This window comes from Anabrus simplex, chromosome 1, assembly GCF_040414725.1.
Source record: "Anabrus simplex isolate iqAnaSimp1 chromosome 1, ASM4041472v1, whole genome shotgun sequence".
Lineage (NCBI taxonomy): Eukaryota > Metazoa > Arthropoda > Insecta > Orthoptera > Tettigoniidae > Anabrus > Anabrus simplex.
The window spans coordinates 565,464,044-565,608,222 of NC_090265.1; the positions used below are offsets into that span (position 1 = coordinate 565,464,044).

Consider the following 144,179-nt stretch of genomic DNA (forward strand, 5'->3'; position numbering starts at 1 on the left):
GAACTCCGATCCAGCCCTCGTTCCACTTTTCAAATTTCGTGGCAAAGCCACGGATTATTATTTTTATTATTATTGTTATTATTATTATTAAGTACATCTTCGATTACTTAACTCCATAGGAGGATTGATAGACCGTCGGTAATGTATCTATTTAATAAGAATTTTTTTTTTTCCTTTCAAAATTTCTATAACCGAGCTCGATAGCTGCAGTCGCTTAGGTGCGGTCCAGTATCCAGTATTCGGGAGATAGTAGGTTCGAATCCCACTGTCGGCAGCCCTGAAAATGGTTTTCCGTGGTTTTCCATTTTCACTCCAGGCAAATGCTGGGGCTGTACCTTATTTAAGGCCACGGCAAAAAAAATCCTGTATACCCTATAACTAGAAGGTTGTACTTCTCACCTTGAAAGCCATTTCGAAGTTGGTTGAGGAGGTTACTTTGACTGGTGGTAACTTGCAGCTGGTGCTTAGTGGATACTTGTCTAGTCTGCCTGCGCGCTTATATACTGTGACCGGTGTCTGGAGGGGGGCACTTGTACTTTGCGTACAACCACTTTCAGAATATCCAGCTGATGAAATATATGACAGTCTCTCAATTCGAATTCTTATTTGAAAAAAAAAAAAAAATCAGCAACGGAGATACTTTAGAATCCCCAATTCCTGAAGATTAAAATTTTCACCTTCATTTTTAACAGCAATATATAAAAAGTAGAGAATTATGAAAGTAACTTAAAATAATTTTAAGTCAGATAAAAGTATTGAAGTTCCATATAGTGTAATAGAAATCTTTGTCAATAATAATAATAATAATAATAATAATAATAATAATAATAATAATAATAATAATAATAATAATAATAATAATAATAATAATAATTTTCTTGCTACTTGTTTATGATCTCACTAATATATAGAAAGTTTTCGGTAACGGAACAGAAGGACAAGGGAGGGCTAGAATTGGGAAGTAGCGGCCGTAGCCTTAATTTACTGCCCCAGCATTTGGCTGGTATGAAAATGGTAAACCACGGAAATCCGTCTTCAGGGCTGCCGACGGTGGGATTCGAACCCAATATCTCCTGAATGCAAGCTCACAGTTGCGCGTCCCTAACTACACGGCCAATTCACTCGGTCGTAGTTAATGCAAATTAAAAGTAATCTTTATAGTAGATATACAGTAACGTTCCACAGTTTTACAATTCTCTATACTTTAATAAGTTTGTCAACAGTGTTTCGTACTTAATTTGTTGTAGCTTCCTAATTTTAAAGTAAAAGCTTCGTGTATTTCATAAAATTGCCCCCTTAAAAGTAATTTACGATTTAATTGCAAGATTTATCAATGGGTTTTTAATGTTATTGAGGCTGTGAAACAGTATCTTTAGTTTGACATAATAGTAACAAACTACCCCAAATTATACTGACCAATTATTTTCCAAAGCAAAGCAAAGCTCTTCCGCACAGGCCATAAAGGCCCCTGGAGGAGTGGAAGGAAAAGGTTTTCACTATTCGTAATCTCGGCACTAAGTAGGAAAGGAAGGCTTGCTCTAAGCCCAGCCAATTTGTTCCCTGGAATATAACCTGGTACTCATTTTTAGTTGTAGGCTATGTCAACCCCATGTACAGGTGCCTGACTAGAAGTGAATATTCTTGCAAGGCCTTATATATGTGTTGTTTAACACTAAGATCAATACATTTCTTATAGTGCATTACATAATTTAAATATTTTTCAGTAATACTTGGTGCTTTTCGATAGTGCATTATTCACCAATTGATGTCTATTAAAACAAGGAAGTACTTTACAATCAGATAATATCCCAGGAATGCCCAGACATTGGCTGCCTGTCTCCTTCTCAGTCAATTTATTAACGCATACGTGCACGTGATTATTTGAATATGTATATTTCAGATGAATAAATGTCCTACGCAATGACTACTTCATTAAGGATGTATGAGAGACTTTTTGCGTTATTCATTTAGTTATCGGAGCTAATAATGGAAACATTAGTCCAAAATTCGTACAAAATATGTTATTGATATTTTCTTGGAACGAGTGGGAAATGACCCAAGGAAGACGCTACTGATAACGATCGTCCGAAGTTACTGTTTCCCGGAGCTGAGGCGTTATTTACTTGAACTGTGTTGACTCACACGATACTGGTGTGGACATCAGTGTATATATTTAAGGTCAATAAATCTATAGTGATTGTTGTTTTAAAGAGAAAACATTAGATTATCACCCCTTTGTAAAATTAACTTACGGAGATCTCTAGACGGATGAGAGAGGTGAATAATGGGAGAGAACACCTATGAAACTTGCTAAGAATTCAAAGGCCTCGCAAATTTAATTCTGTCACTGTTAGAAGAGAACAAGAGAGATTTTAAAAATGTAAATTCGTGTCCTCACCCCGAGGTGGTGCAGCCCTTTCCAGGCACAGACCTAATGGCGGTGAGCTGCGAACACGACAGGTGGAATAGAAAAATGAAACCTGAGATGTCTGGGACAACTCGATGGAAACGGTGAGTGTCTCAGCTTGACTGTAGCGACGAACGCCTCCTAAGTTGTGATCTCTTGAGGACTTTCAATCTGAAATGTGTTATTTTAAATATTAGATAGTGCGGATACATTACATATGATAAAATTATAAAATATTCTACACATCACCGTCAACCATAGTTTGCAAAATGTCATTAGATTGTAATCCGGAACCTACAATTCAGTTTCCAAGTTCAGTTAAGATATTTTATATTGGGAAATAACCATGGGTTCAAATATTCGCTCATTATTTTAATACCGATCATCAGGATAATATTACGTTCCGTTTTCATTTCAGCTATGTCGGTGTAACCAATGAAGTGAACAAGGTGAAATAAGATCTAGAGATTTTATAAACATAAGATTTTTCAAATAGAGTGAACAGAAAATTATCTAATCCATTTTGGCTTAATACAGACGGCATTTCATTAGGTTCCTCTCCTGATCAGTGGAAGAGTATCGGCATCTGGATCATGAGGTCGTGTGCTCAAACTCGGAAGAGGTAGTCGGATTTTTGAAGCGTGCAAAATCTCCTTTCGACACTCCATGTCGTACGATGTTGGCATGTCTCTGGTGACGGATTTAGTGTTTACCTGATAAACTAAATTTTTTAAAATCACACGTAGATTTCCCAATAGACATCTGTTTTTCTGACATCTTATTGAGTAAATTAGAACATCGAATTTGACGCGCAGTCAACTTAAATGACGTCAAGTAAAAATGCTTGCACATAGTAGCTGAGATCATACGATTGCTACCTTTTTATTAATTTATTTATTCAACCGTTATTTAAACTCAAATGACATAGTCTAATGCAAAAAACTGGAGCATGGCTGAAGTGTATGAACTGAAATGTAATATTCATAATTGCATATACAAGGTGATTAGAAACTGGATCAAACAAATATATTTGTGGAAACATTTAAGTATAATTTATGTTAATTATGTTGGTGCCATAAAAATGTGACTGGTGGATCAAGTAGTTTCTCAACACTGTCGCACACGGCTCCAACAACTGATGTAATCGTGTCATAGGTTGCACCAGTCTCCTCTGATGCTACTTGCTCCATATCGGCTCGACCAGTTGTGGTCAGGAACTAATTTCAGCCGGACGCAGACCATGTTCTCCTCCCAAGGTAAATTAAATTCTTCCTTTTACAGTAGTTCAGAAATATCTAACTAGAATCCTGTTTTTTGACGAAGAATGACAAGGGGACAAATCTAAGTTGTATTTGCTTTTCTATTACCCTCAGGAAAAAATAGCATGTTGAAAATGATTTCTGACACCTATTAAGTGCCTGGTGTAGGGTTGTTTACTTTATGTGTTAATGCAAGAGAAGAGAAAGTAAAGTGGAATGCAATAGGGAATATAAAATATGACTTAATTATCTGGAGAACTACATTCATCCGTCTTTTCTGTTTGGTAAGTTTTGGTTTACTTTCCTCTAGAATATAAACCTTAGAACTCAAATACCGTAATACTAAACAGCATATTATATTAAAATTCCTAATTCCTAATGGAGAAATATATATATATATAATTCGGAGGTAGAATTGTATTATTATTATTATTATTATTATTATTATTATTATTATTATTATTATTATTATTATTATTATTATTATTATTATTATTATTTCCTTATTGGAAAGAGTAATTTCAGTCACTGTATCTCATTTCCATCGTAAGGTAATGAGTGACTGTAGGTAAATTTATATGAATCCTGACAATGGTAAAAATCACTACAGCAGCAGAAACATTTTTGTTATTAAGTTTTGTGTATGAAGTAACATTAGTATAATCATATACTAAATTATGACTGAGTATATATGGAGGTAAATAGTTTTTAAACCTATATGAACTAGGAAAATAAAGACATACTTCTTACGTTTGCTTTTGCTGGCAAGATGTAGTGTTTACAGTGCACTATGTCTTCTGGTATGGGCTAGAATAAATTTGTTACTTTTATTGACCTGTCTCAGTCTTATCCTTGGCTTTGACAATATGAAAGTGGCTGCGGTATGAGTGATGCTAGTAATACCATTGCTTATGCAGCCAGTCCCTGTTATAAATGGTGTGAAGATGTCGCTCATAGGGTCAGTTGATGCACGCATTTCAGTGGGCTTGGTAGACTGATATGCAGTAGCAACTTCTGGCCCAGTGAGGAAAGCAACGGCAAACTACCTCACTCCTCATTTCCCTAGTACGCCTCTTCAGTGACACCTAGGCAATCTATGACAGCTAATGGTGGACCTGTTGAGGACCCAACCAGCCTTCGGGCTGAATACCAAACATACAACATACATACTTCTTACGTAAGATGTCTGCATTTAAGGACATATGTTAGAGACATTGGAATTCTATTAGATATCCGTGTTTCCGTGTGGTATATATTGAATGAATCGCAAGTTTACGAAATAATCAATGTATGACACATGGTCAAGGCGTTTATTTCTGTTAAATCGAATACTGAATATCTATATGATTACGGATCACTGCATTTATTTTTTATGTGAACATATGGGAGTCAATTAACATATACTCGCAGGTGCACGGTGTAGTTTCTCTTCTTTCTTTTTCAGAAGAAATAAACATAAATTACTTGCTATTATATGGTTCGTTTTATAGCTCTTCTCTCTGAAGTAAGTTATTTATGCATGAGACGGTCATTTCTTTTAGTTATGTGAAACTCTCACTTAGGCCTGGTTTAGAGCTCTGGAAAGGGGTGTACAAAGCCTCGGGTAATATAATTGAGAAGGTATGTAGGTTGAGTAGGTTGATTCGAAGCTGCTTGAACTGTCGTTTTTGTAAACATCGCCGCCCCCTTCCACTTTTGGTTTCCAGCAACAATAGAGGATTTAAGATGAAAAAACTGTTTTATTTTAATAACCTGACAAAAAATTGCCCCTTTAATACTATTAGCCTACATTACTGAAATAAACATTTTCATTAGAACGATTATCCTCACCTCATTGTTAATTGGGTCTTTAGGAGGACTTAACCAAAGCTCCTTACGAAAATTAATAGCTTATTTTTCTATTAATCACATCGGTTGGATAATTGCCGCCATAGTAGTAGGAGAAAATCTGTGAGAATTATATTTCACTGTTTATGCATTCCTCACCTTGTCTATCATTTTAATATTTAATGTACATCACATTTACCATATTAATCAAAACTTCCTAACAATAACAAATAACCAAATTACAAAATCTTGTTTATTCCTCCTTCTACTTTCTCTCGGTGGGTTACCACCCTTTCTGGGGTTCTTACCTAAATGATTGATTATTCAAAGCTTAACTGATTTAAATTATCAATTCATCGTAACCATTATGTCCAGTGTCTATCGTCACGACTGTCACTTCACAGACTGCCAGTTCTGCTTTGTTTAGGAACGTGGAGCATTTTATGGATAATTAAAATGAATTGCCCTTTATTTCGTTCCAGATATTCCCAGCCTTGCCCTGACACAGGGTTTCGTCCTAGACTACACGTTCCTATTCAATAGTTGTTCTATTTCGACCCCTCTATTGACTTCTTCAGGTTCTACACAACCGTTTGAATCACCCTGTATATCCCTAGCTCGTGTTTTCTTGTACGTTGGCCGCTGTTAGTGGTACTTCCCACCTGATGCTCTAGGTTCTATCCCCAACTCTACTATGAATTTAAAAATCATTTGAGGGGTGCCAAATGGGATGAACTAAGACTTACGTACCAGGAGTGGGTAGAAAAGTGGATTAGCACTTAACGTTCAGTCACCTTACAAATAGTTTCAGAAATTAGCTCTAGGCTCTGTATCTATCGTACCGTCCTAACAGAGTTAATTAAAAATACACCCATTAATACCGGCACCACATCGACAAAGCTTTTTAGCCAAATCTCGGCGCACAGTAAGTACATAAGATTACTGGGCGGCCGTGCGGTTAGGGGCGCACAGCTGTGAGAGCTTGCATCCGGGAGATAGTTGGTTCGAACCCCACTATCGCCACCCCTGAAGATATTTTTTCCGCGGTTTCCCATATTCACTACAGGCAAATGCTGGGAATGTACCTTAACTAAGGCCACGGCCGCATCTTTCCAATTCCTAGGTCTTTGCTATCCAATCGTCGCCGTACGACCTATCTGTGTCTTTACGTCGTAAAGCAAATCGCAAAAAGAGTAGTTCATGAGGATGATGATCAAGACGTCCTTAGCTCATTGCAACACAATTCTAGTACCAGTATTTCTGTTAGCTAACGTCGATGAATCACAAATAGATTTCCGACAACTTTATAAGAAGAAATTGCTGGGATTGGGAAGGAAGTGACCGTGTGTTTAATTTAGGCATAGATCCAACATTGGCCTTGAGTATCAACGGGAAACCATAGAAAACCATTCTGAAGTCCCGCGACAGTGAGACTCACCTTATATACTGTATTGACAAATGCAAGCTTACTGGAACACGATCAGTACCACATAGTCATTTGTTCTTTTTTAACGAGGAGTTCTGGTTTCATGGTTTATACGTGGTTAATTACAAGGTAAAATGTGATACTGATATTCAGTTACAAAACGTGTGACTACGCAATATAGCCTACTGTAGATGGAAGAGCAGAAGATAACTTCAAAAACTAATTCGATTAGACTCCTTCATAATAACACACTGATGAAAATGGATAAATAAAGTGCATCTGATATGAATGTTACAGCTCTGGGGATGCATGCCATAGAGGTACTGGTTGGAAAGTAAAGAGTTTCGGAATTCGTAAAGTTCACACGAAGTGGGATTGGAGTTGTTAACTTTAGCCACAGGAATAATTACCTAGTACTCATTTTTTATGTAAGTTGATTATACACGAGAACCATTAGGATTTACAGAGTACATGCTCACTTTGTACTAGAAAACAACGCACTCGTTCCTCCAACTGAACAAAGGACATCTTCGCCACCTCGAATATTCAGTCCTATACAGTAATAACCTTTAATAATATTATTTGTTTTACGACCCACTAACTACTTTTACGGTTTTTCGGAGACGCCGAGGTGTCGGAATTTAGTCTCGCAGGAGTACTTTTACGTGTCAGTAAATCTACCGATACGAGGCTGACGTATTTGAGCACCTTCAAATACCACCGGACTGAGCTAGGATCGAACCTACCAAGTAGGGGTCAGAAGGCCAGCACCTCAACCATCTGAGCCACTTAGTCCGGCGGGTTCACCTTAAGAATAAAACAAGAAAAATGTATACAACCGATCATTTCAACTAAAATATGTAATAAGAATATTGGCCCAAAATACTGCTGTTAAATGTGCGAGTTTTAAGTAAAACTAGCTGTATACTCACACTTGCTACAAGTAGAAGTACAAATTAATGTGTTTGGATTAAATGATTATTACTATGCGCATATAGCAAGAGATGCATATTCAATTTAAGCCTATCGCTATCAGATGTTTTAAACTTAGGAACTGTTCTGGTAACTATAAAATATTATATTACATTTATATTATATATCATATTAATACAAACTTATTTATTTACACAGCCAGGGTGAGTAGCTCAGGTGATAGAGCGCTGGCCTACTGAACTGAAGTTGGCGGGTTCGATCCCAGCTCAGTGATATTTGAAGTTGCTCAAACACGCCATTCTCGTGTGGGTAGATTTATCTGCACGTAAAAGAACTGCGGGACTAAATTCCGACACTTCGGCGTCCCTGAAAACCGTAATAGCCATCACTGGGATGTAAAACTAATAACATTATTTATTTATTTAGTTATTTATTTATTTATTTATTTATTTGTTTGTTTGTTTGTTTATTTGTTTGTTTGTTTGTTTGTTTGTTTGTTTGTTTGTTTGTTTGTTTACACTTTACACTGTCCTCCACCACACAAATACGTAATAACTCAAGACATACTTCCTGATAGGGTTGGTGCCAATAGCATTCTGGCGTAAAACTTGGCCAAGTCCAGATGTGAGACATCACACTCGTGACCCCAAAAGTTGTGGTAAAAACAATGGATGAAGACTGCTATATGATTAAATCAAGACTTACCGGGCGAGTTGGCCGTGCGGTTAGAGGCGCGCGGCTGTGAGCTTGCATTCGGGAGATAGTGGGTTCGAATCCCACTGTCGGTAGCCTTGAAAATGGTTTTCCGTGGTTTCCCATTTTCACACCAGGCAAATGCTGGGGCTGTGCCTTAATTAAAGCCACGGCCGCTTCTTTCCAACTCCTAAGCCCCTCCTTTTCGTCGCCATAAGACCTATCTGTGTTGTTGCGACGTAAAGCCACTAGCAAAAAATTAATAAATAGAAACAAGGCTTACTAAGATAGGAATTTGTAAATGGACCTTCAGAACACATTACCTTTGAGTATCGAAAACTGTGTCTAGCTGAAAATACTCTCTCTCCCCCCCCCCCCCCCCGATCTCGAATTCAGATGACCAATGTATAGATTGACGTGTTATCTACAAACGTTTTTAGTTACATGTTCGTGCAGACCATGAGGTGGAGTGAGCTATTGTATATCCTACATCCTGTGTGATGTATGTTCAATCAACAGCCATGAAAACGAGCAAGTGGTTGTATCGTTTGGGTCACGTTCGGGAGATAGTGTGTTCGAACCCTACTCTCGGCATCCCTGGAGATGGTTTTCCGTGGTTTCCCATTTCACACCCGGCAAATGCTGGGGCTGTACCTTAATTAAGGCCACGGTCGCTTCCTTCCCACCCACTCCTAGCCTTTTACTATCCCATCATTACCATAAGACCTGTCTGTGTCGGCGAGACGTTAAGCAAATTGTAAACAGTCATGAACCGCCTGCGAATGCGTGTTACTGTCGACACAAAGCACGTATGTCTTTAGGGTTGTTAGTTCCAAGAGGCGACACAGACTAACAAGCAAGATAGTATGTGCTGCGGGTCAGCATTTGTACTTTAGCAGGCGGTTCGCCGCATCAAGACGTGTTAGACTTTGTGATATCCGAAAATTAAGGATTGTGTTACGTATGTTACTGAGAGGTACCTGATATTTTAGCCATTCCCGTGCTGTAAAGGTTGCGTACCTTATCCATAGAACTGGGGTTCGATTCCACGCTCTTCGAAGGATTTTTTCGCTGATCGGATTTTACTTAGCCTCCTGATCTGTCTGATATTAGAGGTAGCAGACTCGGTTATGAATGCCAAGCAATACGTTCGTTCGTAATGTTTTCCCTCCAGGGTCGGTTTTTCTCTCGGACTCAGCGAGGGATCCCACCTCTACCGCCTCAAAGGACAGTGTCCTGGAGCTTCAGACTATGGGTCTGGGGATACAACTGGGGAGGATGACCAGTACCTCGCCCAGGCGGCCTCATCTGCTATGTTGAACAGGGGCCTTGTGGGGGGACGGGAAGTTTGGAAAGGATAGGCAAGGAAGAGGGAAGGAAGCGGCCGTGGCCTTAAGTTAGGTACCATCCCGGCATTTGCCTGGAGGAGAAGTGGGAAACCACGGAAAACCACTTCCAGGATAGCTGAGGAGGCAATCGAACTCCCCTCTACTCAGTTGACCACCCGAGGCTGAGTGGACCCCGTTCCAGCCCTCGTACCACTTTTCAAATTTCGTGGCAGAGCCGGGAATCGAACCCGGGCCTCTGGGGGTGGCAGCTAATCACACAAACCACTACACCACAGAGGCGGACCGCCAAGCAATACGGCCGAGAATATCACCATCCCGAGCACGTAGCATTCCAGCATCTGCAGCTCATCTGGCTTGGCAGTGTGCTTAGAAGGCTAAGAGCCTCAATTGACTAGTTTCACAGTGTATTGGACACGTGTGGCAGGGATTACATACTATAGGTGTCGTTGTGAACGGTGACAGTATTTTAGTAAAACTTCAGTTTCAGCTCTGTGACAACATACCAAAATAGCCACCACGTATGCAATATACTTCTCCCATGAGATACAAATTCATACATGCTTGTTCCGTCGAAGGACGATTCTCCAGAGGTATGAAGTCCTGGACGACGTTCATACAGCTGCATTGTTAAACCGTTTTCTCGACAACAACACCAGCAACTAAAAAGATTCAGATGTTTAAATAAGTGGTAGTCGGTTAGTGAAAGGTCTGAGTATGGAAGATGGAAAAGAGTCTCATAGTGTGAGTTCTGTAGTGTTTTGACTATAGTTTTTAAAAGTCCGACCCTGCGGTGTAGGGCACAACGCGTCCGCCTGTCACCCGGCGGCCCCGGGTTCGATTCCCGGCCGGGTCAGGGTTTTTTGATTGTAATGATTAATATGTGCGTTTGTGACGTCCTTAATCTTCCTTTCCTCACACACAACGTTGTACACTACCGCCATTCCAATTACACGCAGGTTCATACAATATGGTTCCAGTAGGGCCAAAAAGATCCACATGGGTCGACGCCCCGAACAAATAGCATTAAAAATTGTTCTTAAAAGATATTTTCTCTGAGCACTGTGTCGCTCGACCTGTGAAGTAGTACTTCACAAAATTAACAGTTTCACCGTATTTTTAATAAAAGAATAGTTAATAATACCCAGTACACACCATCAAATATGGGATTTCTTCCTAATCTACGTGGTATAGACGAACTCCGTTAATTCTGAGCGGCATGTATTCGATTCCTCGATAGGAAGTCGAAAAATTCATAACGGAGTCCTCCATTCCAGAGGGGCATATGGCTCCGTTTTTCACTAAATAAATATAACCAAACTTGATTTGAAAATGTTCCACGAGGAGTTATTATGGCCACATTTGCGGGTATAAATCGCGTACTGCCTTTAGTTGACTCCGGAGCATCACACAAAGCTAATGATCTTTACAACAAAACCCCCAGAAAGTTCAGAGTTCCATGAGAAGATTATTCCTAAAAATGGTACAGGACTGGTGCAACCAGTAGAAATCATTTGAAAACACTTGGGATCCTTCCTTGTCAAATGGAAGAATGCTGACCTGCTTAATCCAAGCTGAAGGTTTCGATCCTGACTCAATCCAGTCGTATCTGAAGGTATTGAAATACATCAGCCTCGTAAGTTTACTGACATGTAAAAGGACTCTTGCAGGAAAAAGTTCCAGGACCTTGGCGTCACAGAAAAAGTAGTCAGTGAGACGTAAATACAATGACATAATAATAATAATAATAATAATAATAATAATAATAATAATAATAATTATTATTATTATTATTATCATCATCATTATTATCGCATGTCCCAAACGGGTTTAGTATTGCTTGTGCCAGACTCTATTTTTCATATTTCTCTTCAAACCCCTATCGGATAACATTTTCTTCTTTCTGACATCCATATTGGACTATTAACTCCTTCACTTTAACCCGCTTTTGTGTATCATTCTTACCCAATACCCTCAATATCTGATCTTTCCCTAGCAGGATAATATACCGATTCTTTCGTGTGTCTTAAAAAATCTCAAGTAACTGAAGAGACGTTAAAGAACTAAGAGTATATTTTAAATCAAGCCTGATGGTCATGATCTTGGAAAGGAATACGTTAGAGTGGATGAAAGATACAGATTCTGGATGAATGAATCACGAAGTCATCTCAGTCAAAGAACCGTCGCCGTCTTGACTGAACTATTACTGTGTTATAGAGGACGCTAACGGGCTTCTTATCTATAAATGTATAGAGAAAACATCAGATTCTATTAAGCCCACGCGCACATTGGGACGCAGGCGAAATAGCTAACGCAGTGAAGCGCAGAGCAGATTTTTTAAATCCACGCAATTCATTACATCATCGCACATGGAGAGGCAGGTCAGGGAGAAGGAGGACAGAGCAGGACAGAACATTTCTGCACCTACTTCCGCCTACCCCTCACATTGTTCGGAACAGAGTTTCCTGCTCACGAGTCATGTAGTTTGTTGAGAAGGAGGAGAAAATAACCACAATCGTTCGGTCTCACTGCGTTTTATTCTATGTGAACCATATGGACTACAAAGCAATTTTTAATTTTAATGTTCCGTAATATAGGTGCAGTATATATGTACGTACGTACGGTATATACGTATGCATATGTATCGCGAGACAATAGCTGAAAATAATTTAATTAAAATCGGTATGTAAAATTCTGGGAATAAGGCACTACAGTCTAGGCCAGGGCTGTCCAACGTTCGTTTCTACGCGAGCACATTCACATGATAACTAAGGGTATGCGGGCGCCAGGTACGATTCCACTAATTCGACTACTGTTATCGGTACTACAACGACTATATAATAATAATAATAATAATAATAATAATAATAATAATAATAATAATAATAATAATAATAATAATAAATCTAGAATTAAAAATTATATGAAAATATATTTACTTGCATAATTAATGTGAAATCTGGCACTGCATGCTCGCTGCAAGTTGAGGAAAGTCTGGTGTGTAACTGGAACAGGCTGCTCTTAACGCGTCATCCAGGTGAGAGTCTGTCAGGCAAGATCGGTATTTGTTTTTTATTATGTTCATAGTCGAAAACGCGACTTCACAAAGATGGGTTGAACCAAAACAAGATTGCATCTTCAGAGCAACACTGCGGGTAATGGGATATTTTTTACCGTCCACCAGAGTCCAGAAATTGCCACATGTTGCGTAGGAGGATTTCAAAGAAAGGTCTGACTGAAGGCTTAAAATTTCCATTTCTAATTCTTCAGGATTATAATTTTCGAATATTTAACACACCCTCCCTCCAAGCTCACAAACGTCAACAGAAGCGAATGGATTATTGACAAACATGATCACTGGTTCAAGCATTGAAAACTGGCTCAATCTGCTACCAAATTCGGACCCAAGAGTTTCAAGATGTTTAGCAAGAGATGAAAAATCACGCTTGCCGCCATTTACTGTATCTGCCATAGATTTCAAATTTGGAAAATGTGGATGGGAATTTCTATTTAAATGGACAATTCATACCTTAAGTTTCTTTTCATATGCATTGACAATACTTATCATACCTGAAATATTATGATCCGTTCCTTGCAATTCGAGATTTAACTCATTTAATTGTGAGGTGATGTCTGCCAAGAATGCTAATTCGATTAGCCAAGATATATCATCAAATTCGTGATAATGTTTCTCAGGAGATGATTTCATAAAGTCTCGCGTCTCATCCAGCAGGCAGCAAAACCGTTCGAGTGTTTTCCCCCTACTAAGCCACCTTACGTCTGCATGAAGGATGACGTCACCATACTCCGAATCTGACATACTTAAAATATTTCTGAACAATCGATGACGAGTAGATGACGATCTTATATAATTCACGACATGAGTTAACATTTTCATGACATGATCGAACTTTAAAACCTTTGCGCATAAAGCTTCTTAGTGAATAATACAATGATAAGAAAGGAATTTTGGAAATGATTCATCCTTAGCGCAAAGAGAAAGAAATCCATTATTTCTACCAGTCATAGACGGTGTCCCATCTGTTGTTATAGCGACAAGCTTTGACAGTGGTAAGTTACTATCTTTGGTGAATTTAACGAAAGCATAAAATATGTCTTCTCCCCTAGTACGTCCATGAAGTGGCAATAGCTTGACAAATTCTTCCTTTACTGTAAAATCATTAAAACCATTCTAGCAAATACACACAACTCAGCAGTGTCAGACAAATCAGCACTTTCATCAAACTGGAGTGAAAAATGTTCACACGATTTCAAATCCTGATGTAATTGAGATTCCATATTATTAGAAATCTGTTCAACCCGCCTAGCAACAGTTTGGTGTGACAAATGAAGTCCTTTGATTAAAGAATTCAGATTTATCTTTGTGAGATTCGAACAGAGATTCAGCGGCATTTAGCATAGCTTCTTTCACTACTTCCCCATCACTGAAAGCTTTTTCTCCTTTTAGCTAGAACGTAACAAACTTTATAAGAAGCTATTGTCACGTTACGCGTTTGCTGAACTGGCTTCTTAAACGCACATTGTTACAATGCTAATTTAGATTTTAGGTCTTTCACTTCCCATTCACTGTTAAAGTTATAATTTCTTTGCCTTTTAGCAATGTTAAGAAGAGTTATGTTTAATGAAATGTAACTGATTATGAACTGAATAATGTAAAGTTTAAATAGTAATGAAGAAAAGCACACGAAACATGTTGAATGTACAACTTATCACAACACAAGGCACTCAAAACGTATTCCATAAGCCCTGTTTAATCTCACAAGTAATACTGAATGTTCGCCTGAAAGCTAGGAACTAGGAACATTCCAATTGCAAGACTTTCATAAATCGTTTGTTCATTGTTTACGGCACAGCTTTGTTGGGATTAAAGTTACTTTGTGAGCAAACTGGGTGTCCCATTGTCGTCCTGGTGAAACTCTGTCATGGTAGGTAGTTTATGGCATTGCATTCAAGTGAATCATAAGGAAGCGGTTCTGCTTGGCAGAATAAATATGCGGCTATATTTGGCTCCGTGAGTAGAGAGGGCCTTATACCTGGCGCTAGCCTCCCACAGTGAGAGTTTTGTGGAGGATTTCCCTTTGTCGCAACTACTTACATGTCGAAAAGCTCTCTTTCTGAACCTTTCTTCTATCTCTTCATTAATTGCGGACACGAGTCAGTTAGGCCTAGATCACATTTATGGCTTACTCAAAGCTCTTTGTGAATTTGGAGGTACGGATATAACAAATTTCCTGATTTTGAGGACCGTATTTTTAAGACAAAAGTAAGAATATTTATTGAAATGCAAAAGTATTGTTTTCACATATTAAGTAAAATTTTATTTGGAAATTAATTGCGAAGGGCGCCATAAAAGGGCACCTCGGGCGCCGCGTTGGACAGGGCTGGTCTAGGCTATAAATAATTGTATTCACGCTGGGTACAATGGTAGTTTAGGGGAAGGCCTAAAATTTACTTCTCAAATATCTTTGTAACAATCGTTGCCCAAGTTCTCACAACATTGAGTGTTTCAAGTCAAGATCTAATGTAGATTATGGAGAACCTCATCGCCGACTCCGTGACCTTCATCCACTCTCACATTTATGTTACAAAATAAATAGGGAAAAAAATACCATATCATATATAAATGAAAATGCGTTCACAGCAGGTGTCAATGTTGGTTGATTTTTAGCATATTGTGTATTGTGGCAACTAGAGGAAAATCTGGTAGTACATTTGTAAATAAATGTTTTCTCTCTATCTGATCCTGTATGTATGTTTATTCCTCAGCCCGAAGGCTAGTTGGATCTGCAACAGCTCCGCCATCAGTTGTCATAAAAGGCCTAGGCATCACTGAAGAGGCGTACTAGGGAAATGAGGAGTGAGGTAGTTTCCCGTTGCTTTCCTCATCGAGCCAGAAGTTGCCGTTACATGTCAGTCTGAAAAGCCCACTGAAATGCATGCACCAACTGAACCTATGAGCAACATTTTCACACCATTCATAACAGGGACTGGCTGCATAAGGATTGGTATTACTTTTTTTTTTTTGCAAGTTGCTTTACGTCGCACCGACACAGATAGGTCTTATGGCGACGATGGGATAGGAAGGGGCTAGGAGTGGGAAGGAAGCAGCCATGGCATTAATTAAGGTACAGCCCCAGCATTTGCCTGGTGTGAAAATGACCACGGAAAACCATCTTCAGGGCTGCCGACATTGGGGTTCGAACCTACTATCTCCCGAATACTGGATACTGACCGCATTTAAGCGACTGCAGCTATCGAGCTCGGTGATTGGTATTACTAGCATCACTCATACCTCAGTCACTTTCATCTTGTCAAAGCCAAGGATAAGACAGAGACAGATCTATGAAAGTAACAATATTGCTCTAGCCTATACCAGAAGACATAGTGCAGCAAAGGCATATCTGATCCTATCAATGAATACTACTACGTAACAAAAGTTAATGAGAATACAGTTCTTGATCATTTACATTATGTTTTCTACTGTTTTACATGACTTGCCATGATAAGAGAGATGTGTATTATTGAATTTAGACTTTTGTTGCTTAGTCCAGGCGAACACCGAGCATCGCTATTGTTCAGTCTTGTAAACTGGATGGTGGTGGGTTTTGTCGAAATTGTCTTCAAATGAGAAACCGCGTAGTCAGCAGCACAAGGGAAATTGTGAAGATGCCTGTCAGAATGATTAAAAATCACGAACCGAGCTCGATAGCTGCAGTCGCTTAAGTGCGGCCAGTATCCAGTATTCGGGAGATAGTAGGTTCGAACCCCACTGTCGCCAGCCCTGAAAATGGTTTTCCGTGGTTTCCCATTTTCACACCAAGCAAATGCTGGGGCTGTACCTTAATTAAGGCCACGGCCGGTTCCTTCCCAGTCCTAGCCCTTTCCTGTCCCATCGTCGCCATAAGACCTATCTGTGTTGGTGCGACGTAAAACAACTAGCAAAAAAAAAATCACGAACGCTTAAAGAATAAAGAAAGAGGGAGCCATCACAGGAGCCCCTTTGCACTGGATGCCCCAATATCACAGAGTCTAAAGAAGACATGGTCTGCTTGACAATGTGCCCTCTGATGCACTTCGCAGTTTCGACAACCGCACGCTGTCCTGCTGGGCTCTTCCCAGCTCTGCGGCCAACTGCTTCTCAATGTGGGCCCGGCCCAACAGTAGTGCTTTAAAGTGCCGGAAGTCCCGATAACTGCCAGTACAATGGCTATCGGTCAGTGTAATAAAAAATGAAGTGGTTCTGTTGGCGCAGAGACACAATATAACTACCCTCACGAAGCAACTATCAGAAAGAGAGATTTTTCGGAAGTACTCTGGCCCAAATCTTCTGTAAACCAGTTACAATACATCCACCCATTCTTCGTGATGTTATTTCTTGATGGAGACAGTATTTTGTGCATCTGTCTCTTGACACAGGCGAGAGCAAAACGTAGCTTTCACCTACGCCAGTCTCATTTATGTCTGTGAAAGTACGGAAGCTGACAGAGCGAGTAGGCCGTGCGGTTAAGATCGCGTAGCTGTGAGCTTGCATTCAGGAGATGGTGAGTTTGAATGCCGCCGTTGTCAGCCCTGAAGATGGTTTTTATTTTTTTCCGTTTTTATGCTAGGCAAATGTTGGGACTTAATTATGGTCACGACCACTACCTTCCCAATCCTAGCCCTTTCCCGTCCTTGCGTCGCCGAAAACCTTCAATGTGTTAGTGGACGTTAAACCACTAGCAAAAAAGTAAAGTATGGAAACTGCATAGGTTATGAGTGGTGGTGAGAAATGTCGTTCAGAGCATGACTAGTGCGTCAATGTTATAGTAAATGCTCATCACAAGGCTGACTGTGCTAAAATAGCACTCTATGGCCCAGGGAGGAAAGCAATGGAAAAGTAGCTCACTCCTCATTACGCATTGTACGCCTCATTATAGCGCATAAATCGGTTGTTGCGGTTTCCCTATAACCGCATAACCTTTGGAGATTCTTTTTGAGGATTCAATCAGCCTCCGGAATTACAGACAGACACACCCCCCCCCCCATACTGACATTGAAGTAACACGATAACTCCTGAATAACGCAGCATGTACCTTGAATTTATTATGTCACTGGCACTTAAATGAACCACTAGACCCTTATCCTAATATAAAAGAATTAATTTAGAGATATTTAGACGTGTTTTCTGTATAACACCTTGTTTTTATGAAGACGTTAAACATTTTAAGTGAAACAATTTTACATTTGATGTATACTTTATTCTTCCCCATGGAATGAAGGAGGCGTCTTCGAGCTCCATCGGTTGGTCGAAGAATCTGACATTTAGTTTGATGTTTGAGTACATTGACAGGAGCGACCACGGATCCGGTGATAAATGTGAAGAAATATGCATGAAGTAGTCGCCTAGCTTAGCACGTGTCACTCTAATGTCTACTAATAATTTAATAGACCACTTAGTACTGTTCGAGCCAGATTATATGTTAAATTAGTCTCATATTTGAAGATTTTACGCTAGTCGCATTTTTCTACTTAACACGGCACACAAATAGCGAGAAAACATGAATCGGGAGGTTCCTCACTAAATATATAATTGAAAGAAGTTGACATGCTTTCCAAGAATGCATTTAAATTATATAATGACAATACAGTTTAAACATGCTTCTACAGTGAGAGAATCTTCTGCGGAAGAGTCCTGCGCAGACCCACATCCTATACTCTCTAAGAGAGATGTGTGGGTCATAAAGTCGATATTTAAAGGCATAATCGTTACACTGGTTACACTGCGCTCAAAGCGGTGTTCATTGTCCACTTTCAACGTGGAATTAAACTTTTTAAAACATGTAACTTGTAGAATTTGCCCACATTTTCGGGACAATATTTCCACTTACATCATTTATACTCAACTTTACACTAGTTTAATTGAAATGTAAGGAAGCCACTTATTCAGGATCGTAAAAGAGTGATATTTCCACTCCGTATGACGTGGAATCGATTCATATTTTGGTAATAAAAACGTGTAAAAACTAATTCTGGGGGGGGGGGGGTGCATAACTTATCACTGTGTGATTCAAATATCCAAGAAGAATATCAGGTGACAGTGCAATGGTGTCCGTGCGTAGAGCTAACTACTCGATCGCAAATAGTGTGCTGAGGTTTGCAATAGTGGAAGCCTTTAACTTGCATTTCTCTCTAGGTCTACGTGCGTTGTTGACATAGATGCTTTCTTTTTTTTCGTTTTAATATGAATCTAAATATTTCAATCCCCATGCATTTGTCCCAACTCACGCTGACTAAAAGAAGGATGATATGGTTTGAAATTCAGAAAATAAGACACTTCGTTAATATATGTTGAAAGATTTATTTTGTGTATATTGTGCAGATATAAATAGAAGCTGGCTTATATATAGTGGCAGACTGGGGGATATGGCCGCGTTCACCAGGCGTAGTGAGATCCAAGACCGGCGTAGGTGACATGAGCTACAGCGGGAGCAGCAGAGTAGGCGACGCCCAGGAGACCAGCGCGAGCAACAGCGGGGGCAGCGAGACCAGGAGCATAGGCACGGGCAGCCAAGGCTGGGGCAGCGTATCCGTAGGCGGGGGCGGCGTAGGCGCGTGCAGCTAGGGCGGGAGCGGCGTATCCGTAGGCAGGGGCAGCAACAGCGCCGTAGGCAAGCGCGTCGTTGCTGACTCGAACATCAGACTTGCTGACGCTGGAGAAGGGAGTGTTGATAGACTTGGAGTAGGTGGAGATCTGTCCCAGGTTACCGGGGGTCCTCAGGATATTGGACTGCTGGGCAGTGATGGCGGGGGTAGCGTAAGAATGGGCATAGGCAGGGGCGGCGTAGCCATAGGCAGGGGCAGCGTATCCTCCCAGGTAGCCGGCGTTGGCCACGGCCAGAACAGCTGCGAGAATGATGAGCTGTGAACAAACCATTAACACATCGTAGTGAAGAAAAAATAATTGATACATTGTGGTAGGATTTGTCATGTATTGGCAATATTCTAGGATTTTTTACACTGAATTTGTAACACGTAGTAGTCATTACATGTCTCTCTCTCTAGGGTTGGCAACAGAAGGGCATCGGTCCGTAAAACTGGGCCAAATCCACATCAAATATCTACCCAAGTACAGTGGGGAAAAGGCCATAAACAGGAAGGAGCAGCAGTACAAAGTAGATGATTCGATAAAGTCTCTCTTTCTGTGAGGCACTGAACTGTTACCTTCCATAGCCTCCCACCTATTAACGATATATAAAAAATTAACTATTAATGATATTGATTAGATTCATCACTGAAGAATTCTTAGCCTTTCTATATTCTTTCAAATAACTCTTGTTGACCTTCAACAATTAAATGATTTGATATTTGGTGAAACCTCATAATGGTGTAAAACATTCCATTCTAACCAAAGTCTTTCGATTTGAGACAATTTACATAGTACTTTTATATAAATCATCATCATCATCATCGTCATCATCATAAAGGTCATCATCAGAATCTACACGGTGTACTGCTTCTGACAGTCCTTCATAATTGAAGTGTAACGTCGCTCCGACACAGATAGGTCTTATGGCGACGACGATATAGGAAAGGCCTAGGAGTGGGAGGGCCGTGGCCTTAATTAAGGTATAGCCCCAGCATTCGCCTGGTGTGAAAATGGGAAACCATCTTCAGGGCTGCCGACTGTGGGGTTCGAACCCACTATTTCCCGGTCGCAACCTCACAGCAGCGCCTCTAACCGCACGCCCAATTCACCCGGTAAAGTATGGCTCTTTATCCAATTCTTGTTCCTTTCCAGACCTTCGCACCTTCTAAGACTACCTTTTCATTATCTAGTACCCTAATTCTTCAAAATGTTGGAATGTTTCCTCCTTCGTCGATCAACTTGTTATAATGTAGGTCCTATTATCTCGTTATTTTCTCCTTACAAACAGCGGTCACCTTCATCATCACCATATCGATGATATACGAAGAAATGATCTCGGACATCTCTGTAACATGCTAGTAAGCCTATTGATACAGATCCCTCGCATTTTACTGCTCTCGCAGCCTGAAAATAGAAGGCAATCTAAATTATCTGTGCAGTGAGGTGGGTCATGAAGTCCCGTACGGATCTGTAGAGTACGTATACAATTTTGCAGAGGACGATGTAGAATTGATAAACCATATATGCGTTACACTATACATATTAAGAAAACACACCACGTTGAAAAATATAAAGGTAACAAATTACTCTTCAAGAACCGATGACCTCCATGTTAGACCCCCCAAAAAACAACAATTAGCATCATCATTATAATCAGATAAAGTATATTTCTTTTTCCACTTGTAAAGTTTCTGTTCAGCTACTGGATGAGGTGTAATAATATCACGGGGTTTCGTTTGCAGTAGGTTTAAAAAGACGCTAACAATGCATCATGAATTCCATATCTTGGATGGATGTAATGCAATTTTTGGAAGAGGGTATTGTACTGGGGAAATTCTATATGAATTCGAGACTTAAATAAATAAATTTAGAAAGAATAAAGATATTTCTCAAATTGAGCGATAGTTTTCGAGAAAAGCATTAATGATAATAATATGGGTCCCATTAAAGAAGGAGATGGCTACAGAATCAGGCACAACAAGGAACTGTACAGTAAAATTGAGAGCATTACAACAGCTATGAAATGAAATGGCGTATGGCTTTTAGTGCCGGGAGTGTCCGAGGACATGTTCGGCTCGCCAGGTGCAGGTCTTTTGAGTTGACGACCTGAGCGTCGTGATGAGGATGAAATTATGATGAAGACAACACATACACCCAGCCCCGTGCCAGGTAAATTAAATAATGATGGTTAAAATTCCCGACCCTGCCGGGAATCGAACCCTGGACCGCTGTGACCAAAGGCCAGCACGATGATCATGGAGACGGACGAGGTAGTGGTAGTATACAATTTCTAATCTCTAGATCGAATGCCAAAAGCCTGGGTTCAATTACGAACATCTCTGTAGTGTTCATATGTAGTGAAGACATACGATGGTGTTGATGGTGATTCGTCCGTCGAATTGAAACGTTAAGCCTTGAGCAGACCAAGGTTTCACCCTCTCCCTATCAAATTATTAATCATCACACTTACAGATGCACAGGTCACGCATAGGCGTAAACTAAAATGACCTGCAGGCACTTCTTGAGGCCAGACGGCATCACATGACATCACTGAGGTTTATGACCTAATCTCCTCCTTGCTTCTACATGATGGTATTATTGAAATTCCCACCCGTCATTCGAACTTGGTACACACACTCTGGGAGTCGACTAACTGGATCACTGCACCTGTAGCTGCCTCTGTGGATCAGTGGTAGAGTGTCGGCCTCGGGATCCCAAGATGGTGGGTTCAAACCCGGCAGAGGTAGTCGGATTTTTGAAGGGCGGAAAAAAAGTCCATTCGACACTCCATTTCGTACGATGTCGGCATGTAAAAGATCTCTGGTGACACATTTGGTGTTTACCCAATAAAATTCATTAAATCTCAGCCATAGACGCCCAAGAGAGTTTCGGTTTACTCGGTCTGCCATCTAGTGGGCCTAGAGTAAAACGGAACGTCGAAATTGACGAGCAGACAGCCAGATGGCGTCAAATCAAAATGTCTGCACACGGTAGCTGAGGCCATACGATTATTATTATTATTATTATTATTATTATTATTATTATTATTATTATTATTATTATTATTACTGCACCTGTTCTAATTGCGTGAATTAGTATGTTGTTTTGGCTAGAGTGAACTTGATAAACGACGACTGGCCGAGAATTCACCTGAAGTAGGCTGACCTTATTGGCGCAGTCGTTTGGTCATAGTTCTTCTGTCTCCAATATAGTGGATTCGACTCCAAATGACGCCAATGGGCGTGGTGGCTGAATAGCATCGTAATTGGCTTCTCACCAAGACGACCACAGTTGGAAATCGAACCAATTTTTGAAATGAAGAAAAAGAGACATCCATTTGGTTCGATCTCCACATAAACCTGGAGGTCCCGTGGCTTATAAACACGTTATCAACAGTCTGTATAAATATTGTATCAGTGGCGGTATAGATGAAGGCTGAGAAGGCTGGCAGGAGAAAGTAGAAGTAATGCAAACCTCATACAGGGAACCCGTGTTTGTTAAAGTTAGATCAGTTTTACGTTGAGAAATGCACTTGATTGCGTTCCCTTTTAGAAGAAAAGTGAAACTTCTTGTGTTAAATTTAGTGTAATGATCTAATATACTAAAAAACTACAAAACTACATAAAACTACAATATTAATTTATGGACTGAAATTTTGGTATCATTTAACGATATTTCAGTGACATAGCTCTACTCCATTTGCTTTCATTATACTTCAGAATACAATTCTGATTCCTGGCGTCTGTTACGGCCCTTAGCATTCAGAACGGGCATAATTATAAAGAAAGAAAACTTAAACATTGTTGCTTGACTATTGATATCCTGATCATAGCCATGGGACTTCCAGTTTTATGTGGAATTCGAACTACAAGATTGTGACTTCGAAATTCCAAAAATCTCACTCTCTTATCACATCCCAGAAACGAAACAAATGGCATTAACTTAATACATAGACTTTCACGACAACTACATGACATAATGATACTTAATTTGTGAGTATTAGGTCACGTAATGTTTATAATGTGCTAACGCGTTTCAATCCTGCGACCAGGATCGTCTTCAGAGCAATAAAAAGTAATGTATTGGCAACTGTCACTCCATACTAACGATACTCAAGATAGAGAGACCCTGATAGAAATATAGTTCATTCCCGGGCCTTCAGAGTCAAGGAGAAAGATGTTGACGAATTAAATATGGAAGGTATCGATGATCTACTCAGTAGGCTATATAGCCGTCATCTTCGTTAAAATTATTCCAGTGTTTAGCAATTTTTATCGCCTGACGATATGAAATCGAAATTATAAACCATAGAAAAGTACTTTACCAAGTGAATTGGCTGCATGTACGTGCCGTTTAACGCTAAGATTGTAGAAGATGGTGAGTTCAACATCACTGAAGATGTTTTTCCTTAGTTTTGTCGAGACTTTAACTAAATTAAGCTCTGAGTGCTATCTTACCGTTTATAAACATTTCCCATTGCAAGTTGCCGCAAACCTATCCTTGCTAATGCGACTTTAATTCACCACCAAAGAAAAATAAGGACTTTATTTAAAGTTGACGATGGGATGCCTTTCGAGAGCAAGGCCACTCCCTATATCGGCTAGTGCTTCAATGTATGTATGTATGTATGTATGTATGTATGTATGTATGTATGTATGCTGATCGTGTACAGAAATGTCGTTATTACCATCTAGCTGTCTCCCATTCTCTTCTTAAGCTTATATGAGATATTTCGTCGTTGCGCCTGGAAAAGCCACTATGTGATAAATGATAATATTACAGCTTAGAACTCTGGCCAGAAAGGTTCTGTCATCTAAGATTCAGCATTGCCGGAGCTAAATCAACGAAGTTTCGTTCTAAGCGATACATGTGCTGCGGACTAGTATTTCTCCCCTTACTATATGTTATCGTGCACGTCACACCATTATCATCAATGGTCAGTCCAATCACGTCACGCCTCTCTCTGACATTTCGCTGCTGCTCCCACCTTAACGCGCCAGTTTCTCAGAATTTCTCAACTTTCTATTGTCCATTCTTACCTTGAAAGCCATTGTAATGTTGTAGATCACGTAGGTTCGTCTGATAATCAACCGGTACATTTCTCGTATATTTATACCAGTCCACAGAGGGTGGGTTACGCCAAGAGGTGGGAGATAATTTCTTCATTGCTATTGGTTGGCTAGCGAACACCGAATAACGAGCATTCAAAAAGGAATTCCCTTCTACTCCACGATGCAGAACTGGTTTCGAACCAGAGATAATGCTCTAACGTAATATTTAAAGACAATTGCTGATGGAATGTATTGGCAGTGTCAATGTCTTTCGTAAAGTTACCCACGAAAGTAGAATAATTACATTATCAGTATTATATTGTCCTGTTTCGTAGCCTTCATGAATATAGAGAGATTACTGTAGCTTTTGCTCTCGGTTTTGCACGCGTGGAAATTGTTGTTATGGTCACTTATCAAAGCGATGAACTCTGGAAAATGTATCAAAATGCGTTCAACATTATCCCCTTTTCTATGAACCAAGGGTACAATGTATATATCGTCGCTTAAGAAACAATGCCGCTTAACTGACCTCTTCCTATCCATAAATTTCCTAAGACTGGTCACGCTTTCCATCCTCATATGGATATGCAGTCCATGAGAACATTTTTTTTGTTGTGTTCATTTTCGTATGCTTGTGACTGGCTCCATGGGTAAATGGTTAGCGTGCTGGCCTTTGGTCATATGGGTCCCGGGTTCGATTCGCGGCAGGGTTGGGAATGTTAACCATCACTGGTTAATTTCACTGGGATGGGGCTGGGTGTATGTGTCATCTTCATCATCATTTTATCCTCATCACAACGCGTAGGTCGCCTACGGGTGTCAAATCAAAAGACCTGCACCTGGCGAGCCGAACATGTCCTCGGACACTCCCGGCACTAAAAGCCATACGCCATTTCTTTTCGTATGCCTGTGTATAAAGGAAAATGAATTATATAAAGAATACTGCAGGAGTGCGTAAATACATTATGCAAACATACATCCCTACAGGACGGAACGGAAAGGTTCATTTTCCTTTACACGCAGCCACAGGAAAATGAACAGAGCGAAAATATCTATATGTGCCTGGGGGGCACAGTATTCATTTCCCCCAAAACTGTTTGACATGCGGAGTTGAAATTTTAGTGTTTCTTCTCAGATTTTAAAGAATATGTGGTATTAAAACAACACATCCCTAAGGGATTTTGACTGGTAGAGGCGCGGGGGTGGCAGTTGGACCTGACGACAAAAATATACGTTTCTCTGAAACTGTTTGACTTACAAAAATTCACGTAATGATTGCTCCTATATGTCTTAGATTTCAAATCATAAGTGGCCTTAAAACAATAATTTCCTAAGAGGGTTTGACTTTAGGTTGAGCCCTGACGACATAATTATTAATTTCTCTCAATGCGCTTGGCATACGAGCTTAAAATTACACATGATGTTTCCTACAATATGTTTTAGATTTTAAATAAATAGCGGGATTTTGGACGTGAAAACTGGTGATAAAATTATTCATCCATCAAAGCCGTTTGACGTAGAAAGTTGTAATTTTACAAGAAGGTTTTTCTTTTATGTCGAATGCTTCAAATATGATATATAATTCAAAATATTTCACGTGTATAAAGATTGTGATCATGCAGAAGTGTTGAAGTTCTGAAACTAACAAAGACTTAACAACAGCCAGGATACTGGACCGAATTTCCGCCTTTTTTCGTCGTTACCAACAAAATCTATTTGTAAAACGAAGGTGTTTATCCGAAATAATCTTAAACTTAATACACGAATGTAGGAACATGTCTTGAGTATACCATTAATGGTGCGTACGTGTTCTTACGCACACTGAGTGTCTCTAAACTTTTTTTGAATGATTTAAACATCTCAAATTACTAATAATATTTCCAAAAGATTAATACATATAGTAAATATCAGTATTAAATGAGGTTTCATCTCGATTATTTGATGTCGACCTCTGTACACACAAAATGATATGTTTTAGATTTTAAATAAGAAGTGGTCTTAAAACAATACACCCCTAAGGGATTTTCACTGGTGTGTGTGTGTGGGGGGGGCGGGGAATGAGGCTTGATGATAAAAGAAATTCATTTCTCTGATATTGTTTGACTTATGTTTAAATTTCAAGTGATATCTAAGCAGTTAAATAAAAGAAAAACCATGGCACTACAGCCCTTGAAGGGCCTTGGCCTACCAAGCGACCGCTGCTCAGCCCAAAGGCCTGCAGATTACGAGGGGTCGTGTGGTCAGCACGACGAATCCTCTCGGCTGTTATTCTTGGCTTTCTAGACAGGGGCCGCTATCTCACCGTCAGATAGCTCCTCAATTCTAATCATGAAGGCTGAGTGGACCTCGAACCAGCCCTCAGGTCCAGGTAAAAATCCCTGACCTGGCCGGGAATCGAACCCGGGTAAGAGGCAGGCACGCTACCCCTACACCACGGGGCCGGCGTTAAATAAAAGAAGCTTTGAAAAATATAAAACCTCAGGGATTTAAATATTAATTCCTCCGAGACCGTTTAAATTCCAAATCGACGTATATAATCTAAATCCTAGGTGTGAAATAGGAAATATTTTAAAACATTCCATCCCTAAGGGGTTTAATGGGATTAGCTTCGGAAGTGATATAAACCATCCCTACAAAAGCTTTCGACGTAAAAGAGAAACATAGGTGTCAGGTATCATATACTACAAAATATTCGCCTAAGGGCTTTAAATGAGAATTGACTCTCAAAATCACAATATTCTTTCCTCCTAAACCTTTTCACGCACGAATTTCAAATTTTATATGAAGGATGGTTTTCTATGTCCTAGATGTTAAATACGAAATATTTCTAAAACATTTTACTCCTAAAATAAAACATGAATTCCTTGATTACTTTGCGATATACGAAGTCAATATTTCACAGGCTGGTCACTTCTATGTTCTAAATGCTAAATAAGGTATGGATTTTAAATATACCAATCGATTATACGGGGTTCAAGTGAGTGTTACATTAGAAAATATAGTGAATAATAATTCCTCTAAATCAGTTTGACGTACGTACTAAAGGTGTATTTTACTGGCTCAGTGGACAAAATTTAAAAATTTGAATGATGACTTTAATATTTAAACAGCAGCAAATCAGTGATACCTTGCTAGTCTAATAGAATATCATAATGGAATTTCAATGGCATTTGCTTCGTTATATTCTCTTCAAAAGAGAGAAACAGCAGTAAAGGCTGTGGCGTCAAATTATCAATCATACATTCCGCCTCCGTAGCGTAACGGTTAGTGTTATTAGCTGCCATCCTCGGGGGCCCGGGTTCGATTCCCGATACTGCCAGGAATTTAAGAATGGCAGGAGGGCTGGTATGTGATTAAAATGGTACATGCAGCTCACCTCCAACGGGGGTGTGCCTGAAAAGAGCTGCACAACCTCAGGATGAGGACACGAGTTTGTCCGGCTCCATGGCTAAATGGTTAGCGTGCTGCCCTTTGGTCACGAGGGTCCCGGGTTCGATTTCCGGCAGGGTCGGGAATTTTAACCTTAATTGGTTAATTTCGCTGGCACTGGGGCTGGGTGTATGTGTCGTCTTCATCATCATTTCATCCTGATCACGACGCGCAGGTCGCCTACGGGAGGCAAATCAAAAGACCTGCATCTGGCGAGCCGAACTTGTCCTCGGACACTCCCGGCACTGAAACCCATACGCCATTTCATTTCATCAAGCATACATTCATGTAACACTTTAAAATGAATGACTACTTAAGAGCGGTTAATTACAGGTTGAAACTGTACATCATGGAACTGTACTAAGGCTAAATTTATATAAATTGATACATTTCCGTTAACATTACACAGTTTTTTCCTGTGACATTACTGTATGCATGCTACGATTAGGTCTCATTTGTAGGTCACTTTACTTAGCCGAAATTTCATTCACATTCTGTCTACAATGCTCTGCAATATCTATAGTGAGCATATAATGAGAACTGATCTTGGTGGATGGAATGGTGGACTTGCTGTCAACAGTAGAAGGATTTCAGTGAAAACAACTGCACTCATCGTCCCAGATGAACAAGATGTGGAAGAACTCTTACACGAGCAAAAGGCATGAGTAATGAGATGGGATTGCAAAATAGCATGCAATAAACCATATAGATGGTTAATGATAGGGCAAATCTGTTAAAGAGAAAGTATGCGTTTCGGAAAATAGAGCCTGTAACAGGAGTATTATATCTTGTTTCAGTCATCTCTAGCAAGTGAAACTGAGATACTGTAAAACATAACAAGAATTTCTATAACTAAGAAGAACATGACATAATTATCCCATTTATGGAAGGATAACTCTATCACTAGAAATAAGAAAACGAGGGTAGTTCGATCTATAACATTCTCAGTATTCATTCATGGAGTGGAAACGTGACTCTTCATGCTGCAAATTTGAAGAGAATGTAGTGTCGGACAAAAAATGAGTCTTATATCTTGAACAGCATTCTTCACAAGTAATTCTACTCTGGAAGAACACAACATCAAAACCAGGCTGTCGATGAAACACAAGAAAAATAATTTTCCACTTCTCTGTCTATGTATTTTGAGGTAATAATAATAATAATAATAATAATAATAATAATAATAATAATAATAATAATAATAATAATAATAATAATAATAATAATAATAATCGTATGGCCTCAGCTACCGTGTGAAGACATTTCAATTTGACGCCATCTGGCTGTCTGCTCGTCAATTTCGACGTTCCGTTTTACTCTAGGCCCACTAGATGGCAGACCGAGTAAACTGAAACTCTCTTGGGCGTCTATGGCTGAGATTTAATGAATTTTGTCGGGTAAACACCAATTGTGTCACCAGAGATCTTTTACATGCCGACATCGTACGACACGGAGTGTCTAATGGACTTTTTTCCGCCCTTCAAAAATCCGACTACCTCTGCCAGGTTTGAACCCGCTATCTTGGGATCCGGAGGCCGACACTCTACCACTGATCCACAGAGGCAGCTGTATTTTGAGGTGAAGAGATCATACTTAAAGTTCATCATCACAGGAAATACCCCTGGCAAGTGAGAGCGTCAACGTGCTCTACACGCTTGTCGAGCGCCACAAAACAAGCAACAGGGTCATCCCTCGGGATGGTTTGTGTCCGGCTCAAACCGGAAACTATGGAGAAGTATACTCAACAATCTCCATAGACATCATAATCCACAGTATGGAGGAAATGATTAGCGAGAGATGTAGATGGTCGTTTTGCTCACAGATAGAAATGCTATGCTGACGACGTGGCCCTCGGCTCAAAAAACAAATACGACCTACATATATCACTTAACCTGCTTATAAACTGGGCGGACTGAAATAAAATCGAAATAAATCAGGAACAAAGAAACAGTTCAAATGGTGTTCAGAAAAGATCGAAAGAAGACATCATCTTGATAAAAGAGAGGACATTGAACATTGTGGCCCACTATCGGCAGCCCTGAAGATGGTTTTCCGTGGTTTCCCATTTTCACACCAGGCAAATGCTGGGGCTGTACCTTAATTAAGGCCACGGCCGCTTCCTTCCAACTCCTAGGCCTTTCCTATCCCATCGTCGCTATAAGACCTATCTGTGTCGGTGCGACGTAAAGCCCCTAGCAAAAAAAAAAAAAAAAAACATTGTGGACTCCTTCAGTTACTTGGGGGTAACGCTTTAACCGACAACAAAGTCGTTTAGAAGGTAATGTTCGATATCAAGGACGTCAAAATAATTCTCCCTTCCGCCTTAAAACTCATCGAAGCTAAAACCATTCCGACCCTATGTTACGGCATAGAAACCATTTGGCAAAATCTCAGTATAAAGGACTTCAAGGATGTGGAGAATACAAAGGCCTATTTCTTAAAGTTGTCTCTAGGACTGGATCCCATCAAGATTAGTATACGAAACTTTCCTGATGGTGGATGTACAAATAAGATTCTTGCTCCCTTTCACGACTAACTGGGAAAAAGTTGTTCAAGAAAGACAAGAAAAGAGGAAAAGAATTTGGCTGGAGTTTTACACCGCAATTGCAATGCTAGATCGATCATAGACAGGATCCAAACAAGACCTTCGTCATTTGACAACGGAATTAGCGGCGCATGGTTACCACCATTAAGTATGTGAAAAGAAAACATTCCTTGAACCTCAACAGGACTGCGTTTGTGATCTCTACAACTTGCGACAGATTACCAACAGTAAAAATCAGAACAAACTCAATCAGCTCCTATTGTAAGGTGTGATATTCTTTCTTTAAGCACACTTGTGGGCAATCATTAAATTAAATTCTTTTGTAGACTTTATTTTGCAGACCAGCTGTCATGAGGTGTGAACACGCATACACCGTGTCATTAGGCAACCATTCTGTTGACCTATCAAGTACGTATTAGAGCTAACCATTCCACCCCCACCAAATGCCGAGGTTACGGATAATGGAAGCCTTTACCTTCCACCCCTCCAAGAATCTTCATGGCCTGAATGGAAACGAATTTGCTTTCTGATCTACTGTGTTTAGTTAGAATAATGATTGGCCTCGTAAGACGTATACATTATCGATTTTCTCATCTGAACTTGTTTACACTTCCAGCGATAATTTCAAATGTTGGTGTAGTATCATGAGATACATTAACAAGACCATGAAAGATGTTAATGTCCACATGACGCATTTGTGTAAAAACAAACCGAATGTTGCATTTTTAGTCAATAAAATTCGCCGAGTGGCGAATGTTGACTTCTACTTCTCGTTAATCCTTAGGTCAACAATGTCCCTATGTGCCACACGAGTTAAGTAAGAGATAATCTCAAGTCTGGTATTAAAATGATGTTTGTGGTTCTGTAGGTGTTTTCTTGTGTCTTGAACGGAACATAAAGACACTTTGTCCAGTTAGGTTGTAAGAAGGAGACTCGGCGATGTGAGTGTATATTTTTTATGAAGTTTTCATAAAATCCTAAAAACTTGGCATCACCGTTGAGAAAACTGTCTCTCTGTATATTGATAGATTAGTAAAAGCAACTGAACTAGGTGGAGGGGATATGATATTTGGTTATACAAGTTATACAATATGGTGACTGTCTTCGTTGTAATGAAAACAAATATTATTTTTCAAATTCTTTTATTTTCTCAATAAATTAGTGGAAGGAAGGAAGGAAGGAAGGAAGGAAGGAAAATATCATTGTGGGAAAGAAATGGTAAAGACTTAGTAAGCGTAGTTGACGAGACCACCGTAGCTAACGTGAGCGACGGCGGGGGCGGCAGAGTAGGCGACGCCGAGGAGACCAGCGCGGGCAACAGCGGGAGCGGCCAGAGCGGGAGCGTAGGCACGGGCAGCCAGTGCGGGGGCGGCGTATCCGTAGGCGGGAGCGGCCAGAGCGGGAGCGTAGGCGCGGGCAGCCAGGGCGGGGGCGGCGTATCCGTAGGCGGGAGCGGCGTATCCGTAGGCGGGAGCGGCGTATCCGTAGGCGGGAGCGGCGACGGCACCGTAGGCGAGAGCGTCGTTGCTCACACGGACATCAGACTTGCTGACGCTGGAGTAAGGAGTGTTGATGGTCTTGGAGTAGGTGGAGACCTGTCCCAGGTTACCAGGAGTCCTCAGGATGTTGGACTGCTGGGAAGTGATGGCGGGGGTGGCCAGAGCGGGGGCGGCGTAGCCGTAGGCGGGAGCAGCGTATCCTCCCAGGTAGCCGGCGTTGGCGACAGCCAGAACGGCAGCGAGGACGAAAAGCTAAAAGAAAGGAATAAAATCAAAAAGATGTATTTCATTAAAACTTTAACGTTTTAAATGTCTTCAAATTGTAACTGATAATAGATCAACATTCCCTGAACTGGGATACATTACTAGTAAAGAATGCATACATTAGATTGCGTGTTATAGTGACATACTGTGAAAGCTAGTGAAAACCCGTTGTCATCAGGAATTTAATAATAACAACAACAACAGCAATAATAATAATAATAATAATAATAATAATAATAATAATAATAATAAAAGCTTAGCTGGCTGAGTTCTCAGCTTGCATTCGTGAGATAGTGGGTTCGAACACCACGACCGGTATTCCTAAAATGATTTTCTGTGATTTCCCATTTTCACACCAGACAAATGCTTGCTTCCCACTCCTATCTCTTGCCTAACCCATGGTCGCCATAAGATCCATCTGTGTCGGTGTAACGTAAAGCAAATTGTAAAAAGAAATTAAAAATTGGCTGGCCGTATCATTTTCGACATTCAATTCATTACTCCTAGATGAAAGTGGACACAGACCTCTATCTTGGTTACCTATTTCTGAGTTATAATTAGCTTTGCCGGGTAAACAACAAACGTGCAACGAGAGAGCATTCATATCATACGACATGGAGAATTGAATGGACTTTATCCTGTCCTTCAAAAATCCAACTAACTCTGTTGGGTTTGAACTCGCAATATTGAGATGATGGAAAGAGGGAGCCATCAGAAATATGACTTTAACGGAAATATCTTATAACTCTGTGGAATGTACGCTAAAATGCAGATCATTTACTTGTACTTTCCGGCATTTATCAAACACGAGAACGAAGAACAGAATGTTAGCAGGGTACTGATGTGCATAACTACGTTCCTTCCTTAAAGGAACTGTTTACAACGTGGAATCGTTCTTATCCTAGTACTTCTCGAACTAGAGATCTAGGAAAATTATCAACGAATTTCCTCTGACTCCCACGGAATATTTTTCGCTGTTATCTCCGCAAAAGTATATTTTGTCTACCAGTGATTATGCGAAACTAAAAAGCAGTAATGTATTTATTATGAGGGGAGATTCTTAGGTATCCATTAATAGTCTTGTAAGAAATTAAACTATCTAGATGGTGTATACAATGTGCAAAAATGGAAGAAGATATAAAGAATCAAGTATAAAAATAGAACTCCATGTTATAGGCCTACGACCTTTAATAATTTATCATAAGCAAACTGATTTAGAACTTTTCGAATCGCCGGAAGAAGGTAGAATGTTGACAGAAAACTGAGTCTTTGACGTACACAATCACGCTCAGAAATAGTTATATATATTTTCGCAATGAGATGAAATAATAATGCTTCTAAATTGTGCAAAGCGTTATAGGTACACTATTAGTAAACATTCCTTGTATGAACTTTAGACTCTCTCCCCTTTGCGTTTCCTTATTTCTAACTTCCGAATAACACCGGTTACGGGACACAGTTAGGCACACCCAAGTTCACAGGGGTGGCGGCCTAAAATGTCCTTACTCCCTTAAACTAATTAAGAATGACATTGTACTGACTACATTTTTTCACCTATAAACAGGCCATGAAGCCTCTTGTAAGAGTAGGAAGCAAAAGCTTCCTCCATTCCTAACGACGGCATTGACTCTTTCCAAGCGATATTCCAAATATCCAGATGAGCCTCGATAGACAAGAAGTGTTTTTTCCATATGTTTCATGCAAAATTTCACCTGCGTATGACGAATGGTTTCGGAGTACTGTGGTATCTTGGAACTCTGTTTCAAAGTATTAAGTTTATGTGCCTGAGGATAGAATTAATTCGTGTTCTCACACATTCGATGGAGGTGCAGTTCTTTTCAGGTACATCTCCAAACAGCGCTGTTACTCCACGCCCAAGATATGATACTGAAGGTGCAAGTTGACTTACCTACTCATCAGGTGTCTAATGCACTCAGCATAGGAAGTATTGTCCGTCTCTATGGCTAAGCGTCCAAGGGGCTCTAGGTTCGATTCCCGGCCGGTTCGGGAATTTTAACCTTGTTAACTCTTCTCGCTTGGGGACAGGGTGCGAGTGCCGTCTTCAACATTAGAGTTTATCTTACGTAGGTTTCATCCTCACAGATACGCAGGTTGTCTATAGGAATCAATTCAGAAGACCTGCTCCAGGCTTCTACGGAGGCCACACGCCATTAAAAAATATAGGAAGTAGTGAATCTGTTCTTTAAGCCTTGCCAGCGGTCTGTGATTTTACGTGTCCGGAGTCCCTTAAACTGACTATACATGTACTCAAACTTGCGGCTATCCCAAAGCAAAACAAATTCAAAGTTTAGGAAGTAGTACATCAGTTTCAGACCGTCAGAAATGCGGGAAGGTCGCTGACAAGCAAGACTCGGTCAAAGTGATATGGTATCACCAGATGAATGTTGACAGTGTTGAGATTCGCTACTGTGCTAAATAATTATTTCTTTACGGCCACGAGACATAGTGTCTTAAATTACTTTTACCCCTACTAACGGGGAACTGTTTACCATGGAAATGAACAGTGGCTAAGCACTATTCAGTTCTGGACAAATATTCCTTTTTATCATCATCATCATCATCATCATCATCATATAATACATTTCACCGATATTCTCTACATTTGTACGTAGTGTCTGGATCTGGATATCACGATGGTCTTAGTCATTTAATCACTCAGTGTCCGCACTTTTTACATTAATAACAAGAGTTGCATGCGAATTCTTCAGCGGGTAAGTGGCTACTACCTTATTTCCATACGTGTTCCTGAGGAACGTGAGCGAAGTTATTTTGTAATACCGGTCATGAATGATCCCAGAAATATTAAACATCGACTTCATTTTGTTCGTCTACTTGTTTAAGAATTGATCACACCAAATCTACTGGAGTGATTGAAAACTGATATTCAAATAGAAGGCATGTTGGAAGGAAAGCTATCCTGCAATTTATTACACTATTTCTAAGTGGAGGGGAGGTTTCTCAGTTGAGAATTCCTTCTCTGTGTAATGAAGAGTTATAAGTTATACAAATATTGAGAATGTAGAAGAGAATACCATATAGAGATAAGTGTCTGATAAGTCTGGTCCAATGACATTCGAGCTTGAACAAGTCGATCAACTGTCGTATGTACAGTAAAATATTCACAGAAAGGAGACGCTATAATTTTTTCATGTGTGGTCACTTCCTATTTATAACTTGCATTCTATACGACCCGGTTCATTTTCATTATAAAGGCAGGTTCTGATGTCATAATAATCCGGTTACCACAGTATTCTACGTTAGGCATATTAGCTTGCCACTTGCTTGATCCAGTTTCCAACCCCTGTTCTTCTATGGAAAATGTGAATACTTGTATGAGAGAACTGGGAGCTCAAATCCTTTCGAGGTCGAGTTAGAAGATAAGTGTGTTCTATATAGAAGTAAATTTTTCTATGATTACTTCCAGTGACGTCGCGTGCTTGTAATCTCTGAGTGTACACACTGAGCAGTTAGTAGACAAGAAAAGACCGTATGTATTAGTTGCTCCTCATTCGGTTAATACGTTAACAGGAGCCCAGTTAGTTTATATCGTGTTGTAAGAAGTATTATAGAATAAACATGCATGAATAAAAATATTAATTTAACACCCAAAATTTACAAACCGGTAATATTGCTGTAAAACAAATCTTCTCCTCCACTTCAAGGAATATATCCTATCGAAGGGCTGCCAACATTATTTTAGGAATTTTAGTTAATTGTTATTTTCAACTACATAAGGTGAAAGTATAAATCTATTTCGTAAGCAAGTAGTCAGCTAAAAGCCTCTTCGGTTCATTATGCAATATTATGCTACACCTGCGACTGACAAGAACAGCGCCATGCTACTCTCCGTAGTAGCAGGCCTGTGCCTTACCCACTGTGACGGACTACACGGTACATGCTGTCATCTTAGGGATTTGAGAAGACATTTGGGAGAAGGCACTGGAAGCGGGCCAGTGGATCGTGATCACACACGAGTTGTGCTCATATTCACCATACCGACAGCGTTAGCCCTCAAGCTCCAGCTATGCATTACGCCCAACTGTATGGTTCACAACGGGGTTGTGATCAGCTGTCGTGTTGCGTGATTCAAATGAAAACGGAAAGTAAATCGGCACTTACAGATTCGTAAATACGTTCTCAACGTACAAAATTCTCATTCTCATCATACATGATCGTATACATTTCAATCATTTGGGATTACCAGGGTGCTCTCGTGCTCGTGTGATCCTTAAGACGAGACGCTCCTGATTAATTCCCTTTAACGTCTTGTAGATGAAAATCGTTCTCTCTCAAACAGGCCACATGACTTAGATGAGATAGATCCGAGACATTACACGCTGTCTTTCCGCTATCATGACCACTGTTGGAATTATGATCAGTGATATTTTTGAATTTATCGTTTACGTCCTTGTAGTGGGTGCTCCATGTTGAAACTGATCGGCTCCGTTCATGTAACTGCAAGTTTTCATACGGGGATTAGTGGGTTGAAACCCCACCATCGAATCTATGAAGATGTGGTTTTCAATTTCCAAGCAAAGCAAATACCAGGATATACTTTAATTACGATCCCGGCTACTACCTTCTCAGATCTAGCCCTTACCTATCCCATCATCGCTGAATTCCATTGCAAGTTAATGCAACGTTCAATCAGTAGTACAAAAATATATAGGCTACCTCTCCTAGCGTATGATCTCTATGTCCTTTGAGTGATGGAAAACTAAAGAAAGCCGCTAATCCGGGACATTTCGAAAAGAAAACTACTCTCATTAAATAGAACATTTTTATTAACTTGTCCATCATACTGATGATCTGAATACTGATCACGAATACTGCGAGAAGTTATTCTTATGCTCTTCTGAAATATGTTGCTATTACGAATAAAAATTACGCTATCTTCTGTACTGTACCTTGAATGCCATTGTGAAGGAGTTGGTTTGATGTTGACTGCTAAGTGAAGTCTGTACGTGGTTTGAACAGTAGCCAAAGCTTATATACCGGAGTATCGGGTGAGTTTCAACTCCTAACCAGGTTTAACTTGAGCCACGCCAACACCCAACTAGTTCAATGTCATGTGCAATTAGTTGTGTGACAATATCAAAACATGTTTTCTCGTATTTTCTTAATAATTTCCTTGTCTCCATCAAAACCTGTCTAGAAACTAATATTCTGCATCACACACATTTTAAAATTGTAAAAGACTTTCTATTGTAGAGGGCCATGTTTCATAATTGTACGACGAAGAGAGAAAGAAACTAGGATATTGGCTGTCAAGTATTCTTCTTCTTCTTCTTCTTCTTCTTCTTCTTGATTTGCTCCAGTTAAACGGAGTCACCTTTCTTAATCATGCGGTACTAACGTTTCCTGTCCAGTGCTGTTTCTTTTTCCAGTCCAAAATTATGATATATTTCTGGATAGTTGTCAGCCCGGTAGCGAGATATCTACCCCGTATTCTTTTGCTAGTGGAAACAAAGAGGACATTCTTGATCATACAATTACTTTCATTATCGAAATGCTCGTTAGTCTGCTATTTCATAGCAGTGAAGCAGGTATGACTCTTTGCTATAGCCAGAGCCTTGTCAGAAGGAATGCGAGCGAAGAGACATATGGTAGAACAATATCTTGCGTTTTGCGAAAATAGACTATTTGACGTTACAAAAATCAAGTGTCACCTAAAGATTCCTTAAAAATTATTATACCGGGTGAGTTGGCCGTGCGGTTAGGGGCGCGCAGCTGTGAGGTTGAATCCAGGATAGAGTAGGTTCGAATCCCACTGCAGCCCTGAAGATGGTTTCCAGTGGTTTCCCATTTTCACACCAGGCAAATGCTGGGGCTGTACCTTAATTAAGGGGTTCGATTCGAACCCACTACCTCCCGAATGCAAGCTGATAGCTACGTGACCCAAGCCGCACAGCCACTTGCTCTGGTTAGAGTAATTTGTTTTACTACATACGGTACTGTGTTGTGGTGGTGGTGTTGATTATTGAGAAGAACTATTCAAGAGGACTATATGGGGCGAGTATCCGTTTATAGGAAGAGGAGTTAGAGATTTGACAAGGGAGCTGTTCGATAAATTTCCAATTCCTTTGAAATTAATTAAGAAAATAATAGGTAAACAAATTATAGAGAATTTGTTACTTAGATGACAGCCCTAAATGCGTACACGATGTAGATAAAAATAAATAGTATTAAATGCACCAGCAGCTCGCAAACTTACCTCGGATCGCCAAGATACCAACAGAATTACCTTTGCCTCTCAACAGTTTACATTTTCCAGTTAAACCTTCCTCAACCACGACAATTAATAAAGCCCAGAGGCAAATGTTCTAACGCCTGGGTTTAGATTTAAGGCAGGACTTTTTATGCATCCTGTCCAACTATATATTGGCTAATCAAGACACAATAGTTTAGATATTCGATATATTTTAATAAATTTAAGTAATGTAAGTAAAATGTAGTGTAGGTCATACAGTTCATTAATAATAATAATAATAATAATAATAATAATAATAATAATAATAATAATAATAATAATAATAATAATAATAATACCCCATGTTGTTGGGGTGACAAAAGAATTCCCCCACGGTATCCCCTGCCTGTCATAAGATGCGACTGAAAGGGGCGACAGGGGCTCTCAACTTGTGATCGTGGGTTGGCAAACACGGGGCCTTTAGCTAAGTCCTGGCTTTGCTTCCACTTAATTGTGCCAGGTTCCTCACTTTCATCTATCCTGTCTGACCTCCCATGCTCAAATCTTGTTCTTTTCCGACCCTGACGGTATTAGAGAACTCAAGGCCTAGGGAGTCTTTCATTTTCACGCCCTTCGTGGCCCTTGCTTTTCTTCGTCCGTTACTTCAGTTTTCGAAGTGACGGATCCCTTCTTTCATTTTTTTTTCTCTCTCTACGCCCTGTGGGTAGGGGACGCAGACGAAGAATACACTCACGGTACCCCCGGCCCGTCGTAAGAGGCGACTGAAAGGGGCGATCAAGGGATGATTGTATTAGAACCATGAGCATGGGTCGCTTTTACTTGCGACTACGTAGTACCATTATGTTACGTACGCAATAGGTTTGTGATTAGTGGCAGCAAAGAGCGGTTCACTGTGGGTTTGCAGTACCGGTGACCAGTACCACTATATGGGGAACACCACGTGTTTACGTTGCCTGTGGTTAGTACCATTATGTGAGAAACACCACGGGTCTGGGCGTTGCCTGTGATTAGTACCACTATACGAATGACACAGTGGTGCATCTGCGTTGCCTGTGATTAGTACCCGCTATGTGAGGAACACCACGGGGTAGTACGAGTCCCTGTGATTAGTACACCTATGTGAGGAACACCATAGTTTGCGATGCCTAATGAGTGGCGCCATTATGTGAGAAACACCATAGGTCTGCGTTACCTGTGTGACGTACAATACTTGTGAGTAGTACCATCATGTCTGGAACACCGTGAGTCTGCGCTACTTTTGATTAGTACCGCAACATGACATATAGCATGGTTCTACTTTACTAGCTATAAGTACCAATATGAGGGGCCGATGAAATGGATTTTGGATCCCTTTAGTCAAGAAGTTTCATCGATTCAGGGTTGTGCTTTAGAAGCAGTCCCTTGGTCAGTAATACTATTGATTTAAGATAGTTTGTGTTAATGTGGGGCATTGCGGGTCGGATCCACTGATAGTTTTAAATTCATAGTCATCCATTTATTCTTTATCATCACGTTTTGAATTCTGGTCAGCGGATGATTTTCGACTTTTAAATTGTCATTACATTTCGTCTCATTTCGTACCATTAGGGGCCGATGGCCTGGATGTTAGGCCCCTTTAAACAACAAGCATCATCATCATCATCATCGATAACATTAATAATAATAATAATAAATAATAATAATAATAATAATAATAATAATAATAATAATAATAATAATAAATATATTCGGGAGATAGTAGGTTCGAACCCCACTGTCGGCAGCCCTGAAAATGGTTTTCCGTGGTTTCCCATTTTCACACCAGGCAAATGCTGGGGCTGTACCTTAATTAAGGCCACGGCCGCTTCCTTCCCATTCCTAGCCCTTTCCTATCCCATCGTCGCCATAAGACCTATCTGTGTCGGTGCAACGTAAAGCAACTGGCAAAATAATAATAATAATAATAATAATAATAATAATAATAATAATAATAATAATAATAATAATAATAATAAAATAAATAAAGCTACTGGATTTACATATCACTAAGTGCACTTTTACGGTTGTCCGACTCGTTTCTGAATGGTCAGCGTACTGGTCTTCGGTTCAGAGGGTCCCGAGTTCGATTCCCGGCCGGGTCGGGGATTTTAACCTTAATTGGTTAATTCCAATGGCCCGGGGGCTGGGTGTTTGTGCTGTCCCCAACATCCCTGCAACTCACACACCACACACAACACTATCCTCCACCACAATAACACGCAGTTACCTACAAATGGCAGATGCCGCCCACCCTCATCGGAGGGTCTGTCTTACAAAGGCTGTACTCGGCTAGAAATAGCCACGCGAAATTTTGCTGCAATTTTGTCACATACGAGTTCCTTCACGTGCCAGTAATTCCACTTACACGACGTTATAACATGCTAAGCTCTTTCAAATCGACCTGACAGAGGTGGGATCGCATTCGTCAACTTCGACTCAGATGGCCAGACATCATTTGAGTTACTCAGCGCGGTGGTATACAGAAGCATTGTGACTTCAATGTAACTACCGAAATTTTCTCTCCATTCTGCATGTTCTACCATTTCTCAAAAACTGCTGTACACATTTTGATAAAATGTCCAGTGTTCACTTTCATTAATTCTACGAAATGGCACGAAAACAAATTCCAAGTGTGCGAAGCCGCTTCTAATAACTAATCTACATAACATACTGTATACTGCATATATAAGGCCGATTTTTTCAATCAACGCCCACGCAAAACCACTCGACATTTAAAAAAAATGGGAATGCATTTCTATTACAGTGTAGGTGCTCACTGTGGAAGGGTTTCGGAAAATTCCTCCCCTAAGGGGATGAAAAGGATAAAACCCTGATAACCAAAATATTCATTCCTCCGAAACTATTCACCGGACAAAGATGAAATTTCTCTCAGTGGTTGCTCCTTTTGTACTAGATATCAAATAAGATAATATTAGAAAACATTTAAGTCCTAAAGTGCTAAATGACCGGGCGAGTTGGCCGTGCTCGTAGAGGCACGCGGCTGCGAGCTTGCATCCGGGAGATAGTAGGTTCGAATCCCACTGTCGGGAGCCCTGAAAATGGTTTTCCGTGGTTTCCCATTTTCACACCAGGCAAATGCTGGGGCTGTACCTTAATTAAGGCCACGGCCACTCCTAGGTCTATCCTATCCCATCGACGCCATAAGACCTATCTGTGTCGGCGCGACGTAAAGCCCCTAGCAAAAAAAGTTCTAAATGGGGGTTATTACCCGAACACAAAAATATAATTTCTCTGAAACCGTCTGACATACGAGGTTAAAATTTCACATGATGCTTCCTCCTATGTGAGATTTTCTTGATTCTTGTAAAGACTGTAGGTAACCCGCCTGTCTCTGCACTTTATTGCAATTACCCTCATGATATAAAATAGCATTTCGTTACACTCAGCGTAAATACTGTGCATAGATCGGAAAAACTATTTTAGAAGAAAGAGTAAACATGACTTCTATGTTTTCTATTTTTATTTCTGGTAACAAAGTGATATCTATCACGATTTGGTGAAAGTGGAGAAATAAATCAACAGCTTGTAACAATGGTTGAATATACACCAGGATAGGCCTTGATCTTTTCGTCTTCACCAATAAATATATATTATTTATGTTAGTGAACAAATATGTATCTTGGGTGTTATTTATTTTGTGTAAAAAATACATTCATAAGTAGTTATGAGTTATTTCCTCGCTTGTTTAGAAACAGGGACATACCATTAATATCGAAAAAGTTATGAAATATTTCCTATTGATGAATGATACTTAGTTGTCCTTTCAGGACGATGAATTGAAAATTAAAATCCACAGCCTGTTTCTAGTCATTCGACCGGATCAGGAATGGAATGAATGAAGCCCCCATCTAGTGGCGAGGATACGAATTGTGCCGGCTGCCGATGCCTGTCGCGCTCTTCTGGGGCAATGATTAATGAATGACAGATGAAATTGTATTGGAGAGTGGCACTGGAATGAAAGATGACGGGGAAAACCGGAGTACCCGGAGAAAAATCTGTTTCCTGTCTATCACTCGGCGGCTCCGGGTTCGATTCACGGCCTGGTCAGGGGTTTTTAATTGTAAATGATTAATATCCCTGGCCTGGGTGTTTGTGTCGTCCTTAACGTTCCTTACCTCGCATTCAACACTTTACGCTTCAGCAATTACACTTACACGCAGGTTCCTCCCATATGTTGAAAGTAGTGGCAAAAGTTCTGCAGATATCGACGCCACGAACAAATTTCATTTTATAAAAAATAAAAAAAGTAGTTTTATATAAATATTTTCTTGTTGGTTTTCTCAAATAGTAAGTAATAGAAACTCGTGGGCAAAATATGAGAGCCATATGATGGTTGCTAATGTAAAGTTCATATGATACTCACGGCTAATATACGAGGGCTGTAAATAAAGTTGTGGCAACGTTGTCCAGACACTCTCAGGAGATCGGGCATGCGCAAATAGAATATGGAAGCGGTCAGGTGGCGCTGTTGTCAATGTGCAGTGTGCATATCAGGGGCATCCGTTCGGGAGTGTTGTTACTGAGTGGCGTTGAAGTGAAGAGTGTTGAACTCACCACTCTAGAGCCTTTTTTCAAAAGATGATCAGCGTTCAGATATAGCTCGCGGGAATAGTGCGAGAGAGAAGAGCGTGGCGTATCAAGGGAAGAGGGAGGGGTGGGGACCTGACCCATCGCAAGGAAGTTAGGCTTAAGCATGTGAAGGAAAAGGAGTGGGAAAGAAGTGCGCTGACAATGGATCAGAGTAGGCGTGACGTACACACCGTAAGAGTGTGGCAGGCCGCGTGTTGGGTCTGGTTTCCGCCACAGGTGGCTTGCCATGCAAGATAGGGAAGGAACACATTGTCAACAAGTGTCGGTGAGATAAGGTATCCGTTTTCACGTGGCGAGGCCGGAGGCAGCATCAGCGGGTTGGTGGGCTTGTGTTCCATACCGGGGCTGACGCAGCGACCAGTCTACTAATTTTTTTAGGTGGTGGGTAGGAGTAGGTGATTACGGTAGTTTGTAGTGCGGTGGCATCCTGCATGTGGGCTGGCTATCCGCGCACGTGTGGGATAATTCTGAATAGATGTGGAGGTAGTAATTTAGTTAAGTAGTTTTAAGAGAGATGTAGTGGCTACTTTCTTGTTTCGTACTGTCTTTATTACCTGTAAGCCGATGGTGTATACTAGTGTGAACAATAAAGATATGTATGTATGTATATATGTATATATGTATGTATGATCAGCGTTCATGAATTAAAATCGAGTTTGCAGTGGTAAAAATGCATCAGAAGCGAAGCCGTATAGGACGGTTGCACGATGGGCTAAGACGTTTCGTGCGTGTCGGAATGAGACTGAAACGGATGTATCGGGAGGTCTTAAAACACCCTCCGTACTCACCAGGCATGGGTCCTTGTGACTTCGACCTGTTTCCGAAGTTGAAGAAACCCCTCCGAGGCCGCCGATTTCCTGATGTGGCATCTGTATTTCGCGCAGTAGGGCGCTCCTTCGCTGTCGCCAACAAAGAACGCCTTGCCAATTGTCTCCAAACTTTGCGGATGACCACACTGAAGAAATGTAATGCAGTTGCACTTGTTGGTTCATTAAATATTGGATTGCGTTCTATCCATTTTGGCACTACTTTATTTCATAACCAGCAAATGTACCCGTGCTTCGCTACGGTATTCTACATTGTATTCGAATATCGAAGTAAATAGTGTACATGCAGTAAATAAGATTGTTTTAAAATTGCATGTCTCTTAGCGTTATCCGAGAAACAGCATGGGGAGGTCCCCATACGCTGTTTCCAATGTAAAGTGTTTGTTACGGATTTGTGATATAACGGCAGGTTCACTTGCCTACTGCCATTCACAATCGAGTTGGGAAGTTTACATTATAATTGCGGGCCCCATTTCCTACTGCGCGGTCCCAATCGATTTGGGGAGTTTTCGTTACAATGGCAACCCCCCTTTCCTACTTCCAGACAGATAAAATTTGAGAAGTTTCTATTATAATGGCAGGCAACTACCCTACTATCAGTCGAAATTGAGTTGTGCAGTTATCATTATAATGTCAGGCCCCTTTTCCTCCTGCCAGCCAGCTTACTGCCAGTCACACCAAGTTGGAGAGTTTCCATTAAAATAGCAGGCCACTATGCCTGATGCCAGTCACATTTTAGATGAGGACATTTGTTTATAATTGCGGGCACCCTTGATTCCTGCCAAACACAATCGGGTAGGGGAGTTTTAAACAAAACTGCATGCTCCCTTGCCTTCTGCAAGTCAAATCGAGAAGTGAACTATTAATTACAATGGTAGGCCTCCCTTACTAATGCCAGTTACACAGGAGTTGGAGAAGGACCCCATTCCCACAGCCAGTCAAAGTCGGTGTGGGGAGTACTGATTACAACAGCAAACGCACCCTTTCTCGATCGCTACAAATCGACATCAGTGATTATATATAGATCGACGTACGAAATTAAATGCGTGTTTACAATATTGCAGACCTTCATTTGCAGATTATCTGCTGCTAAACGTACGTCATATCGACAAAGGATTGTGCCATAAGACGCCGGATTTAGTGGCCTAAATAGCTGGTCCTATGATATCTCATCTATTCTTGGGTCAGATGGAGTTAGAAACGTTGAACAGGGTAAAAGTTTTGTAAGATAATCTCACATTGCATTACTTTTCGGATAATTATGTGACAGCTACATACATAGCATTTGGCTCATATATGGCTACTGGGTGGGGCAATTTTCGTGAAGAGTTTGATGATTCTATATTCCCTATAAGTGATTGAAAGTATGAATTATTCATATGAAAAGTCCAAATTTACTTAACATCGATAAATTGAGAAATATCAAACGTAAAAGGAATTCAGATACGACAAAAAGTCATAAGACCAAGGTTGTAGATCATTCCAAATTGAACGGAGATTGTGCAATCCGTTATGTGATAGGACTTTCCGAAGGTCTGCACCATCGTTAAAATTACCTCCATATTTCGATATTATTCGGGGATAAAACGTGAAAAATTTAAAGATCTTGTAAGTTTTCCGTCCGTTACAGGCTAAAACGTATAATTTTGTCAAATTTCAATATTCTTTTTCGTCTGGCAGATTATGCCGCCATATGGATTTTGGGCGAGGAGGGTAAAAATTAGGACTTTCAGAAAACTAAACCAAAAGTATGCAGATGGTCATTATTACCCCTTAAACGGGTAGCTGTGCGAAAATTTTGCCAAAATAGTCAATGTAGAGGCACACAGTCGTTACGATTTTATTTATATAGATAAAGAATCTGCTCCACGTACAACACCTTTTGGGCTATGTCAGCCGGACTTTACCTGCAAAACTGTCCGTTCATGATATCTCCCTTATTAATCCTCCTGACGAAAAAATGCACATGAAGAAAACGTTTTAGAGATGGAATTCCATCACGTTTTGTCGATTTCCAGTCAGGTTTGTTTTGTACTGTATATATTGTGGAAGAGTAAAATCACCATTTCGGTTCCCTATAAACCACCAGTCCATTCCGGGAACATGAAATGTTATTGACCTTTAAAACCTACCTTTGGACAGGTGGATGCTAAATATAAAGTTTGGTTCGAATATCTTCAGTAATTTTCAAGTTGTAAGAAATACGCTTTACACGCACCCGCTCTTGAGTTAAGTCCGATGGGACATGTACCGAAAAACGGTCCGTTAATGATATCTCCGTTATTAATCCTCGTATCGAAATGATGCACATGAGAAAAAAGGTTTAGAAATTAATTTACAATAAGGCAGGTAGATTTCCATTAAGTTTAGTTGTGTATATTTTGTAGGAGTGCAAATCACGGTCTCGGTTTCGTATTGCACCCGTCCACCTCCCGAGTCCCAGACTAGCATTTATCTCAGGGGTGTCGGTTCATTATTTAAGTCATCAAATATAACTATAGCGGCATAAATGAACACGGGAATGAACGGAGCAATTTAAAATTAAAATGGGGAAGGCTCGATTGTAAACTTGAATTTAAGGACTCCATGATAGGACTAGGAAGTGACTGTTAACTTTCAAAAGGGCATCATCTAACTACAATAAAAAGATTATGAGAATGGTTTACTTTGAAATAATTGCCAGAAAGAGCAGTTTATTACGCCATCCGACGTACGAAACTTTGATACATTTGGCAACGATATTTAAATTTTCCACACATGTTACATAAACAAATCACTTGCTATACCGCAAGTGGTATCAATATCGTGCTGGGTTGCTTCTGAAATAAAATGAAATTTTGAGGTATAATTTACGGATCGATTCCATTTGAATCGAACCGTTGTTCAAGGATATAGCTTCCTTCTATCGGGAGCCCGAGCATAACCCATGTTACGGTCGGCTTCTCGATTTAGCTAAGATGATGTACTCCGGCTATATACATTTTTCCGAGACCGGTACTCGGACTGGGTAATGTTTCTCGTGAATTACGAAAAATGGATTACATGGACAGTTCCTATCTTACGATGTCCAGCTGATGCCATACCACTGAATTAGCATTTATATTTTATTTACACATGATCTGAGATATTACAAAGTAGCCTCAGTAGACTACTGCCACAGATGAGATAACGAGAAGCGGTTGGAAATACCGTGGCAATGACCTCCCCTCGCATCGCGGGCGAAGTAAACAAACACACCAAGTATTACTGTAACTCGTCCCGTGCGGAAATCGTACTATAACGAGGTAACAAATGATTAATATTTATCATTCATATTATTCAAACATAAGAATCGAGGGATGTTGTCACCAATTAATTAATTAACTATCGTCAGAAATATTCATTTCATTATCATCCTTGAAATCATTATTATTATTATTATTATTATTATTATTATTATTATTATTATTATTATTATTATACTCAACGGTTCCTGGCACTACCATGTTTGATTAATATCGTCATTATTATGCGGGATGCAAACACAAATGGTTATTACTGTTATTATTATTATTATATCCCTCTTGTGGTTATTATTATTATTATTAAATAGGTGACTCCAGATTTTATTATTATTATTCACGTCACTCAAGAGGTTATTATTATTAATGAACCGGTCACTTCCGCCAAATATATTAAGATATCGGTCGCAATTACAATTATTTCACTGATCAACCAACGGCATCATTACTGTTATTATTATGACAATTATTATTAAGCTGACCGCGATGATTTAACATCGTCCTTACATTGTTATTATTATTATCGGTTGCATATTATCATTTAGATTCCCGTTTAACATCTTTATCAACGCTCAATTAATTAAAGGCGGTCCAATCCTTTATCTGCAATATTTATTATTATTATTATCACGACAGCATGATTGTCATCGCTCGTCATTACAATGATTACAATATACGATCATTTATGTGGACTCTGAACTTTCATTATCCTTAGATCCGTAGTATCTCAACGAATAGCTGCGCAGTCTATTTATTTCGTACATGCTGTCACGGGTTCGAATTCTACCCGCTACGTAACTCAGTATTTCTCTGTGACACTGCCCGTACATTTTACATTCATTTCAATATCCTAAGTGTCTCTCGTACGGAATTTATTTCCTTTTCTATCTCAATATTCCTTGATTCATTTATTTCTCACAGAATTATCAACTGACTTATTTATTCCACTTCTGACATCGTACGACCTTTTATTATCTGACTGCAGATTCTTTAACATTTTTCTATCTCATTTTGATCTACGCCTTAGTTCGTTCTCCACAAATAATCGTAACATCTTGAAATTATATTTACCAAAATTTGACAATCATGGTTTCGTAATATTAGTCCTACGTGTTCCGGCTAATGAATTGCAAATTTAAGACACGACATTTATACGTAAAAATATATTGGACCGTAATTTAAACCACACGTTCATTAACATGTACGGATTATTAGCACCGATCTACATTTCAATATTATTAATTTATCAAGTTAAATTACCACACACGTTAATTCCGAATTAAAAACGATATCCCGTCATTAAAATGATTTCCGAAAACACAACACCTGATCACTTAAATTTACTATTACGCACGGCTCACTAAAAATTCCGATATCACATGAATTATTATTATATCCAAATTAAATTTTTTTAAAAAATTTCTTCTAAAAAAAGTAGTTTTATTTTTATTTTTATTATTAATTTAAAAAAATAATTTTCGCCTGTTACACGGTAGTCCACTCTTAATATGTTTAACGCATAACCCCTTTTACAGTTTCGATTCATTCTGGCACTAACCAATCCAGATATGATTTACTTGGAATATTTTTATTATAATCGCTTCTCACAAATTTGAACAACTTCACTTTGAAAATATGAACATACTAATCACAACAAAACACAACTGGTATGGCGAAGCTGGATTTTCCTTCAGTGTCATTACATAGCTCGTTAAAATGACAAAACAGAAAAGCACATATCGGGTCTATTTAACTATCATAACCAAAATCAAATATAAAGAAAATTATTGACTACAAAGAAATATGAATGCATGCATGACTTAACGTACTACACTATATATACAAATTTACATCTCCAACAAACTGAATACATAAAAGACCCGATTATTTACATTGCTATTATTTACTACTGTCCGTGCTACAAATTTAGGATGGGGTCGTTAAGCGACTCATCTTGTTACAGAAGGTAACCAAGTATAATCAAATTATTCCCATTTTTCCCAATCACGATAACATTTCCCAAATATATTTTACATTATGTACTCATCTTAGTTTCTCGGTATTCCATTACAGCTTTGCAGATGAGAGGCTCCTTTCGGCCCCTCTCTGCATTTTACTCCTCCATTCTTGATGGCGTAGTTCCACAAAAGATTTCCTGGCACATTACCATTTTACACTAATACCTTAATTATCACCAAAACTTCACCATTGATAACGTTAACACTGAACACTTTAACTTTTATACAACAAATTAATATCCTAGACCCAAAAATTTAATATTTACACTATTTTAATCTTCGTCCAATTACCGCACAATGGACCTGGACACGTACGACGAGGTGTCAAATTTTACGCCCGTCGCGATTTATGACGTCCGACGCGATACGCCCGTTTCATACGGCACTCTTGAAGTGTTCATGATATCGGTTCGATATTGCAAAGTACAGGCTACTATTCCCTTAAAGTACTGTTCGTCACACAGTCTGTTATGTACGTACTTATTGTGGTACAATTTATATTACTCTCTTGCAGTGCAATTAATTTACTTCACTGATATTTATAACTGACAAACACTGTCCTACGTTAACTATTTCCAGTTCATGTTGCTTGAGCGCGATCACATTTTACAAACACTGGCGGATGCTCGCACCATTAAATGTTGAGTTACTGTATGCCCGTAAAATTCGAAGTTAGCTACGACCGACGGTTCACCTCCAGAGATTCATTTCAAGTGTGTTGGCGAGGATCCCTTGTCCCGTATATATGGATGAAGCTTTCTCCCGCGGATTCATTGACGTCATACCCCTGAGGGAGGGGGTAGATTTTTAATATCGGTACTTGCACTCCGAACTGGACGTTAACATTTACATCAAATTAATCCACTCCGCTAGCATATCTGCTGGATTAAATATGAACTCCTGGTGATCACAGATTTAGGAGATACGGGTGGATTTAGCTCCTCACATTTCGCGCCTTCGGAAGCGTCCCTCACAACGTGGTCTTCGTCCAGCCAATGACATTCAAGCTGTCTGGTTTCCAAGAAATCCAGCCTCCAATTTATTTAATTTGCCAATAATTATTGATTATTTTTCCATGCGTGACATCTAATAAATTCATTACATCGATCCGTGTACTCACAATAATTTATTAGTAATTACTTTTGATGTTACGAGAATATCTCATCCATCATTCCTTAAGATGGTATCCCTGAGTCTTACATCAAATTTTTACGATTGGCCGGCAAGCGGTCACGTGATATAAATCTCCACCTGCCCGAACCTAGGCTAGCGAATGTCCTCGCAGCCGCTGTAGCTTTCCATGACGTCACGGAATTTCCGTCCTGACAAAAATATCCCAGTGCATTACTCATGTAGCGAGCTTCCTTTGTATCACCTATCTCCTTTCTCTTTCTGACCAAGACTTATTTGTAGACTTGTATTTCCTTGTTCGCTAACTAATGAGCTCCCCTGCTGTGAAGTAACTAAATGTTGGTGTGTCGAGCTAATCCGTCAGGCTCCAGCCTGTCGTCCTTCCTTCGCTCCTATTTCGACATTACATATATGAAATGTTTTCAACTACACTTCTGTATTTCAATAAATGTACCATATATTATTTTATCAATCAAATCATGATTGACTTTGGGCCTAAGTCACTCGGGTTCAGTATAAACCCCCAGTCAGTTCAGGGGTTTAGAAACAATATTTGCCGTAAAACCTACCCAAGGATAGGTGGATTCTAAATATGAAGTTTGGTGGAAATATATCCAGTAGATTCTAGCACTCGCGTACAATCGGAGTAATTAAGGAAGAAAATAATACAGTTCAGAAAGTTGAAATTAATAGAAAATGGATTATAACTGAGGACGGAGGGATAACGACAAATATGTAAATGCCAAGTGAATGTATTGGAAAATCAAATGCCCCTCAATAAATTATGCTGGTGTGCGTTATGGATATAAGAAAGCGGTAACAGAGGAGAAATTAGACGCGGTGATTTTTAGGTAAACAGATAATAAGATGACTAATGGTGTTATTACTTAATCTATTCGAGGGCGATTATAACCTCCAACGATATTCCGCCAATATCCTGCAGGTAGGCCGATTGACGCCTCTCTTGCTTTCTACCCAAGGAACAATCACGGATTTAAAAGCATGATGATGAAAATGGCAACACGTTACTTCCCTGCTGGCAAGCAGTTAGAGACGTTGCTATGGTGACCTATGGGTTCGTTGTCGGTCTGTCGGTCACTCAATGCAGAGCATGTTACCAGCAGAAAATTGTAAATTTCTTCGTCATGTGAAGAGTAAGGTAAATTATGAACATAACGAAAGTTGTTTATAATGAAGAGACGTTTCACGTACGCTAAACGGAGTTTACAGAAAAACAATAGTATAAGAGAAAATGGAGGAAAACCATTCTGGTTTGCTATAAACCTGCCGTCTATTCAAAGGGATGAGTATACTCTAAATATGAAGATTGGTTGAAATCTATCCAGACGTTTTGACGCGATGGTGGAACAGACAAACAAAGAGACAAACAAACATACAGACACGAAAAGTAAAAACCACCGATTCGGTCTTGAGTTGACCTAAAACGGATAAATATCTGAAAAACTGGTAAAACAAAAGAAATTACAGACAGCGGCCCCCCTTCAACTTTATTTATATAGATAATGTTACTGGCTTTACGTCCCATAAACTACATTTTTACGGTTTTTGGAGACACCAGGGTGCCGGAATTTTGTCCCGCAGGAGTTATTTTACGTACCAGTAAATCTACCGATACGAGGCTGGCGTATTTGAGCACCTTCAAATACCACCGGACTGAGCCATGATCGAACCTGCCAAGTTGGGGTCAGAAGGCCAGCACCTCAACCCTCTGAGCCACTCAGCCTGGCACTATTTTATTTACAGCCTTCGTAGAGTCAAACGTTTTGGTGATATTCAATTACATCGCAAGGGCAGTAAGTCCTTCATGTCACATTGATGCTGATTTACAGGTAATCACTGGAAGTAAGCCTATTTGGTTTATAGTATTTCAATAAATGTGCTGGTTTTCCCGTTATTTTGCCCATTTCATTAACCTCGTAGATCTCATTGATCAGCTGAATGGAAATGCAGACCTCGTGTTCGAATCCAAAGTGATGTTAACATTTTTTGCTGAGTATATTTTAAATAAAATCTTCTTCTTCTTCTTCTTCTTCTTCTTCTTTATCTGTTTACCCTCCAGGGTCGTTTTTTTTATCTCCGATTCAGCGAGGGATCCCACCTCTATCGCCTCGAGGGCAGTGTCCTGGAGATTCCGACTCTGGGCCTGAGGATACAACTGAGGAGGATGACCAGTACGTCACCCAGGCAGCTTCACCTGCTATGCTGAACAGGAGCCTTGCGAGGGATGGGATGATTGGAAATGAAAGACAAGGAAGAGGGAAGGAAGCGGACGTGGCTTTAGGTACCATCCCGGCATTTGCCTGGAGGAGAAGTGGGAAACCACGGAAAAACACTTCCAGGATGGCTGAGGTGGGAATCGAAACCACCTTTACTCAGTTGACCTCCTGAGGCTGAGTGGACCCCGTTCCAGCCCCCGTACCACTTTTCACATTTCGTGACAGAGCCGGGAATCGAACCCGGGCCTCCGGGGGTGGCAGCTAATCACACTAACCACTACAATACAGAGGCGGACATAAAATCTTACTAGCCATTTCATTTCTTCGACAGATGGGAGTGGTTGCGTTGATGAAATTCACTAATTTACGCTTGGATACTGTTATTATACCAAGGACAGTTTCTCACTGCAACAGCAGAATAAATTGTTCCTTGAGTATTTTAATCAGATAAAACAAGTCATCTGGGACAAGATATGAATACATTGGGCATATAGCAGGTAATTTTAACCCATGGTGCTTGAATTATCAATGTGGCAGATGTGCATCACCGTATAGTTTGTTTCATTTGAATCCTACGAATGTTGTTCTCAGGAACTTATTTACCAATAGCAGTATTGTATATATAAAAAAAAGCCCACCTGGTGGCCATGATCATTAAGGCGTTGTAGTCTAAACGACCTGACACCGTGGTTACCAGGTTCGAGTCCCGTTGTTCGAAAACATTTTCCCCATCAAAATATTGGCCGACAGGGTGGGGGAGGTGGTGGTATATAATTTCCAATCACTAGATTGTGTGCCAAAAGCCTGGATTAAATTCCAAATCTCTCCGCAGGGCTCATATGGAGTGAAGGCATGTGATGCTGTTGGTGGTGATTCGTCCGTCGGATGGGGACGTTAAACCTTAGTAAGATCCCTTCGTGCTATTCGACAGGAGGCTGTGTGCCGGCACCGGGTTCCACCCTCTCCCTTCCTACTATCATGTACCACGTCATTCATTTCATCTCATTAACTCCTCTGATGAGGTTGACGTCAGGAAGGACATTCGGTCATAAAAACCCGCCACAATAGATTCATCTCACCTCATACCCGACCCCGTAGAGAAACGGGACAAGGTTTGACAAACAAACAAACAAACAAACAAACAAACAAACAAACAAACAAACAAACAAACAAACAAACAAACAAACAAACAAACAAACAAACAAACAAACAAAGTATAATAATAATAATAATAATAATAATAATAATAATAATAATAATAATAATAATAATAATAATAATAATAATAATACCACGTTCATGATCTCGCGGGTAATGTTGAGACTCTATGTCTATATTCCTCAGTGGCCTGAATTCAATTCTTGTATCTGGTATGCAGACGTAAGGACAATTAAATGTAGGTGGGTGGAAATCCTCGGCCGTCCTTGAAGTAGTGTCCATGATTGAACTCCAGGATGATAACTAACGCAAGGCTGCGACTACCTAAATCCTATAATCCTTTTCCCATCTGTGAAAGATTTCCAGGCCGCCCCTGCCTCAACGAAGGAAAAATCCACCGTTCCTAGTGTAGTGTGTCCAGGTAAGGTCAGGGTTCCAGATCGCATTTCAGCATCCATAAATGCTGATTAAATGTGCCGTTGACTTCATTGATAGTACGTGAGAATATAATCAGCTTCGTCATACAGCTGGTCAAGAGAAACGCATACCAAGAACATTCCTACAGGCTGAATCACGCACGGAGCAAACAAAGAGAGAGCCGTGATCTCCCGTGCAGAGGGTCAATCTCATTAGAAAAATTGAGTTACGAGGCTGTAATATTCATTTCACTCCGCTGAAAGTGAAGGTCGTCAGACTGTCTGCCAGCTTGCCCAACCATCTCACAAGTTCGAGGCATGTGTACAGAAGAAGGATCACGGTTCACCCACCAAGAACTAAAAAAGAGAAGTGCGAGTTGTTGACATACTTTTGAGAGTCTCTAATCAGCCTGAGCGCCGAGGGAATCTTTTTCTTTTCTTTTTTTTGCTAGTTGCTTTACGTCGCACCGACACAGATAGGTCTTACGGCGACGATGGGACAGGGAAGGGCTAGGAGTGGGAAGGAAGCGGCCATGGCCTTAATTAAGGTACAGCCCCAGCATTTGCCTGGTGTGAAAATGGGAAACCACGGAAAACCATCTTCAGGGCTGCCGACAGTGGCGTTCGAACCTACTATCTCCTGAATACTGGATACTGGCCGCACTTAAGCGACTGCAGCTATCGAGCTCGGTGCGAGGGAATCAGCATTGGAATGAATGCCGATAACTTTTCAATATACAGAGTGTTCTGACAAGTGGTTCCTATATTTATGAAGAAGGTAGTATGCACCGAACCAAGAAATACAAGTCCTACACACACGGACCCTAAAATTAATAGCATGCCCCGATTCAACACATACGAAAACAATTTACCAAAATGGTACAATGATATTGCAGGATGGAATAAGTTTACGTATGACCTCTACGTGTTGTCATCTGGTGAAGCACCTTCTTGATACGTTGCCCGATATGTTGCTTAAGGGAAGTATGAATGGCTTATTTAGCTAATGTTCAATTTGCTAACTTCTTGACCCATTTTCTCAAGAACTACAGGGTGACCGACGGGAATCTAACGTTTTTGGCATGACTAGTACTCTCTCGGTAGGTGGAGTGGGGAGCGGAATTGTCAAGCAGGACGCTCGCCATGCGTTGCCGTTTCAGTAGCTATGGAGCAGTGGTCGGTTGAACATGGTATGTTTGCGTACGACGCATTTGTGCAGAATGGCGTCACCGCGGCTCTCACACGCTCGATGTTTTCTGGTGTTCTTGCTGTCTTAGTCGGACCTGGTGGCGTCTTTTTAACAATAGATCCTGTTGTCTGTACATTATTAACCCAACTGAGAATCGTGTTGCGGCTGGGAACGGCACCGCGACGCCCACGGTTGAAACGCACACGAAAAAGTCGCTGCAGTGTTATAACAGACCCGCCATTCTGCAAACATACGATGTTCAACCGACCACTGCTCCATAGCTACTGAAACGGCAACGCATGGCGAGTGTTCTGCTTGACAATTCCGCTCCCCACTCCTCCTACCGAGAGAGTACTAGCCATGCCAAAAACGTCAGATTCCCGTCGACCACCCTGTACGGAATGCAACTTAATTCAACTTTTGCAAGTTACTTATACATGATTCATGTAATTACTCCTCTATTTTGATTGAAGTACATATTAGAGGAGTTAGATTTTTTTTTTTACATTTTTCTTAATTATGTGTGGTTTTTACTGCAAATATACAAGCTATATCTCCAGTAGAGATACAGTATCAGAAGAGTATTATAAATGTAACTTAGAAGTTCTTCGGTCTGTCGAACACACAAGTTAAATATATTCTTTTTCTCCTTCTTCTACCGCTTTTCACACACTTTCTGGGGTCACGGGTGCGACCTGACCCGCACATGTGGATCTGGCGCTTTCCTGGCGTCAACTCTATCTGGAGGGATGTAATCACTATTAGGTGTTTCTGTGGTGTTTGGTATTGTGGTGTGTTTTATGAATATGAAGAAGAGAGTGTTGGAATAAACACAAACAACCAGTCCCCGAGCCAGAAGTGTTAATCAGACGTGATTAAAATCCCAGACCCGACCGGGAATCGAATTCTGGTCCCTCTGAACCGAAGGCTTCAACGCTGACCATTCATCCAAGGAGTCGGACACAGGTTAAATATAATATTATAATACTATAAAATACTTGTAAAACACATTATTAAACATAGAATAAAATAGTGTGTGTCGTTTAACGCTCTACAAATCATTCATTTCTATCTATATTCGAGAACGTGATAAAATTTTCCCTCCCCCTCCCGGAAAAATGGACAATAACAGTTATAAATTTCCACTTTTTGATGTTTTTAAATTCTACCGAATTTGTAACCTGATTGTATTTCGGACACGAATGATCACCCTCATTCCAGGACGGACGATTTATTTTCTTTAATAACTCTCTCCCGTCCGCCTCTGTGGTGTAGCGGATAGTGTGGGGCCCGGGTTCGATTCCCGGCTCTGCCAAGGAATTTGAAAAGTGGTACAAGGACTGGAAATGGGTCCAATCAGCCTCGGGGTGTCAACTGAGTAGAGGTGGGTTCGATTCCCACCTCAGCCATCCTGGAAGTGGTTTTCCGTGGTTTCCCACTTCTCCTCCAGGCAAATGCCGGGATGGTACCTAACTTAAGGCCACGGCCGCTTCCCTCCCTCTTTCTTGTTTATCCCTTTCAAACTTCCCATCCCCCCGCAAGGCCCTTGTTCAGAATAGCAGGTGAGGCCACCTGGGCGAGGTACTGGTCATCCTCCCCAGTTTCATCCCTACGTCTAGAGTGTGAAGCTCCAGGACACTGCCCTTGCGGCGATAGAGGTGGGACCCTCGCTGAGTCCGAGGGAAAAACCGACCCTGGAGGGTAAATAGATAAAAAAAGAAGAAATCTGCCTCTGCTACCTACTTTGTACTTGCGTTTTAGGCGAATACGTGTATTAAAATGTAAACGTATGTTCAACAAATGCATGTGTGTGTGTGTGTGTGCGTGAGAGAGAGAGAGAGAGAGACAGAGAGAGAGACAGAGAGAGAGAGAGAGAGAGAGAGAGAGAGAGAGAGAGAGAATAAGACTGAAAATGCAAACGCAGTGAAACGAAGTTAAATGCCACTTCAAAAGAAGGCTTCAACTTTATTAAATAACAGAACCTTCAGGAACTGGAATTTTATTGGTTTGAATTTAATATTCAATGAACGCATGCCAACACATTAAGCGTCCGATTCGCTGGCTGAATGGTCAGCGTACTGGCCTTCGGTTCAGAGGGTCCCGGGTTCGATTCCCGGCCGGGTCGGGGATTTTAACATTCATTGGTTAATTCCAATGGCTCGGGGGCTGGGTGTTTGTGCTGTCCCCAACATCCCTGGAACTCACACACCACACTTAACACTATCCTCTACCGCAATAACACGCAGTTACCTACATATGGCAGATGCCGCCCACCCTCGTCGGAGGGTCTGCCTTACAAAGGCTGCACCCGGCTAGAAATAGCCACACGAAATTATTATAACACATTAAGCAGAGTCTACCTGTATGGCGAAGAAACCCAGTATACATGTCCTTTAACTTTCGACACACTTTACGACAAAGAATTCTCAACCAGATCTCGGACAGTGATATGAGAACAACTCCTTGTAGGTACTAGGCGTATACAGCTGAATATCAAGATATCGCTAGCACGTAAATTAAAGCAAATACTTACAGCCATTTGATAATTTCCGTGGACTTGAGTGGTTCTATCGGGACATTTGCAGAAGTGTAATCTTTGTACATTTCCTACAGTATTGTAAACATGTAAAATAAATAGTTTGATTTTCATTTTGTGACACTCATACGCGAAAGGTTCAGAACCGTGCTCCAAGCCCTAGACCATTATTAACACCCTTTCCTGAGACGAATGGGGAATCGAATACGGAGACTATAGCAGAGATGTTCCCTCTATACCATGGATCTTCTAGCAGTCAATAAAAACAGATGATAATTTAATTCTTGCGCGATATGCCATGATCTATTCCTTTCCTTTCTTACCCTTCCAGTTTCGATGCGATATCTGGTCCCATGTCTCAATTATGACAGTGATTGTGAATTTTAGGCAGGTTGCCTTCAGGCTACCATGCTTTACATGGTATTCTGAAAAAAGAAACACTCCCAGTATTTAGAGATGATGCAGTATACATCAAAACAAGAAATAAATGTTGTAAACCAAGGTTTCAAAAATTAATATCTTCAAGCTTGAATATTATTAATTTTAATTAAATGAGAAAATATGTTCCATCACTGGAAGAACAGCATATCTTCTACCGTGAGCTCTTTGCAAGCAACAAACAGAATGCAGTATTTTTTCACTGCGTATTAAGGGGAGTATTAAAGGACATTTTGTTGAAAATTCTTTTGTTTTTATGCAGAAATATCACTTGGCATTTACTGATTAATTTGGTGAAATATTTATTAAATTTGGTCGAGTGAAAGTATATTTAATTTTAATTAGCTGCATAGGGCATTTTTATGATTTCATAAACTATTGGTTAATTAAAATTTAATATATCAAGAACTATAAGGTCTACAAGGCTGTGGTTTGATTTAAATTCTAGGGAAAACCTTGCTGCATAAGTTGGTAGGACTGGAACAACATGTGTGATTCTCATTTACGTTGTGCGTGCGATATTCTTGGCATGACGTGTATATTTTTTCATTCCTTTGCTGTTGTGCTAGTGTATTATTGATCCTATGTCTTAACTTACAGTTTTCAAACATATCACCCTTTTTCTCAGGAACTATAAATTATAGACTCTATTTTTTTACAGTCCATTTATAATATTTTGCTAAGAAGGAATCCATACTTCCCATTGTCGACTCGGTTAAATGTAACTTTAAAGCTTTTCAGTCTGACGAACACACAAGTTAAACTATTCTATTCTATTTCGCAGAATGTAACTTCCAAATTTTGTAATAAGGTCGTCTGACTAGGGAGGGTGCCTCTTGCTCCGAATAACAGGGCTCTGACAATCCACCGATCGATAAATTCATGTGACTCTTATTGACTCCCATTGGTTGTACAGGATTATAACAAGTCAAATTCTGAGAAATATGTCTTTTCTTTCCAAAAGTATCATTTATATTGCCCGATGTTAGAGCCACCTAGAGTCCGGTTCCTGGGATAAATGGTCAGTATACACTACAAAGGGACGCAGATTAGATTTCTGGCCATGTATGGGTTTTAACGTCCGACTCGTTGGCTGAATGGTCAGCGTACTGGCCTTCGGTTCAGAGGGTCCCGGGTTCGATTCCCGGCCGGGTCGGGTATTTTAACCTTCATTGGTCCAGTGGCCCGGAGGCTGGGTGTTTGTGCTGCCCCCAACATCCCTGCAACTAGCACACCATACATAACAGTATCCTCCACCATAATAACACGCAGTTACCTACACATGGCAGATGCCGCCCACCCTCATCGGAGGGTCTGCATTACAAGGGCTGCACTCGGCTAGAAATAGCTACACGAAATTAATTAATTGATGGGTTTTAACTACTACGTATGATTTAGTCCTCTAGCTGGGGGATTCAGGGTTATGTTTTCTTTTACTATAGGTTTTAGGCCACACCGAATCAGACAAGTCTTATTTTAACGATAGGATTGGACGGAGCTAACACTAGAAAGGAAGCGAACGTGGCATTAATTGAGGTAAAGCAACAACCTTTGCCTGATGTAAAATTAGGAAACATGTTCATGGCTGTCGACAGTGGGGTTCGAATTCACCCTCTCTGGAATGCAAGCTCACAGCTAGTGGCCAGAGTTGCGTGTTTCTTTCCATCTCGATACACATCTGTTCACATACACACTCATAGGACTGGTATCAGGAGGAACATCCGGCCGTAGAACTGGGTCAAATTTGCATGAAGTGACCACCCCAATAAATTGCAGCTTAATTTACGTCGCACCGACACAGATAGGTCCTATGACGACGAAAGGAGAGGAAAGAGCTAGGACTGGGAAACAAGCGACCGTGGTCTTAGTTAAGGTACAGCCCCAGCATTTGCCTGATGTGAAAATGGGAAATCACAGAAAAACATCCTCAGGACTGCCGAAAGTGGGGTTTGAACCCACTATCTCCCGAATGCAAGCTAATAGCTATGTAACACAAACCGCGTAACTACTTGATCGGTAGAAAAGGACTAGGAAGAAGAAGGACAAGAAGTAGGCAGCCTCTGGTTCCTTCGTGGTAGTTTAGCTGTGATGTTACAGACCTATCACGTCCCTAGGCTAGTGTTCATTTCATTAAGTATTTGGCACTAGGACTGTAATAGATGTCGTGGAATGAAATAAGGTACCATGCTAGAATTTTCTGAAAGAGCGGGGAGGGGGCATTTTCTAGGGAGAACAAATCTGCAAGTAGCAGATGGGGATCAACTCTCAATTTTGTCTGTCGGTTCTCTTATGATACAAATATTAACTTACTGGGATCGAAACGTATGTTAGATCATTCATGTACAGACGAGCTGGCTATGTGGTAAGCTTGCATTCGGAATATAGTGGGTTCGAATCCTACAATCGCCACCTGCCGTTGTGGAGACATGCGTTACTGTGACATTAAACTTCTAAACAACAAAGAAATCAACACTTATTTGTATTACATCCTTTTTTATTTCAGACAATAAATACGGATTTATGTACAGAAATTTGAGATGGGGTGAAAATCAGGGGGGGGGGAGGAAGGGGAGGTTTTAATTTAGTAGGCGTAGCTGACAAGACCTCCGTAGCTGACGTGAGCGACGGCGGGGGCAGCAGAGTAGGCGACGCCGAGGAGACCGTGTCCAGCGACGGCGGGGGCAGCGTAGGCACGGGCAGCCAGAGCAGGGGCGGCGTATCCGTAAGCGGGGGCGGCAGCAATAGCGGGAGCAGCATATCCGTGGTAGGCGGCATAGGCGGGAGCGGCGACGGCACCGTAGGCGAGAGCGTCGTTGCTCACACGGACATCAGACTTGCTGACGCTGGAGTAAGGAGTGTTGATGGTCTTGGAGTAGGTGGAGACCTGTCCCAAGTTACCGGGAGTCCTCAGGATGTTGGACTGCTGGGAAGTGATGGCGGGGGTGGCCAGAGCGTGGGAGGCGTAGCCGTAGGCGGGGGCAGCAGCGTAGCCATAGGCGGGGGCAGCAGCGTATCCCACAGCAGCAGGGGCTCCCAAGAAGCCAGCGTTGGCAACAGCCACGAGGGCAGCCAGAACGAAAAACTATAAACAGAAATTGAAGGAGGAATTAAGTTACGTGTATCATTGCCCCAGTATTATTATTGTTTCTTCATATCTGAGTGCGATAGTCATTCACACAGCAAATAGAACTCTTTATTCTAAAGTATTTTGTAAACACATACAATCTCAGAATGTACTTCGAAATGGTTTCCCGCGGTTTCCCATTTTCATACCAGGCAAATGCTGGAGCTGTACCTTAATTATGAGCACGGTCACTTCCTTCCCACTCTTAGCCCTTTCACATCCATTGTCGTCATAAGGCCTATCTATGTCGACGCGATGTCAAATAAAATCGTAAAAAAATAAGAATTATAAATTACAACCGTAGTTACACAACAACTCTCAGAGATGCCGACTGACAACTGTCTTTCCTGCAGGTATCAATTTTCATATTAAAAAAGCATTCGTCATGAAATGGTTTCATTTAAACACACTAATTTCCGGACCCTCTCACAGAATTAAAAATTCAAAATGTTAAGGTTATGCTCGGTATATTGGGAATATTAACGTTTTCCTGCCGTGGTGTATCACGTGATCATTCTGTGATAAGACCAGGGCTGGGCTTGCTGAATGTAGGTCTTAGCAGCGGAGCTGCTCGATGTTGCAATGACAATTAAAACCACCGCTGCCATAGCCCAGGGCGTGGACGCATTACAACTCTCTCAAGCCGGACAGTAATTATTGCCATCTCTTACATTTCGTTAACAAATCGTAAACTTATACTAAACTTCACTCTTCCTAAATACCAACGTTCCTCCATAGTTGGAGATTGCCTTAGAATGCACAGTTCGCAAGAAACTTTCACACTTCACATCCATGTGAATGCTGCGATGTTACATGACATCTAGGCGATCCTTTCCCTTGTAGTCTCAATTAATTACAAAGTAGTACAAATACAACACTTCTTCAGGTATGTACTGTACATCCTTTTATTTTCATTATTTTCATTTTACTCGGCTTTTACAGTTTTCCCTGGATTGTAGAAAAGAAGGTATTTATTTTGGAATGTGATCGATGTTCACTTAGGACCTCCTAAATAAGATGGTAAATGAACTAAAAAATTAGTTTCCCGCCCTACAGGTGTGGTTTCGATTACTGAATATTATTAATTTGAGACTAGGTTGATGGCCGGAACAGGGAACGTGGTTTCCCATTTTCACACCAGGCAAAGTCTGGGACTGTACCTTAATTAAAACCACGACTGCTTCCTTCCTACTTCTATCCCTTTCCTATCCCATCGTCGCCATAAGACCTATCTATGTGGGTGCGACGTAAACCAACTTGAAAAAAATGAAATGTTGAAAATACACTGTCAGACGTAAGGTGTACGTGCACATCTTGAAAGTAAAATTTTGTTGGACGTTTACAATTTAAATGTGATGTTTGTCTATGACTTCAATGGTGAAAGCGCTAATTTTTTAGGTACTCTGTATGAAACACTGCTAATTAGGAGCAGCGTAAGCAACTGTCTAACGTCCTCCAGCATAACTGGGCCAGACAACCTGCTGGACACGCACCTTACGAGATCTTACCTTGTACATGTTGAGTGTGTGGGTGCTGTTTCTTTCGCTGCAAGTAGAGAAGGAGTGTGCTGCTTGGACCTCATTCCCCCCAGTATTTATACTAACTTGTAACTCCATACTTCACGAGACCTTGATTCAAGTTTTGGCAACCAATGTTGTTAGGTCAGTCGTTAGGTATTACGCATGCGATTAGGACATGACAGATTGAGTAAACACGAAAGCCGAGGGTGATAATGTTTCCCAAAGCTTATCTTACAGAGATGAGGATTTGAATAAAATTGTGATGAGCATCAGAGCACAACTTCAACATTGTTATACAACAAAAATTATGAAAATATGGTATATCTAACTAGAAATATTCAATTAAATATCTGTTGGTCCAGATCTGCTGAAAAGAGTAATTTATTTATTTATTTGTTTGTTTATTTATTTATTTATTTATATAATTGTCGGGTTACAACAGGTAGAAAACCCCAATTACAGTAAACCTAAAAATCTTCAAAGTACTTATTAAATTACATTGACCGAGCTCGATAGCTGCAGTCGCTTAAGTGCGGCCAGTATCCAGTAATCGGGAGATAGTGGGTTCGAACCCCACTGTCGGCAGCCCTGAAGATGGTTTTCCATGGTTTCCCATTTTTACACCAGGCAAATGCCGGGGCTGTACCTTAATTAAGGCCACGGCCGCTTCCTTCCAATTCCTAGGCCTTTCCTATCCCATCGTCGCCATAAGACCTATCTGTGTCGGCGCGACGTAAAGCAAATAGCAAAAAATAAAAAATAAAAAAATAAAAAAATACATTGACACAAGTTTTAGATCTCAATAACTAAAAATAAACTTCTTTGTAACTAAATTATGAATTAAATTACATGGATAAAAGTCCTACCGGGCGAGTTGGCCGTGCGCGTAGAGGCGCGCGGCTGTGAGCTTGCATCCGGGAGATAGTAGGTTCGAATCCCACTATCGGCAGCCCTGAAGATGGTTTTCCGTGGTTTCCCATTTTCACACCAGGCGAATGCTGGGGCTGTACCTTAATTAAGGCCACGGCCGCTTCCTTCCAACTCCTAGGCCTTTCCTATCCCATCGTCGCCATAAGACCTATCTGTGTCGGTGCGACGTAAAGCCCTTAGCAGATAAAAGTCCTTTGACAGCTTTTAGTGTGATGTTAACTCTTGCCAGTACCTTGCTATGTTCAAGATGCAATGATCGAATCCTGGAAAAGTCAGTTGGCAATTCAGGGTGATTTAATACGTCAGACCACGTGCTCACAGGTTCAGATGGAAGAGCGCTAGCCTTCTGAGCTCAAGTTGGCGGGTTCGATCCGGGTAAGCCCGGTAACATTTGAAGCCTCTCAAATACCTTAGCCTCGTGCTGGCAGATTCACTGCCATTTAAGGAAACTCTTGCGAGACAGAATTTTGGCACCTCGTTATCTCCAAAAAACGCAGTAGTAATTATTGGGACTTAAAATTAAGAACATTATTATTAGACAGAGAGTTGGGTCACGCAGCTGCCCGTTTACATTCAGGACATAATGGGTTCAAATCATACGAGCCCTGAAGGTGGTTTTCCGTGGTTTCCGATTTTCACACGCAGCTGTACCTTACTTAAGGCCACAGTCGCTTCCTTCCCAGTTACAGCCCTATCCTTTCACAAGGTCGCGACATAAAACAAATAGTAAAAGGTAATAAATACGACAGACCTGTAGATTTACTGGAAGGTGGTCAGGCTCCATGGCTAAATGGTTAGCATACTGGCCTTTGACCCAAGGAGTCCTGGGTCCGATTCCTGGCCTGGTTGGGGATTTTAACCTTCACTGATTAATTCTTCTGGTTCGGGGGCTGGGTGTTTGTATCGTCTTCAGTAATAGAATTCTTCTTAGGTAGGAACCCGTCCTCAAAGACGCGCAAGTCGCCTATAGGGCATCATCTCCAAAGACCTACATCAGGACTCTCCGGAGGCCAGACGCCTGGAACATCAAGAACATTCCTCAGGAAACATTTCTACAGACGTACTTGCATTTAAAGCAAGCAAGAAAACTTTTCTGTTTGCTATTTGCTTTACGTCGCACCGGCGACGATAGGACAGGAAAGGCCTAGGAGTGGAAAGGAAGCGGCCGTGGCCTTAATTAAGGTACAGACCCAGCATTTTCCCGGTGTTAAAATGGGAAACAACGGAAAACATGTTCAGAGCTGCCGACAGTGGGGTTCGAACTCATTATCTCACGGATGCAAGCTCACAGCTGCGCGGCCCTAACCGCATGGCTAACTCGCCCGGTAGCAAGAAAACTAGTAGTTTTATGACTACAGGAACCTCCCGTTTTACATGGAATTGAGATCTCAGGAGAGTATTGTTTTTATTTCAAAAATCGCAAAAATCGATCAGGATACAATCCACGATTGCCTTGATGAGAATCCAGTGACTATGTCACTCGGGCATTATGCCCTTCAGTTATTATTATTATTATTATTATTATTATTATTATTATTATTATTATTATTATTATTATTATTCAGAAAAGAAGAAACAAGCACGTTAGTAATTTTTCGTGATAATTGATCATAGGAAAGGAACATCTAATTTTCCATGGTATCCAAACCACACGAATATAACCTTTCATTTAGTAAAATCTCACATACAACGACCGAAATTCGAACGCCGGTCACCTTGGTCAGAAGCCACCAACGACATCACTTGGTAATCACTCTCCCGTTTATTAATTCTTGATACCACATCCATGTATGTGACCAAGGGTCTCTCACCAACATTAACAGAAAGCTGGCGATGTGTTTACTGAAGTCAAGATAAGAATTAAGACTCCACTTGCAAGGGAACTATTTGGAATGGACTAGACCGATTGCACTGATCGACTAAGACGTCTAAAGTCAATATTAAAATTTTCGAAAGTGTTATAATTAATCGAGGAGCTGGGCGGAATAATAATTTATCGTACGTTAGGTAACCTTTTTGATTATTGCACGAATAATATCGTGCGTTCTGTGTTTGTCGAGTTATAAAGTATTAATTCAATACCTCTTCCATAGAAAGCGTGGTCTACATTAAGCAGTTATTTCAATAAAAATGACATGATTTACAGACTATAACGCATGGAATATGCATTTTTGTTTGAACTTTTGCCACATATGTAACATAAATATCATCCACATTGATATTGCCAGTAGTTGGTTGAACAATATGCAAAGGAATGAACCTGAATATCTCAGAACCATGCTGTTGTAGTTAAGTAGTTATTTCATCCAGCTCCCTAATTGCTGAAAAAGCCGTTCTATAGAGTTGTAAGCATTTGAGTGTGGTAGGAAACTAGTCTGTTCGTTGTTTCTGTATTCACAGTCTCGTGTATGAATGCTTCTGTCCTAGCATTAGTACATATTCGTAGGTATATCTTTCGGTTTTTCAGAACAGAATGGCCGTAATGAAATGTCGTATGGCTTTTAGTTCCGGGATATCCCAGGACGGATTCGGCTCGCCAGGTGCAGGTCTTTCTATTTGACTCCCGTACGCGACCTGCGCGTCGTGATGAGGATGAAATGATGATGAAGACGAGACATACACCCAGCCCCCGTGCCATTGGAATTAACCAATTAAGGTTAAAATCCCCAACCTGGCCGGGAATCGAACCCGGGACCCTCTGAACCGAAGGCCAGTACGCTGACCGTTCAGCCAACGAGTCGGACAGAATGGCCGTAATACATGTTCGTGAGAAGCTGAACATTTACGCGCCCACCATACCGTTCTACCAAAACAAGTGCAAGCTGTATGAAGTCGAGATTATCGGCCTAATGGTTGCAGCTCGTCTCACAATATCTGCTTTGTTCATGAAATTCTGGAAAAAGTTCAAACTGCCTATGAACAGCATTGAAAACACAGTTACCACCATCATACGTAGATCTGTACACATTATGAGATCTCATTTGTTCGGATTTCCATAATTTAAAAACCATATTACCACCATATATCTATAAGATAAGAATTTCTGTATTCTGATACGCTATAGTTTGTCCATTATGCCAATTCGTAATTGTGGGAAGTCGTTGATTCGTTCAATAAATATATTCAATATAGAGTTCATTGAGGTATAACGTGTTGATAACAACTACTTGGGCATACTCTTCTGGTGTGTAGACTGTGTATATATTTCTGGGCAAACGTTTGATTGTTCCAAAAGTCCACCACAGGGAAGAAAACTATGTCCTCCCACTGGAAAATACTGAATTTGTTTTGAGAATCTGACTGTGATACTTAACGCAGGACGAAATCTGGCAGAAATCTAGCCTTAGCTAAAACACATGTCAGAGCATAAAAGTTAATTTCTGCTTATTATTAAAATTGCACAAAACCGCCATAATATATTATTATTTTGCAGTTACGTTTTAGTGATGTTATTGTTAGTTTTTTCATGTAAATGTAACTTTACACCTCTGCCGTTAAATATCATATTTCTGATTACTGTACAAAGTACCTTTTAAAAAATAATCAATCTTTTATTTCTCCTGTAAAACTGACAAAAATGGACATGTACCTTTTCAAAACTAATCGATCCAAGTGTAATTTAGGCTCAACCATATAAAATCGGTTGTTACTTTTCTGTGCACTACAATGAGTCCTTCCAAGGGGCATTCTAACGACACGAACAAATATAGGTCAGGGTCCCAGTAACCCCAGCTTGTTATACTCCTCATGCGTCAGTAAATTCCCCCTACAGCATTTTCCCATTATGAATGTGCTGACATCAAATACAGGTGTGTCTAGCTCCGAATTCAGACGGTCAGAGAAATTAAAGGATGATATTGAAGGATGTTGGCTGTGAAAGGGATGCAGTTGGTGATTGGGAATTAAGACTCCGACAGTGTAACAATGGAACAAGCAGTGAGATGATGTGTTCGCAGTGTGGCAAACCATTTTATCTCAGTAACAGAACTGTATTGTGTATAGAGTGTGAACACAGTGACCATCTTATGAAGCAGGTTGGAACTCCCCACTAAGCAAACCTGTCAGAGATACTCCAAGATATGGTTCTATTATAACAAGACCTTTTGTTGTAAGTAGAGTTTAATAACTCGTAAATATCGATCTACTGAGTGAGCGGAACTTTATCTTTCTTGTGCATCATCAGCTTTCATTTTACTAGTAGTTCAACGTCGCACAAACACATCGAAGATTTTCGGTGATGCAAAGATGTGAAACTGATAGGATTGGGATGATAGCAGCCGTGGCTGTATTTAAGGAACAACCCCAGCATTTTCCTGGTGAGAAAATGGGAAACCACGGTAAACCATCTTCAGGACTGCTGACGGTGGAATTCAAACACACCATCTCCCGAATGCAAGATCGCAGCTATGCGACCAAAACCGCACGTCCAACTCGCTCGCTCAACTATTTTCAATGTGCCATTGCTAACGTGACGGATAATTTAAGTAATAAAAATACACAAATTTACTGCTGTACTATTACTATGCGTGTTAGTTCTGTTTAATAAAACTGTCTCCTTTGTTATGAAGTGTGCGTTTGCATATAATTTGACGTGAGAATGGGATAAAACGGGCTGTCCCCAGCCGGTTGGCTGCTCGATTCGGGTCGAGTAGCTTTAAACCTTCCGGGAGATGACGGGTTTAAAACCCATTATCGAAGAACGTGAAGATGGTTTCCTATGGTTTCTCATTTTCGCACACCGGGCGAGTTGGCCGTGCGGTTAGGAGCGCGCAGCTGTGAGCTCGCATTCGGGTGATAGTGGGTTCAAATCCCACTGTCGGTAGCTCTGAAGATGGTTTTCCGTGCTTTCCATTTTCACACCGGGCAAATGCTGGGGCTGTACTTTAATTAAGGCCACGGCCGCTTCCTTCCCATTCCTAGGCCTTTCCTCTCCCATCGTAGCCATAAGACCTATCTGTGTCGGTGCGACGTAAAGCAACTAGCAAAAAAAGAAAAAATATTTTCGCACCTGACGAATGATGTGGCTGTACCTCGATTAAGGCCACAGTGGTTTCGTACCCAATCCCGGAGATTTCCTGTTCCGTTGTCGCCAAGAACAACAATCTGTCTGAGTTGGTGCGACGTAAAACGACTAGCAAAAACAAAAAACAAAAAAAATAGGAGCTGTGATTTTTAGAGATGGCCCGTTTCTTGGAGTTGAAAAGAACAATTACAAAACACCATTTCAGTGAGAACTCACGTCGAAAGTATAGTCCATTCGTCTCCCTAGTTTGTCATAACACTGGAGATAACGAATCTTGACTCTTCAAACAATGACACGTGTCGTGATTAAGGGAGAAATTCAAATTGAGAGAGGTGAAACGAAAAAGGCATGAGCATGGAGAACTTTAATATAGGATGCTCAAAAATGGAATAAAAGTAAAAAGGATAACGGGCACGGGAATTAGAAAATAAAAACCAACTGAAAATGCAGTAGCCTATATTCGAGTCAGATCAAGAACCTGTTGTGTTTTATCAGATCGCTCCAATTGTGAGTTCTTGCGAATGCGTGACTGGAAGAGTGTCGGCTTCTAGTTCCGGAGATTGTGGGTTCAAACCTCACACAGGTAATCGAACTCTTGAAGAGCAAGAAAGAATCTACATCCAGCTCGTAACTTTACATGACTGTTAATATCGAGATGATAGCCAGGGGACCTCAAGTTCTATGTGGAATGCACACACAGGGACTTGACTTTCCATTTAAAACATCCCACATGTTACGGCCAGATTTCGAGCCACGGCTGCCATGTTGAGAAGCCAGTCGCTCGGCTGTCACGCCCCAGGAAAGAGTCTGTTTGTCACTCCATGCTATATAATATCGCCATGTAAAAGATCTCTGATGTCAAACCAGGTGTTTACTAGATAATCAATTGAAACTCAGCCTTTGTTCACTCAACAGTGTTCCCGTTTCTCTACAATATGTCAAAATTATCACGAAGGCAACCTAACTGCCATATGTCTGTCTGTCTGTTAGGTCATCAGCCCATAGGCTGGTTGGATCCTCAAATAGCACCACCAAAGTTTATGCGGTTATAAGGAAACCCCATAAACCAATGGCAGCATCAAAATGAGGCGTACAAGGCAAGATGAGGAGTAGGGTAGTTTGCCATTGCTTTCCTCACTGGGTCAGAAAGTACTATTGCAGCACGACTGACCCTATGAGCAGCACCTTTTATAACACTCAGATGTACTAGTCATGCTCTGAATGTCATTACTCAGCACTACCCATACCCCAGCAACTTCCATATTGTCACAGCCATGGATGTTGACTGGGACTTCGGTGGAAGCTACACTTTACTCTAGCCTGTGCCAAGAGATGGATGCAAAAGTACTGCATCCATCAAGAAATGACAGAAGGCAGAATTGCCACATATGAAGAGAAAAGTGTATCAATCCGTGGTAAGACCAGTTGCAATCTATGAATTAGAATCCTTGCCAGCCTCATTAAGACGTGAGCAAGCCCTCCATGCAATGAAAATGCTCCACTGGTCGTTAGAACTCGACCACATCAGACAACGGATGGCAGTTGTACTAATTTCGGACAAGATACGAGAAACTCACTTCAGATGATATGGACATGTCCTGAGAAGAGAAGATCGAGCGGTGACTAAGACTGCTCTTCAGTACAACCCAGGAGAAAATCGACGACGCGGACGTCGCTAGAAACGGTGACTTGGTCGTCTGAAGATCGTGGGTGTCAGAACTGATGATGCCCGTAAGACGACCAAATAGAGAATGGTGTGCAAAGTAGCAGACCCTGCAGTATCGCAGGAAAAACGCTGCGAGTAGTAATAATTATATTATATTATATTATATTATATTATATTATATTATATTATATTATATTATATTATATTATATTATATTATATTATATTATATTATATTATATTATATTATATTATATTATATTATATTATATTATATTATATTATATTATGTATGCCTGTGGTAGTCATATTGTATTTCCTGCCCATTTCAATAATTTTATGAACATTTAATACCGATAATATAGTTTGTGGATTTTCCAAAAATTAAAAAAAGTGTTTATTTTTAAAGAAGATTCCAGATACCAATCTTAACGTCTGTAACATCTTCAGTTGTACGATCCCCCCCGAATGTGTGTCTTACCCTACAGTTTTCTTTCCCAAACAGTAAGTCATAATATGTTTACCATACCGATTGGGAACGAACTTTGACTTAAATGGCATTCCGAGTGTCATAGTTCATCTCAGCTACCCCAAAGACTATGAATTCGTCACTAATATCGTCATTTTCGGATTTTTTAAGTTTCACCCCCTTCCTTTAGGGGTGCTAGGGGTTTCTTGCCCCTACAGTAATTTTTCCAGATAAAAGCAAAAATAAGTTTTAAGGAACACATCATAATCTTCACATACTATTGGGCAGGCAACCCGCTGATCGGACTTGTCTTGCGGTTTGCTTATCTTCCCCTAAATTTTTCACTCCTTAGTGCCGAACTACCAATCAGATTTCGTTCAAACCATTTCATAATCCCTCACAGATGTAATAAGAACAAACTGTGAAAATTTCAGCGAAATGGGTCCAGTAGTTTTTGAGTCTATTAGCTTCAAACATACCAACATCCAATTTTATATATAGAGAGATTATATTATCCGCCTTTGCTGGCAGGACCTAGTTTTTACAGTGCACTCTGTTTTCTAGTATAGGCTAGAGCAATTTTGTTACTTTCATAGATTTGTATCTGTCTTATCCTTGGCTTTGACAATATGAAGGTGACTAAGGTATGCTAGTAATGCCAATCCTTATGCAGCCAGTCCCTGCTATGAATGGTGTGAAAACGTTGCTCACAGGGTCGGTTGGTGTATAAATTTCAGTGGGCTTGGCAGACTGATATGTAATAGCAACTCTGGCTCGGTGAGGAAAGCAACGGGAAACTACCTCACTCCTCATTTCCCTAGTACGCTTCTTTAGTGATGCCTAGGCTATCTATGACAGCTGATGGCAGAGCTGTTGAGGATCCCACCAGCGGCATCGCTGACGGACTGGACATACATACATATTATATCTTATTATTATTATTATTATTATTATTATTATTATTATTATTATTATTATTATTATTATTATTGGTTTGACCACTAAGGACCACGGAAAGTAACAATGAACATTTCACTTTGCCGTTTCATCCTCTCTTGTTTTCAGATATTATTAACTTTCCTCTTCTCCTTTCCCTGGATACCATTGAAATTTTGTACCAATCTTCTGAAAGTTGTATCTTGTATTATATCGTCTGTTATTTCAATCACTGTGAATTTTTTATACACTGGTTGCCATTTTTGCTCTTGTAAATATGGTTAAACACTCGCTTGCCAATCTGCTGTTTTTCATCGTCATTATGTGACCAACAAACTTAGTTCTCTTCTTACTGATCGTGTCTAACATTCTTTCATTTTCTTCGTCCTGGTATAGATTTTTATTCCACCCATGCCTACTCTCCTTCCTCCGTTTTCAATGGTCCCCAGATTTCCCTCAATATTTTTCTTTCCTTTTTCTCTCTCTATCCTATTTCACAAGATTTCATAGAGAACATGCATTTTGTTGCATACGAACACTCTAGTTTGATTATTGTGTTGTAGTGTTTTATTTTAATTTTCCTTGAGTGATTCTCCTTATTTTAGGTATCTTTAGTTTGTTGGTGTGCTAATTCCAGTTTTCTTGCACTTGATCTGTTTGCTACCTTGCCGAGTCCATTGATCTGAATTATTTCACCTAGGTATTTAAATGTATTAACTTTGTTTATTTTCTCGTACTCTGTTTTAGCACTATGGGTGAATCTCTACTATTGGACATGAACGTTGTCTTCTCAGATGGTATCTGATGTTCAACTTTTCCTGCTATTTCTTCAGAAGGTTGATTTATTTTAAGACAGTCTCTATACTTCCAGGTAGGATTACTATGTCATCATCGAAGACCAAACAGTTTACAAGAACGAGCTGTGAGAAGTACGGTAGTTTCTCATTTATTCCTTTACTGTGCTAGAAAATTTAATTACAGCACGACCAGCCCTATGCACAGCGATGTTCATAAAATCCCGACGCATTAGTCTTGCTCTCAATGTCATTACTCAGCACCACCAATACCACTGTAGCTTCCACACTATCACAGTCATACATGAGACTGAGACTTTGGTGGAAGTTACATTTTGCTCTGGCCTGTGCCAAGAGACAGATACAAAAATACTACATCCATCAAGAAATAGCAACAGATGGAACTCACTGTCGCATCATACGTGAAATCATGTTGATGTTTCATTCAACGTCCCATCAGCTGTTATCTGTTAATGCGATTTTGTCCTGAAGAGGCGTTCTTGGGTAAATCCATCGAGATTACTTTATCATTTAAACCTTGATCACAGGAGGCGAGCGTCTAACCAACTGAGCTACGCATTCAATATGAACGTATTGCTAAGACACACACATACATCTCCATTATAGACTTATTATGCCTTTCAGCGTTCAGCTGTAAGCTCCTGTAAACCCTTCCATAATCCTGTGTCTGTAATCAACTCTGTGCACTCGTTTAGTTTCATAACTCTTATCTTTACATCATTGGAAACTGAGCCTAACCATCGTCGTCTTGGTCTCCCTCTACTTCTCTTACCTTCCATGACCGAGTCCGTTATTCTCCTAGGTAACCTATCCTCCTCCATTCGTCTCACAATACTCAACCACCGAAGCCGGTTTATTCCTACAGTTTCATCAGTTGAGTTCATTCCTGAATTAGCCTTTATCTTCTAATTTCGCGTACCCTCTTGCCATTGTTCCCACTCTTTTGTGCCAGTGATCATTCTCGCTACTTTCATATTTGCTACTTCTAACTTGTGATAAGTATTCTTTGTCCACCAAGCTTTCACTCCCGTAAAGCAACGTTGGTCTGAAAACAGACCGGTGTAAGGATGGTTTATTCCGGGAAATGGCTTCTTTCTTAAAGAATACTGTTGTTCGCAACTGCGAGGTCACTACACTAGCTTTGCTGCACCTTAATTCAATCTCACTTATTTTAATACCAACCAGTCCTGAATACTTGAAATGATTTACGTGTTCCAGTTTTGTATTCCCAACCTGATGTTCAGTTCTCGTAGGTTTCTTCCCTACTGACATCACCTTAGCGAAAATGAAATGGCGTATAGGTTTTAGTGTCGGGAGTGTCCCAGGACAAGTTCGGCTCGCCAGGTGCAGGTCTTTTGATTTGACTCTCGTAGGCGAACTGCGCGTCGTGATGAGGATGAAATGATGATGAAGACGACACATACTCCGAGCCCCCGTGCCAGAGAAATTAACCAATTAAGGTTAAAATTCCCGACCCTGCCGGGAATCGAACCCGGGACCCCTGTGGCCAAAGGCCAGCACGCTAACCATTTAGCCATGGAGCCGGACATCACTTTAGTAGTCTTGAAAAGGCTAATTTTTATATTATACTCATTGCACCTATTGTTAAGTTCCAAGGCATTATATTGCAGGCTTTCAGCACAGCCTGCCACTAACACCAAGTCGTCGGCATAGGCGGTAAATTGCAGGAGCCGAACAAAGGAGATCATTTACGAAAAATGATAGTTAAGATCCTAACAGGGTCAGATATATACATTATCCCCGTAGTCACCATCACACGCTCCCAAGCAGAGAGCCCCAGTGTATCCTCTTTTTAGTCACCTCTTACAAAAGGCAGAGGATACCGCGAATGTATTCTTCGCCCCCATCTACAGGAGATTTCTTTCAATTTTTCTTTACGTCGCACCGACGCAGATAGGACTTACAGCGACGATGGGATAGAAGACGCTAGGAGTGGGAAGGAAGCGACCACGGCCTTAATTAAGATGACCTGGTGTGAAAATGGTAAACCACGGAAAACCTGTTCAGGGCTGCCAACAGTAGGGTTCGAACCCACTATTTCCCGAATGAAAGGTGATAACTACGTGAACCAAACTGTGCGGCCACTTGCTCGTTACGCAGGAGCGTAATGGCAACTAGGGAATAGTTCTGAATAAAGACTGGAGGATTAGTTCGTACTTGTTAACAATTTGTTCAACTAATACTAATATTATTTCTTATTAAGCAACCTTGATTGCTAGTCAGTAGCGTGCGTTAGCTTGTCGGCAAGTTGTGTAACGCATGTGTTTTGTAATAGGCTGCAGCTGGACACGGGGCGTGTTCAGGTGTAATGGCGCCCTCGAAGTGTTCTAAATTCTGGCTGACCTTGTACCTCAGGCTGTTAGGAGGTCGTATCAGCCTTGCTGTCTCTCATGCGAACATATTATCTTTTCGGAAGATGCCCTGAAGCAATTTATGAACTTGGGTACTTTCAATGTTACACATAAACATTTTTTTTACCGGCACCACTAATACACTCAAAGAAGATTACCGTAAACAGTAATTGAAGCGCAAGTGTATGGTATGTATCGTACTGGTGACCAGTGAAGCCCGGTCGTGTAGAGATTTTGGATTGAAAAGCTAACAGGTATAATGATTGAGGTGTGACCCTCATGACAATAAGAGGTCAGGATCAATTCCTAGCGCTGGCCTTGTGTTCCGTCCTTCACTCATTTCCCGGTCAACTGATACAAGTTATTTGTAAATTTGCTTGCAATTATGCTACAACACTCGTAATGGAATTTTGTAAGTTATAGCTTGTAAATGTTTATTTCTGAATGATAGCGTTGAAATTATGCTATGCTGTTTGCAGACCTAAGGAAATATTTTTTTCTATTTTTTCTTTCCCCAATTACCTGGGGTCAGCTTTTCGGATAGATTTGGCCTAGTTTTACTATCGGATGACTTTCCTCACGCCAACCCATTATGAAGGAGTATATTCACTACTGACCGAGCTCGATAGCTGCAGTCGCTTAAGTGCGGCCAGTATCCAGTATTCGGGAGATAGTAGGTTCGACCCCACTGTCGGCAGCCCTGAAAATGGTTTTCCGTGATTTCCCATTTTCACACCAGGCAAATGCTGGGGATGTACCTTAATTAAGGCCACGGCCGCTTCCTTCCCACTCCTAGCCCTTTCCTGTCCCATCGTCGCCGTAAGACCTATCTGTGTCGGTGCGACGTAAAATAACTAGCAAAAAATCCCTATTGTGTGTTTATGTTATGGTTTGTAACCCCCTGTGGTTGGGGGTTGTGTAATACATTCACGGTATCCCCTGTCTGTCATAAGAGGTGACTAAAAGGGGCCAGTGGCTCTTAACTTCGAAGAATGGGTTATCGACCACGGGACTGAGTCCTGGCATTGCTTCCACTTGCACTTGCATTTTTCCTGTCCATCTTTCCCTGATCAACTCTTGTTCTTTGCCGACCCTGATGGTATTATACACGGAGGCCAAGGGAGTCTTTCATTTTCACGCCCTTCATGGCCTTTGTCTTTCTTTGGCCAATACTATCATTTTTCGAAATGTCGGACTCCTTCCATTTTTTCTCTCTAATTAGTGTTATATAGATGATGGTTGCGTAACTGTACTTCGTCTTAAAACAATAACCACCACCACCACCACCACCACCTTATGGTTTGTAAGCGGTGAGTTGTGTGTATGTGAAGACGTGTATTAATATGAAAGAAGTCACTCAGCTTCCGAGTTAGAGTAATTAGCCAGATAATTTTGAAATTCGGGAGATAGTAGGCTCCAACCCACTGTCGGCAGCCCTGCAGATGGTTTTCCTGGTTTTCCACTTTCATACTAGGCAAATGCTGGGGATGTGCCTTAATTAAGGCCTCGGCCACTTCCTTTCCTATCTCATAAGTACATGATTTTCTAAAATGTTATTAAAAATATGCAATTGTCATTTGGCTCGTTTTCTGTTCAGTGCTGTTTTATATTTTGACCTTGGTTAAATGTCAGACATACAGGATTCTCCAAGGTTTAGTTAAGTATTTCTACCGTTCCCTGAAACAAAAATGGTAGGGAAGCACTGCCCTAAGAGACTAAAATATATCAAACGTCCCCTTATTTATTTATTTATTTATTTATTTATTTATTTATTTATTTATTTATTTATTTATTTATTTATTTATTTAATTTATTTATTTATTTATTTATTTATTTATTTATTTATTTATTTGACAACTGTCTCCCATTGGGATAGTCCCATCGGACATTGTACAAATTTTTATTTATGTAGGTGATGAACTAAAATTCCGCACGATTTCTTCAGCACCATGTGACAATTTCGTCTCGTAATGATTGAGGTAACCCGAATTTCTTCCGAAACGATTCAAAGAACTTCGGAATAACACCACGAGATCCTATAAAAATTCTTATTACTTCCAGATGTTTCAGACCATAGTTTTTATTGAGATATCCAATTGCTGGCTCGTATATGTTATTCTTTTCAACAATTACTTCTTCCGTCTGATTCCTTCCCGTTTCAAATCTAATTTTTGGGTCTAAAATGAATCCATTTCTGGTGTCTTTCAATAAACCAAGCTGTCTATTCGTCTAGTGGAGCCGTTCATTGCAATACAGGATAAGTCCTCCTCAACTTCCCGTGATTTGTCTTTTAGTGCTGCTGATATTAGTTTCCTTACTTGATGGTGTCGAGCGTTTCTCAGTAATAAACCACGGTCACATTGCCCTTGAACGTGAGCAAGGGTTTCATTACATTCTGAACCGGGAACCATCCAAGGACCGACCGGAAACTACTTTTACTGCCGAAACATTGTCATTGACTTTCCGAAAGCTAACCCATTCGAAGGTAGAGAGTCCTGACTTGTTCGCGATCCAATTATTGGCTTCGAAGACTTCACTGCATAATTTGATCCATTTGCCCTTTATAGGCAATGTTTTCCAAATGTGATACTCCATCTAACGAAGTTTTCCCCTTAGGTTTCTAGTAGCTTATTTAGGATAATCCGTTGGACAGATCATTACATGATCCTTTAAGTTCCTCTTCTAGAGGCCTTAAAGTATCCACATGGGGATTACTACAGATCAAAAAACTAATAATAGTATTATATATTATAATATTACAGTTTTTAAGGTAAGGCTACCGAGACGCTCGTACCAGACCCAAACCTCAAAATTTCTTACAGGTATATAACATGATATTAGGTATATCTGATGGTAAAAGCAGCATTTCCTTGCCGTAGCTACGAATTATTTTATCTATGTCTTCTAGATATTTTACTGTAAGTTGCTGAACTGATGCCATTTGCAATGGATATATACATTTTGGCCATATGCACTGATTAAGTATGTTTAGCTTCTGGTCTGGACGTAACAACGTTTACAAACCCAGATTATGCCTATTTCGTATTCCCTCAAAGCTCCTACTAGTACTCCTCTTGTAAGTGGCCTGTGACTACCATCTCAGGCAGAGATCTAGTTATGAGTTTAAAATGAAAGACCAGTTCTGTTGTGGATGTAAAGCAAAAATGCAGCATGGGAACCCAGAAAGATGACGATTGTCCATGGTAGGAGACTAACATTTTTAATTTCTGAGGACAGGTAAATCGCTTAGTGAAAATTAAAAGACGGAATGAAATATTCAACAAAACTATCTTGTCGTACCTAATTTTCTTGCACTAATTTCAACGAATGAAATGGATATAATTACAGTTTTGCTTCATGAATAATATTCAAAAGCTCCTGCAGATATTAAAAAACTTATTTGACATAAAACGGTGGGTGATAGAATTTTAGAATAATTTTTCTGAATCTGGCATTCCAAAATCTGTAAAAATCCAACCGATAATTTTCCCATTTCTGGCCGTTGTAATCAATGACTAGAACATAAGGACTTACGTAATTCATTCACATATGCTATACCCATAGTTTCGCTTGTGAGTATACTATGGGGACTGACAGTCTATAACTGTTCAAAGTCCACTATTCACCCTCAGACCCTTCAAGGTTTTTGTAATTACAGTACTCTTCTTTCATCTTTTCTTTCACCATTATTTATTCCGTTCATCCAGGGTGTTTTTTTCTCGGTTTCAGCGAGGGTTTCCACCTCCAACTCCTCAAGGGCAATGTACTAAAGCGTGAGACATTTGGTCGATGATACAACTGTGAAGAGGACCAGTACCTCGCCATCCCTGCCTCACCTGCCATGCTGAAGAGGGGCCTTGTGGAGGATGGAAATATTGGAAGGGATATGCAAGTAAAGCTGTCGTGGAGTTAAGTTAGGTACCATCTCGGAATTTGGCTGGAGAAGAAGTGGGAAACCACGGAAAACCACTTCGAGGATGGCTGTGGTGGGAATCGAACTCCCTCTACTTAGTTGACCTCCGAAGGCTGAGTGGACTCCGTTCCAGTTCTTGTACCACTTTTCAAATTTCGTGGCAGAGCCAGGAATCGGACCAGTCGTCCGGAGGTGGCAGCTAATCACACTAACCACTACACTACAGATGTGGACCAGTATAATCCATAATAACATAAAAGTCTAGCAATGAAGTATCCATTTATTCTGATCGTCGAAGACAATACACAAATCTAGGACGATGACAAATATCACTATGGCGTGTTGTCGAAATTGAGATCCCGGTGAAAATATACCTCTACTCCGCTTTGTCCAGCGTTATCACAGTTGTTGAAGTATCTTGGATTAGACTTCAACTAGGACTGTCCTTCTCATATTCATTTCACAGGAAATCACCGAGATGTGAACTCGAGGCACAGTGGAAGAAGGCCAACATGTAGTCATCTGAGCCACAGAAGGGCCTCTCTAAGATCATTTATAGATGACAATTCGGTTGAAGTCACTGGATGCTTTGGGAAACCAGAAATACGTAATGGTACAGACAATAAAATAACGCACACTATCACACTAATAATTAGTAATCATATGGAACCGACAGTCGCATTAAGTCTAGAGCGCAACTCAAAGATATTAACTGACATAGCAATTTGGAAAATTTATGATGATAATTGCTTGTTCAAGGCTCGTAACTAATTAATATAATTAGAACAGTTTCGAGTTCACAGGCCGAATCTAGACTGTCCCCTTTACTTTTAACACGGCAAATTTTCAAGGCCAAACCTTGTTTCCAATTGACTTCTTTGCTATGAGCTCTTTTGGAAGAAGCATATAACCATCATGCCAACTATGACTTGGCTTTGGATTCTGTGTGGCTCAGATATCGGATTTTCATTGTTGCATGGCGGATTCTCTTTAGTTGGACTTAACATGATATTTATATTGTCCCCCGGTTTGCCCATAGAGTTCCCCTACTTTCAGACCTTTGATAGTTGTACAGTTTGTAATTAATGTGGAAGGAGAATCAAACACAAAGAGCAGATATTATTAAATGCACCACAAACAAAATTATGACCTCTTTCAACTCATTAGGTACATTCTGCGGCTTGAGGTTCAGCTAAAACTGTGTGTATACTTCAGGCATGAAATCTAGTAGTCTTATTACATCTTTATGTTTCAAGGTCGATATATGCCTTCCATCTATGTATTTGGACGTTAGATGTTGCAAGGCAATTACAACCTGTGGAGAAAAAAAATGAAATGTCGTATGGCTTTTAGTGCCGGGAGTGTCCGAGGACATGTTCGCCTCGCCAAGTGCAGGTCTTTTGATTTGACCCCTATAGGCGACCTGCGCGTCGTGATGAGGATGAAATGATGATGAAGACGAAACATACACCCAGCCCCCGTGTCAGCGAAATTAACCAATGATGTTTAAAATTCCCGACCCTGCCTGGAATCGAACCCGGGACCCCTGTGACCAAAGGCCAGCACGCTAACCAATTAGCCACGGAGCCGGACGCTGTGAAGAATCGTGGATAATATATTTTACTGGCAACCTGTTGAAAATATGACAGTGAAATTCCTGACCGAGAAAGTGGCTGTGCAGCTTGAGTCACGTAATTATGAGCTTGAGTTCGAAAAATACTGGAGAAGTTCCTTAATGAAGTTCACGGTCGCTTCCTTTCCACTCCTAGCCCTCTCCTACCCTATCGCCGCCATAAAAACTATCTGTGTCGGTGCGACGTAAAGCAGATTGGAAATAATAATAATAATAATAATAATAATAATAATAATAATAATAATAATAATAATAATAATAATAATAATAATAATAATAATAATAATAATAATATGTAGGGTACCATTTTACCACGTACATTAACTTTTTGTTTAGTAGTGAGCTCGGAAATACTATTATAGGTTTGAAATCTGCAGCCTCCATTTCACGGACTATGGAAGATTTAGCCAGCCTTGCTTTCTGAAACCACCTATCTGGTGAAGAACTCCAACACTTTTCTTGAATAATTTTTCGATTTGGCCAAAATATATCGGTTACCGTCGAATCTAAGACGCTTTCTTCATAATCTTCACCACCATCATCTCTACCAGGACCTAAAACAATGGTGCTTTGTACTTTGAGCCCTTATGGAACTGAATATCAGTGAAACCGGTGAGACACCTGTCCGTGAATTTTCGTATATATCAACGCGGGCCGTAAGCAACAGCAACAGATGACAGGAGCATGCAAACATACTAACATCTCTACATCGACGATGGTGTGCTTTAGGTCCTCATGGTTCTCAGCACCTTATTTGTAAATGTGTTACCGGGCGAGTTGGCCGTGCGCGCAGCTGTGAGCTTGTCTTCTGGGGATAGTGGGTTCGAACCCCACTGTTGGCAGCCCTGAAGATAGTTTTCCGTGGTTTCCCATTTTTACACCAGGTAAATGCTGGGGCTGTACCTTAATTACGACCAAGGCTGCTTCCTTCCCACTCCTAGACCTTTCCCATCCCATCGTCGCCATAAAGACTATCTGTGTCAGTGCGACGTACTGTAAACCAAATTGTAAAAAAAAAAAAAAAATATGTTTAACGCCGCCAGAATACATTCAGGTATTTGATGACTAGGGAATAGGAAAGGGCTAAGTGTGGGAAGTTAGCGGCCGTGGCGTTAGTACAGGTAGCCTTCAGTAACGGCGTTTAAATTCTGCGAAAATAGGAAACCACACAAAACCAGTTTTAGTGCTGCCGATAATAGGATTCGGGACCATCATCTCTTGAATACGAGTTTACCTACCGTTACAGCGGAGTCAAGTCGTTCACTGCGCTTATCACTTATCATCATTGTTTTGATTTGCGGGCTGGCCATGAAAGAATCTGTTGAGTTCTTCACCAAGAAATTACAATGAAATTACGATACATTTGTACTTTAGGCGGTGTTCTGTTATTTTAATACATGATTCTTTCCCTGGTAAGCGTAACTCTTTTGCACTTAGATTAGGATTCAAATAGTTTATCGGTCATTCATAACGCTGAGTGACGGACACTCACAGTGGTCTGAAAGGTCTTTACTCAGATCAGTAATACGAACCGTATACCGTCGGTGCAGGTGGAGAACCACAGTTAATTCGCGCATGTCGATTAGAATCAATGAAAGGAACCGTGAAAAAGTAAGTGGAAGCAATGCCAGACACAGCTAGAGACCCTGGAGCCATACACCCCTTCTCGGAAGTTGCGAGTCCCTAGCGTGTGACTGAATTATCCTAGTCCCCAAGGTGAATTCTTCAATGAAGAAGTACAGACACCATCAGATGAATGAATGACTGACTGACAATGAATGAATGAATGAGTTGATGTTTAAATAAATAAATAAATAAATAAATAAATAAATAAATAAATAAATAAATAAATAAATAAATAAATAAATACATTCTTAGATGCCTGTGTTATTGACGAAGTTAAGGTTCACAGTTCTCTTATATACTTGATGATTGTGGATTGTGGACTGAGAGCTTACCATAAATATTGCTTTAAGAAAAAACAATCGTTCTTAGCTTAAGTCATTTATTCACCTCAAACATTTTGGATTAAATTGTTTAACCGGAATTTTCTTTATTGTAAAATCTTGAACACGATCGATATGCTGTGTTCTTTGTCAACATAGTCCGATTTTCCTTACACTCATATTATTTTGTTTAAAGAAGAAATTGCTGGATTGCATAGGTTGGCAGAGATGTATCAAAGAACTCGTCCAACATTATGGAGATCGTTCCTAGAAATTTTTAAAAAAATTATGACTTTTGGCAGAACAGAAATAATCTCTGTACACCTTCCAATATATTTTAAAAATATGATAGGGTCTAAACGAGAACTAAACCACAGTTTGGTGGTTAACGTACTCCCGAGAGATCTTCCTATATTTGATAAGTTAATGTTAATAATAATAATAATAATAATAATAATAATAATAATAATAATAATCCACCTCTGTGGTGTAGTGGTTAGTGTGATTAGCTGCCACCCGCAGAGGCCCGGGTTCGATTCCTGGCTCTGCTACGAAATTTGAAAAGTGGTACGAGGCCTAGAAATGGGTGCACTCAACCTTGGGAGATCAATAGAGTAGAAGGGGGGGAGGCTTCAGTTCCCTCCTCAGGCATCCTGAAAGTCGTTTTCGATGTTTTTCCACTTTTCCTCCAGGCAAATGCCGGGAAGGTACCTAACTTGAGGCCACGGCCGCTTCGTTCTCCGTTCCTTGCCCATCCTTCAAATTTTCCCATCCCTCACAAGGTCCCTATTCAGCTTTGCAGGTTAGGCTGCCTGTGCAAGGTATTGGTCTTCCTCTCCAGTTTTATCCCCAACCAAATGTCTCAGGCTCCAAGACACTGCCCTTGAGGCGATAGATATGGGATCCCTCGCTGAGTCAGGGAAAACAACAACCCTGGAGGGTAGATGGATTAAATAATAATAATAATAATAATAATAATAATAATAATAATAATAATAATAATAATAATAATAATAATAAACTTAGAACCTACTGTTGAAGAAATTGAAAAAAAAAAGCAATTAAATCCTAAAAAAGCTCGTGGAGAAGATTCCATTGCAACTGAACTTATAAAATGTTCTCAGCCAAAATCGTAGATGATCTTCAAGTCATACTTGAAGAAATCTGTAAAAAGGGGGAGGATTCTGGAAGAATGGAAAGTGGCTCTTATACATCCTTTGCATATCAAAGGTAACAAGCAAGATGTCAACAACTGTAGATGTATAGGCCTATCCCTTTCGCCAGTGGCTTATAAGGTATTTTCAACAATATTACTGAACTGGGTAGGTCCGACTCGTTGGTTGAATGATCAGCGTACTGCCGTTTGGTTTAGAGAGTCCCGGGTTCGATTTCTGGCCGAGTTGGGGATTTTAATCGCTTCTGGTTAATTCTTCTGGCTCGGGGACTGGGTTTTTGTGTATTTCCCAACTCTCTCTTTTTCATATTCAGAAAATACTACCAGCCACCAGAGAAACACGCAATAGTGATTACATCCCTCGATATAAGCTTGCGTAAACAAGGGCATCCGGCCGTAAAACAGGGCCAAATCCACTTGTGCTATGCACTTCGCACCCGCGACCCAACAGGTGTGGAAAGAGTGGTAGAATAGGAACAGAAGAAGATTACTGAATTGGTTAGAGGCAACTCTTGACAGTCATTTGGGAAAATATCAGAGTAGATTTAGAAAGGGCAGATCTTGCTTAGAATCCCATAATCCGTCACAGATTAATTAACTCCAAAGACATAGTACTAACATTTACCAATTTTGAAATGCTTTTGACTCTGTTGTTAGGGAAACTCTAGACAATATAATCCGAGAGTTCGGAGTTAAAATCAAATGGGCAAGCCTAATCCGTGAAACCCTCACAAACTTCATATCAAAAGTAAAATTTATGGGTGCTCTATCTAAACCATTCAGTATAAATACAAGTGTAAGGCGAGGTGATGGTTTATCTACACTCCTATTCAACTGCATCCTGGACAAAATAGTAACAATGTGGAATGTTAAACTGAAAGAACACTGGGAAGAAAAAACAGAGGTGTTGAAATAAACTGTCTAGCATTTGCAGATGGTTTTGCCATACTTTCAGAAAACCTGAAAAATGCAGCAATACAAGTCAATCTCTTGGAAAGAAAATCCAAAAGAACAGGTTTAAGAATTTATGTAGATAAAACAAAAATTTTGAAAAAAATATAATAAATGCTCCAGAATTCCTAATAACAGAAACCTGTCCAACAAGGTAGGTAAAGGAATTTAGATATTTGGGAGCTGCAATTCAAGAAAATGGTTTGAAAAAGTCCGATGAAGAAGAAAGGGTACATAAGATGGAAATAACAAACGGTATAACTAGGAATATCTACAACAAAACGTGTTTATCTAAAAACCTTAAAATGCAACACTACAGAACAGTAGTCAAACTGGAATGCCTATACGCGAGTGAATGTCTTGTACTGAATGAATGGCTGAATAAATTAGAAGTACAGGAAAGAAAAGAATATACGGAAAATACTCGGTCTGCTAAGAACTACAGAACTCTGGAAATCAAGAAGTAATGATGAAATTATTACCGGAACATAGAAAACATAACAGAAACAATGCGGATGAGGTGATTGATATTTTTTGGATATTTATACAGAATGGATGACAGCAGGTTAACCAAACAGATCTTCGAATATCTTTGGAACAAAAAGTCAACAATAACCTGGATTCATGAAGTCAAGAAGGATTTGGAAAGAAATAATATAAGAGAGGAAGCAGCAACAGAGGAAGAGAGAGATTTTTAGGAAGGAAGTGTTAAAAATGGAAGGATTCCAAGGTCGGGAAGGAAAGAAAACAGGCTCAGAATGGAACAAAGAAAGGAAAAGGAGACATAGTGAGTAGATGAAGGAGTATTTTTTTTTTGCTATTTGATTTACGTCGCACCGATACATATAGGTCTTATGGCGACGATGGGATATGAAAGGCCTAGGAGTTGGAAGGAAGCGGCCGTGGCCTTAATTAAGGTATAGGCCCAGCATTTGCCTGGTGTGAGGTGTAGTATTGGAGGAAGAAGGAACAACAAAGGATGAAGCAATGAAATTGTCAAGTGGTCCCTAGAAGACCCTAACGGATAAATAAATAAATAAATAAATAAATAAATAAATAAATAAATAAATAAATAAATAAATAAATAAATAAATAAATAATAATAATTTAGTGATAGAAATTGCTAAACACCCGAATAATTTTATAGTTAACTCGTCAACATCTTTCTCCTTGACTCTGGAAGCCCTGGAATGAACTACATTCCTAACAGGGTCTCTCTATCTTGAATCTGCTTAATATGGATTGACAGTTGCCAATACATTATTTGTTACTGCTCTGATGACGATCCTGGTTGCAGATTCGAAACGCGTCAGCAGATTTTAATTATTACACGACGTAACATCCTCAGAATGATACATTATAATATCATTTAGTGATCGTGAAATTCTATGTCTTAAGATAAGTTTCATAATCTCAGAATAATAAGTAGCATTGAGCTTGCATTGGAGGAATGTCGTCCGACCTCCACTTCAATGACATAGACCCCTTAAGAAATTACGTAAATGTTATGTGTGCTAAATGTAGCCGGTGTGGTGTGTTCAGGTTGCGACATTGAACGGGGGCGCAGACTGACCGTGGTGCATCTAGTCTGGGCTATAAAAAGTCTGTCCACTGTCGGGTCCTCACAGTTTGTCCTCTCGACCAAAGGAACACACTTCAACTCTCCATCATGTACAAGGTAAATATTCAACATTTGCTGGTAGTCACCTTTCGAAGTCTATATTTTTTCAATTTTATTTTTTGCAGTTGGTTTTACGCCGCAGTCTCAGACTGATCTTATGACTGCGATGGGATAGGACAGGACTAGGATTGAGAACGAACCGACCCTGGCCTTAATTAAAGTTAGATTAGGTTACAAGGAGGAAGTCACTGCATTAACTTGTACAGAGATCAATTAGACCTTTTGTACTCTCTCCATGGAGAAAGGCGAACGGCCGTAGCCGTGTTGAAACACCGGATCCCGTGAGATCTCCGAAGTTAAGCAACTTTGGGCGTGATCAAGATTTGGATGGGTTGGCGCGCGCTGTTGGGGGGGGGGGTAAGGGAATGGAGGAGCGGAAAGGAACTGGCCACCCTACTGTACGTAAACTCCGGCTCAGGCACACCTCTGCGGAGGTTCGGACCTGCCTTCGGGCAGAATACACCCCCACCCCCATGGAGAAAGGGTGAAACCTGATGTCGGTACATAGTTTACTTCTGTTCGATGACACCAAGGGGTCTGCTGAAGGCTTAACGTACCCATCTACCGGACAAATCACACACATATTACATATGAATACTGCGGAGAGGTTTGGAAATTGAACCCATGTTTTGGTACGTAATCTAGTCATTCAGAATGTTATACCACTAACGCCGGCGAATATTCTGATGGGTTCTTTTTCCACCAAAGGGACTCAAACCGGCCAACCATGGTGCCAAACATTAAGGGGAGATATCAGTGAAATTATTTTTAAATTTGGAGCATCATTGCTCAAAGAAAAAAAATCCAGAATTTCGTAATGATATCTTGCAGGAAAGTGCCTAAAAGAATTAACTTAAATATGGGTTGGCAATGGCGAGAGCCACGCCCCTTTCTTACGGTAATGGCATACACTAGGTCTCCTTATAATGTATCCCATTCGATTTTCTTCTAAATTTGCATGAGATCTTTTAAAGTAATGTTTTCCCTTCCTCACTGTGCACGCAGATGAAATGAAATGTCATATGGCTTTTAGTGCCGGGATATCCCAGGACGGGTTTGGCTCGCCAGGTGCAGGTCTTTCTACTTGACTCCCGTAGGCGACCTGCGCGTCGTTATGAGGATGAAATGATGATGAAGACAACACATACACCCAGTCCCCGTGCCGTAGGAATTAACCAATTAAGGTTAAAATTCCCGACGGCCGGGAATCGAACCCGGGACCCTCTGAACCGAAGGCCAGTACGCTGAACGTTCAGCCAACGAGTCGAACTGCATGCAGATGATAACACTACACGCTTAGAAGGCAGTGGCATGTGTTTACTAAGTTTCAATGACAGAGTTTGGGAATAGAGATATTTTATTTTTATAGTGAAGTTACTTCTTGTAATGAGCTGTGTTAATATTTATAACAATGAGCAGAACACCGAGACTGTTTAAGAAGGTAAAGGGGTCAAGAATACATACTATAATATCTAGAAGATAGCAATATGTTCCCGTTGAGGTTATGGCTGTTATATTCCATAATGCTTCTAGGGAAAAGCTAACACAGGGATAATTTAGTGAATATCCTAGTGAAGGTGTACGTAATATTTTGATATATACTGGATTTAGGTTAAATTACAGTATATTGAACTTCTTTGTAAAGCCATAAATTCTGATGCTAAAGATCCTCATTAATCATATGGACGCTGCTAAATGCGAAGTTGAAGTGTTCATGTCTTATTCACAGCAGCACTGAAGTTTTATTCTTAATTTCCCAATACGTACAAATTTTGAAATATTGGTGCACTTTTCTCCAAACCCACGTGATATATTTAACTGAAAATTAGCACACTTACTCAACTATAGTCAGACTTTATTTCCAAGCAAGCAAATTCCAGTACTTTAAAAAAATTCTGTTTTAACTTCTTTTAACGTCACATCCGCAAGAACATTTAGTAATGTAATTATTCGAAAATTCATAACTCCTTACATTTAATATATCTTGTATACAAAGCAAAACAACATGCAAAATCTTATTGTAATATTCTTGTTTTCTCAAAAGAATATTGAGCCAAAATACACCCAAAATTATTCTAAAAATTTTCAAAATAAGCTGACATAATTGGCCAGGGATGGAATTTAATTTCACCAAGTTTCATACCACTAGAGTTCAAACTTCATGGTTTATTTGAGTTTTTGTGAAGCACTGCATTCACAATGACATATTCCCTTAAAGACATGATACCTTACTGATCATGGTCACCAAGCCGCCACCAACAGTAGTTTGGTTTGAAAATATATAATCACATACAACCATCTTCAGTGGAGATCGAACCCAGCATCTCGCGAATGCAAGCTAACGAAGCCAACTCGCTCGGTTCTTTCATTTTTAGTTTAAACAGGATAAAATCTTAGGTTTATATTATGGAGTGGTTGTTGCTCCTTAAAGGGGCTTTGAGGAAACAGTGCTCAACAGTCCCATGCATTTCATGTGGGTGACGTCAAATGATTATTGTTCTCACCGCGTTCCAGTTCTCAATCTAAAATTCAAATCCTTGGATTGACTGGAAATCGAGCCTGATGTCTTCATGTAAGGGGCAGGTACTCTATTCTCCTTCTTCTTCTTCTTGGTCTTTTTAGAAATTTCACTTTTGTGGTCGTCACTTGATATGAATTTGGCCCAATTTTTACAACACCCCATATGGAAGGTTGTTTTCATTATTGGGTAGTTCTATAGTCATTAGTAGTGTGGCGTGTTGTATGTAGATGCAGAGAAGTGTATTTAGACGAACACCAACACCCATTCCTTGGTCTAAAGTAATTAACCAAGAAAAATCCTCAGCCCGTTTCCAGTCATTCGACCGGGTCAGGAATGGAATGAATGAAGCCGTCGTCTAGCGGTGAGGATAGGAACTGTGCCGGCTGCCGAAGCCTGTCGCACTCTCTGGGGCAATGATTAATGAATGATAGATGAAATCAAGTGATATTGGAGAGTGTTGCTGGAATGAAAGATGACAGGGAAAACCGGAGTACCCGGAGAAAATTCTGTCCCGCCTCCACTTTGTCCAGCACAAATCTCACATGAAATGACCAGGATTTGAACCAGCTGTGAAAGGCCGGTGCGCTACCGAATGACCCACGGAGGCTATATCTAAAGGAACTAACCGTACGCAATTAAAATTTCCGCTCCAGTCAGGAGTCAACCCTGGGGCTTATCATTCAGCCAAAGAGCTAGACAAGGGCGGGCTACTCCTAGGCCCAATATTTACCTGGTGTGGAAATTGGTCACCACGTAAGAACATGTCTACAGTGAGGTTCCAACTCACACTCTCCCGAATGAGGATTTCTCTTGGGAGAAAGTAGGAACTTTCAGGACGACCATTGGCAAATTCAAGAACTCTTCTTCGAAACTCCAATCACATTGAAAACTGCAGCGTGCGTACACTCCTCCGTGCGAGCCTTTTGGAAACTGCTGGAAGGAGTGCCGCATCGCACCGCACCGCACCTTTGTACATGTTAGTATCGAAACAAGACCGCATATTGTTAATTGCTCCAACGTGGACCACAGAGGTACGGAACCTGTAGAACGTGTTTCTAAAATCAGATAAAAAACTAAAGAGACCTTGTAACACTGTGATGTGTCACACGGTGCGTGTGCTATATTGCTCAAGTGGCTGTGTAGCGCTGCAATTAGTGTTTACCAATGACATGGTGGAGGTTAGCTTGTGTTTTCTTCCACGTGACTTGTAGCCACTACCTTCACCAAGGGTACAAGACATTAATAGAGATATGGTTCAGACGACTAGCTCTTATGTAGGGGTGGATCAGTTGTAGAGCGCCGATCTCCACACCCTAATATTTTTAGTTTATTTCCTTTCTGGCTTGTAGTTTAATGTCGCCCTAACACATCGAAGGTTTTCGGCGATGCAGCGATGGGAATGGACTAGGATTGGGAACGTTTCGGCCGTGAACTTAATTAAGGTTCAGCCTGGTGTGAAAATGGGATACTACAGAAATAATAATAATAATAATAATAATAATAATAATAATAATAATAATAATAATAATAATAATAATAATAATGTTATTTTGTCTCTCAGGAGTTCTTTTTCATGACAGTAAATCTACCGACACGAGGCTATTTGAGCAGCTTCAAATAGCACTGGACTGAGCCAGGATCGAACCTGTCAAGTTGAGCTCAGAAGGCCAGCGCCTAAACTGCCTGAGCCACTCATCTCGACCCGCAGAAAACAATCTTGAGAGTTGCCGACGTTGGGGTTCGAACACATCGTCTCCCAAATTCAAGATTGCAGGTGTACAGCTAGAAACATGCAGCTAACCCATTCGGTACCAAATTATTTTGGATTAAAACCCGATACGGTTTGTCAGATATTTGAAGGGTGTAAGAAAGTCCATTCTTTTTCAGTCTGATTCAGATAGGTACCCGCCAGTAAAAATAATTCACAGACAATTGGAAGGCACGCAGTTGAAAGCATACATTCTACACTGAAAGGAACACACTTCCTCATTACTGTCCAACACTGAGCATAAACGCGGTAGAAAACGTATACCGGGCGAGTTGGCCGTACGCGTAGAGGCGCGCGGCTGTGAGCTTGCATCCGGGAGATAGTAGGTTCGAACCCCACTATCGGTAGCCCTGAAGATGGTTTTCCGTGGTTTTACATTTTCACACCAGGCAAATGCTGGGGCTGTACCTTAATTAAGGCCACGGCCGCTTCCTTCCAACTCCTAGACCTTTCCTATCCCATCGTCGCCATAAGACCTATCTGTGTCGGTGTGACGTAAAGCCCCTAGCAAAAAGAAAAAAAAAGAAAACAAACGTATAACACTATCAGGAAGAAATGTTCAGTAATGTATTATATATCATATGATATTTACGGAAGCTCTCCGATCATATGTAAAATACATAATGTGTCTTGGTAAATGTCAGAAACTTGTCTCTACAAGGAGTTTTGTACCGAATTATGCTCCAGTACACATGAACCGGCATATAAACAAAATGTTACAGTTGAATATCTAGGGCATTTAGCCAGGATAATGCTGGAGAAGAACCCATCAGTAGGTAATTCTAGTGACCCTCCACTCTTAAGTGACATACGTAATTGTCTACTCTGGGGCTCCACGATTACAATTTGGAGATTTAAGTACGCCACACTTGTAGAGTGACGCATTACCCTTCCATGGCTTGTTCGTGCGTGGTTCAGTAGTTTACAACCAGTTACCTAAATGCAGAATAGTTTTATGTGACTGATGATACCGTAATTATTGGCACATGACCTCCAAGTTCATGTCGAATCCGAACCAGGTTGTCGTGACTTTTAATTTCAAATATCCCACATGCATTGGTCGGTATTAGAAACACGGCCACCTTAGTAAGAGACGAGTGATAATGCCGTTCGGATATCACGTCGCCTGTAAAGTGAGTAATCACTCTAGGCAACTTCTAGGATGGTGGGTTATTTCAAGTCATATAATGTCATATGCTTTATCCAAATAATATTGCGCTGGGGTGACTGCCTCAGACGGTTGAGACGCTGGCCTTCTGACCCCAACTTGGCAGGTTCAATCCTGGCTCAGCCCGGTGATATTTGAAGGTTGTCAGATATGTCAGCCTCGTGTCGGTAAATTTACTGGCACGTAAAAGAACTCCTGCGGGACAATATACTGGCACCTCAGCGTCACCGAAAACCATCAAAATTAGGTAGCGGGACCTAAAAAGCAGTAACATTATTATAATAAAATAATTAGAATAACTCGCACTTTTACGAAGGTCATTAATGATTCACTGCTCTGTGCTTCTGTGGTGATTGAATAATTGGTTAGACCGGGAATCCAACATCGGCCCCTCTGAACCGAAGGCCTCGTCGCTCATCTTTCAGCCAAGGAACCAGGCTACCAATGATTCCTGTAGTCCCTAAAATTAAGGGAAAATATCTGTGTTATTCCTTGGGAGAGCTAGCGCTGGCTGCAGCTACTCGGTTCCCATATATACCCGACATATTCCGGGTTCAAACCCGATGACTTCGACGAGTGCGTGGAAAGAGAAAGGCGTCCAGCCTTAAACCCTTAGCCAGGTCCAAAATTGAGTCAGCCTAGTGCTACGAGAACCTCATATAAACATAGATAAGTATAAGAGAGTTAAGACGTAATTAAACTGTGGGAAGAATTATATCCCATGAGCGTTGCATACTCAAAAAATATTTTCCTAGTCTGAGGGAGTACATTAATTCGTGAATGACCTCGTGAGGTTGTTTGCATCACCTTGGATCTACCACGCCCAGTTTCTCCTAGAACTAGTTTCAGCCCCCTTCTTGTGCCATTGCAACATGCACCGCCACACCTTGCGTGTCCTCATATGGCACGCCACGGAGTTCTGGTTAACATTGCCATACAGGCTGCCGTGTCCTAAAACTGCCCCACTAACCCAGTACATATCCATTACCATGAGATACTAAATATTCTCTACTTTTTTCATCCTGTAACAAGACAAGTAGAAATCTACAAGCAAGGCGCCTGGTTCTGCTGTTAGTGGCACATCACGAAAATCAAAATAACAGTCATATTTGGGGAAACGTTGTCACTAGCTTCTCAGCAATTTCGGATAATGCCAATGGGATTTTCTAAATGGGAAATCCCGTACTAGCAGTTGAATTCCTACGTAAAATTGTAGGTTTCAACGCTTGTGACTTTCCATTCTAATCACATATTCCAAATTTAATTAGCCTATTCTTCTATTCTTTCTTTTTGCCTATTTGTTTTTAACGTTCTACTAACTACTTCTACGCTTTCTGAGACGCCGAGGTGCCGCAATGTTGTTTTATGGTGCCGGTAAATCTACTTCCACGAGGCACGAGCACTCCCAAATACCACAAGGCTGGGATGGGATCGAACCCACTTACTTGAGTTTATACCACCTGACCTACTCCGGCGGGAATTTACTCTGCATGGGGAGTTGTAAATTTCCTATGATATTTCTAGTATAAAGGTAACGGTCTATTCTGCTCCAAGGCAGGTCCGAACCTACCCAGAAGTGTGCCTCAGCCGGAGTTTAGGTTTAGGCCAGTTCCTTTCCGCCCACCAACAGCGCGTGGCAACCCATCCAAACCTTGACCAAGCCCAATGTTGCTTAACTTCGGAGATCTCACGGGATCCGGTGTTTCAACATGGCTACGGTCGTTGACTATGTATAGTATAGAACATTGGAAATTAACTTATAACTTAATATTATTTTATTTCATGACTAGATGTATTTTGCACCATATTTACTGACTCGTTCCGTTTGTGATGGATTATTTCTATAAACGTTAGGGTGTTCGGCATTTTACATCTCCTATAATTTATACAGACATCTCTGAGGAGTTTCAACGCGTTGTTCTAATAACCTACGAAATATGACGAGACTTTAAGATTTATTATTAGAATTTCAGAGGAGTAAGAAGTTAAAACTGTTTAATTTGTTCCCAGTAAATGGAAATTCTTTCAGGACACCCTTCGATTAGCCCCCTCTAAGCTATATAAATTGAAATATAATTTCACGCGAGATTTTAGAAGTAAAACATTATGCTTGATGAAGCCATTGGTTAGAGTACGATGGGTAACTGATCACTCTATTTTCCGTCCCAAGTCGTGAATTCAAATATTATGTTCGTTTGGGGAATTAAACTAGCCTGGCAAGCTCCAGAACTTGACATGGATATAAGCATTTCATTCCTATACATTCTCATTGTTATTGATTACCAGTTTAAGTTTTCTTTGTATAACTTTGTTAATCTTGGGAATTTTCTAATATTCTTCATTATTCAATAAGAAAGTATCTTGGCCCCCAGTATACCAACGACAAGTACAATTAAGCACACGGAACATCCTGGTTAGTGACAAAGATGACTTGGCATATAATATACAGGTCGACGTAGAAATTTTCTCACAAAGGTAGTAAACATTAGAGACTCGGAAAATATTGCGTGACCGCTAGAGAATCAAATCTTTTGTAATGACATTTGGTTACTACTGCATCACATACAAAATCATTTCGTTTTATTTCTGTACATCATATTAAAGCCGAAACAACTTCAGCGAATCCTTGACTCTCGAGGAACTGACCTTAGGTTCCAAAAACATTTCCTTTCAGCACACACTTGATATCATTTATTTTTATTTGTTTATTTATTTATCTATGATGAAATCCTGTTTTAACAAAGTACAGTAGGAGTCCCCATACTACGAAAAACGTAAAATTAAGCAATTTCCTCAATTGTGCCGATTGTTCAAGGGATAAAGGGCTCAGAAAAGTTTTAAAATGTGAGTTTTGGATAGCTGTACCAAACTAAAGAAATAAATTTCGGAGATCATTTCCGGCCTAAATGCTGTTCCGCGAAACTGAATAAAATCGCTTGTTTCTTTACTCATTTTCATTCTAATTCAAAAGCTAAACAAATTAACTTATTTAGGCGTACATAATTCTTTCTGTATTGTGTTCCTTGGTTCACTACCCTGAGGCGTTTTTTTTATTTTTTGAGAAATGTCCACACCGAATGTAGTTATAAGGGCTTACGTGAAACAATGCATTGACTCACGTTAGCGCTCGTAATGGTGCTTAAGTGAAACAATGCATTGACTCACATTAGCGCTCGTAGTGGTGCTTAAGTGAAACTCCGCATTGACTCACATTAGCGCTCGTAGTGGTGCTTAAGTGAAACAACGCATTGACTCACATTAGCGCTCGTAGTGGTGCTTAAGTGAAACTCTGCATTGACTCACATTAGCGCTCGTAGTGGTGCTTAAGTGAAACAATGCATTGACTCACATTAGCGCTCGTAGTGGTGCTTAAGTGAAACTCTGCATTGACTCACATTAGCGCTCGTAGTGGTGCTTAAGTGAAACAACGCATTGACTCACATTAGCGCTCGTAGTGGTGCTTAAGTGAAACAATGCATTGACTCACATTAGCGCTCGTAGTGGAGCTTAAGTGAAACTCTGCATTGACTCACATTAGCGCTCGTAGTGGTGCTTAAGTGAAACAATGCATTGACTCACATTAGCGCTCGTAGTGGAGCTTAAGTGAAACTCTGCATTGACTCACATTAGCGCTCGTAGTGGTGCTTAAGTGAAACTCTGCATTGACTCACATTAGCGCTCGTAGTGGCGCTTAAGTGAAACAATGCATTGACTCACATTAGCGCTCGTAGTGGTGCTTAAGTGAAACTCTGCATTGACTCACATTAGCGCTCGTAGTGGCGCTTAAGTGAAACAATGCATTGACTCACATTAGCGCTCGTAGTGGTGCTTAAGTGAAACAATGCATTGACTCACATTAGCGCTCATAGTGGTAGAAAAAGGCAAACTGCTAATCTAATCGACCGGATAACGATGATTAAGAAAAGGATTGTAATTTTTAGAAATAAATATAGAATATATTCTCATACTTTACTATATTTTATTTACCTAAAATTCATAGCTCATATTCCTAGGATATTTTCAACACTGAGTTGTTTGCCTGAAGGGCAGCTGTGGATTTTTATTTTGCTTCTTGCTTCTGGCACTCTCTTACACTTAAGCGCCTTTAGAACACTTATCTGCAGATACATTAAACTATAATCAGACAGAGTTGCATGTCTAAAATTATTTGAAATGATAAATATCAACACTGCTGTACAATCGACTGGTTAGAGATTATCAACCGACTACAATGAATGTGTGTTCTCGTAATCAATTTATAACCAATTTCTATTTTTACTTCCAGTTTTTCGTCCTCGCTGCCCTCGTTGCTGCCGCCAACGCCGGCTTCTTGGGAGCTCCTGCTGCCATCGGCTATGCTGCCCCCGCCTACGGCTACGCCTCCCACGCTCTGGCCACCCCCGCCATCACTACCCAGCAATCCAACATCCTGAGAACTCCCGGTAACCTGGGACAGGTCTCCACCTACTCCAAGACCATCAACACTCCTTACTCCAGCGTCAGCAAGTCTGATGTCCGTGTGAGCAACGACGCTCTTGCCTACGGTGCCGTCGCCGCTCCCGCCTACGCTGCCTACCACGGATACGCCGCTCCCGCCGCTGTCGGCTATGCTGCTCCCGCTGTTGCCCACGCTGGTCTCCTCGGTGTCGCTTACTCTGCCGCCCCCGCCGTCGCTCACGTCAGCTACGGTGGTCTTGTCAGCTACGCCTACTAGACCTCCCTTCAGATGTCTTTCCTAACCGACTGTGTCTTTAATTCTTCTCAGTTTTCTTGTTCCAATCTTGTTGACTTGTTCTCTGATGTTAATTTATTGACCGAATAAAATATGTTTTCTTAAAAATCCATTTGTTTTTCCTACCTTGTTTTCTAATGAAAAATCCCCTAAACTTCCCGTAACTTCTAGATATAGTTAAAATATTGGTTAATAGGACTACATTATGGTGAATTCAGGTAGAAATTACAATACAGATTTGAGTGTAATCAGTTATTATACTAAGGTAATTCATTCTTATTAAACAAATTGTAATAAATAAAAATGTTCAGCAAGGAGTGGAGAACATAATTATTAAGTGCAAGAAAGGTTATATTTTTAGAAAGAAACCAACTTTGGTCGGTACGGTTCTGTCATCTAAGGTGCAATATTGTGTGAATATTGTCAAGGCATTCTCGCTCTTCATAATGTATGTGCTGCGGGTCAGTATATCCCCAAAAATATTATCACAAAGGAGGTTTTGTCCCGGCAACGACGATATATTCCTTATGTATTCCTAAAAATTACAATTATTTTATTATCATCGTTACCCGGTCGATTAGATCAACAGTTTGCCTTTTTCTACCACTACGAGCACTCATGTGAGTCAATATAGAGTTTCACTTAAGCCTTTATAACTACATTCGCTGTGAACATATTTCAAAAATCAAAAAATTCCCTAGGGTATTGAACCAAGGAACACATTACAGAAATAATTATGTAAATAAGTTAATTTGGCTAGGATTTGAATCAAAAAGAAAGAGAGTAAAGAAACAAAGGCTGTTTTTCCGAAACTGCATTTAGGCCGAAAGTGATTTTTGAAATTTGAATTTTAGCTTGATAGAGATATCCAAGACTCACAATTTGAAAATTTTTAGGGCCCTTTATCCCTTCAACTTTCAGCACATTCTAGGAAATTGCGTAATTTTACGTTTTTCGTATTATGCCTGCTAAGAAATATTTTCAACATTAGAAATGTACTCAAAAGCAAATAGATATTAAAACATCTTCACTTGGACGAACTTCTCCTTGATTGTGAATGTCACCATCAGGCTTCAGGTTGTTGCAACACTTCAGGTTTAAAGTGACATCCACTAATATGCCATCAATGGATCCGGAATTTGTACTAGAAATGAGCAGCTATTAAGGCCGATAGCACTTCAAATATGGCCCCATGTTGACGAGCTGTGTGGCACTTCAAAGTAGAACAATGATTCCTCCGATGGACATGTTACCTCCGGACTTCCACACTGCGATCATTATAGGCGAGATAGAAATAAGGTTTGTTACTGAGTACCACGCTTTTCTATTCCATAACGAACGAAGCTCTGATGCGATGTGTTTGCAAGCGGTGACGACGACGGTCTTCGTAATGAATGGCTGGACAGTAAAGCTTCAATCAATCAATCAATCAATCAATCAATCAATCAATCAATCAATCAATCAATCAATCAATCAATCAATCAATCAATCAATCAATCAATCAATCAATCAATCAATCAATCAATCAATCAATCAATCAATCAATCAATCAATCAATCAATCAATCAATCAATCAATCAATCAATCAATCAATCAATCAATCAATCAATCAATCAATCAATCAATCAATCAATCAATCAATCAATCAATCACCACTGATCTGCATTTAGGGCAGTCGGCCAGGTGGCAGATTCCCTATCTATTGTTTACCTAACCTTTTCTGAAATAATTGCCAAGAATTTGGACATTTATTGAGCATCTCCCTTGGTAAATTGTTCCAATCCCTAACTCCTCTCCTTATAACCAAATATTTGCCCAATTTGTCATCTTAAATTCCAACTTTTTATATTGTCATCTTTCCTACATTTTAAAACACCAATAAAACTTATTCATCTACTAATGTCATTCCACGCCATCTTTCCATTCACAGCTCGGAACATAGGACCTAGTCGAGCAGCTCGTCTCCTTTCTCCAAAATCTTCCTAGCCCAAACTTTGCAACATTTTCGTAACGCTACTCTTTTGTTGGAAATCATCCAAACAATCGAGCTGCTTTTCTTTGGATTTTTTCCAGTTCTTGAATCAAGTAATTCTGGTGAGGGTCTCAAACACTGGAACCATACTCCTCTAGTTGGGGTCTTATGGATGTGACGGAAGATTTGTGCTCCAGGCCCGTATGACGCTGCAGATATCCTTCCTCGGATCGTCGTCTTGAAATGCAACCGACGTTTGTGGCATCACGTTGCATTTCTTCCGCGATACAGAGTCAAAATGAAACAGCGTAACGAATACTTACGATTAAACTTTAATAAAGTAATCCGTACGAATCAAACTCTTACGATACACTTTTGGGCCGATTATCAAAAACCTGACTTTTCTAGAATCAACATTTTGTATCACAGTACTGTATTACGTTTGTAACGGAAAGTCTTGAAAATTGAACTACAGTGATAGAAACGACCTGTTATTTTTACCGGAGCTGTTATTCCAGTTAAAAGTTAACATTTCTTCGTAGCGCACGTGATCTCATTGTCCAATTTAAAATATTGCTCAAGTTTAGTTCTTAAGGAATTTGTGATATATATATATATATATACAGTATTTTACAATCTGCTTTACGTTGAACCGACACAGGTAGGTCTTATGACGACAATGGGATAGGAAAGGGCTAGGAGTGAGAAGGAAGTTACCGCGGCCTTAGGTAAGGCACAGCCCCAGCATTTGCCTGGTGTGAAATTTGGAAACCACGGAAAACCATATTTAGGGCTTATGATAGTGGGGTTCGAACCCGCTATCCCCCGAATGCAAGCTGTGTGACCAAACCCGCCAGCCACTTCCTCGATTCGTGAGATATGAAATGGAATCAATTTCTGTAAGCAAGTAGAATGACTGTGTACATTTATATATTTGCATTTGTTATAAAGTCATATTCTTAACAAACAATTTTAAAGATTGTTTCCAGTTGTAGGAACCGAACTTAAAATTTTTATATCCTAACAGATACCGCATTCTTTTTTACTTATTTATTCTAAAGATATTTATGTACACTGCTCAGAAAACAAATTTGGTCACCGTTTTATAAGTTCGTACGTCCATATAACGCATACATAATTAAATGAAATTAGATACGCATTGAAAACAAATCTTCTTTGCAACAAATTAAGAACTGAAATGAGTAATAATAATAATGTTATTTGCTTTACGTCTCACTAACTACTTTTACTGTTTCCGGAGACGCCGAGGTGATGGAATTTAGTCCCGCAGTTCTTTTACGTGCCAGTAAATCTACCGTCAAGAGCCTGACGTATTCGAGCATCTTCAAATACAACCTGCCAAGTTGGGGCCAGAAGGCTAGCGCCTCTACGGTCTGAGCCACTCAGCCCGGCGAACTGAAATGAAAATCGTCCTTTGGACACTCAATAAATGACGTCATATCACAACGTGTCAGAAACAACGTAGTGTTAATTAGTAGTATTGCCACCCCTCACATGCATAGCAGCTTCACAACGCCTTTTCATGTTTCTGACAAGGTGCTGCACGTTCAGTTGAGACAGACGTCCCAACTCTTCCCAAAGGGCGTTTTCGAGGGCTTGTAGTGTTCGAGTTGGTGGATTTTTTTCTGGCTCGGATGCGTTTTTCCAGTTCCTTCCAGACTTATTGAATCGGATTCATGTCGAGACTTCTGGATGGCCACTCCATTCGTTGAGCGTAGTGCTCTTGCAGGATTATTCGAACGATGTCGGTACCATGAACACTAGCACTGTCATGCATGAATAGCAGGTTGCCTCAACTGAGGATTCACATGTTTCACTAAGATTTCTTCAATACACCGTCGAGCAGTTAACAATCCATTGCGAATGATCGGGAGATCTGTTATCGTGTCGAGACTTAGGCATGCCCACACCATAACATCTCCATAAGCAACGGTAGATTGTACAAATATGGGATGAAATTGCTCCCCACGACTTAACAGATTCGTAGACGACCATCTGGATGATATAACAAAAACGGGTTTAACCTAAGAATAGTACAGGTAACCAGTGTCTGAACTGTCAGTGTAGATGATCTTGTCCTTTTGTACTTTAAGTAATATTTAAGGAGTAGCACATTATGTGTGTCCAATTGAAGTAAGTATTTTCTGTTATCCTGATTCAGTTCTTTTTGTTAATTTTATTACTTACGGAGACGTTGGGATGGGACAGGGATTCGGCTGGGAAAGAAGCGACCGTGGCCTTATTTAAAGTACAGCCCTGTCTGAGTCGGTGCGACGTAAAACCAATACTAAATGTGTACCGGGCGTTTGTCGGAAAACACAATCCATGTACATTATAGCCGGACATGCTCAAGCACACCAAATATGTATGAGTGAAAATTAAACAAATTAGAAACTTACTTCTTTCATGTTCATCATGTTTTCACATTCTTCCAATTATGAATACTATGACTGCCTGGCAAGGGACTTGTAGTAAAGAAAGACAGCTCATAAATAACATACAGTAATAATTACATTCTTACATTTTAATTTATACCTGCGTAATATTCAAGTATACAGTCAACGGACCATGGCGGTGCAGTCGATTAATCATTGTCCTTCTTTTCCGAAGAAAACAAGTCGATCTCGACTCAGATCGGTAGCATCTGACGGCGCTTAAAAGAAACGTGCCCAAGTCGTTGGCTTCCGAAGTGTTAATACTAGAAAGACAGAGGCTTCCTACATACCTAGGAAAGCCAACAACTACAACAACAGGAGTACAACAAGCAATTCCACGGAAAGAAAATATTACAGGAAATACTACTATTTTAACATCTACATCCAGCATCATCACATACTATTTTATACAGAACTTAAGTATTTTCAGTACTTAACACTACTGCTTACAATACTATAGATTGAGCTTACTACTAGCTTAACACTACAAGTGATAATAAAGTTAAAACGTAACTAAACAACAACAACAACAAATAAAACAACAGGAGTACAACAAGCAAATCCATGGAAAGTAAATATTACAAGAAATACTATTAGTTTAAAATTCTAAACCCAGCATCATCATATACAATTTCGTTCACAACTTAAGTATTTTCGAAGCTTATCACTACGGCTTATAATACTATAGGTTGAGCATGTTCTGTCACAGCTGGCAAAGACGTAAGTGCCTGCGATGTTCTTTAACATTCGTTGCTACCTTCCTACATGTTTGGCCAACGTACACCGATCCACAGGAGCATGGAAGTCATAATACAGTAAAGTTAAAACAAATTATTACACAACAACAACAACAACAAAACAAGCGTACAACAAGCAATTCCATGGATAGGAAATATTACAAGAATGTACTACTAGGTTAACATTCTAAACCCAGCATCATCATATACAAATTCTCACACAACTTATGGAGTAGCCATGATCTACTCAGTATACAGCCGTCACTTTTGTTAAAATTATTCGGGTGCTTAGCAATTTCTATCGCCTCACGAATGATGCTAGGTATAAAATGTTTCTCTTTTTAATGGCAGAAGTTGCATCAAAAATGATTTGATGGTCATTATGTATAGCATGTTCTGTTACAGCTGGCAAAGACGTAAGTGTCTGCGATGTTCTTTAACATTCGTTGCTACCTTCCTACATGTTTGGCCAACGTACACCGATCCACAGGAGCATTGAATTAAATATATTCCAGCACAGTTTAAATCAATAGAATCTTTAACAGATCGCAAGGTTTAAAAATGGTCTTGCTATTGTGCCTTATGAGAATATTGTCAACCCTATCCGTGACAGATTGTGCGCATGGCAAGAACGCTGGACTCAAAGGAGGAGAATCACGTAACAATCTGTCTTTTGACTTAGGATGTAGCACTTCTTCAATCTGTTTCCTTGAATAGCCATTGCTCAGGAATGTTCTGGTTAGGAATGAAGTTCACCGTTTAATTTGCTGCAACTTCTGTTATTTATAAACCGGGCGAGTTAGTCGTGTGGTTAGGGGCACATAGCTGTGAGCTTGCATCCTGGAGATAGTGGGTTCGAACCCTACTGTCGGCAGCCCTGAAAATGGTTTTTTTCCATATTCACGCCAGGGAAATGCTGGGGCTGTACCTAAATTAAGGCTACGACCGCTCCCTTCCACTCCTAGCCCTTACCTATCCCATCGTCGCCATAAAGCCTAGCTGCGTCGGTGCGACGTATAGCAAATTACAAATGTCATTTATAAAGAGAAACATTTTATGCCTACAAACGTTTGTGAGGCGATAGAAATTGCTAAATACCCGAATAATTTTAACAAAGGCGACGGCTGTATACTGAGTAGGTCATGGCTATCCTCCGTAATTAACTCGTCAACATCTTTCTCCTTGACTCTGGAGGCCCTGGAATGAACTATATTTCTAACAGGGTCTCTCTATCTTGAGTCTCGTTGCTATGGAGTGATAGTTGCCAATACATGCTTTGTTATTGCTCTAAAGACGATCCTGAACTCAGGATCTAAACGCGTCAGCAAATTATTAAAATTACGCGACCTAATATCCCGAAATAATAATAATAATAATAATAATAATAATGATAATAATAATAATAATAATAATAATAATAATAATAATAATAATTGCATAGGGTTCTCTTTCAGATCTTCGAATTACACTGAGCACATCACACTGCCAACCACTGCAGAAACACGTAGCCTAATTATTCAATACATCTTTCTACACAGGGTTGGTGTCATGAAGTACATTTCGGTCGTAAAACCGGGCCAAGTCACTCCCCATGTCTCGCAAACCTAACAACTTTGGGGTCGGATCGGAGTAAGAGATGGTTATCTATATCCTGCGTTTAGTGAGCTGTGGAAATTAAAAGTTTGGCTAGGTCTCGCAAGTGAAATACTGTCGGGTTCAAAAGACAACAAGATCCGATAGAAAGATGGAAGTGGTGAAGATGGTAGAGGTATGGGGAAGCAATGCCAGACATGGTTAAGGTCACGAGATCTCAAGTTTACAGTCTAGGGTTACTCATTTCATTGACAGGCAAGGGATTCTGTAGACATATCCTACGCACAAACCAACGGGCGTATCTTCTTTTTTGTTGCACAGCTACTCTCAGAATATAACGAAATTTACAGCCATAAGTAACGAAAGTCATAACACCTAAGAAACTACAGGGAGAATAAATGTTACAAATTAGAGCAGCATTTCAAAGGCAGTGGTATCTATCTCTATACGTGTGATTATAAATTTATTGTTGCACGATTTTAAAGGCGGTGGTATCATTACCTACACGTGTGAAGTTCTCATTGAACTGCTCTACGTGTTATTACTGAACCACAAGAAACCACTTAGAGTCAAGCAAAATGGCGGGTAACCACTGTCTCAGAAATTAGAAGTGGGAATGAAATGAAACATGTCTTCCTGTAGTGCATGATTTTAATGTTAGTGTACGATGCCGAATTACCCTCCTTAATTCTTTTCATTACCAAACATATGCCAGCCAGTTTAATTAAGCTTATTTCATTGTAGAATTATTAACTCACTAGCTATATTTCCCGGCGCTGCCCGGGCATTTTATTGTTTCCTTTAAATATTTTATTACCTGTTAATTATGTGTGAACAGAATTTTTGTAGACTTCGTTATGGTGAAGTTGACAGATTAAGAACTATTTTTTAGAAGTTACTGCTGTGTTTAATTTCAATTCTTATAGATTATTTTCTTTCTAGTTAATCAAACTAGTCTCGGTAAGTTTGAAAATTTTCTTCATCACCACTTTTCGCCATGCCTACGCAGCTGAACTGGTACTTAAACCGCATCCAGAGTGCCCCAACACATCTCAGCGGCCGTGAAAACTATGGATTCGATGCTAATATTGGTCGTTTTCGTTTATTTTTGTACGTCATTCCCTCCCCTAGGTTTGCTAGAAGGTGTTTTATTCCTCCAGTATCTCTTCGAGATAGTAATTCGTATTTGTACGAATTTTGGTTGAGAGCTATTCTGGGAGATACTGTACACCCGCGCGATTCTTAATTTCAGTATGTTCAGTCCGTCAGCGCTTCCGCTCGTGGGATCCTCAACAGCTCTGCCATCAGCTGTCATAGATGGCTTGGGCATCACTGAAGAGGCGTACTAGAGAAATGAGGAGTGAGGTAGTTTCCCGTTGCTTTCCTCACCGAGCCAAAGTTGCTATTACATATCAGTCTGCCAAGCCCACTGAAATGCATACACCAACCGACCCTATGAGCACCATTCATAGCAGGGACTGGTTGCATAAGGAATTGGTATTACTAGTACCGCTCATACCTCAGTCACATTCATGTTGTCAAAGCCAAGGATAAGACAGAGACAGATCAATGAAAGTAACAAAATTGCTCTAGCCTATACCAGAAGACATAGTGCACTGTAAACACTAGGTCCTGCCAGCTAAGGCATTGTACACACGTACATCTACAATTTTGATCATTTTCAATTTCACACCTTTTACTTTTAGGGTGTGTATTACTTGTTTCAAGTGCTTTTTTATTTAGTTTTCTTAATTGTGACATTGATTGATTGTTTATGAACTATTTTAAATTTAGAAATATTGTTATGTGTATAATTTTACATTTTAGCTTGAAATTATTTTGTTTTGCCTTAAAGTATTTCCTTGTGGCAATGTAATATAATGTATTTATGCGTCGCATTATAGATGTGATGTGCACGATTCCAAATGTCACTCGGACTGTCATCAATCAGTCGAGCGACACCGAAAACTGTGTATACAACATTAATCTCGGTGAATTTGGACATTTTCTGTATCGCCCCTTCTAGATCATCATGCCGATGGGTGTTGAACTTGGACTAGAACGACATCTGGAGTGTCAGTATTGATCTAAGCGACGCCGAAAACTATGGACGTTTAAACTTCATCCCCTTTCCACTCCCGCTCAGAGGGGTGCACACACGTACATCTATAAACTGGGCCGTTTTGCACCTTTTTTAAAATCCCTTTTCACCCCCGTGCCGATGAGGACTGAACTTGAAGTTAAACGATATGCGGAGTGTCAATGTTCATCTCCGCGACCCCGAAACTTATGGTTTCGACACTATTTTCGATTATTGGTATATGCCACCCCCTCCAGACCACAACCTCTAGGGGTGGTTTACCCTCACAGTGCCTTTTTAGAGACTGTATATGTGTAGCAGAATCCCTCATTGTCCTAGCCTACATTTACGCTCGTGCCTACTTCGGACACCAGGCCTGTATTCTACTGCAGAATCCTTGAGCTGACGTTGTCATGGTTACGGCTGGCCATTTCTTCATCCAGTTCCTAGAGCGAGGTAGTGTGATGCCAATATCTCCAAAACTTTTTTTTTAGTCCCTTGAAACATGGTCTTCGGGGCCCGTGGGGTCTTCCCGAGTTTTGTTCTACGCGTCGTGAAGCTTAAAATGAGCTTAGTATTTTGCCTATATTATCCTATGTTGGTGTACCAAAGGGCCTAAATCTAGGGAGTGTAGAGGGGTGTTAAACTTCCTTGTAGATGGGGTCCTAAAAGGTAAGTATACAAAATTTCGTTCAGATAAGTCGAACGGTATGGATTTGTATAAGAAACAGACAGACAGACAGACAGACAGACAGACAGACAGACAGACAGACAGACAGACAGACAGACAGACAGACAGACAGACAGACAGACAGACAGACAGACAGACAGACATAGATTGAACTGATAATAGATTAAATATTAAGATAAGAATCAACGCAATGAAGTGGCAACCGGCATAATAATTTCAGCCAACAATTAGTTCGCTGAGCTTCAGCCAGAATGCTGTAACGGGCACGTTTAGCAGTCTGTATCATTCATGTCGGGTTTTCAACACAATACAACGCGCCGTCACCTGGATTATAGCCACCATCTAATAGTCACATGCAAAAATTACACTCAGCTTCAACCAGGGCCCTGTAACGAGTAGGTTTAGCAATATATATATATTTAATGTCGTCGTGTTGCTTCTCCCATAGTCAACTAACGAGTAGGTGTAGCAATATATATATATTTCCTGTCGTCGTGTTGCTTCTCCCATAGTCAACTGTACGTGAGTTAGTCAAGAGCTGAAAAGGCAAACACTCTATACATCACAGTTCCAAGTGGGAGGATACTTAATATAGTTTATCCAGTAGCTCTGTAAGGAAACAATAGTTTTTATGCGATATAATCTTTTGTGTTATTTGTACCATCCACTAGCCCGATACCTTGAGCATTGAAAGTAACAATACAATTAAAAAGAAAATAATGCAATTCGTGAAATTTGTGTAATAACCGTGTTTGTTAATAAATAACATGTTTTATTTTGCTTTAAAGGAATAGATTTAAAATATCTAACGGTTGATTTAATAAACGCGGGCGAAGCCGCGGGTACATGCTAGGGGAATAAGAAAACAGATTATAGCCTTCACATTGTGTACTTCACTCAAAAAGGGCAATATTCCTTACTTCTTCAGTATAAAATCATAAATCATAACCAATCGTGTACCGTACAAGACATACGCTATAATCGAGAATTCAACTCAAGTATCAATCACCACGGATCTGTGTTTGGGGCAGCCACCCAGGTGTCAGATTCTCTATCAGTTGTTTACCGACCGAGCTCGATAGCTGCAGTCGCTTAAGTGCGGCCAGTATCCAGTATTCGGGAGATAGTAGGTTCGAACCCCACTGTCGGCAGCTCTGAAAATAGTTTTCCGTGGTTTCCCATTTTCACACCAGGCAAATGCTGGGGCTATACCTTAATTAAGGCCACGGCCGCTTCCATCCCACTCCTAGCCCTTTCCTGTCCCATCGTCGCCATAAGACCTATCTGTGTCGGTGCGACGTAAAGCAACTAGCAAGAAGAAAAATAGTTGTTTACCGAATCATTTCTTCAATAATTTAAAAAATGTTGGAAGTTTATCGAACATCTCCCTTGGTAAATCATTCCATTCCCTAACTCTTCTTCCTATAAACAAATATTTTGTCTTCTTGAATTCCAAATTTATCTTCATAACATGATCTTGCGTACCTTCAAAAATTCCGCTCAAGCTTATTCGTCTATTAATGTCATTGGACGAATAAGCTTGAGCGGAATTTTTGAAGGTACGCAAGTAATGTCATTGGTTGCCTGCTGCCATTTCTGGATGGATACATTATTTTTGTATCCATCTCTTGGCACAGGCCAGAGTAAAGTGTAGCTTTCACCGAAGTCCCAGTCTCATCCATGGCTGTGACTATATGGAAGCTGCTGGGGTATGGGTGGTGCTGAGTAATGACATTCAGAGCACGACTAGTGCATCTGAGTGTTATGAAAGGTGTTGCTCATAGGGTCGATCGTGCTGCAATAGCACTTTCTGACCCAGTGAGGAAAGCAATAGCAAACTACCTCACTCCTCGCCTTGCCTAGTACGCCTCATTTTGGTGCTGCCATTGGTTTTTGTGGTTTCCTTATAACCGCATAACTTTTGGTGGTGCTATTTGAGGATCCAACCAGCCTCTGGGCTGATGACCTAACAGACAGACAATGTCATTGGAAGCCTTCCCTCCACTTACAGCTCGGAACATACCACTTACTCGAGTAGCTCGTGTCTTTACTCCCAAGTTCACTGTAGTACAAAACATTCTCTTCCTTCTCAACTCATCTTTCTCTGTCCACTCCCAAAGTTTGCAACATTGTCGTAACATTGCAATTTGCTTTACGTCGCACCGACACAGATAGATCGTATGATGACGATGGAACAGGAAAGAGATAGAATTGGGAAGGAAGCGACCGTGGATTTCATTAAGGTACAGCGTGAAAATGGGAAACCACGGGAAACGACCTTAAGGACTACCGACTCCTTTGTAAGAAATCGACTAGAATATGCATCGCTCATTTGGAATACCAGCTTTCAACTATATGAAAAAAGTTGAAATGGTGCAAAACAATTTCTTAGATACCTTACGTACAAAATAAGTATAATTACCGTAAATCTGCGTAGATACGAAGCACTTTTGGGCATTCGTTCAAAGTAAATCATGGAACCCCTACGTGAGTGTAATGAAATACAATGGAAAATAACTATTAAGCGACAAATCGGTTGCTGTCAGTTTTGCAGGCTATTTCTCATCTGTATACTCAGAGAAACGGGCGCGGTATGATTTACCGAAATATGAGAATACGGAAATGGATCCATTGATGAATGTACTAAATGTTAATGAAATTAGTACTACCAAAATTTAAAACGCAATAGGCAAGATGAAACGTAAAATAGCCGCAGGCCCAGATCTAATCCCTCCGTATATAATTAAAGGCTGTTGAGATATTTTATTACACCTTCTCTCAATTATTTTTAACATTTCGCTAAAAACTGGAACCTTTCCTACAAAGTGGAAGACAATGCGAGTTAGTTCGCTTCACAAATGTGGAGATAAGTCAGTAATTAATAACTACAGACCCGTTGCAATTTCTTCCGCGTTAGCAAAATTTTACGAACAAACCCTCTATCGGCATGTGTTCGAACACGCAGAACTTATCATCAGCGACACCCAACATGACTTCAGGCCGGGGAAATCGACAACGACAAATCTGCTGGAGTTCACTCATGTAGTATCCGCAATCATGGATGCAAGAGGCCAAGTTCATGTAGCTTTCACAGATTTTAGAAGAGCATTCGATAAAGTTGATCACGGTGTATTTTTAAATTGCTTTATTATGGACTCTCTCACAGCTTAATCAAATGATTTCCATCATATCTCTCTCATAGACAACAATTGTGTCTTATAAAGGCTTTGACTCTGAGTATTACAATACTCGATCTGATGTCCCACAGGGTTCAAATATTGGACCATTACTCTTCTTTCTTATCATTAAATGCATACAGTGTTCAAACATATTGCTATTCGCAGACGATGTAAAAAATTTCCAAAACCATTCGGTCACAGGAGGACTGTAGATTTCTTCAGGAAAACCTCAATAGCATATCACATTGGAGCGTTATTAGCAAGTTAGATGTTAACATTAACATGTGGTATGTAATGGTATTTTACAGGAATAAAAATAAAATTAGTCACTCGTATAATATTTTGAATACTTCATCTGTCATCAGTGAATTCTATCAAGGATCTTGGCGTGCATTTTGACGCTGAATTGACGTTCTCTCTACACATAAACGAAGTTATTTCAGATACTTACAGAGTGTTAGGATTTGTTAAGAGTTTCACACGTGACTTCACAAATCCCGAGGTTATAAAGCTATTAAACAACTCCTTTGTAAGAATTCGACTAGAACATGCATCGCTCATTTGGAATACCAGCTTTAAACTATATGAAAACAAAGTTGAAATGGTTCTAAACAATTTCTTAGATACCTTACGTAAAAAAAAAAACCCTACTAATTACCCTAAAATTGATCCTTATGATCACTTAATGAAACAACTTGGCTATAAGTCCTTAGTAAAAAGGCGAGTAATTTGCAGTTCTTCCATTTGTCTACAAATTAAAATAAAACAATCTTATTGGTAGCCCTAAGTTGCTCTCTCTGTTCATCTTGTCTGTTCCTAATCCATCTACACGCCCAAAACATATTGCCTTCTACTGCTCTAGATCAAGAACCCAACAACATAGTAATTCACCAGTGTTAAACTCAATGAAAATATTTAATAAATATAGCAATGAGTACATACTAGATATATTCGCAACTGCATACACTTCCATAGTAAAACAGTATAAACAAATAAATTAATTGTTTTTTGTTCTCAGTTAAAATCTAACTCTGCTGACTCTTATTGTTAAGCTCATAACATTAGTTCTCTTTCTAGTTTCAAGTAATACCATCTACCTCATCAAAATTATTATTTTCGATAACATCACTACCATCATTATTACTGGATATGGGAATTGACCTACAGTATTTGCGTATTTTATTCCTGTGTTCAGAAACGTAGGCTTTTGAGATATAAATCCGTTTTATGGTCCTTTAAGCTAGATTTCGTTGGTTTTATTGTGCCTATAAATGCCTATTTCAGGGGTTTATGCCTATTTGGAGTATGATTGCCTATTTGATGCCTTTTGAACTATTTTAATCAGCCGATTTTCTTCCAGTGCATAATATTGTAACTGATGTGCTCGACAGAATTTTCTTATCATTTCTCAAGATCTGTTTACCCTGCGAACAAAAATGGGAATGCTCGGAAGTCACCAGAAATAGTTCTTGGGAAATTTGTCAGGAGAAACAAGGAATAATTTGACCTCGAAGCCTTCAGCCCCTCCAACCTTCTGAGACATATGCGAGAACCAATCAACGCCGAACTACGTTGCACAACCAATATCCCTTATACCTCCTCAATATGAACTACGAATATGTCCGGCTCCACGGCTAAATTGTTATCGTGCTGGCCTTTGACCACAGGGGTACCGGGTTCGATTCCCGGCAGGGTCGGGAATTTTATCCATCATTGGTTAATTTCCCTGGCAGGGGGCTGGGTGTATGTGTTGTCTTCATCGTCATTTCATCCTCATCACGACGCGCAGGTCGCCTACGGGAGTCAAATCAAAAGACCTGCACCTGGCGAGCCGAACCCGTCCTGGGATCTTTCGGCACTAAAAGCTATACGCCATTTCAATGTGAACTATTGTACGTGTATGTTTTATCTTCAGAACGTGTTGTGATTTATTGTGAAGAAGTGTGTCTGTAGCAATGCCCAAAGAAAAATCACCGGGCGAGTTGGCTGTGCGCTTAGGGGCGCACAGCTGAAGGCTTGAATCCGGGAGGTACTGGGTTCGAGCCCAACTGTCGGCAGCCCTGAAGCTGGATTTCCGATATTTCTGATTTTCACACCAGGCAAACACTGGGGCTGTACCTTAATTAAGGGCACAGTCGCTTCCTTCCCACTCCTAGGCCTTCCCCATCCCATCGCCACCGTAAGACCTATCTGTGTCTGCGTGACGTAAAAAACTTGTAATTGCAAAGAAAAATCGTCATCTTAATTGGCTGAAGCGGTGGATCACAGGGGATCCCAATTTCTGTTCGGATGGAAAGGTAGTCTTCTGCCAATCTTGCTGTAAGGAGGTAAGTTTGTTTGTTCCTTTTATATATATTTGTGACTGAACTCCGATCGCATTTCAATGTAGCATTTATAGGCCTATTAATTTACGCATTGTGGAAAGTTGTTTTGTTGCAATGCTCTATTAGTCGTGAACTTTCAATAATTTATATTGCTAAAATGTAAATCATGTAATTACCAAACGAGGAGTTAGACGCCGGTGGTCTCTTGCCACAGAGTGGATGAAAATTCGAAATCGGTATTTTGAATTCTGATCCATTTCCTTTGAAAATCGAGATTTACAACTAAAGTATTTTCTTTCTTTCTTTGTTTCTTTTTTCTTAATCTGTTTACCCTCCAGGGCAGGTTTTCCCTCAGACTGAGTGAAGGATCCCAGCTCTACCGTCTCAAGAGCGTGTCCTGAAACGTGAGACTTTGGGTCGGGGATACAACTGGCGAGGAGGACTAGTACCTCGCCCAGACAGTCTCACCTTCTATGCCTTGTGGAGGCACGGGAAGATTGGAAGGGGCAGGCAAAGAAGAGGGAAGGAGGTGGCCGCGTCCTTAAGTTAGATACCATTCCGACATTTTCCTGGAGGAGAAGTGGGAAACCACAGAAAACCACGTCGAGGTTGGCTGAGTTGGGATTCGAACCCACCTATTCTTAGTCAACCTCCCAAGACTGAGTTGACCCCGTTCCAGCCCTCGTGCCACTTTTAAAATTTCGTGGCAGAGCCGGGAATCGAACCCGGGCCTCCCTGGGTGGCGGATAATCACGCTAACTACTACACCACAGAAGCGGGCTACAACTGAAATGTAATTATTTAAAAATCATGAGTAACTTTCACCAGCGCTATGTGTAGGCTCTAGTGAACTCTTATTACGCTTCCGCCAAGCCTTCGCGAAACATAGGTTGAAGATCGAATGTGATGTAGCTAGGACGATGTCACAGAGGCTATACATACAAGATGACACGGCTTGGACGATGTCACAGCGTGTTTTACAAGGCTCTAAAGACTATCTTTACAAGACCAGGCCAGTGAAAAGACCGTTGGTCTGGATTGGTGGGGTCCGGTTAGTAACCGTCGTGCTAGGAGGGGGGGGGGGGGCAAGCAAAGAGAGTCTGGGGTGCGTAAGCTCTAGCATCCCATCTAGAGTCTTGCTAAATTGTGACAAAAAAGTAAGGTTATGGGCACATGCCACGACAATTTCAAATCACGCGGTTTTCTAATTTTCAACAAGCGTGGCAGCCTTGTGGACACCCATGATGCAGGATCTATTGCAGGCAACAGAAAATAGTCTTTATGACAGCTGACCCGGCTGTCCAAAGCCGGCGAATAGCAACATATAAAATGTTCACGAATCTGAGATTTATAATACCTCCGTTTTAATTCTTCCATACCGGTACAACTGAGAATACTGCTAGGAGCAGCTTGGTGAGTCGCTGGCAAACATATAGGAAGGATCTCTCCTCTACGCTACTCAGGCATTGTTTCACGTCATTTTTATGATTTTAACCCAGAGAACTCGACAGAAAACTGCCAGATTATAACTGAACATATTTCCATGTAAATTACGAATTCTCTTGTTCCTACTTTAAAATTTTGTACTTCTAGAAACACCACCTCTAATAGTCTTTCTCTATTTTATGAAACAAATGCATGTTTATACTAAGCATTACTGCCAATCAGCCCAACTGTAGAAATTAATGATGTAGAAACATTGTAATTTAAGTCAATGTTATTATTTTTCAGATCGAATGTAAAAATGACACCATATAGATCAACATAGAAATACTGTGATGCATTTGACACGAGTACAGAAAGCGTTGTCACTGCAGCTTTTCTACGTCCACTGTGAACAGCGACCACCAACAATTTTCTATAGACCTGTGCACTACAATGGTGGGAGCTAATAACCCCGTGCATTAACTGGATCATCTTCAAACTTCAAGTTGCCAGGAGCAGTCACCGATTTGGAGAAGAGTGGCTTTCCCCTGCTGGAGTCATTTAGGGTTGTGGAAGAAGTCAGGAGAAGTTTTGACCAAACCTCTGGGAAGTAGCCGCCGTCAGTAAAAAGTTCCGTAAGAGTCCTGCAGCAGAATCCGTGATGGAAAGCGACGGTAAAAGTAGCCAGAGTGCTACGAGGTGAGGTAGATGAAGCAGTTGAACTAAAACCAGATGAAGAGGCTTCATTGAATTTTTGTCCAATCACTTCCTGCGATGCTGAGAGATCTTTCTCTCAGTACAAAGTATTCTGCCCGACAGAAGAACAAGATTTTTACCAGAAAACATTGAAAAGTTGTATGTATGTTCAGTCCGTCAGCGATTCCGCTGGTGGAATCCTCAACAGCTCTGCCGTCAGCTGTCATAGATGGCTTGGGCATCACTGAAGAGGCGTACTAGGGAAATGAGGAGTGAGGTACTTTCCCGTTGCTTTCCTCACCGAGCCAGAGTTGTTATTACATATCAGTCTGCCAAGACCACTGAAATACATGCATCAAACGACCCTATGAGCAACATTTTCACACCATTCATAGCAGGGATTGGCTGCATAAGGAATGGCATTACTAGCATTGCTCATACCTCAGTCACTTTCATATTGTCAAAGCCAAGGATAAGACAGAGACAGATCTATGACAGTAACAAAATTGCTCTAGCCTATACCAGAAGACATAGTGCACTGTAAACACTAGGTCCTGCCAGCAAAGGCTTATTGCTTGTTGTAAATTCGTTGTATAGTAATTGAGCGTGCTATTAAATTATAAGTACTTTTCATGACTGTTTTGTTGCCTATTTTACACGTTGGTGCCTATTTACATGACTATTATGGCTAATTTAAGAGCCTATATGCCTGCTTGTTTTAACTTTTTTTTTAGTGCCTATAACTCTCAACTCTAATAATTACGGTACTAATACAAGTTTAAAGCCGTTTGTAAATCATTTTGATTTAATATCTTAATTACCTTATTACACTATGTGTATATGTAAGTGAATATTTGCAATGTTATGCTACTGAAGAAAAGTGTATTTTTATTCCATTTATGACTTTTTTACAACGACTTTCATAGGAGATAATATAATTATAATTTGATATTTGTATTTATCTAATGTAACAGTATATGTACAGTATATGTGTTCAATGTAATTAGGATTATACCTGTCTGAAACACAATCTATATATATAAAATAAGAGTTTTGTCTGTACATTGCTCAAAATTTGAAAAGAATGGTATTTCTGTATCGGTCATGTCCACAGTAACAAGAAAATACATTTTTTACTTTTCCGTAATGTCTGTCTGTCTGTCTGTCTGTCTGTCTGTCTGTCTGTCTGTCTGTCTGTCTGTCTGTCTGTCTGTCTGTCTGTCTGTCTGTCTGTCTGTCTGTCTGTCTGTCTGTCTGTCTGTCTGTCTGTCTGTCTGTATGTATGTATGTATGTATGTACACCCATCACGAGAAAACGGCTGAAGAGAATTTAATGAAAATCGGTATGTAAAGTCGGGTAATGAACCGCTACAATCTAGGCTATAAATTATTTTAATCACGCTGAGCGAAATGGTAGTTTAGGGGAGGGCGTAAAAATGAATTCTCAACTATTTATGTTATTAGTGGTGTAATGAAAATCGGTATGTGAAGTCGGGGGATGAGCCTCTACAATCTAGGCTATAAATCATTTTACTCACGCTGAGTGAAATGGTAGTTTAGGGGAAGACATATAATTGAATTCTCAACCATTTATGTTATTAGTGGTCTAATGGAAATCGGTATGTGAAGTCGGGGGATGAGCTTCTACAATCTAGGCTATAAATCATTTTACTCACGCTGAAGAAATGGTAGTTTAGGGGAAGGCCTAAAATTGAATTCTCAACTATTTATGTTATTAGTGGTCGTATTTTAAAGAAAATGGGTATGCAAAGTTGGGGAATAAGTTGCTACAATCTAGGCTATCAATAATTGTATTCACGCTGAGAAAAATGGTAGTTTAGGGGAAGGCCTAAAATGTAATTCTCAAATATTGTTATTAGTAGTCCTATCTTGATGAAAATCGGTATGCAAAGTCAGGAAATAAGTCGCTATAGTCTAGGCTGTAAATTATTTTATTCACGCTGAGTGAAATGGTAGTTTAGGGGAAGGCCTAAAATGTAATTCTCAAATATTTCTTATTAGAGGTGTAATCGATGAATGCTACATAACTAAGGCTATATAGTATTAAATTTTGTATTATTCATGTCTTATACATTGTTACCATACTGGCTATGATCCCAAACATATTCATGAATTTGGATTTTTGTTACTAAGTCCATATCAGCGCCGAGTAACGAGAAAATGGGTAAACAGTATTTAATGAAAATCGCTATGTAAGTCGGAGAATAAGAAACTGCAGTTTACGGTATAAAATATTTTACAAATCATAGAGTCGAAAGAAAACTAAATGTGAAGGCCTACAATATAGAAAGCTAACATTGATCAACAATAACATTACATTGACCATTGTTTGTCGTGATGTGCTTTGTGTCTTCTGTTGCCCCTCATCTCCGGTAGATAGGACTACTGCTGCGTACAGAGAGTAATACACGCAATACAATCTTCAGCGCTGCCGGCAATGGGGTTCGAATCCACTATCTCTCGGATGCAAGCTCACAGCTGCGCACCGCTAACCACACGGTCAACTCGCCCAGTCGTACAGAGTGTAACAGCCTGCCTGAACATTGATGGGAAGTAGCTGGGGAGTTAGATAACTTTCTTCTTTAGCATCCATTCCCCTGGTTTATAAATTTTCTGATACTACTGGTACGTAACACACTGGATCATCATAGCATTCGGGCTATTCAGTCCGTACTCTGAGGCACTGATTGGAATGAACAGTGTGCATACTTAGCGGAACAATGGCAGATCAGTGTTCATGGCAATCTGCGGCCTGGTCATCCCAGCTCTGGAACTTTGGACTATTAGATTGGCACCGCAATCTAACCGCAGCACTATTCGTTAAAAGTGATAAAACATGCGACTTTCCATTTGATCGAGTATTTTATATGATAGCATTGCTTTTAATCGCTACATTCATACTTACGTTTTTATAATGACCTATGTTGATTTCAGTTAGGAAAACCACAAAGTCAGTCTTTCTGAGAATCCCGTAGCGAAGCACGGGTACATCAGCTAATAAATAAATAAATAAATAAATAAATAAATAAATAAATAAATAAATAAATAAATAAATAAATAAATAAATAAATAAATAAATAAATAAATAAATAAATAAATAAATAAATAAATAAATAAATAAATAAATAAATAAATAAATAAATAAATAAATAAATAAATAAATAAATAAATAAATAAATAAATAAATAAATAAATAAATAAATAAATAAATAAATAAATAAATAAATAAATAAATAAATAAATAAATAAATAAATAAATAAATAAATAAATAAATAAATAAATAAATAAATAAATAAATCTGGTAGAGTAAACCAACAAACATATTAAATACGAAGCGAGACATGTACAAGTTGTTACTGCAAAGGTTTCGGAGATATGGGTACGAACATTCAGCCATTTTAACGATATTGGACCACCCAGGTTCCCTTTAGTACGTTCCTAGTTACCACAATTACCAATTTCAGTTTTTTGACATACCGATGGATTTAGGATATAATGGCGGGATGCAATAAACGATATCATGTACACAAAGAATAATATTTATTTTTCAGTCATTTGTAAACTGCATAATAAATAAATAACAGACAAATAAATACTTGTGGACGGAGAAAGATGAGTGAGAAGAAAGAAGACGTTTTGTACTAGAAAGAAGGTAAACTGCGAGGTGAGGATAGACAGCGGCAGATAGGTACTTAGTAAGAATAGACATGGCCAAGGGCGTTGCTGTAGGTCATGTGAGCGACAGCGGGAGCAGCGGAGTAGGCGACGCCAAGGAGACCAGCGCGAGCAACGGGGGCAGCATAACCGACGGCGGGAGCAGCATAGCCGACAGCGGCGGGAGCGGCGTATCCGTGGTATGCAGCGTAGGCGGGAGCGGCAACGGCTCCGTAGGCAAGAGCGTCGTTGCTCACGCGGACATCAGACTTGCTGACGCTGGAGTAAGGAGTGTTGATGGTCTTGGAGTAGGTGGAGACCTGTCCCAGGTTACCAGGAGTCCTCAGGATGTTTGACTGCTGGGAAGTGATGGCGGGGGTAGCGTAAGAATGGGCATAGGCAGGGGCGGCGTAGCCGTAGGCGGGGGCAGCGTATGCGGGGGCAGCATATGCAGGGGCAGCATAGCCGATAGCCGCGGGGGCTCCCAAGTAGCCGGCGTTGGCAACAGCCAATACAGCAGCGAGGATGATAACCTGAAATGAAGGTACATTTGTATTAAGAACTATACCCCAGAATTTGCACCAAATGATCAGAATATAATTCATGAAAGGAAGCAAATGCCATCACTTTCCTCACTTCAATGCCATCTCTCTTTAAACTTGAACATAATTTTTATTTTACTCTGTCTTTAAAATCATTTCCTATTTTAGCTTTGGTGAGCGAGTAAGGTAATTGTAGGCAGCGCTACTATTATCCTTTTGTGACATTTTCACTCACTCGCTTCTAAAGTGTAAAGCAACAAAAATAAATTCCACTTTTATACGAGCAACTTTAGTAATAGTACAAATTCTACAAATCTGAAGAGACGTCAAAGTGTCAGAATATCTTTCTCATCGGAGTTCATTAACATGGCAGATGCCGACGATTCCTACAAGTACGAAGGACCTCTCAAGAAAGAACCCTCGGACAACGAACTGTTATGTTAACTATGGAGAAAGCATGAATAGAAATTTGTGGTAATAGCATTGATAAAATGGTAATATGATAGTTTTATTTATTTTTACTTTCTACAATATAAGTCTGCTTAAATCTGACGAGGTATCGCAATAAAACATCTATGTGAAGATTTACGAAAAACAGTCAAAGGCTTCAAGGAATTTCTCGCTAAACACGTAATTTGTAATCATTTGTATGGATCTTTTGATAGCAAAAATACGAGTAGTCATATCAGAATATATAATGTTTGGAATGTACACACTTATTTAAAAACTACCTACTATAAGTTTAGAAATTGTTCCCCTTGCTCAGGTGAATAGCCTCACAATTCTTAGACGGGAAACTATTATATACTTCTTTGAGATAATTAATGATTGATTAGTAAACGACTCGTTTCACAGCGTCGAAATATCCCGGTTGACTGGTGTCGACCTCACATCTACTGGTGGGTACCAGTGTATACGTGTATTAAACCTCGGATGTTATGATAACTGAGTGATATTCCTTACAGCTAGTATGCCAAAACAGACTTCACTTCTCAGTTGATAAATAAAAAGGACCAATCACTTTTAATGTTCCCCGGTTACGTACTACAGTACTCACGAATATTAACCTGCATTTTCAATGTAAGCAATTATATTTACTTTTTTCTTTACATTCCTGTCTTGATGCTGATTATAAGGGAATTGTTCGGAATGGACCAGACAGATTTATAATAATAATAATAATAATAATAATAATAATAATAATAATAATAATAATAATAATAATAATAATAATAATAATAATAATAATAAATAAATAATAATTTTACGTCCTTTTGACTACTTTTGCGATTTGCGTAGACACCGGGGTGCCGGAATTTTGTCCCACAGGAGTTCTCTTACGTGCCGGTAAATCTACGACACGAAGCTGACGTATTTAAGCACCTTCAAATACCAGCTGACTGAGCCGGGATCGAACTCATTAACTTGGACTCGTAAGGGTAGCGCTCCCACCGTCTGAGTCACTCAGCCCAACAGTGCATTAATTAATAGCGGAGTGATTCGAAGGACTTACTTGATGATCGCGTAGAATTACCCTGTATATGCACTGTAGAAATATATAGATACTTAAACTTTACAGTGACATAAAATACTTTATACCGTAAAAGAGAACTTGAGGACAAGAACGGAATTACAAGCTCTACAAACCCATTTTATTAAGACAAATAGTATGTGAATATATCAAAATATTGGGTTTAATACTTCTGTGTAATTTTTAATGGAAGCTAAAACACAGAATTTATTGTATGGAATCCTGGTCTAATCCATATACAAACGTGTATATTATTAATATACATATTTTCTTAACGTAAAGTAGGAAAGAGCCGGATTTCTGTCCAGAATCACGCGTGTTGTCTGGATAAATACTGAACGTGATGTGTAGGTCTTCTTACGTGGATTTTCTGGTAAATCTCTTACCTGCCTCTTTCCGCTTAATTTCCTTCGATTGAAAGATGAAGTTAGTATGAACCTAGTTCTCTTCTATTCACTTGATCCATCAAATTTTCGGGCCTGTTTTTAGGAATACAGTGCGTAAACGTGCAAATGTCCAAATGGTAGAGCTCTGACTTTAAGAACACAAATGTTTTTGTTCAGCCCTATAGTATTAAAAGATGGTTAAATATACCAGGCTCATGTCAGTAAATCTGCACCGGGCGAGTTGGCCGTTCGTTACGAGCGCGCAGCTGTGAGCTCGCATCCGGGAGATAGTGGGTTTGAACCCCACTGTCGGCAGCCCTGAAGATGGTTTTCCGTGCTTTCCCATTTTCACACCAGGTAAATGCTGTGGCTGTACCTTAATTAAGACCATGGCCGCTTCCTTCCCATTCCTAGGCTTTTCCTGTCCCATCGTCGCCATAAGACCTATCTGTGTCGGTGCGATGTCAAGCAAATAAAAAAAAGAAATGAAAATTTGCTGACATGCAAAAGAACTCGTGGGGCGCAAAATTCCTACACATCGCACAAATAGTAAAAGTAAATATCGGGACGTAAAATCATCACGATAATTCTTTTTTACGTAATATACAATTAGAAAGAAATCAGATTCCAAAATATACAGTATACTTCATTTGAAGTGTCGAATTCCAAAGCGCTACTATGCATACCTTTAGATTGTACCATAAACATTTTCATTTTAAATATTTTGAAAATGGTGTACTCCAGCTCTGATAGCTGTGAGACTCCGTGCATATCGGAGTTACACATCGAAAATGTGACGCTCTCAATTTTCGTTACCCTTGTTTAAAACAAACCTATGTCTCAAACTCTGCCCGACCTGCTTGAAATTCTATCACCATGATTTGTAAACGCTAAAGATCCTAGATGATTCTCACAGAAAACGTTACAGTCCAAGGTCGGATTCTTTAATCTTTAGTTTTCGTATATATGTTAACATTTGTCGATTAATAATAATAATTAACATTATTCATAAATTAATGCATATGTCCAATCTAGCATAAAGACTCAGAGTAAGGAAGTGTCCCATACCTCACCAGAAATTTTTCACGAAACTAAAAAGAAAAATCCCATAAACAAGAATCGATGATGATGATGATGATGATGATGCTTGTTGTTTAAAGGGGCCTTACATCGAGGGTCATCGGCCCCTATAAACAAGAATCAAATTCGCAAACTATAACACGTGGACTGAATAATGAAATCGCTCTCCTTGTACGCTACTGCTACTCGGCGACAGTGAACTGCTTGCCAAAATATATTTACCTTGAAAGCCATTGTAGAGTGTCTTGGTGGGACTGATAGCCCGTACACTTCGGGCCAGGCTTATATAGCGAGCGTGTGTGGTGGACCCACGTGCCCTCAGGGGAAGGTGCAGCATGCGGCTCGCTGGTCCACACACACATAGGTCAGGTGACACCACAGCCATTAGCCACACCAATATTATCTAACACAATACTCTATAGGACAGAAGGTCATTTCCCTTAACATATGCGTAATACCCGATTTCCCACTGAATTGGGAAATCTTTTATTTCACTAACGACCTTGACTATGACCGACAGGAATGTCATTTAAGAACCGGAATTAGCGGTTGTGATATTGACCTCCCTAAGCGCGGGAGCACCGGTCTTTAAGGAGTCCCACAAGTATCAACCACTAGGGAGAAATATTTAAACGTTAGGACATGTACCCTTCCTTCGCTACGGTATTCTACATTGTATACGGATTTGTAGGTAAATTACTGTACACGCAGAGAGTAAGATTTTGTTAAATTGCATATCTCTTTGCATTATCTGAGAAACACCACGGGGAGGTACCCATACGTTGATTCCGATGTAAAGTGCCCGTTGGGAAGTTTTGATGTTGATGGCAGACCACGTTTCCTACTGCCGTTCTCAATCGAGTTCGAGAGATTTTACTATAACAGTAGGCTCATTTGCGTACTGCCATTCACAATCGAGTTGGGGAGTTTTGATTATAATGGCCGACACACTTGGTTACTGCCAGTCACAATCCAGATTGGGAGTTTTGATTATAATGGCAGGTCTCGTTGTATATTACCAATCACAATCTACTTGGGGTGCTTTCATTATAATAGCAGGCCACCTTGCGTACTACCAGGTACCACAGAATTTGGGTATGTTCATTATAATGAGAGGCACACTTTCCTAATTCCAGTCACCGTCGAGCTGGGGAGTACTCATTATAACGGTAGGTCATCTCTCCTACTGCCAGTCACATTCGTCTTGAGGACCGTCACTTCTAATAGCAGGCCACGTTGCCTACTACCATTCATAATCTAGTTGGGGATTTTGTTTATAATGGCGCTTACCGATGCCTACTGCCAGTCAAATCGAGAACAGGATTTTTCATTACAATGGCAGGCCCCATTTACTCTTATAATAATATAACTTTCCTACTGCCAGTCACAGTCGATGAGGGGAGTTTTGATTACAACTGCAGTCCCCTCTCCTACTGAGAGGCACTATCGATGTAGGGAATTTTAATTATGATGGCAGCCCCCCTTTACAGATCGCTACAAATCGACTTGAGAGAAAGTATATGCACGTTTATAATAGCAGAATTTCATTACCAGATTAACTGCTCTAAACGGTGCGTCATATCAACGAATAGATTACGCCATCGGACGCCAATTGTAGTAGTATACACAGTTGGTCGTGTGACATTTTCTCGTATCTGCTCTATTTATGCGTTAGATTGAGTTCGATACTTTGAACAGGGTGAAATTCGGGTACACTTTTCACACATTGCTTTATTTTTGTTTATTTATGTGTCAACAAGAAGCATAAAATTTGGCACTATAAGGCCACTGTTTGCGCCATTGTGCATGCTTAACTTGTTGATTCTGTCTTTCCTATAAGCGTGTCAAACTGTAAGGTGTACGTGCAAAAATTAAAAACTTTAACTACAACCGAGAAATGCAGCTTCATGAAACGTATAAGGGGTCGGGATAATACAAAAAGTCATAGGACTAAAGTTGTAGATTACTTCAAATTGGGCCGCGATTGTGTTGTTCGCCTTGTGATATGACTTACCCTTCAGCCACCAATTAGCTCTGAACGAAGGTCTGCGCCGTTTTTAAAATTGTCTCCATATTTAAATATTTGTTGAGGCTAAATGTTAAAAATCTGAACATGGAATTTTCCGTAGGTTACAGGCTAAAAGCTATAATTTCGCCAAATTTCAATTTGCTAGATTATTTGGCAGTTCCAGTCTGTCATATTGATTGGTGGGGGGGGGGGGGGGGGGTTGTAGGAGGAATAATTAAGATTTTCAGTAAACTGTAAAAAATATACCTGAATGGGTGAAAGAAATGCTTACACTGTTGCTCTTATGCAGAACCCCAAGTTTCAAAATCGGTAGTTTGTTCGATTCTGCCTCAGTTCGATGGTATGTGACTGAAAAGGTATCGCTCGTGGAAATCTGGAAAACTTCAAAGCTCGTGTCGGTAGATCTACCTGTACATGAATTAACTTTTGGGGCACAAAATATCCAGCTCTCATCTGTCAACGTATAGCAACATTATTAAGAGCAGCATCAGACGCCGTAGATTTTCAATGACGTCCTCTCCGCGAGCTGAATCAGGCCTGCAATTAGCATCATTCCCCGAATATCTTCCTAAATCTCAGCACGTTCGAACTGGCCTCACGTTCAGAAGCATTCTCAGACGCCCAAGACGTGGACGTGTTTTCAGAATTGAATGAAGATTTTCCAAGGCCAGTTCGTATTTTAGTTGCCATAGAAAGAGGCACCAACTCTCAGAAGTGTCACAACCTACCTACTTATTGTAAATAAGTTCCTTTTAACGGTACGTTATTCAACTTAATTGGCGAAATCACAGGCTGTAAAGGAAAAAAAATCACGAAAAAAATAGCGCACATTATGCGAAGATATTAAGAAAGTTGACCTGCTCCTGGATGAGTAAACGCTATATGTAAAGTATGGTGGACACAAGAGCATGAAACCCGCAGAAAATATAATTTTCTTCTTCATCTGAAGACTAAGCGAAATTATGTAGGCTACATAACAAAAATTATTCAAAATGAACGGCTAGACACTGTGCCGAAAGTCCTAAGAAGAGTACTGCTAGATATACAGAGTGTGACACTGATCGTGAGCCAAAGTTCTCTGCTCTTAGAAGATTAGATAGTGTCATTTAAGTGAAACAACGTTGAACGGACCCATTAAAACTGGTAGAAAGGTATTTTCAATTAGACGGGAGAACCCAACCAGTGAGGAATATTTGCAGGCGTTATCAGAACGACGAATCAGCTATACATCGTCAAACGAAATACAGATTGCTCGACAGAAATAGGAAGGACATCCAGCTCAGTAACGCAGATCAGTGACCACTGATGAAGATCGATAGCAAACGCATGCTTGCAATTGTTAGAAAATTAATCTCAACCTCAAGTGAAGCTAGATATCTTATGCCTATTGCTCACGGTAAAACGTTTCGTAAAATTTGTTGTACATTTAATTTAAAAAAAAATTGGTGAAAGCAAATTGTGTTGCTCACGGTAAAATTATTTTATAAAATCCGTGGAAGTGGTGGAAGCATCAGGATGGCCATCTATGAACTCACTTCTAAACTGAGATGTATATTTGTTGCCATCTATCGATAAACTTTTAAACCAAGAATCAGCTGTTCAAATTACAGTGTGTTTGAGACTATGGCTCCAACGAATAAAGCAAAACTTGCTACTTTACCTGCAATTACGTATATGTTGTAGGCCTACAGTGGTAAAAAGGAAGAAAAGAAATGCCAGGAAATGCTGGACTCGGAATTGGATCAAAAGAAGAGAAGAAGGTAGAGGATTGCTGCCCTTGGTCGAAAATTATTTGAGGTTAGAAGACCAGCATTCATATAGGAATTAGGCGATTGTTTTTTCTGCCTCTCTTCTTGCATTTCTGTTGTGGTAAAGTGGCGTTTTAACTTCGTACAAACAAGGATATTTCTGGTCTTCGTCCAATGAAACACTAACAGCTTCCTTAGTCCACCCGGATCCTGACATTTTGTTTGTTTACAATCGAGCTTCACAATCTTCTCACGACGTAGCGCCAGCATCATTGTAATGTCAGCTTCGCTGATTGGTTCGTTTCGTAAAATTAATTTTACGGAATAGAACATATCCTATTTTATGAAACATTTTATCAAAGGTTTTATAAAACTGAATGTGACCCTGAGCAACAGAAATTTTATAAAATTAAATTATTGTACAATAAATTTGACAGAAAATTTTACCGTGAGCAACAGGTATTACTGTTCCATGAAGTGCCGGGCTGAGTGGCTCAGGCTGTTGAGGCGCTGGCCTCCTGACCCCAACTTCGCAGGTTCGATTCTGGCTCAGTCCGGTGGTATCTGAAGGTGCAAAAGTACGTCAGCCTCGTGTCGGAAGAATTACTGGCAAGTAAAAATCTCCTACGAGACTAAATTCCGGCATTTGACGTCTCTGAAAACCGTAAGATGTAGTTAGTGGGACGTAAAGCAATTAACATTACTATTGCTCCTTGAAGGGAAGGGCAGCGAAATGAACTAACCTATAACCCTCTTACCTATTATATTCAGAACCTCAAAGTAGATCTGAAGTGAAATCACGAATTAGAAGGAATTTTCTATTTCTTTGGCAATATTAATTGGATCCCATGGTTCATTCATCAGAATCTCAAATTTCACTACCAAAACGGACAGATGCCAACTTTGAACTTTTCCTTCAGTCTGAGATTCTATAACTGTACATTACAAATCACTGGCTGCCCGCATGTGAAGGAGATGAAGATGATTAGAAGTTATGCTTGATGTAGAAGATCGGCAATCAGGCCGCTATAACCAGTCAACAACGGATATGGTAGTCATTTTGCTGGCGTGGTAGGAATGTGAAAACCAAGTCTTCCTAGAGAACGTAAGACTTTTCTAAAGAAAATATCTACCCCTTTCTATTCTTATCAAATTATGTTAAAGGCAATGTGAGATGTACTACTGGCATTTATTTTTTTAATTGTTTGCTCAGTTCTAGGAAGACACTTTTTTTGCGAAGTAGAGACTGTAAGGTCAGTCTATATAAGAAATTATAAAAGGCTGAGATATACTTTCACTTTAAGGATATCATAAATGAGGAAGAGTTCGAGTCCCAGTGTCGGCAGCCCAGAGGATTGTTATCCGTGGTTTTCCATTTTCACACCAGACAAATGCTGGGAATGCACCTTAATTAACGCCGCTTCCTTCCCACTCCTGTACCTTGCCTATCCCATCGTCGCCATAAGACCTGTCTGTGTAGATGCGAAGTAAAAAACAAACTGCGAAACAGCTTTCCAAGAAATTTCTCCGGTCGACCTTGATATAGACAGTTCCATGAATGAACTCTATATATTACATGTCTAAATATTCCTGATCCGATATTTCCATTACAGGTACAAGGAACCCGACGTGGGACGAAATGTCGTTTAAAACGGTCAGTCACCCCATGATCGTCACACTTGAATGACAGCTCTAATGGACTTAAGGTCAAATATTTGGACAAACTCTTTGTTTTATGTCCTCGATTGAGTGGCAGATGTGAGGTTTGCTTGCATTGTTACGGACCGGGGTTAGGATACTAACTGCCGACATTGATAAGATCATTAGCTCCGAATGATCAGAAAAATGTAATGCCACACGGTATTCCAGCTTTGTTAAAAGTCACAGTACTATGGGGGTTTGTGAAGTGACGCATGCCATATATAAAAAGCAAGCGATATTCAAAGCGGTATTCGTGAGTTTTGATCAACTAAACACACGTTGAGGCGATGGACAGTATTCTGACCGGCATAGGGAGTCCATCAGCAGAGGGTCTTCAGTGAGCCCGATGTTTCTCCACTTCAGCATCTACATGACAATGTATATCTATTCCAGCTATGTTGTGAATAAATATGTCCTCATTTGAGTTTGGCGCAAACAGTGGCCTTATACGAGCAATTTCGAGGAAGTTGGAAAATGGCTCGACAAATGGTTTGCACCGGGCGAGTTGGCGGCTGTGAGCTTGCATCCGGGAGATAGTAGGTTCGAATCCCACTATCGGCAGCCCTGAAGATGTTTTTCCGTGGTTTCCAATTTTCACACCAGGCAAATGCTAGGGCTGTACCTTAATTAAGGCCACGGCCGCTTCCTTCCAACTCCTAGGCCTTTCCTATCCCATCGTCGCCGTAAGACCTATCTGTGTCGGTGCGACGTAAAGCCCCTAGCAAGAAAAAAATAATGGTTTGCCGCAAAAGACAAGCAGATTTTCTGGCATGGTATTCATAACTTACCTAAAAGATGGGCGAAGTGTGTAGAAGACGATGACCAATATTTTGAACAAATAAAAAAATGAATTTCTCTTGAAAATGACGTGTTTTCTTTACCTCAAAAACTGGCAAAAACTTACGCATACACCTGGTAGATGTAATTTGGCGTTGCTCCTCCTCATCAGCTGGAGCAAATTCCAGTATGGTACATAAATCATACGTCACTGCCACTCCTTTCAAATCATGCCCTTTATCGATTAAAACACCGTAACCACATAACCACTGACTGGGGCGCGCAGTCGGTCTGGAACTCGTCTCCTAACTCGCCTCCTATCTTCAAGGTCACGGGTTCGAATGTTACATCAGGGTTTTGATATTCAAAAGAAAAATCTTTGTGTGGAAATTAACTGAACAGTCACTATGTTTATGAATGGAGTTACTTTTGTGTAACATTTCAAGTAGTCAAGCTACTTAGCGTTACTGAATATACGACATAAATGATAAACTCTGTTAAATAGCTATCCTGTACTTTTGCTGAATGAGCAAATAATTGTAATTTGACGTTTTTCTCCCAACCAGCACTAGAATTAATTTCCATGGGTCAGATGATGATTAGCTGACAATCGAAAAAGTGTGTGTGTACTTTATTTTGGTGTCAATAAACCCCATGTCATGCCAGTCATGTGTGTAAATTATTACCTCTCTACCTCCAACATTCCATGAAGTATTGCCTCGTCAAATGTTAACGGATTTTTGGGTCCCCTGTATATTAATTTCAGCTATGTTGTGAAGAAATGTTTGCCTTCCCATCAATGTGTAACTCAGCTAGAAAGAATCAATAAATTAGAAGGAAACGTGGTGCGCGCGCGCGCGCGTGTGTGTGTGTGTGTGTGTGCGTGTGATTTAGCGTTTGGATCCAAATCGGAAGTTGTCCAGCACTTTCAAAACTTTTCCTGATGATGATTCACAGGAATGCTTCCAATTGGTGAATATTTTGAAATTATTCACATTCGCTGAATAAGAATAAGATGATGCCAACAAGCAATTCCTCATTATTATGCAGTAGAGCGATAGAACCTATACGAGTCAGTACTTCAGAGACTTTCGGGGACTAATAACTTTTCCCGATGGTAGAATAGTCGCCTGCAAACTGTTGTAGGATGCCATCATCTAAGTCCTCATTTGCTCATAACCAAACAGCAAAAGGAACACACAGATATTCAAACAATACTAAACCAACTACAGCTTGGTCAGACAATGAGGAAATCGTGATGTTTGTAAATGTTTTAATCAAGAATCCATAATTGTTGGGACAACAGTTTTCTAAACTAAATTCATTAGGAATAATGGATTCAGAAAAGTGTGTGCTAATCAGAGATATCCTGTCGTTGTTAAAATAGTCATGCGCGAACTAGGGCAACTTCCTCAAGAGTCACATTGTGCATTTCGTCATCCAAACCTAAGGTAGAACATCTGCGTTCAACTCCATATAATAGCAGCTTTTGAAACATGCAGTATTTTTAGGAAAGTTCTGAGTAGTGATTTCTATTATCCATAACGGGAGAAAATCAGAGGATGCATAATATTTCACTCGCATTGGATATTAATCCCCCCTAATGTAATTGAACAGCGAGGAAACATAAGAATGCCTGTATTATGATGTTAATAATAATAAGGAGAAGAAGAAGAAGATCTTTTAATTGGATATTTATTCAGAATGGATGACAACAGGTTAACCAAAGAGATCTTCAAATATCTTTGGAACAAGAAATCTACAACAACCTCAATTCATGAAGTCAAGAAAGATTTGGAAAGAAACAGTATAAGAGAAGAAGCAGCTCCAGAGAGAGAGATTTTTAGAATATTACAAATGGATTCCGAAGTCGGGAGGGAAAGAAAACAAGTTCAGAGTGGTCCGAGTAGAGGTACAGGAGACATAGTGAGCGGATAAAGGAGTATTAGAGGAAGAAGAGAGAACAACAAATGATGAAGCATTGAAATATTGCCACGTGATACCTAGAAGACCCTATCAGAGAAGGAATAATAATATCATCTTCATCATCATCATCTACACACATATTATCATAAGGCTCACGTATCTGTACATTCATTGCATGAGCAAAATTTCCTTATATTTTTCATACGTGATATTGATTACTTAAAGGATGTTTCCTTGTGATATCAGTCTGTCTGGTTCTTTCTGTCCGTGTTCGTAAAAATGGAAAACTGCTGGTCATATTTCAGTTAAACTACGCATTTTTAATCCACTCATTCGGGATTGTTTTATTAGGTGCATATAACTTCAATGTTATCGCATGGAGTTACGGTTTATAGGAAGGTTATTCTCAAATATCTTCGTTAACATTAGGTCTATCAAAAGGCTATATAATAACCATTTAAGAATATGTTATTTCCGTTCGTGTATGCCATACACGTTTTTATCGTACGACGGATGCTTACGAAACATTTAGTCCAAGTCCCGAGGGGCACTTGGTGCATGTTACTTCGAGGTGGGTTAACGGGAAGAACTAAAGAGATATTTTTATCTTTTCTATTGAGCAGATAATAAGGGAGATATCATCAATGGTATGTTTTATGATCCTTTAGTGACAGCGCCACACCAGTAGTCAGACAAATGACAAAATGTAACTGAGAAGCAGGGAGAAATTCGCACAACTTCGTACCAGGAACTGGACCGTACTATAAATTAGCAAATCGTCTTCATTCTATTCGACTTTGCTCAGAATTATCATCCTTCACGTTACCACCACGTGCTTTAGGAGAAAAATATCAGTTTAACATACCGCATTAATAGTGTGAATAGAGCTACGTAACGTCGTATAAATTTCTGAAGGAAACGTGTAATCCATTCCAAATTCCGATACGAAGAACGGGTACAAATGCTAATATATAAGTATAGATAAGGATGTCTTAAATGAACAAATTAGGAATTTAAAATACAGGTGTCCTCAAATCACACCTTCTTCTATTAGAAGAAAATCAAATTATATAACTTATTCGTAGTCCATCATGTCATCGACAATGTAGTCATTCTCTTGTCCTCCCCGAGTTCGGGCACCGATAATGTCGACCATAAAGTTCTTTCGCATTAAAATGACATTCGGCAATAACTCACATACGTCCTTTAGACTCAGACGACTAATGAAGATTGATAATTGTACAATTTTAGAATATTTTCATTTGTAAGACAGAGTCGTAATTTATAGCCTTTCTTTTTAACGCTTATGTAAACAGTGCTTGAGTCCGCACTTTATACTCGCAGTCTCATAGCTCGAAATGCTCAGTTTTCTGCAAAGCTTATTGTCACAAAGGGAGAGAGGGAGAGGGAAGTGTGAATTCAATTAAGTTGACTCATTACTGTTCATAGTTCAAATTATGAAATTAAAAATGTATCCTCCTATGCTGAGCTCGATTTATTTCTTCTCAGCGCCTCGTATAGTCATGACTGGTTCCATAATTCTCTTACAGAACGTTGCTGCAACATCGGTCGGTTCGTTCAAGACATATAAGTACAGTACGTTCTACCAGCCAGTGTCCCGGATTTAAATCCAGAAAATAAATATTGGAGTTCTTTAAGGCATAGTACGTATTTACCAAAGTCAGTTTTCCCTTTTATCTTATACTAGCGGTTACCCGCGGTTTCGCTCGCGTGTATTTCGTAATTTGATCTGAAAATTACCTGGAGTATAAAAACTCACCGAAAAACTGAGTGTCATTTACCCCAGAAAGTCTTTGTAAACCACGTTTGTGGTATTGCCTATTGGGGCTCAGATGCGACATAGAACTGTAGGCCTACATGTCAAGCCGAAAAAAACATGTTTATTTATTTTTAAAGGAGATTTCAAATATATATTTCCACGTATGTAACATATTCAGTTTCTGAGATATAAGTAACCCCATAAAAATAATTCAACCACTTAATCAGTCCTTCACCCATCCCCACCCCCACCTAAGTGGATTTTCCGAAAACTAAAATGTACAGTTTCCTTTAGTTTTAAACGTGAATCCAAATGCCAATTTTCACGCCTGTAATATATTCAATTTTTGAGATGTAAGTATCCTCGTAAAAAATAATTCACCGAGCAAGTTGGCCGTGCGATCACGGGCGTGCAGCTGTGAGTTTGCATCTGGATGATAGTGGGTTCGAATCCCACTGTCGGCAGCCCTGAAGATGGTTTTCCGTGGTTTCCCTTTTCCACACCAGACAAATGTCGGGGCTGTACCTTAATTAAGGCCACGGCTGCTTCGTTCCCATTCCTAGCCATTTCCTATTCCATCGTCGCCATAAAACCTATCTGTGTCGGTGCGATGTAAAGCAAATTGTAAAAAATAAATTCAATTTTTTTCACTTTTTTTCACCCCGTTAAGTGTCTTTTCCGAAAACAAAAATAAAATGCATGTTCCTGTATTTTTTTGCTAGTGGCTTTACGTCGCACCGACACATGTAGGTCTTACGGCGGCGATAGGATGGGAAAGACCTAGGAGTTGAAAGGAAGCAGCCTTAGCCTTAATTAAGGTACAGCCCAAGTATTTGCCTGGTGTGAAAATGGGAAACCACCGAAAACCATCTTCAGGGCTTTTGACAGTGGGATTCGAACCCACTATCTCCCAGATACAAACTCACATCCGCGCGCTCCTAACCGCACGGCCAACTCGTGCGGTTCTGTATTTTTAGAGGACTTTCCAAATATCAATTTTCACGCCTGTGGAATATTATGTTTTGGACATATACTGTACTGTAGATATACCGGTACTCATTTTAAAAATTCACCCGCTTTTTCGATTCTTTTCATCCCCTTAAGTTGATTTTCCGAAAACAAAATATACATGTTTCTTTATTTCTAAAGGAGATTCCAAATGACAATTTTTACGTTTGTAAACTTTTAAGTTTTTGAAATATAGATATGCTCATTTAAACAATTCATCCCCTTTTCACCCCCCCCCCCTAGTGATGGAATATCCAAAAATCATCGCTTAGTGCAAACCTACACTCTAATATAAATGTATCCCCAAAATTTTATTTCGTTCTGTCCAGTAGTTTTGGCTCGGCGATGATGAATCAGTCAGTCAGTCAGTCAGTCAGTCAGTCAGTCAGTCAGTCAGTCAGTCAGTCAGTCAGTCAGTCAGTCAGTCAGGACATGTTATTATATATATATATTTCTAAAATCGGATAATGTCATTATCATGTCAAAACGCTCACTTTTGTATTCACCACAGAATTTATTACCGTATTTCGGTTTTCCAAAACTTTTTCATTTCAATTTTAATTTGGAATCTACATTTCTTATACCGAATAACGGAAAATAAATTATAACGTGGTGTTTTTGCTAGTGATATTTAATGTCGCACTAATACACGAAAGATTATCGGTGACGCTAGGATGGGAAAGGGTCAGAACAGTGAAGGTAGCAAACCGTGGCCTTAATTGAGGTACAGCCCCAGCATTTGCCTGGTATGAAAATGGGAAACAACGGAAAAACTATCCTCAACGTCCCCGCGGTGGTTATCGAAAAGACACGTTTTTATGTAGCTTCTACGTTTGGAAATAATCTATCATAAATAATTCCCACTATTCACCAGAAAAGAACGAGCCTAATATGACGTTCCAAGGGAAGGAACTGTCATTGGATTTGGTGGCAAGAACATTAACATCATAGGGAATAAGAAAAGAGATTATAGGCAACGCATTTTATACTAGACTCAAAAATTAGGCAATATTCCTTTGTCGTGTACCATGCAAGATATAACTTATTGTCGACAATTCACCTCAATTATCAAATCACCAGTGACCTGTGCTTTGGGCAGTCACCCACGTGGCAGAATCCATATCAACTGTTTACCAAGTTATTTCTTAAAGAATTTCAAAGATGTCGGAAATTGATCGAAAATCTCCCTTGGTCAGTTATTCCAGTTCCTAACTCCTCTCCCTATAAACGAACATTCGCACAAATGTGTCCACTTGAATTCTACGCACAAAGTCCACTCTACCCTATTCGTCTACTAACCATATATACCCTGACTGCTCGGAACATACCGCTTAGTCGAGTAGCTCGTTTCCTTACTCGCAAGTCTTCCCCGCCCAAAGTTTGCAACATCGTCATAATATTACAATTTGCTTTACGTAGCACCGAAACAGATAGGTCTTATGGTGACGATGGAACACGAAAGGGCTGGGATCGAGAAGGAAGCGATCGTGGCCTCAATTCAAGTACAGTGCGAAAATGGGAAAACACGGAAAACCATCTTCAGGACTGCGACAGCAGGATTCGACTCCACTATTCCACGAATGTAAGCTGACAGCTATTTGACAGCTCGGTGAAATATAAAAGACCGAGCTCGATAGCTGCAGTAGCTTAAGTGCGGCCAGTATCCAGTATTCGGGAGATAGTAGGTTCGAACCCCACTGTCGGCAGCCCTGAAAATGGTTTTCCGTGGTTTCCCATTTTCACACCAGGCAAATGCTGGGGCTGTACCTTAATTAAGGCCACGGCCGCTTCCTTCCAACTCCTAGCCCTTCCCTGTCCCATCGTCGCCATAAGAGCTATCTGTGTCGGCGCGACGTAAAGCAACTAGCAAAAAAAGAAATATAAAAGTAGTATATCTCATTCGAATTATAGGGATTTTATAATTCTAGTACACTGAGCCTACAAAACGTGTTAAATACAAATTTCTTAATGCAGAGATTTCAGAGATACGGGTACAAACATTTGGCATTTTTAACGATATTAGACCACTCAGGTTCCCTTTAGTACGTGCCTAGTTACCACAATTACCAATATCAGTTTTCTGGAACACCGATGGATTTAGGATACAATGACGGGATACCAATCAAACGAAATCATATACACAAATAATATTATTTATTTTTCAGTCATTTGTAAATTGCATAATAAATAAATAAGAGATAAATAAATAAGTATTTGTTGACGGAGGAAGATGAGTGACAAGGAATAGGATGTTTTGTACTAGAAAGAAGGTAAGGTACGAGGTGAGGATAGACAGTGGAAGATAGGTACTTAGTAAGAATAGACATGGCCAAGGGCGTTGCTGTAGGTCATGTGAGCGACAGCGGGAGCAGCGGAGTAGGCGACGCCGAGGAGACCAGCGCGAGCAACGGGGGCAGCATAGCCGACGGCGGGAGCAGCATAGCCGACAGCGGCGGGAGCGGCGTATCCGTGGTAGGCAGCGTAGGCGGGAGCGGCAACAGCTCCGTAGGCAAGAGCGTCGTTGCTCACGCGGACATCAGACTTGCTGACGCTGGAGTAAGGAGTGTTGATAGACTTGGAGTAGGTGGAGATCTGTCCCAGGTTACCAGGAGTCCTCAGGATGTTTGACTGCTGGGCAGTGATGGCGGGGGTAGCGTAAGAATGGCCATAGGCAGGGGCGGCGTAGCCGTAGGCAGGGGCAGCGTATGCGGGGGCAGCATATGCAGGGGCAGCATAGCCGATAGCCGCGGGGGCTCCCAAGTAGCCGGCGTTGGCAACAGCCAATACAGCAGCGAGGATGATAACCTGAAATTAAAGTACATTTCTATTACGAACTATACCCCAAAATTTGCATCGAATGATCAGAATATAATTCATGAAAGGAAGCAAATACCATCACTTTTCTCACTTCAATGCCATCTCCTTTGTTACTTGCATATGATATTTATTTACTGTGTCTTTAAATTAATTGCCTAGTTTATTTTTGGTGAGCGACTAAGGTAATCCTAGGCAGCGCTATCATTAACCCTTTGTGACAATTTCACTCATTCGCTTCCAAAGTGTAAAGCAACAGGAAATTTTCCACATAGACATAAACAACTCCAGTACACACCTACCCAAGTAATGCCACTTCTAATACTACAAATCTGTCTTTCTCATGGGAATTCTTTAACATATCAGATGCCGATAACACGGAGTTATCACATTTGAACACCTACAAATACAAACTACTTGCAGGGAAATAACACACTATCCTTGGACCGGAAGGACTTTGAGTAACGAATTTCTCCACTGAGATCGTCTGGTGTTATATTTTATTATCCCATCCTAGGAAAACTTCAGCTTAGCTTATAGATTCGTCCAGTCGTCCGATGATACGACTTCATTGCAGATTTCTACCAAGTGGATACCTTTCAATACATGAATGGAAGGAAGTATTCCCGGCGACCTAGCTCCACGGTACGTGTCGTGTATCTGTAAGCATGAATTCAGAAGATGGTGTTTCAAACCCCACCATCAGCAGCCATGTAAATATTTTCGAGTGGTTTCTCATTCACCCACCATGCAAATATTGAGGGAGTATGACCGCTACCTGCTCTGTTCTAGCCCTTGCCTCTCCCGTTGTTGCGGCAAATCTATCTGAATTATTGCGACTTTAGACAAATAGCTAACAAGATTTGAAACATATTTTCATGAAATCTTGTGTATAATCGTTTTTATAACAATACTCATTCCTTTCTAGGGAAATTTTCACTTATATTAAGTATCAACTATGTACGTTATGATTTCATAAAAATTACATAACTACTTATAAAGTGTACATAATTATTACTACTATTATATTTCGTTCTGATAGACAGTTTTTATTTTCCTAACAGTCTTTAAAATGAACAAATATATAATAGAAACGTGTAATATATAAGTAGGCTTATTTTCCCCACTTTGAAGTTACACTAAATAACCGCTTATGGCAACAGTGGCCTCGGAAAAGTACGCGCATGCGCTGTACAGCAGTTGAGAACGCTTTCCGTGTGTTCCTTTGACTAAGTACGTCATCCAGAGAAACGTCCTCTACGTTAAGAAATAAAGAAATCTGGCAACAAATCAATGTAACCCTTGGATAAATTATTGTTGTGTAAACTATGAGAAAGCATGAATAGATATTAATGGTATTAACACTGATAAAATGTAATATGATATTTTCATTTATCTGTCAATTATAGGCTGCCTAATGCTGATAAGTATCACAATACAATATAAATGTTAAGATATACGAAAAACAATCAAAGGCTTCATGGAATTTCTCTTTTTCATAAGTTTACCACAATATTACAGAGGATTACACACGTGATTTTTAATCATTTGTATGGATATTTTGATGGCCAAAATAGTTATGTCAAAATATATACTGTTTGGAACGTACTCAATTTTTTTAAAAGCTACCTACTGAAATTTTTGAAATTGTTCCTCTTGCTCTGATAAAAATTCTCATATCTCTTAGACTGGAAAATTTTATAGCCTATGCTTCTTAGAAGTAATTAATGGTTAGTTAGAAAATGGTTCATTTCTCTGCCCAGATTTCACCTGCGGTTGACTGGCGTCGACCTCACATCTGATGGTGGGATCCAGTGTATACGTGTATTAAAGCTCGGATGTTATGATAACTGAGCTGGTACATCATTCCAGAGAGTATGCCAAAGGAGATTTAGGTTCTCATTTCAGAAATAAAAAGGACAAATGATTTTTAATGTTCCCCGGTTAACATTGAGATACTAACATCAATCACGACTATAGTCACCTGCATTTTCGGTGTAAGCAATGAAATTTACTTCTTTATACGTTACTGTCTTACCGAGCTCGATAGCTGCAGTCGCTTAAGTGCGGCCAGTATCCGGTTTTCGGGAGTTAGTGGGTTCGAACCCCACTGTTGGCACCCGTGAAGATGGTTTTCGGTGGTTTCCCACTTTCACACCAGGACAATGCTTGAGCTGTACCTTAATTAAGGCCACGACCGCTTCCTTCCCACGCCTAGCCCTTTCCTCTCCCATCGACGCCATAAGACCTATCTGTGTCGGTGCGACGTAAAGCAACTTGCATTCCTGTCTTTGAAACAGGAGCTTGCCGTCTTTGATTATGCTTACAAGGGAATTGTTTGGAATAGACCAGACGTATTTCAGTGAAACTTAACAGTAATTACCATTTTGCATAATAATAATAATAATAATAATACGATTTACGGAGACGACGAAGTGACGGAATTTTGTCTAACGGGAGTACGTTTACGTGCCGTGAAATCTGTGGACACGAAGCTAGCATATTTAAGCACCTTCAAATTCCAGCGGACAGAACCGGAGTCGAACTCATCAACTTGTATTCGGAACGCAAGTTCTCTACCGCCCCAGCTACTTTGCCCGGTTACAGTTTCTTGTTAGTAAAGTGATCTATTGTTATTCATGGATTATATAAAGAAGAAATGCTCCATTTTAATCAACAAAAGTTTACTATGTGATTTAAGAGAATCCGAAAAGAAGCTGCCTTCCCAAAAGGTAGTCCACTAAATTCTGTACACCGTTAGAAATGTTATGCATGCATAGTATGGAATTTGTCTGTCTAGATAAATAATGAACGTGTTGTGTTCGTCTTCTTATGCCAATTTTCTGGTAAATCTCTTATCTTCATCTTCCCGTTTAATTTCCTTCATTTAAAAGGTGAAGTTAATATAACACTAGTTCCATTCTGTTGACTTGATCTTTCAAATTGTTGAGTCTGTTTTCAGGAATACAGTGCGTAAATACGGACGTCACCAGGCTGAGCGATACAAACAGTAAAGCTTTGAATTTAAGAACCCAACTTGTTGGGTTCGATCCCCGCCAGTCTCGTGTCAATAAATTTACTGACACGCAAAAGAACTCCTGCGTACAAAAATTCCTACTCATTGGCGTGTCCACAAACCGTAAAAGTAAATAGCGGGACGTAAAACCTAAAAGATAATTATTTATTATGAAATATGTAATTGAAAACATTCCAAAAAACAGCATATTTCGTTTGAAGGATCCAATATGAGACGCTAATGTGTAAATCTCTAGGTCGTCACATAGGTATCGTAATTTTACAAGTTCTGAAAATGGTATAGGACTCTGATAACTGTAGGACTCCGTAAATATCGGAGTTATAAATCCAAAATCTGACGCTGTCAATTTTCGCTACTCTTTATTTAAAAATAAAAGCTGTGTTTAAAACTCTACCCGATCTTTCCAACTTGAAATGTTGTCTCCATGATTCATAAACACTAACAGTGAAAGATCCTAGCTGATGTTCACAGAAAACAATGTACTCCAAAGTCGGGTTCCTTAATCGTTGGTTTTTGTATGTGTGTTAAAAATGTCAAATTATTATTATCCATAATCGAACGTCCATGTCCAATTTAACATAAAGGCTCAGAGTAAGGAAGAGTGTCCCATACCTCACTAGACTTCTGTTACAAAACTTTTAAAAAGTTCCATAAACAAGAATCAAATTCGTAAATTTTAACTCGTGGATTGAACAACGAAAACGCTCTCCTTGTAAACTACTGGTTAAGTCAATGAATTAGAATCTCTAGGACAGTGAACAGCTTGCCGAAAGATATTTACCTTGAAAGCCATTGTAGAGTGTCTTGGTGGGACTGATAGCCTGTACAGTTCGGGCCAGGTTTATATAGCGAGCGTGTGTGGTGGACCCACATGCCCTCAGGGGAAGGTGCAGCATGCGGCTCGCCGGTCCACACACACACATAGGTCAGGTGACACCACAGCCATTAGCCACACCAATATTATCTAATACAATACCCCATAGGACAGAAGGTCATTTCACTTAACATATGCGTGATATCCTCATTCGCATTGAACTGGGAGATTTTTTCTTTCAATAACGACCTTGACTATGACCGGCAGGAATGTCATTTAAGAATCAGAGGAAGAATCAGAGGTGGTGATATTGACCTACCTAAGCGCGGGAGCACCGATCTTTAAGGAGTTCCACAAGTATAAAAAACTAGGGCTCGTCATTGCTTAGAATATTCAATATTACCTTGTTTATACCACAGTCTAGACTGGAGGATAGCAGACTTTATTAGTGTCCAGCTAGACAGGATTAGATTCCCGTATCCGGCAAAATCTTAGAACATATTTCATGACTAGAATAAGGTTCTTTAGCCTTTGGTTCGGAGGGTACCGGGATTGATTCCTGGATTTTAACTCAGTATTTTAACTCTAGTCCGGCCTCGCGGTGTAGGGGCAACGCGTCCGCCTGTCACCCGACGGCCGGGTTCGGTTCCCGGCCGGGTCAGGGTTCTTTAATTGTAAATGATTAATATCCCTGGCCTGGGGACTGGGTGTTTGTGTCGTTTTTAATGTTCCTTTCCTCTCATTCAACACTTTACACTTCCGGCATATCCAAAATACACACAGGTTCACAAGATATGGTGCAAAGTGGGGGCAAAAGCTTCTTAGGTCGATGCCCCGAATAAATAGCGGGAAAAAATGGTTAACTCTTCTGTCTGGGATAATAATAATATAATAATTTCGTGTGGCTACTTTTTTAGCCGAGTGCAGCCCTTGTAAGACAGACCCTCCGATGAGGGTGGGCGGCATCTGCCATATGTAGGTAACTGCGTTTTATTGTGGTGGAGGATAGTGTTATGTGTGGTGTGTGACTTGCAGGGATGTTGAGGACAGCACAAACACCCAGCCCCCTGGCCACTGGAATTAACCAATGAAGGTTAAAATTCCCGACCCGGCCGGGAATCGAACCCGGGACACTCTGAACCGAAGGCCAGTTCGCTGACCATTCAGACAGCGAGTCGGACTGTCTGTGATCATCTTAATATAATTCTGTTCATCTGCAGCACACTACAAACCAACGCAGAAACACTCAAGTGTTAATACTGTCTCTCTCTCTCTCCTCATAGGATTGACGTAAAGGAAGATATCCGGCCACAAAATTGACCCACATCCACATGAAGTGTCGACTCCAATAATTTAGCTAATAGGCTAGGGTCAGAAGACAAGTATAATGGCTACAATAAGGTGTCAAATGCAACATAATTAAAATAAATCATTGGCTACCAGGTGTATACATAAGTCTATTCAGGTTTCACTGAGATATGGCGCCAGCGAACAATACGCAACGTGTGAATTCGTCACATACGTCAGTTTGTTCGTCTGACATTAACCTACCAACGCACACAAGTTGAGTCCGCCAAACACCAGCGTCTGTGTTGTATCGTTCAGTGATCATGTCGACGTTTGTGCCTGAAAAAGAACATTTGCGGCACGCATTGCTTTTCTTATTTAATCAAAAGGAAAAGGCTATGTAAAGTCATCGTTTGCTGGTAGAAACATATCTTGAACACACTCCATCGATTAGAACATGTGAGACATGATTTCGACAATTTAAACGCGGTGATTTCAATGTGAAAGGTGTGGATGGTGACTCAACACAAACTCAACAGCAATTGGCACAAGCATTAAATGTGTCACGTGAAACAGTGGGCAGACGTTTACGAGCAATGAGAGAGATCAATAAACTCGATAAATGGGTCTCACATGATTTGAATGAACGGCAAATGGAAAAAATAAACACAAGTCACGTGAGAAATGGTGCTTCAACGCCAAGAAAGAAAATCATTTCTGTAGCGAAATTGTGACGGGTGACGAAAAATGGATTTATTTTAAAAACACGAAGCAGAGAAAATCGTGGCTGTCACCTGCCGAAGCCGGTCCTTCAGCACCAAGGCCAAATCGCTTCGGCAAGAAAACCATGCTTTGTGTCTGGTGGGACCAGAGTGTTGTTGTGTATTACGAACACTTGAAGCCCGGCGAAACCATTAATGCGCAGCGCTATCGCCAACAAATGATTAATTTAAAACACGCATTGATCGAAAGACGACCGGAATGGGCCAGAATACATGGCAAAGTGATTTTGTTACACGACAATGAGTCATCTCATACAGCAAAACTTCTGAAAGACACCTTGAAATTGCTTGGATGGGACATCCTTCCGCACCCGCCGTACTGCCCCGACCTCGCGCTGATTATCACCTCTTCGCATCAATGGGGCACGCGCTCGCAGAGCAGCAGTTCAGCAATTTCGAGGTAATTGGAAAATGGCTTGACGAATGGTTTGCCGCAAATACAAGCAGATTTTCTGGCATGGTATAAATAACTTACCTGAAAGATGGGCGAAGTGTATAGAAGACGATGGCCAATATTTTGAATATAAAAAAAAATGGAAGTGGAAAGGATGGTAAATAGACTCCATTGTCATAAAGCAGCAGGAATAGATGAAATTAGACCTGAAATGGTGAAGTATAGTGGGAAGGCAGGGATGAAATGGCTTCATAGAGTAGTAAAATTAGCGTGGAGTGTTGGTAAGGTACCTTCAGATTGGACAAAAGTAGTAATTGCTCCTATCTATCAGCAAGGGAACAGGAAGGATTGCAACAACTATCGAGGTATCTCATTGATTAGTATACCAGGCACCGGGCGAGTTGGCCGTGCGCGTAGAGGCGCGCGGCTGTGAGCTTGCATCCGGGAGATAGTAGGTTCGAATCCCACTATCGGCAGCCCTGAAGATGGTTTTCCGTGGTTTCCCATTTTCACACCAGGCAAATGCTGGAGCTGTACCTTAATTAAGGCCACGGCCGCTTCCTTCCAACTCCTAGGCCTTTCCCATCCCATCGTCTCCATAAGACCTATCTGTGTCGGTGCGACGTAAAGCCCCTAGCAAAAAAAAAAAAAAAAAAAAAAAGTATACCAGGCAAAGTATTCACTGGCATTTTGGAACGGAGGGTGCGATCAGTAGTTGAGAGGAAGTTGGATGAAAACCAGTGTGCTTTCAGACCACAGAGGGGCTGTCAGGATCAGATATTCAGTATGCGCCAGGTAATTGAAAAACGCTACAAGAGGAATAGGCAGTTGTGTTTATGTTTCGTAGATCTAAATAAAGCATATGGCAGGGTACTGAGGGAGAAGATGTTCACTATACTGGGGGACTATGGAATTAAAAGTAGATTATTAAAATCAATCAAAGGCATTTATGTTGACAATTGGACTTGAGTGAGAATTGATGGTAGAATGAGTTCTTCGTTCAGGGTACTTACTGGAGTTAGACAAGGCTGTAATCTTTCACCTTTGTTGTACGTAGTTTACGTGGATCATCTACTAAAAGGTATAAAATGGCAGGGAGGGATTCAGTTAAGTGGAAATGTAGTAAGCAGTCTGGCCTATGCTGACGACTTGGTCTTGATGGCAGATTGTGCCGAAAGCCTGCAGTCTAATATCTTAGAAAAATAGATGCAATGAGTATGGTGTGAAAATTAGCCTTTTGAAGATGTCAGTAGGTAAGAAATTCAACAGAATTGAATGTCAGATTGGTGATACAAAGCTAGAACAGGTCGATAATTTCAAGTATTTAGGTTGTGTGTTTTCCCAGGATGGTAATATAGTAAGTGAGATTGAATCAAGGTGTAGTAAAGCTAATGCAGTGAGCTCACAGTTGCGATCAGCAGTATTCTGTAAGAAGGAAGTCAGCTTCCAGACGAAACTATCTTTACATCAGTCTGTTTTCAGACCAACTTTGTTTTACGAGAGCGAAGGCTGGGTGGACTCGGGATATCTTATTCATAAGTTAGAAGAAACAGACATGAAAGTAGTGAGAATGATTGCTGATACAAACAGGTGGGAACAATGGCAGGAGGATGTTCGGAATGAGGGGATAAAGGCTAATTTAGGAATGAACTCGATGGATGAAGCTGTACGCGTAAACCGGCTTCGGTGGTGGGGTCATGTGAGGCGAATGGAGGTGGATAGATTGTCTAGGAGAATAATGGACTCTGTTATGGAGGGTAAGAGAAGTAGAGGTAGACCAAGACGACGATGGTTAGACTCAGTTGCTAACGATTTAAAGATAAGAGGTATAGAACTAAATGAGGCCACAGCACGAGTGTCAAATAGACGATTGTGGCGACGTTTAGTAAATTCACAAAGGCTTGCAGACTGAACGCTGAAAGGCATAACAGTCTATAATGATAATGTATGTATGTGTGTATGTATACAAAATGAATAATTTCCCTTGAAAATGACGTGTTTTCTTTACCACAAAACCGGCAAAAACTTAACGTATATACCTGGTAGATGTAATTTGCCGTTGTTTCTCCTCATCAGCTGGAATGAATTCCAGGATGGTACCTAAATCATTAAATCATTAGTCACTGTCATTCCTTTCTAATCATACCCTTCATCGATTAAAAACACCATAACCACATAACCACTGACTGGGGCGCGCATTTGGTGAAGAACTAACCTCCTTTCCTCAAGGTCACGGGTTCAAATGTTGGCTCAGGCTTTTGGCATTCAAGTGAAAAATTTTCGTGTGGAAATTAACTGAACAGTCCGTATGTTTATGAATGGAGTTTTTGTTGTGTACCATTTCAAGTACTCAAGCTATTTAGCGTTACCTAATATAATATATAAATTATAAACAGGGATCCTGTACATTCGCTGAATGAATAAATATTTGTAAATTTGAAGATTTATCTCCCAACCAACACTAGAATTAATTTCCATGGGTCAGATGATGATTAGCTGACAAATATCAACGGTCTTTGGGTCCCCTGTATGCTAATTTCAGTTATATTGTGAAGAAATGTGTGCCTTCCCATCAATGTGTAACTCAGCTGGAAAGAATCAATAAATTACAAGGAAACGCGTGATGTGTGATTGAGCGTTTGTGTCCAAATCGAAAGTTGTCCGGCATTTTCATAACTTTTGCTGATGATGATTCACAGGAATTCTTCCAATTGGTGAATATTTTGAAATTATTCACATTCGCTGAAAAAGAATAAGATGACGCCAACAAGCAGTTCCTCCTCGATATCCAGTAGAGCGATAGAACCTATACGATTCAGTACTTCAGCGACTTTAGGGACTAACAACCTTTCCCAATGGTAGAATAGGCGCCTACAAACTGTTGTAGGATAAGTCCTCATTAGTTCATAACCGAACTGCAACAGGAACACACAGATATTCAAACAATACTAAGCCA

The 144,179-nt window shown here is 40.2% G+C and overlaps 6 protein-coding genes across 7 annotated transcripts; 1 reads left to right on the forward strand and 5 right to left on the reverse strand.

Moving 5' to 3' along the window:
* Nucleotides 1–3,616: 3,616 nt before the first annotated feature.
* LOC136870029 (cuticle protein 67) lies at nt 3,617–96,860 on the forward strand. 2 transcript variants are annotated; one of them, XM_067144892.2, is made up of 3 exons: nt 3,625–3,663; nt 86,431–86,566; nt 96,312–96,860. In XM_067144892.2, the coding sequence occupies exons 2-3, from the start codon at nt 86,558–86,560 to the stop codon at nt 96,738–96,740; spliced, it is 438 nt and encodes a 145-aa protein (XP_067000993.1). In that variant the 5' UTR covers nt 3,625–3,663; nt 86,431–86,557; the 3' UTR covers nt 96,741–96,860. The 2 variants fall into 2 exon arrangements, 1 of the variants encoding a protein (XP_067000993.1); XR_011018016.1 differs by lacking the exon at nt 86,431–86,566 and having other exon boundaries at nt 3,617–3,663; nt 96,312–96,447.
* Nucleotides 19,325–24,588, reverse strand: LOC136869981 (cuticle protein 67-like). The gene is made up of 2 exons (XM_067144889.2): nt 24,577–24,588; nt 19,325–19,810 (listed from the first exon to the last, which is right to left on the reverse strand). Exons 1-2 carry the CDS (start codon nt 24,586–24,588, stop codon nt 19,325–19,327), a joined length of 498 nt encoding a protein of 165 aa, XP_067000990.1.
* LOC136869997 (cuticle protein 76-like) lies at nt 31,789–37,265 on the reverse strand. Its single transcript, XM_067144890.2, has 2 exons — nt 37,254–37,265; nt 31,789–32,313 (listed from the first exon to the last, which is right to left on the reverse strand). Exons 1-2 carry the CDS (start codon nt 37,263–37,265, stop codon nt 31,789–31,791), a joined length of 537 nt encoding a protein of 178 aa, XP_067000991.2.
* On the reverse strand, nt 60,999–63,058 carry LOC136870013 (cuticle protein 67-like). Its single transcript, XM_067144891.2, has 2 exons — nt 63,050–63,058; nt 60,999–61,499 (listed from the first exon to the last, which is right to left on the reverse strand). The coding sequence occupies exons 1-2, from the start codon at nt 63,056–63,058 to the stop codon at nt 60,999–61,001; spliced, it is 510 nt and encodes a 169-aa protein (XP_067000992.2).
* A 20,623-nt stretch (nt 96,861–117,483) lies between the features above and the next one.
* LOC136870045 (cuticle protein 67-like) lies at nt 117,484–121,369 on the reverse strand. The gene is made up of 2 exons (XM_067144893.2): nt 121,349–121,369; nt 117,484–118,120 (listed from the first exon to the last, which is right to left on the reverse strand). The coding sequence occupies exons 1-2, from the start codon at nt 121,358–121,360 to the stop codon at nt 117,626–117,628; spliced, it is 507 nt and encodes a 168-aa protein (XP_067000994.2). The 5' UTR covers nt 121,361–121,369; the 3' UTR covers nt 117,484–117,625.
* Nucleotides 121,370–134,390: 13,021 nt separating this feature from the next.
* Nucleotides 134,391–138,746, reverse strand: LOC136870061 (cuticle protein 67-like). The gene is made up of 2 exons (XM_067144894.2): nt 138,728–138,746; nt 134,391–134,900 (listed from the first exon to the last, which is right to left on the reverse strand). Exons 1-2 carry the CDS (start codon nt 138,737–138,739, stop codon nt 134,406–134,408), a joined length of 507 nt encoding a protein of 168 aa, XP_067000995.2. The 5' UTR covers nt 138,740–138,746; the 3' UTR covers nt 134,391–134,405.
* Between the last annotated feature and the right edge of the window lie 5,433 nt (nt 138,747–144,179).